This window comes from Nicotiana tabacum, chromosome 21 (genome assembly GCF_000715075.1).
Source record: "Nicotiana tabacum cultivar K326 chromosome 21, ASM71507v2, whole genome shotgun sequence".
NCBI classification, from domain to species: Eukaryota; Viridiplantae; Streptophyta; class Magnoliopsida; order Solanales; family Solanaceae; genus Nicotiana; species Nicotiana tabacum.
The window spans coordinates 48693842-48838020 of NC_134100.1; the positions used below are offsets into that span (position 1 = coordinate 48693842).

The 144179-nt window shown below is 40.5% G+C and overlaps 1 protein-coding gene across 1 annotated transcript; it reads right to left on the reverse strand.

The window, feature by feature from the left end:
* Positions 1 to 2219: 2219 nt before the first annotated feature.
* Positions 2220 to 61735, reverse strand: LOC142175223 (uncharacterized). Its single transcript, XM_075241802.1, has 3 exons — positions 61461 to 61735; positions 3341 to 3534; positions 2220 to 3232 (listed from the first exon to the last, which is right to left on the reverse strand). The coding sequence occupies exons 1-3, from the start codon at positions 61733 to 61735 to the stop codon at positions 2220 to 2222; spliced, it is 1482 nt and encodes a 493-aa protein (XP_075097903.1).
* Positions 61736 to 144179: the final 82444 nt, after the last annotated feature.

Here is a 144179-nt window from a genome sequence, read left to right on the forward strand (position 1 = left end):
CCTTGCATCTTGCATTCTCCCGGTTTCCTCATTATCTAAGGATAAACAAAAAACAATTTAGGATACATGTACGAGGTGAAGAGTATACATAAGGGGCCATCTATTAGGAACCTTTAATCTGGAATAGGTAAGGGTATTTAGACTTCAGCCCCTCTTCCGCTTCCCATGTTATTTCTTCTGTATTTTTGTTTTCCACAATACTTTGACAGAAGCTATATCCTTTGTTCTCATCTTGTGGACTTGTCGAGCCAATGACACTTCTTCATATGATAGATCCTCCATAACTTGTACATCTTTGATAGAGACGACCCAAGAAGGGTCCCCAATACATTCCTCAATTTAGATACATGGAATATCGGGTTGAAGAATTCCAATTCTGATGGCAATTATAACTCATAATCAGCCTGTCCAATTGGTTGAAGAATCTTGTACGACCCGATATATTGTGGACTCAACTTACCTTTTTTCCCAAAACATATAACACCCTATATAGGTGAGATCCTTAGAAAAACCCAATCACCTACCTCAAACTGCAGATCATGATGTCGGACATCAGAACAAGAATTTTGCCTGCTTTGCACTGCCCTTAGTCGTTCTTGTATCACTTTAACCTTCTCAATGGCTTGGTGAATCAAACCTGGCCCATATAATTTTGTTTTGCCAACTTTGAACTATCAAATTAGTGATCCACATATCCTCCCGTACAACGCTCGTACATGGCCATTTTAATACTGGAATTGCAGTTATTATTGTAGGTAAATTCTATGAGTGGAGGAAAGTCATCCCAATTACCCTTGAAATCCAGAACACATGCTCGTTGAATATCTTCGAGTGTTTGAATGGTACGTTCAGCCTGACTATCAGTCTGCGGATGGAATGCAGTGCTGAGATTCACTTGTGTGCCTAAACTCTTCTAAAATGACCTCCAAAAGTTCGTCATAAACTAAGCACCTTAGTTTGATATAATAGATATCGGCACACTGTGATGCCTAACAATCTTCTTGATATACAACCTTACATAATCTTGAGTCGTGTAAGTTGTCTTAACTGGCAGAAAGTGGGCAGATTTCGTAAGCCGGTCAACTATCACCTAGATGGAGTCAAACTTATGATAAAAGCGATATAATCAGTAATGAAGTCGTTATTGATCGCCTCCCATTTCTAGGTCAGAATCTCTATATTTTGAATCAGTCCACTGGGCTTCTGATGCTCAATCTTACTTGTTGATAATTAGAACACTAGGCTATAAATTCTATAATAGCCTTCTTTATGTTGTCCCACCAATACAACTCCTTAACGTCATGATATATCATTGTCGAGCCGGGAAGGATGGAATACCAGGACTGATGAATATCTATTATAATCTTCTCTGGCAGCCCTGCCATATTTGGCACACATAATTGGCCCTGGTATCTCAGTGCCCTATCTTCTCCGATCTCGAAAGCCATAATCTTATGCTGCTGAATGCCCTCTCTCAATCGTACTAAGGTAGGGTCTTCATATTGTCGTGCTTTTACCTCGGCTACAAAAGATGATTTTGTCGTATTCTACACAGTAACACCTCCGTCATCAGAGTCTAACAATCTGATTCTCATATTGGCCAACTGACGAAGCTCTTTAGTCAACCCTTGTCTGCCTGCCTCAATGTGTACAAAGTTGCCCATTGGCTTACGATTGAGAGCGTCTGCTATAACATTGGCTTTATTGGGATGGCCTAATATCTCGACATCATAGTCTTTCAGTAATTCAAGCCGTCTTTGTTGCCTCAAATTCAACTCCTTCTGCTTGAAGATATATCGTAAACTCTTGTGATCTGTGTAGATGTCAACATGAATACCATATAAGTAGTGCCGCCATATCTTCAAAGCATATACTACTGCAGCCAATTCCAAATCATGAGTCAGGTAATTCTTTTCATCTTTCTTCAGTTGTCTTAATGCATAAGCAATCACATTCCCGTGTTGCATCAATACGCACCCCAAACCTAAATTTCGAAAAACTTCTTTAAATACTATATTTGTAGCTTCAATAACTATTTGTCCATCATCATCATAAACCAAAATTTTTAATCCATTTCTAGTTGTCACCCCGGAAAGAGCAACATATAGTTATCTTTGTGTAAATACAAGTTTCTTCAAAAATAATCTCACGTGAGATAATGATTGTCCTTGACTTTTATTGATTGTTCTGGCAAAAGATACAGTGATTCGAAATTGTCTTCATTGGAACTTAACTGGAATTTTAGCATCAGATGGAGTCAATGTCATTCTTGGGATAAACACTTTCTCTCCGACCATATGTCCTGATAAAACCTTGGCTTCAATAACTTGATTTCCAAGTTTCGTTATGATCAACCTTGTTCCATTACACAATCCTGTTGATTGGTCAATATTTCTTAATAACATCACCGGAACACCTACCTTTAGAGTCAGAGCATGATTTGGAACTCCAGAACATTTAATAGTGTTCAAAAATTCTGGTGTGTGTACATGTTCCAATGATGAATAAGTTTGATCAGAGCTACAAATTGTATCGGAACTCAAATATGATTTCTCAGGACTATGATTGAGTGAAATCATATATTCGTTGATTGATTCTACCATATCAAGAGTTGGAGCAAGAATGGCTTTTTGTTGGAGGTATCCTATATCGTTGCAACGATTGATAAAATCAGGATATGTACTTTCCAAAATTGCAGATATTGGATCAACATAATCTTTAATCAGAAGATCATTTGGTATTTCAACTTTTTCATTTCCATCAACTGAATTATCAATCATACCATTACCAATTGCCAAAATCCAATCTGAAAAAACTTTCAACTCTTGCATCTGGGGCCCTATTTCATTATTTTTCAATCTCATATTCTTTGTTAGCATTAAGAGTTGGCACTGAGACCATAAATAAGAAGAATTGATAGAAGCATTAACAATATCTTGCCTAGTACCTTTTGGAATGACAAGTAATTTTTGTTTGAAGTCACCACTAAGAACAATTATTTTACCTCCAAATGGTCGTTCTAAGTTGGATTCATCTTTGAATCTAAGAATATCTCTTAGAGTTCTATCAAGAGATCCAAAACAATATCTATGCATCACGGAGACCTCATCCCAAATAATTAACTTTGCCTTTATAATCAAATTTGCTAACGGAGTACCTTGCTTGATATTACATATTGAATCTTCAGTAAGATTGAGTGGAATTACAAATTTTGAATGAGTTGTTCGACCACCTGGTAACAAAAGGGATGCAATCCCCGCAGATGCAACAGTTAACACAATATCTCCTTTAGATCTTATGGCAGATTAAAGAGTCCTCCAAAAACAAGTCTTGCCTGTACCTCCAAAACCATATAAAAAGAAAAATTCACCTTTGTCTTCATTCACAACTGTTATTATTTTTTTATAAATACAATTTTGCTCATCTATAAAATTCTTTACTAACTCATCATGTTCCTCTGCAAAAGCGCGTCTATTATAACACAATTCATCTCGAATTAATCTGTTACTGTTGTCAACTTCTTCCTCGTTACTTCTGATAAAACAAAAAAATAATAATAATTAAATACAATTTCAATTAAATCTTATAGTTTAGTGTAGCTACATGAAATGAATAATAAGATTAATGGATCGCTAAAAATGCAAAATGGTGATTTAGATTAATATGAAAGCCATTTAATTATCAGCGAGTTTGAAACAATAAGATAGTCCAAACAATCTAGTTCATTTTATTGAAAACAAAATACAAATGATGAATTGAAGATAGATGCATTTTCTTATACCTAATGTATGCAAAAAGCCAGTTTTATTGGGGTTTTAGAAAATATTATGGTAAATGCATTAATCCATACCAATATTATTCGTATGATCTAAAGTCAACACTATATAAAAAGACAAACATAACGAAACATAATTTGCTGGAACCTCAAGTTCTTTGATGCATTTTGCAGGAATTGAAGGGACAAAACGTCAAAGCAATGTACAATCAGATTAATTTGTATGACCTTCTAAAAAATCAAATTACAACACGAAGTCAAGCATATCATCCATAATTCTGAAATATCATATAATAACTCGAAATTGAAAGCATTATTTTAAGTACCCGGGTTATCCAACATCGTTCTTTCGGCGTGAAGGATATCTTCATATAGTAAATTCCATGTTGCTTGCCAAACACTTTCTGGACGTGACATTGAATTTGATAAAAGTAGCATAGCAAATAATTGCCTAAGACTGTCACGACCCCAAAATCTAACTAGTCGTGATGGCACCCAACCCAACTTGCTGGGTAAGCCAATTAACAACAATCCAATTCAATTGAGATTTACTAAGAAAAATAAATGATGAAATAACAGAACTTTTATACAGCTTCCCAAGGACTGGTAGTTCAAATCATGAGCTTACAAGATTTAAAGTTTACAAATCTGGTATGAAATAAAAATATTATCTCTTCGAAATATACATAAACAGATTTATAAATATAAAGCTACCAAGAACAAGAGGCAGCTATAACCGGAAACGCAGGTACATCTCTAATGCCAGCTCCTGCGATATGCAACAACATCAGCTCCAAAATATGCAAGTAAGGTGCAGAAGTGTAGTATGAGTACAACCGACCCTATGTACGCAATAAGTAACAAACCCAACCTTAGGTTGAAAGCAGTGACAAGCTTGAACAACGGTCAGAGTCCAACGCCAATAGCCAAGAACAACTCGTAACAATATAATAAAAGCAATACAAGTAATAACTCAGATATAGGATGCTCAACTCGTTCAGAGTTACGTAAAATAGGCATGTTTTTTAGGTATATCAGTAAATCCCAAATCTTTCACCGAAATCACCAAAATATGAGTATATCAGAAAACTATGATTTTTTCCTAAAAAACTTTCAACAACATATGAGATATTTCATTCTCATATAGTATGAAGAAAGTAAATCTCTATGCCCACATGTTAATGTGCATGTGAAGTCATGAATGTCACAATACTGTTTAGCATGAGGAAATGCATCTCTATGCCTACATGCTAGGTATGCATGTCAAATGTAATGCACCATAGTGATGGACTTATGTACTCACACATCTCAAAGTACTCAATCTCACTGTCTCACCCTCCCACTCATCATGCTCAATCACTCAACATACTCAGCCACTCAATAATGTACGGTACCTACTATTGGTATGTCAGACTCCGGAGGGGCGGATCCTGCCCAAGCGCTAATATAAAGCTAATATGGCATGCTGCGGCGTGTAGCCCGATCCCATCAATAATAATAAAGCCAATAAGACCTGTTGCGACGTACAACCCGATCCATATAATAATAATATATATAAAGCCAAGAAGGCCTGCTGCGGCATGCAGCCTAATCCCATCATGAATCAATAAAACCTGATGCGGCATGCAACCTGATCCCATTAATAACACTCATAATCCGGCCCTCGGGCCTCAACTCAGTCATCAATCTCTCCAGTGTCTTGGGCTCACAAATCTCATGCCAGTTGGCCCCAAACCATTATAACATGATGCGATAACAAATAACAACAGAGACTGAGATATGATATGCAAATGAATGAATATGACTGAGTAGGCAAATGTAGTTTAAGCAAATAACTCAACAACAGATATGACCTCAGTGGGTCCCAAGACAATAAGCCTAAACACGGTTTCTAACATGTATCACATCTCAATTACTTTAGCACGTAGAAATTCCATAGATAAAAACAAGATTAGGTAACTACACAGTACCACAGAACCAACTGAGTTATAACCCACACGGTGCACGGCCACACGTCCGTCGCCTAGCATGCACGTCACCTCAACACCAAACACATAACAAGTATATTCAGGAGTTCATATCCTTAGCACCAAGTTTAGAAGTGTTACTTACCTCGAACAACCCAAATCCAATATCGAGCAAGCTAGACAATACTCTAGAAATTCAATCTCACACGTACCGACCTCCGAACGCCTCAAAGCTAGCCAAAAGCAACTCAAGAATATCAAATAATGCCAAAAGAAACAAACCCAATCGATAAAGGTCGAATCTTTAATAAAAGTCCAAAGTCAACCAAAAGGTCAAACCCGTGATCGCACCTCAGAACCCGATAAAACTTATAAATTCCGACAACCCATTAAATTACGAGTCTAAACATACTAGTTTCACTCAAATCCGACTCTGAATCGATGCTCAAAACTCAAAAATTCACTTTATGAATTTTTAGACAAAACCCCCAAATTTCTCTGTGAAATTCAAAATCCAAATGCTAATAACGAAGATAGATCATGAAATATAATCAAAACTGAGTAGAGAACACTTACCCCAATTCGTGTGGTGAAAATCACCTCCAAAATAACCCAAATCCGAACACACCAACTAAAAATATGATAAAATCAACCAACCCTCGAATTAATACTGTTCTGCCCAGACCTTTTCACATCTGCGATAAATGAGCCGCTTTTGCGGAGTCGCTTCTACGACACAAGTTACGCTTCTATGGACTCCACTTTCCAGTCGACCTCTCGCACCTGCAGAAACATTTTTCGCTTCTGCGATATCGCATGTGCGAGTCTTGTTCCGCTCCTGCGCCAAGTCCCGCTTCTGCGCCCATCGATCCGCTTATGCGCCTTCGCAGGTGCACCACAAAAACATGCATCTGTGGTGCTCCCAAACTCAGCCCATTTTTGCACTTGTATCCACTATCCTCACCTGCGGGCACCACACCTGCACCTAGACCTCCACAGGTGCGATTTCACCAGATCCTGCCACAAACCAGCCTTAACCTAATAGTTCTAAAATGATCTGAATCTCGTCCGAAACTCACCCGAGCCCCTCGAGACCCCGTCCGAATATACCAACAAGTCCCGAAACATAACGCAGAACTACTCGAAGCCTCAAATCTCACATAACAACATCGAAACGACGAATCCACCTCAAATCAAACTTAATGAACATTTGAACTTTTAACTTCCAAAACTCATGCCGAACTATCTCAAATCAATCCGGAATGACCTTAAATTTTGTACACAAGTCCCAAATGACATGACGAAGCTATTCCAATTGTCGGAAGCACAATCTGAACCCGATATCATCAAAGTCACTCCCGGTCAACTTATGAACATTCCAAACCTTCAAATTTCAAACGTTTGCCAATTAGTGCTGAAACCTTCTAAAAATGTCCAAATGCAAATCTGGGCATACACCCAAGTTCAAAATCAACACTCGGACCTAACGGAAACATCGAAACTTCGAAACTTCGATCCAAGGTCAAATGCTCAAAAGTCTAGCTTGGTCAACTCTTCCAACTTAGAACTTCCTAGCTGATAATCATTCTTCCAAATCATTTCTGAAACACTAGAAAACCAAAACCCACGATTCACACAAGTCATAATACATCATACGAAGCTACTCAAAATTTCAAATAGCTGAACGGAATGCAAATACTTAAAACGACCGGCTGGGTCGTTACATACTCCCCCACTTAAACATACGTTTGTCCTCGAACGTGCCAAGAATCATTCAAAAGCCATCAAATTACTATGTAAACTCACTTAGCACATACCCGGGGGTGGTCCCACGTCACCCCAATCCAAGAATATCTAGAATCTGGAATCTCAACATAACCGAAGAATATCTAGAATTTCTTACAAGACCCGAATCTCGCATCTATACACTGTATAAGTTTGAACAAGCTGTATCAAGCCACGACCATACCCAAGATGAAATCACATGATATACCACATAACTCGCTTACTTGTAGCAATAATTTTCAATCACAGTAACTGCTCAAAATTAATAAACCTCATATAAAATAAAACCTAGTTCCAAAACCTTCGTACACTGCCGATGATGAAAGAAACACGCATAAACTCATAACCACTTATCAGATCAACAAGTCATGGAGCTCTCTCTCGTACGACAAGAACCAAAGCCAAATCCTAAGCCGACTCCCGATATTATTCCTACATACATACTGTAATCAAATCCGATAGTACCCATTCTAGGTCCAATGACCTCATCTAATAAAACACAACCATTCTATTGACATGCCACACCAATACAACCTAAAACCACAAACCATAAAATCTGTGCACCAATAAGAAACAATTCAAATGTACTCAAACACGAAAAATGACTCAAATGAGAGAACCATCCCGCAAGCTCAACAAATACTACCACAACCACAATGCTATTAACCCATCACACATAGTAGAACTAAGACACATGAATCCATCACAAGGATCATATTGCAACATAACCCCGTTGCAATGCGTGACCCATCCAAACACTGGTCCATATGAAGTACCTCAAGCCACAATGCTCAATATCAACTACCACGCGCTATTCGACATCAAGTACACGAAGTGCATGACCATAACCATGGCGAAGAGAATAACACAATATATCACATCCCTAAAATACCATAACCAAGACGCAATCGACCATTTAACACCGCAATAACCATTTCGTTCGAATTTCGCCACAAGGCCCAAACATAACCGCATTGGGTGCGCATATAGCCAACAAATCACAACCCCTCATAGCATAGAAGAGTAACACATAGAATATATCATAACACAAACCAGCTCAACTCTAACCGAATGACACACCTTTCAGCAATAACAGTGTTGAGTCAACAAATCTGACCTGGTGTAGAGTACACATCCTCGTTGGGCCTACCAATGTCCCCCAAATCAACTCTGGTCATCCCCAAATGGATAAATAGCCCTCCAAAAGTCCACAATGACCTAACCATAGCACGTACTATCATCTAGCTAACTTTATCCACATCTTCACAGTCCGCAACCCTAAAACAATCTACTTCTGAGAACTCCCAGTCTCCAAATCTATAGAACACATGAATCATCATAGCCTATCCCAACTCCACCACTCGAATGACTAACACATCTCTCATACACAATCATCCCCACAAGAAATATTTCTATAATTCTTCCGTGTCACATAGCAAAATCTGGACATCAGCAGTAGATCAACCAGGCGAGTACCGCAATGCCAATGAAGCATCCGTAAGTCAAAACACAGTGCGCCTTCTGAAATACGCACCCTTGTCAGGCAATACCAAGTAGTAATAACATTCATCTAATCATTTGAAACCATCCATGTTGTCTAAGAATTCATGACCTTCCCTTCAAAACTAAACCATCAACTTGTACATGTGAATCTCAATCCTACCGAGCGCACCGCATCTATCATTCCATCATGTGAAAGGCACGAGAATCTCATTATCAACCATGAGTCACAAGCAGAATACATACACGATCAGTCAGAAACCTTCCACTTGATTCCATCCAGGAGAAGATCATAACACGCCACATACCCCTCATACCTGTAGATAAATCCTTTTTCAAGTTAAGGTAGAAAACGTCAAGAACACTAACCTATTTGCACATAACCAAGCCACCAGAACTGAATCTCTCTAACTCAACCAAGTCACACAGGTCTCCAAACCCCAAGAGCATTGCCACAAAACACCTATAGAGACTCACCACATCATAAGTACACAAAGAATCGATCATATCCATTACCGTGTTGATCCAATCTACTACCAAGCTGTCCTATTTCTCTGAGTTCTTTCTGAATTACCCTCAAGTTGACACTTTTCCTTGCTAGAACACCACGAACCTTATCCAAAGCTCACCACAAGAGATCCCAGCATAAAACTACACCTCCCTAAGGCCTATAAGCCGCTGTATTTCCTCTTAAGCACCCCTCAAAGTACCATAAACGACTCTGTGAATCTAAAGTCATTTCCTTCACCTTCCTGATACTGAAATGTAGAATCTATAATGATATAGAAATACCGCGAGTCTCGATATAATCCAATGTAAATTCTCAGGTTCTAGCCGTATACAAATCCGAAAAATTCTCAATTGCTACATATAAATCTTGAACTCATTAGAACCTTTTCGAGAGTTATCCACCCTATTCTAATCTCAAATGCACCGCCCAAACGAGCTGAATGACCTGTGCTCAGTTAGCACACTAACACCTAAAGAAGTAATCTGTACCTCTAAGCTACCGAGTGAATCCTTTTCCTTAGCATATCACATCCACCATGAATAACAACTCAATCATTCCATTATTCGCTTATACCCATAAAGTGTCATACACCATACATCCAAAAATTTCCTTGCTTATGCCGTCCTCAAAACCAGCCTATGCAAGTCATATCCGATCCACAAGTATGCCTCAGACCGAAATCAATACAACACGTAACCATGCAATCAAATCGTTGATAGTAGACTCTCCCACTTGGCTCATTATTCCGTGCATTCCCATGAAGATGGCAGCCGAGAACATCTCGGCCTTGCAGTTGAAGAAGGGGGTAAAAAGACATGAACCCACGTTCCTGGCTACCCTCTACATGGAAGATATAGAATGCTCCTCGGGTCCCATTCCTGCACCCGTGAAGGAGTTACTTCTGGAATTTGAAGACATCATGCCACAAGACATGCCAAAGCGTCTTCCGCCTTGCCATAGATCAAAACACTCGATAACTCACAATGCACATACTCTATTACTGCCATAATACCACAATGAGATTCAACTAAATCCTTCATAAGCTCATGTAACACAAACCATATAATACTTCAAATCATCTGCTAAGCTCGCATTCATCATCATGACGGTCAAGTCAACTTTCTCAACCAAAGCAAGCTTTCCCGACTACGATAGATGCGGAAGTGGCTAAAGAAGTCAGAGGAAGAAAGTTGTTGGACAACTGTATACACGAGGGTACATTAGTATTCTGGGAATTGGAAACATTGAAAGAAAGGGTAAGGGGTAGGAATGAACTTTTTTAGGTGTTGCTCTACTAAAGTAGTCGGCCTAACCTTCAGTTCCCGTAACCAAGTTTTTCTTTCTCACTCCTTATGTACTTTTTTTTACTCCATCCATACTTTTTTACTTTTTCTTAAGTGTTTCTCAACCAATCCAAACTCAAATCGCAACACCTATACCTACTGGCCGAAAAGAAAGCCTCCACACAACATCATAAGTATCACACATCCGTAGATTACCCTGCAGGTGATAACCCACCTGCTTAACCTCAAACTGACATCTCTCTATACCCTTTCACAGCTACAACTACTACACAATCACTTAATCTTTGTGAGTCTGAACTCATCAACAAGACATGAAAATCTACTTTGTTCCACAAATAAACAACATGAAAGATCCCCCAATCACGATCATAACTCGAGAATGTACAATACATCAAGACAGAATTCAAGAATCCAATAGTCCTTTCCATATCCCAATCAACTCTTCTCGCCACATCCAGACCATATGAACGCATGTCGCAATCACGTCATACTCATCATATAGCCATCCAACCACTCACCGAGCCATAAATCCCACTCATAAGGACACTACTGGACATAGAAGTCCAAAATTACATACTCACACAACTAAAGTCACCATGCCCAAGCTGCGGTCAAAACCCGGTCTCAACTCCTCCAGACTAGCCCATCACCAAAACACAAAAATCACATCTCGCACCTCATACCGGGCGCTCACAAACACATACGAGTGAGTGGAATAAATTCAAAGAGATATGCTTCAAGCTGAATCAATGTCGCATGATAAGGAAAGAAGGATGGAAAGTTAATCCTAAATGCTCTGCAGCCAATCTAAGATAGGTATGGACATCATCATACCGATCCACAAGATTCTACTAGACACTTGCTCATGACTTGTAGAACCTATGAACCTAGAGCTCTGTTACCAACTTGTCACGACCCCAAAATCGAACTAGTCGTGATGGCACCTAACTCAACCTGCTAGGTAAACCAATTAACAACAATCCAATTCAATTGAGATTTACCGAGAAAAATAAATGATGAAACAACTAAACTTTTACATATCTTCCCAAGGACTGGTAGTACAAATCATGAGCTTCTAAGATTTACAGTTGACAAAGCTGGTATGTAATAAATACATCATCAGTTCGAAATATACATAAACAGATTTATAAATATAAAGCTACCAAGAACAAGAGGTAGCTATAACTAGAACGTAGGTACATCTCCAATGCCAGCTCCCGTGATATGTAGCAACATCAGCTCCAAAATCTGCACGCAAGGTGCAGAAGTGTAGTACGAGTACAACCGACCCCATGTCCTCAATAAGTAACAAACCTAACCTTAGGTTGAAAGTCATGCCAAGCTTGGACAACAGTCAAAGCCCAATACCAATAGCCAAGAACAACTCCTAACAATATAATAAAAGTAGTAGAAGTAATAACTCAGATATAGGATGCTTAACTCGTTCACAGTTACGGAAAATAGGCATGCTTTTCTGGTATATCATTAAAACCCAAATCTTTCACCACAATCACCAAAATATGAGTATATCATTAAATTGTGATTTTTGCCAAAACAACTTTCAACAACATATGAGATATTTCATTCTCAGATAGCATGAGGAAATTAAATCTATATGCTTACATGTCAATGTGCATGTGATGTCATAAATGTCACAATACCGTTTAGCATGTGGAAATGCATCTCTATGCCTACATGCCAGGTATACATGTCAAATGTAATGCACCACAGTGATGGACTCATGTACTCACACATCTCAAAGTACTCAATCTTACAGACTCACACTCCCACTCATCACGCTCAATCACTCAGCATACTCAGTCACTCAGCACTGTACAGTACATGCGCTCACTGGTTGTATGTCTGACTTCGGAGGGGCGGATCCTGCCCAAGTGGTTTGATGACCTATTTGATGAGCTTCAGGGTGCCAGAGTGTTCTCTATGATCGACTTGCATTTAGGCTATCATCAGTTGAAGATTCGGGAGCTAGATATCCCGAAGACGGCTTTCAGCACTCGGTATGGTCATTATGAGTTCTTTATGATGTCTTTTGGGCTAACCAATGCCCCAATAGCATTCATGCACTTGATGAACAGTGTATTTCAGCCCTATCTTGACTCGTTCATCATTGTATTTATTGACGACATTCTGGTGTACTCCCAAAGCTAGGAGGATCATGAGTAACACTTGGCGTGCTGCGGCGTGCAACTCGATCCTATCAATATTAATAAAGCCTATAAGGCCTGCTGCAACGTACAACCTGATCTATATAATAATAATATATATAAATCCAAGAAGGATTGTTGCGGCGTGCATCCCGATCATATCATGAATTAATAAAACCTGCTGCGACTTGCAGCCCGATCCCATCAATAACACTCACAATCCTACCATCATGCCCCAACTTAGTCATCAATCTCTCTAGTCTCTTGGGCTGACAAATCTCATGCCAATTAGCCCCAAACAATGATAACATGATGTGACAACAAATGACAACAGAGACTGAGAAATGATATGCAAATGAATGAATAAGATTGAGTAGGTAAATGCAGTTTAAGCAAATAACTCAACAGCAAAAATGACCTCAGTGGGTCCCAAAAGAATAAACATATATCCTAAATATGGTTTCTAACATGGATCACAGCTCAATTACTTTAGCACGTAGAAATTCCATGGATAAAAACAAGATTAGGTAACTACGCAGTACCACATAACCAACCAGGTTATAATCCACACGGTGCACACCCACACGCCTGTTACCTAGCATGTGCGTCACCTCAACACCAAACACATAACAAGTATATTTAGGGGTTCATACCCTCATCACTAAGTTTAGAAGTGTAACTTACCTCGAACAAGCCAAATCCAACACCGAGCAAGCCAGACAATAATCTAGAAATTCCATCTCATGCGTACCGACCTCTGAACGACTCAAAACTAGCCAAAAGCAACTCAATAATATCAAATAATGCCAAAGGAAACAAACCCAATCGATAAAGGTCGAATCTTTAATCAAAAGCCCAAAGTCAATCAAATATTTAGACTTGGGCCTGCACCTCGGAACCCGACATAACTCACAAAATGCGATAACACATTCAATTACGATTCCAACCATACTAGTTTCACTCAAATCTGACTCCGAATCGATGTTCAAACTCGAAAATTCACTTTATGAAATTTTAGACAAAACCCCCCAAATTTCTCTTTGAAATTCATAATCCAAATGATACAAACGAAGATAGATTCATAAAATATAATCAAAACCGAGTAGAAAACACTTACCCCAATCCGCGTGGTGAAAATTGCCCAAATACTAGCTCCCCAACTCAAAATATGACAAAATCAACCAACCCTCGAATTAATACTGTTCTGCCCAGACCTTTTCGCATCTGCCTAGACCTCCGTAGGTGCGATCTCACCAGATCCTGCCACAAACCAGCCTTAACCCAATAGTTCCAAAATGATTTGAATCCCGTCTAAAACTCACCCAAGCCACTTGAGACCCCGTCCGAATATATCAACAAGTCCCGAAACATAACACGGACCTACTCGAGGCCTCAAACCACACATAACAACATCGAAACGACGAATCGCACCTCAAATCAAACTTAATGAACATTTGAACTTTCAACTTCCAAAACTCGTGCCGAACTATATCAAATCAATCCGTAATGACCTCAAATTTTGTACTCAAGACCCAAATGGCATACTAAGTTATTCCAGTTCTCAGGAGGGGTTTTGATATTTTATCACTTTTTGAGTTAGAGAGCTCGGATTTGGGCGATTTTGGAGGGGATTTTCACGTGTTGGTTTGGGGTAAGTATTCTTTATCCGAATTTGAGTATATTTTGTGATTCCAACTTTGTTTTTTTACCTTAAATTAGTGATTTGAATGGGAGAATATGAGAATTCTTGTATAAACTTTCAAAAATGTAAAAAAGAGGGTTTGAATGTCGATTTGTAGTCGGAATTTGATGATTTTTGTATGGCTGGACTCGTATCGAAATGGGTGTTCAAATTTTGTTAATTTTGTCGGGTTCCGAAGTGCGAGCTCGGGGTTGACTTTTTGGGTTGACTTCTTAGTTTTCTTTAAAGATTGAAGCTTTATTATCCGAAATTATTTTCTATGGTTTTTATTTATAATATGAAGTTATTTTGGCTAGATTTGAGTCGTCCGGAGGTTGTCTCACACGAGAAGGTCATTTTAGAGTATCGGTTTAGCTTCTTTGAGGTAAGTATCTTGCCTAACTTTGTGTGGGGAAACTACTTCTTAGGATTTGGGTTAATTGTGCTATTTGTGTTATGTGAAAGCCATGTACGCAAGGTAACGAGTGGGTACACGACCTATATGTGATATTTGACCGGTTTAGATTATCTAGACACTTTCCATGCCTTTAATTGAATTGTCATAACATGTGATATCTCTCATTGTTAGTCTACTCTTACATGCTCTATTTGACGTTGTTAGCACTTGTTCTACCTCTTACTTGTTATTTTGCTCTTATATGTTTTTGTCACGACCCAAACCAATGGGCCGCTACGGGCACCCGGTACTTTACTCAACCGAGTACCAACATAACGTATCTTTCTTATTACATCATCATGGGTAAGTGGGCCAGAAGGTGTATCATGAGATAAACAGAGTAAACATGAGGGAATTACCCTACATATAACGACCCAACCTGATATAAAAACTCATGCACATGACATACGGGCCTATAAGGCCAACATGATCATTTATAAACTCAAAACATAGGCCGACAAGCCCATACAAATATCCGTACACATGACATCTATCTATAAGCCTCTAAGAATACATAATTGTAATAAAGGTCGGGACAGAGCCCCGCTATACCAATCAATACATGTCCTAATGATACTAACCAAATAGCAACTCCGGAGCAAATGGAGCGCACGAACATCTTCCGCTGAGCTGATAGCCTACTTGGAGGGCTCTCAACTTTTCTATCGGGACTTGCGGGCATGAAACGCAGCGTCCCCAGGCAAAGAGACGTCAGTACAAATAATCTACCAAGTATATAAGGAATGAAAATCCGTAAATAAAAGACATAGAGAAACATGTAGTAAAAGACTCAACATGTAAGTCTGAATGGCTCTGTAAATTATTTCATATTTATAATGTCATGCATATGCGTATAAATGTCATATCATGCATAGGTATATGCGTTCATAACATCATCAAGCCTTTGAGGGCATCCCATCATATCATCTCGGCCACTGTGGGCAAAATCATCAACGTATACCAGCTGATAAGGTGGTGGTGCGTATATAACACCGTAACCTTTTCCCATATCTCATACACATATAATATACATATATACATGTATATAACGCCATCTGGTCATGGGTCAATATACATGTATAAATAAATGTAATGCATGAGAAGTACGTCAATAAAATCTCTCGGAACGTCATAAGACCATTATGCCTTTGATTAATATCATGAAATAAACTTTATCAACTTACGTATTTTTGAGACCCATGAACATACGATATAATAATAAGACATATGGGGAATCAAGAACATAGGAACCTCTAGTATTTCTATGAATAGAGTCATTTATGGAAGTTGTGCATTTACTCATTTCGTTTTTATCGTATGGATCATCCCAAAAAGAAAGAAGGGATAGCCTTAACATACCTGAGTCAATTCTCTTGACAATCCCTCTAACACACGTTAATTGCGACGAAACACATGACGGCAAGATCAGAGTAGGAAAAAATTCGTATGATATTCTTGAGAAAGATTGCACCGTACTCCCTTATAATTGTAACACCTCACGCTTTGAAGTTTCAAATGAATTGATTAAGATCCATCGTTACTTTGTAAGTCTTAGCAAGATTCCAATTCGGATTTTTCTCAAATACCAAATGAAAAGCTAGTCTTTCACTTTTTAACTGGAGGAAGGGAATGCTACACTAGAAAGACGTGTCAGATTCTCTAAATATCAAGAAAGCTCAACGACAAACATACAAGAAAGGAAATCTAAAGGGTTGTACCATCTTTTGCCCTTTTTGATTATATTCTTAACCAAAAGAGATAAAGGCATCTTTAAATGTTGCCACCTTGCAAAAATAATTTAAGAGTCACTTAGTGGATATCACATGTTGCTGCCACGTTGGGGAAGGGTAAGCTTATCCAAAATATTGAATTAATTAGTTAATCTCTTACTAAAATTCATAATACCATTACCCACACAATTAAGAATTATCTCACTTTACTTAAAATAATACTCACTTTTAATACACTTTATACACCTTACTATCATGGCCATGTGGTACCTTGTATGGTACTAGTCCATAAATACCGGGTATTATAGCTCAGACCGTATTTTTTCTCAAAATGTCAAACTTCGACGAAAACTCATTTTCTTCGATTCGCTTACCCTCTCTCCTTCACGATTTTACTTATCACTTGGTTGAAATAGCATAATACTTACAATTTCAAAATAATCTCATTCCCGAGCTTACATCGATTTATTTATGACGTACTTTCACGTATGAAAATATGGGGTATAACATCATTCCCCCCGTTGGAACATTCGTCCTCGAATGTTGACTGATGCACTTATCATTCTCATAACCCGTAGCTATTGCGAATACTTTAATACTCTTCTTGCCATTTAGGCAACTGTTATTTGAATAAATCCAAAGGCTAGTGCATTCCCCCCTTTAGGCCTCTTTTCTCACACCACGACTCATGGTCGGAATCATTCCAATCTTGTAATTGTTGCTATCTTTTATCATGCAACATGTATGACTCTGACTTTGTAAGTGCGCCTATACGACTCTTCTCTCCTTTTTCATCCTGCTTTTAGCCAATTCCTAGGCCTCATTTTGTGAACATATACAGAGCTTAATAAGATGTCCTTCTGGGCATCTATAAGTACAATAAATTTTTCGCTCGATACTTTGTTGAACTTACGAATTTTGTTATATCTTACTTCATAGACCCGATTATCCATTCGTATGACTTTACCACATCTAGATAGGTCATACTATACCATAACTCTTACTTCGATTTATCGTTACTGAGGTCTGCTACCAAACTCCAGGTTATTCTTTCGCTGCTTATCATATATGTATAAATCTAAGTCCTTTAATGCTTCCTCATTACTGTTCATCTTTAAAATGATGGCCTAATCTCAACTCATACTTTGTAACTTTTATCCATCCATTGTTGATTCACCTCAATGTTGATCTACAATCTACTACTGATAACTTGAAACCTCTTACGTAATACATTGACACTAGGGCTTACGTTGCATCGAGGAATATTTGAAGTGATTTTCCTGATCCACCAAGGGGCGATACCGTACTTCCATAACCGTATTGTCATAGTATCCCAATGTGATTCACCTTATGTGGGTATTTTAATCCTGTACAATTCATGAAATCCCTTTTTTTTTCTTTTTCAAATCATTACTCGATCGAAGGGCCAAACATCATCCTTTACCTATCATAATTACACCCTTATTCTACTACCAAGTTAAATGCTATTAGTCTTAGACTCCTTTGAGTTCATTCAGGCTATATTGAACTTTTTATAACTTAGAGAAACCATCAGCTCTCTTGTTTTCATGGGCTTAATCCTGAGGAGTTATCCATTCTCGTCACATTCTCACTCGCCCTTTCTTATCCTTACTCCCATCTTCCTAAAACCTTGTTGTTTTACCATACTTTAGCTTGCGACCTACACATATCTATTTATACTACTCACAACCTTCCTTCAACTTGCTAGATCCCATATAGCAATGGGAGCTTCTTCATATGATAGCTGCTCTGATACCACTTTTGTAACGACCCATGTATGTTATTCTCGTAACAAACATAGATGAAACATGGAATAAAGAATTCCGAGTGTAAGTCTAAATCACTTTGTAAATCCTGAAACATTTATAATGTCCTGCACGTGCGTATAAATGTCGTGTCATACATAGGTATAGGTGTACATAACATCATCAAGCCTTCAAGGGCATCCCATCATATCATCTCGGCCACTGTGGGCAAAATTATCCACATATACCAGCTGATCAGGTGGTGGTGCATATATAACACCGTAACCTTTTCTAATATCCCATATACATATAAGTACACACATATATATATATACGCGTATATAACGCTATCTGGTCATGGGACAATGTGCATGTATAAATGAATGAAATGCATAAAAATATGTTAATATGATCAATATACCTTTCGGACAAACTTTATCAACTACGTATTTCCTGAGACCCATGAACAAAAGATGTGATAATAAGATACATGGGAATTCAAGAACATAGGCACATCTAATACTCCTATGAATAGAGTTATTTATGAAAGTTGCATATTTTGCTCGTTTCATTTGTATCATTTGGATCATGCCACAAAGAAAGAAGGGATAGCCTTAACATACCTGAGCCGATCCTCTAGACAATCCTTCAAACATATGCCAATCGCGACGAAACACGTAATAACTAGATCGAAATAGGGAACAATTCATATGAAATACCCAAAGCAATAACGTTGCTATGCAAAGATAATCTTGGCTGAAGATTTTCTTTAAGAACTTACCAATAACGTTGCTATTTGGAAAATCATCTTTGTTGAACTCTTTCTTAATAGATAAGAAATAACATTAATGTGTAAGGAATCTTCGCTGAAACTCTTAGAAAGAATGTTACTTTCCTTGAAATCCTTTCTTAAGAGAAAATAAATGTTATCCTTACTTTTAGGTAGGCCCCACATAATTAATCTTGGAGTCACATAACCTTTCCAAGTGTGACGCCTTTAAGTCTCTTTCAATAGTCATAAATTGGGAAACACGTTGGGGAGGGGTTAAGCTTATCCCAAGTTTATTAATTAATTACCCACTAATTTTAATTAACTTGTTAATTCTCCCATTAACTAATAATTCTCATAATTAAGAATTATCTCAAATTACTTAAAATACTACTCACTTTTAATACACTTTACGTACCCTACTATCGTGGTCATGGGGTTCCTTGTATGGCACTAGTCCATAAATACCGGGTATTATTGCTCGGACCGTATTTTATCCCAAATCGACAACCTTCAACGGAACTCATTTTCTTTGATTCGTTTACCCTTTATCCTTTACGGCACTTACTTATCGCTTGTTATAAGTAGCATAAATGCATATAACCTCAAGATAATCTCATCCTCGAGTCTACGTTGATTAACTGAAGGGAAAACTTTAACATACGAAAATGCGAGATGTAACATCCTTCCTCCCTTAGAAACATTCATCTTCGAATGTTTAAATCCCCGGGATCTATATAAACTTTGGCAGAGTCGCCTTTGCAACAATACTACTACTAACTCTTCCTGTAGAAACTCAATAATTCAACGCCACATAGGACCACAATCATCAATAACGACAATGACCTCACACGACCAATGACAAGAACTAACACAAGAATCCATACACGTACCTTAAGGTTGTGATGTCTCGATCAGACCCTTCTCTGGAAGAGGAAATAAGTGAGGATATCTAGACTTCATGTCTTCTTCGGCCTCCCAAGTCATTTCTTCCACATTGTTGTTTCTCCAAAGTACTTTTACCGAAGCTACGTCTTTAGTTTTCAATCTCTGAACCTGTCTGTCTAATATAACAATGGGAGCTTCTTCATATGATAGATGCTCTGTGACCTGAACGTCATCAACTGACATGATTCTGGAAGGATCTCTAATACATTTACGGAGCATAGACACATGAAAGACTGGATGTACATACTCCAAGTCCGAAGGCAAGTCTAACTCATATGCTACCTAGCCTACCTTGCGTATGATCCTATATGGTCCCAATGTACCGAGGGCTAAGTTTTCCTTTCTTACCAAACCTCATAACACCTTTCATCGGTGTTACCTTTAGGAATACCCAGTCGTCAACCTGAAACTCCAAGTCCCGTCGTCGATTATCTGCATAAGACTTCTGACGGATATGAGCTGCTAATAGCCTTTCTTGTATAAGCTTAACTTTCTTGATTGTCTGTTGTACCAATTCTGATCCTACTAACGTAGCTTCCCCAACATCGAACCACCCTATAGGCGACCTACACTTTCGTCCGTAAAGAGCTTCATATGGAGCCATCTGAATACTAGAATGGTAGCTATTATTATATGCAAACTCAATAAGCGGCAGATGATCATCCAAGCTACCCTTGAAGTCTATCACACAAGCCAGTAACATATCCTCAAGTGTCTGAATAGTACGCTCAGCCTGTCCGTCTGTCTGGGGATGAAATGTTGTACTAAGACTTACCTGAGTCCCCAATCCTCTTTGGAAGGACCTCTAGAAGTTAGCTGTAAATTGAGCTCCTCCGTCCGAGATAATAGATACAGGGACACCATGTTGTCGTACTATCTCCTTAATATAAAGCCTTGCATAATCCTCTACGGAATATGTAATCCTAATGGGCAGAAAATGGGCTGATTTTGTAAGCCTATCAACAATCACCCATATAGAATCGAACTTACGCTAGCTATGAGGTAATCCTATGATGGGATTAGTTCCCATTGCCCTTGAGACAACAAAAAGAGTATAGGCCATAAAGTCATATCCTCATTTCGAGAAATAAGTTCGTGACTCCAACGCGACTACCAAAAGGAAAAGTTAGATCCGAGAGTAATAGAAATCAATATGGCCTGGTGGACAAGATAAACTAAACATGAATTGGGGACTCAGTAATTTGATAATAGTCGGCATCATGAGAATTTCAGATTGCGTTCCGGCGATAATAGGATGGACAACAGAAGAATACACCCTTTAAAGGTCATTCAGGAAGACGCTTCCTTAAAGCAAGCAAGGTGAGCAAAGTTAAGCTTAAGAGACTGTATGTGCCAGTTACACTAAGTGTCACCCTCACGAGTAAGGAATTTTGTTATCCTTGGTACAGAAGGATTACCGCGAGGCGAGTAAGGATCATCGATGATGTGGAAAGATGCCAAAGATGAAGAGGTAAAAACATCTATACGTAGATCATCGTAGCACTAAATCTTAGTACTCCCCTAAAGGGGGAGAATATGGAGTGATGTGGCATTAAGTTAGAATTAAGCGGTTCTAGTAATTAGGGGAGAATATGGAGTGATATGGCATTAAGTCAGAATTAAGCAGTTCTAGTAATTATGGAATGGCAAAGGAAGAATGCGATAAAAATGAAAAAAAGGATGAGATTGCACTTATTCAAATACTACAGATATGCTACGATTCTAGAACATTGTGCAAACACTGTCGCGTCCCTTCTTTCTCACGAAATCGGGCTTCGACGTCGTGACAACTCTTTTAAAGGAAGGGTACTAAAAGAGAGAGTCGCCACCTAATGGATTAAGGTGCGTTAGTGCACCTATATTTGCAAATAACGCTGGATTAAGCAGTTCGCGTCACCAAAGATCGGGTAAGGGCTCAAATTACCTTGAGGAGAAAGTGTTGGGCACTCCTCGAGGTCCACAACAGTGGGTCCCGGCCGAACCCAAATTTTATGAATTAGTCTAAGAGAAGGGAAGCATTTGGCCTAAAGGATCACCCCGTGCAATATAAATAATATTTCGTAACTCCCTAAAGATGGGGTGTTACTCATATTATTCAGCGGACACAGACTATCATCTCCTGCTACCCGATTAGTATCCTTAAGTTGTTTACCTAAAGCGCACTAGTCATTTCTAAGTCGTACTCTATGCGTGCACTACCCGTCCCATGCCTATGGTCCAGGAGGCATTTGGACCACTATTTCAGGGTGGTTCTAGACTTTAACTTAGGTTGCTCTAAATGGAAAATACTAGGCGACAAGCAAAACATTTAGGACTTTCACATATAAGCAAATAAGGGCTCAAGTTAGCCTCCAAATTTAGACAACAAATGCACGCCAAACTGATTAATATTGACAGATTTTAATGAGTTAAGGTTGCAGAATCCTATAGGCAGGATCTCTATGTGATACCAAATTAATGAGCAGGCAGCTACACGTAAAAGCCATTTCCTAAATAAATTTCCAGAAACCTACATAATTTGCCTACTGATTTTAAGCATAAGGGGATTAAACCTATAAGCATGATGTCTAGGTGTTCGACTCAATAATAAATAATGGTAATCATGTAAGGATATTCAAAATTACTTATTTAAGTCCTATAGGCATATTTTCTAGTGATCATAATGACACAGTGTCGAGAACTCCTGAATAAACGAGCAAGATGATAATTAAACTGATTAAGACCATTAGGCATACTTTCTACAATTTAATATTTTGTCAAATTATCATGCTTTTGAATAATGTGTAGGTATTAGGCAGGTTAAGTGAAGTATGTGATTTCCTATAGGCATGGTTTCTAATAAGCAGAAATAGAACACAATTGAACCAAGTATTGAAACCATAGGCAGGATTGCTAACATATAATGACTGAACATAATAGGATACCTATAGGCATGATTTCTAACACACGATAACTAAACACACATTATTGAACCTATAGGTAGGATTTCTACCCAATTTATTGCAAGTTTAAGATAAAAATCCCTTTCCAAATTTCACTAATACCCCAAATGTTATTACAATAATTATTACAGACCCAGAATGAATAGCATGAATTACATAGGAGAGTAATTATAGGGAGCCTACAGCAGGCCCAAAATACACCTGGACAGGCCTGGCCTTTATTCTCACAAATCACAACAGTCTCCAAGTTACACACTCATACACATACAACAACCAGGAATTGAATGATTCACCCAGTGAGCACAAGGTAGAGTTGAGCATATAGAACCAAGGCCCTAGTGTGTCAGAGTTCCCAAGGGCTTCAAGAACCCAGGGCAGTGCTCACACTAGGGTGGTTAACAAGAATAGTTCAGAGGAGGGATTAGGGACCAAATCCTAGTGTGTTAGAGTTCACAAGGGTCTCTAATAAACCCTGAGTAGTGCTCACATTAGGGAGGCCAAAGGACAGAACTTGGGCAGCGTTGGCTAAGAATAGGATTTAAAGGTGCTTAGGTGACAGAGAAAGAAAGACCAAAATTGAGAAGACAAGAATTGAGGATTTAAACAGACATGACCAAATTGAGTCAACAAGCAAACACTTTAATAGAACTTAAAAAAAGAACTAGTTTAATGAAACTGATAAACAAGTTTCAAACTCAGCACAGTAGCAGTCACATGCTAAAAGTTGGCAAAGAACATGTTTGCAAGTTTGGCAAAGTCATAGGTGTAGAATGAGTTAAAGCATGCTGAATCATGTTAAGTACATGACCTAGTATTATTATCAAGAAAACCAGAACAACATCATAGAAGGGGGGGAGGGCATCATGCTTACAGTCATAAGTCAAGACACACACACTCAGTAAAATCATGTTAAGTAGCAGGTAACTTTGTTATAATGATCTAACCAAAGGTGATCCAGTTTGTATTAAAGAATAAAGCAGCAATTCGAATATGATAAGACAACTATTCCAAATTACAAACAAACACTAGAGGGGGTGTGGGATCGAGTGATCATGTTAATACAATAGCAAAGAGGCAGATTATAACTAGTAATAAGAGTCACATATGTGAGGCATTCACTGCAGGGATTCAGGGTAAGGGGATAAACATGTTCATAGGCATTCAAGGATTGATACGCTAAGTGGATAGACCTTAAATAAGTTCAAGTAACTTCAACACAAGTAACATTAGGGGAAATTAAGTGTTAAAGGGACTAAGACATACAGATTTTATAGAGCTATACTTAAACACCCTTCCAAAGCATATTGGATAACAAATTCAGTAGTAATCACATATACAAATCAGGGACATGTAAGAATGAAACTGCAGAAGTTAGGTGACTCACCAGTTAAGCGAAAACAAAATGCACAAAGTATGGAAGTCCACAGTATATAGCAAGATTTCAGAGCTGACTGGCCTTGGCTTCCAACCGGCCAAAGTTAGAGTATAGAATGCAAAATTAGAATAACCTTAGGTCTAGTAAGTCTATAGTGAGTTCAAAAGGTAGTCAAAGGTCCTTTCAAAAGGGAATGGGGGAAGAGTATATATAGTGATAGAAATGAGCACATAAACATGGAAACAAATCAGTCATATGCAAGAAAATATTTCAGAATCAGTTATAGGTAATTTAGGGCACAAATAAAGGGATTCAACAAATCATGGAAACACCCGAGATTATTCAGAATATTTAAGGTAAATACACAGACATACCAAAACACAAATCGTTCAGACTTATTAAGGCAGACTTTAAAGGACACATAAATAATATCGAAACAAAAATTATTCAGAATATTTCAGCAAATATTAAAGGAAACACAAATAATACCAAAACAAAAATTATTCAGAATATTTAGACGAATATTAAAGTAAAAGTCAGGGAAAACATAAGGAAAGAAAGTAAACAAACACAGAAAGGAAAGATTCACCAGAATTGGTAAGAAAAGGAGAAAGTTTCAAACCCTAGTTTTAGGAAAAGTGCGAAATCAGTGGAAAATAAAGTAAAAATCGCACAGAATAAGACGAATAGAAGAGGAATAACATTAAAAATTAGAAAATCGGACCTTTTTTGGTCCGATTGAAAGGGTTTGAAAACCCTAATTTGGGGTAGGTAAGAATCATCAACAGATATGAAGAATATTCATTACTCACAAAGAATCAATGATGAACATAGACGGAATGGCCACATAAATTAGAGGTGTGAACCGATTTGGTTCGATTTTGGCAAGATTTGCTTGCCATGTTAGGCAAGCAACTAAGTAAGATCATATACGAGTGGCCAGTGGTGAGGAGAGGTAAATAAGGTAAGGGAATCCATGGTGGATTCCGTTTTGGGGCCGGATTTGGGGGGGGGGGGGGTTGATAGGAACGGCGGCTAGGGTTCATGAGAGATGAGAGACAAGGGAATTCCAGGGCGGCGAGGTGGTATAGAATGATTAGGGTTAGGGGTTTAGGTTGGTTTAAAGGGCAGGGTGTAACGTGGACCGTGGATCTTAGAGATCAACGGTCACGATTTAAAGGGGTCCTGGGTCGGGTGTTTAAATGGGTATGGGGATAGGGCTAATGGGGCCTTGGACCAAGGGTATTGGGCTGGTATAAGTCCGAAAATAGAAGATTTTAGGGCTAGATGGTAAATACCCACTATTTAACAAATAAATAATTTATAAAATAATTAATAAATAAAAAAATATCATTTGTACATGAAAATGATTAAAAATAATTACTTAACATTATAAAAATATAAAAAGTCATTTTCTGTATGAATAATATAATTATATAAACATATGGGCTATTATTGCAAAATGTGCAATTTGGCCCTAAATAATGCAAATGTAATTATGATAAATGCACTGAAAACCTCATATTGGTATAAATGATAAATTTAGATAATTAAATCATCATAAAAATAATTTTTAGGCTAATTATTGGATATTTATATAATAAAAATACAGAAATAAATTGATTTAAAGTCTTTACAAATTATGGAAAACTATGAAAAATACTTGTGTATGCTTGTAAATCAAATGATGATGCATGTGCGCTATTTTGAAGGTATATATATATATATATATATATATATATATATATATATATATATATATATATATATTTGGGATATGAAGGAAAAATTGGGTAAGAATAGCTGCCCCTCTTTACCCGGGAAGGATGAAAGAGTTGTCGGGTAAAGAAATGATGATCGATTTTGACCGAACGGGGTGATTTTGAAAAATATAGGTCGGACCCTGATTTTTGAGCTGCCTACATATCCCTGATTTTACAGAAATCATGACATGTGGATTACTGGATCCAACGGTGGAATAAACCGATGGAGTTATTGTAAGAACGGACAAGATATTCTAGATAAGACGATATCGAGATTGTAAACGGATGTATCTGGGAATGGTTATGGATATTTGAATGGTTATCATATGGAAATCGGTAACAGATGGTGGATGGTTACGTTTGAAATAATTGCTGGACATGAACGTTGAATGGAAACCGGAGCGAAGATTGCTCCAGTTAAGAGAACAGTTACTTCTTGGATCACCTGCAAACTCAAAATACGATGCATACAAATACATATAGAATATTGCATAAATTTAAGCATGATGTAAATTTCCTCTGGACTATGGAGATTGTCTTTGGACGGTGAGGATGACATTTTTAGACCGTGATGTCCCGGGCCATGAATTATGAGATAGGGGATTCACAGGCCATGAAATGATGTTCTTGGGCTATGAAGATGGTGCCTCCGAACTATGATGCCTTTGAATAATGATGTGAAATATTGAGAGATCCTCAGGCCATGGCATGATGTCTTCCGGCTGTGAGGATGATGCCTTCGGACTATGACACCTTCGGAAAATTTGGCTATGCTTCAGCCCATGAGATGCAAAGACATGATGCTTGAGATGAAACAAGACAGAGCTTAGTCTTGTGTAGAATCGGGGGCAGAGCTTAGCCTCGAGAGAAGAGAATAATGCAAGGTTTTGAATAGCGCATCATTTGTGGTTATGCAAGGAGAGACAATGCTTAGTCTTGTGCAAGATTGGAGACAATGCTTAGTCTTGTGCAAGGTTGGAGACAATGCTTAGTCTCATGCAGGATTGGAGACAATGCTTAGTCTCGTGCATTATGAAGGCAGAGCTTAGCCTTATATAATTAAGGAGGCATGGATTAGCCTCATGCAAGTTGGGAGACAATGCTTAATCTCGTGCAAGATTGGAGACAATGCTTAGTCTCGTGCATTGGGAAGGCAGGCCTTAGCTTTATGCAATTGAGGAGGTAGGTCTTAGCCTCATGCAAAATGGAGACAATGCTTAGTCTCGTGCAATAGGAAAGGCAGACCTTAGCCTTATGAAATTAAGGAGGCAGGGCTTAGCCTCATGCAAGATGGGAGACAATGCTTAGTCTCATGCAATAGGAAAGGCAGAGCTTAGCCTTGTGCAATTAAGGAGGCAGAGCTTAGCCTCATGCAAAATGGAGACAATGCTTAATCTCGTGCAAGATTGGAGACAATGCTTAGTCTTGTCTATTGGGAAGGCAGAGCTTAGCTTTATGCAATTGACGAGGCAGGGCTTAGCCTCATGCAAAATAGAGACAATGCTTAGTCTCGTACAATAGGAAAGGCAGATCTTAGCCTTATGCAATTAAGTAAACAGGGCTTAGCCTCATGCAAGATGGGAGACAATGCTTAGTCTCATGCAATAGAAAGGTAGAGCTTAGCCTTGTGCAATTGAGCAGGCAGGGCTTAGCCTCATGCAAGATGGGAGATAATGCTTAGTCTCATGCAATAGGAAAGGCAGAGCTTAGCCTCATGCAAAATGGAGACAATGCTTAGTCTCATGCAATAGGAAAGGTAGAGCTTAGCCTTGTGCAATTTAGGAGGCGAGGCTTAGCCTCATGAGAGATGGGAGACAATGCTTAGTCTCATGCGATAGGAAAGGCAGAGCTTAGCCTTGTGCAATTAAGGAGGCAAAGCTTAGCCTCATGCAAAATAGAGACAATGCTTTGTCTCATGCAATGAATAGATAATAAGTGATAGCAGAGTATTTCTTAGCTGGAGATATGTTTGCGTTTGGTAGCTTTGTTGTTATGAAGATAGTGATTCTAAGGTGCGCACGTACTTGCGGCTATTCCTTGTTCCTGTATCCAAAGGAAAAATTGTGAGTTTTACGAGGAGGTCAGTTTGTGCCTCCGCCTTCTTGCTTTGCTTTGCTTTGCATTGAAATCCTGCTCGAGTTACCATGGGTAGCATCTGGCTAAAAAAACGCTTTCCGAAAAATATGTGTGCATAGTTATTTAAAACACAGTAATATTAAGTAAATTAGAATAACCAGTAACTGTGACATTATCAGAGATATTGCGACCTTATTGCCATATAATTTTGTGGGTCCTCCTCAAAATTCTGCCCCAGTTATTCAGACAATTTTCTGGATATTCCGCAAACAGTGCCGTTGGCTGAGCTTGCCCTAGAATTTCGAGGGTCCTCCTCAAAATTCTGCCCCAGTTTCTGATTGTGGGGAAAATGAGAATTTTATTGAATTGTGACCGAACCCATAGGGCTTCCTACGTATCCCCTCTTAAATGGGAATCAGGTCAAGCGTAGTTTAATTCCATCAGATGAAGATATGCGAATATTCTAAACATAATATCTTTTGACTGCGTCTGAATTGATAGGCTTTAGCCAAACCTCTCCGTCCATTTCTGTGAGTATGAGTGCTCCTCCTGTTAGTACTCGGTGAACCATGTAGGGCCCTTGACAATTGGGCAAAAATTTCCCTTTGGCTTAATCTTGATGTGGGAAGATCCGCTTCAGTACCAACTGCTTCGGTGCGAACTGTCTAGGTTTGACCCTTTTGTTGAAAGATTTGGACATCCTATTCTGATAGAGTTGACCATGACACACTACATTCATTCTTTTCCCATCAATGAGAGCTAATTGTTCATAGCAACTTATTATTCATTCTGCATCACTGAGTTCAGCTTCTTGTATAATTCTTAAAGAAGGAATTTCAACCTCGGCAGAAATGACAGCTTCGGTACCGTAGACCAGCAAATAGGGAGTTGCCCCAGTTGATGTGTGGACGATGGTCTGGTACCCCAATAAGGCAAATGGTAACCTCTCGTGCCACTACTTGTGGTTGTCTACCATCTTCCTCGGTATTTTCTTGATATTCTTGTTCACGGCCTCCAGGGCTCCATTCATTTGAGGCATGTATGCTGTGGAATTCTTGTGCTTGATTTTGAAGGTCTCGCACATAGCTTTCATTAGGTCACTGTTGAGATTGGCGGTGTTGTCGGTGATGATGGACTCTGGAACTCCGAATCAGCAAACAATACAATCTCTGACAAAATCTGCAACGACTTTCTTGGTTATAGCTTTGTAGGATGCAGCTTCGACCCATTTTGTGAAGTAGTCTATGGCCACTAAAATGAACCTATGCCCGTTTGAAGCGGCACGCTCGATTGGTCCAATGACGTCCATTCCCCAAGCGGCAAAAGGCCAAGGTGCACTCATTGCATTGAGTTCATTTGGCGGCACCTGTATCATATCTGCGTGTATTTGGCACTGATGACATTTCCGGACATACCTGATGCAGTCTGTTTCCATAGTCATCCAAAAATAACCTGCCCTCAGTATCTTCTTGGCTAAAATGAAACCATTCATGTGTGGTCCGCCAGTTCCAGAGTGTATCTCTTCGAGCAGTTTGGAAGCTTCCTTGGCATCAACACACCATAATAATCCTAAGTCTGGAGTCTTTCTATACATAATTCCTCCACTTTGGAAGAAATGGTTGGACAATCATCGGAGCGTGCATTTTTGGGTATGATTTGCATGCTCCGGGTACTCTCCTTTTGCTAAGTACTACTTGATATCATGGAACCATGGATTCCTGTCTGCTTCTTCTTCAACATGAGCACAGTAAGCTGGCTGATTATGAATCCTTACTGCAATAGGGTCGATGAAATTCTTGTCCGGATGTTGTATCATGAGGACAAAGTGGCCAATGCGTCTGCGAACTCATTTTGGATTCTCGGGACATGTCTAAACTCTATCTTTGTGAACCTCATCATCATCTCTTGAACATGATATAGATATGGTAATATCTTGGTATTCTTTGTAGCCCATTCTCCCTACACCTAATGTACGAGAAGATCTGAATCACCAATTACTAGTAATTCCTAGATATTCATGTCAACGCTCAAATTGAGCCCCAATATACAAGCCTCATATCCTACCATATTATTGGTGCACGGAAATCTGAGTTTTGTGGATACCGGATAATGTTGATCGGTTTCTGACACTAAAATGGCTCCAATACCCACTCCTTTGAAATTTGTGGTTCCTTCGAAAAACATTCTCCACCCGTTGTAGGCTTCAGTGATATCTTCTCCTACGAATGATACTTCTTCATTAGGAAAATATGTTTTTAGTGGTTCGTATTCTCCTGCTATAGGATTTTCTACAAGATGATCCGCTAATACTTGTCCCTTAACCACCTTCTGAGTCACATAGACGATATCGAATTCACTCAACAATATCTGCCATTTTGCCAGCTTCCCTGTAGGCATGGGTTTTTGGAAGATGTACTTCAGAGGATCCATCATTGATATGATATATGTGGTATAGGCATAGAAGTAATGCCTCAGTGTCTGGGCTATCCAGGTCAAAACATAGCAGGTGCGTTCCAGCAAAGAATACCGTGCTTCGTAGGGTGTGAACTTCTTACGCAGATAGTATATGGCATGTTCTTTCCTTCCCGTCTCGTCGTGTTGTCCCAAGACACAACCTAAAGCCCCATCTAATATGGATAGATAGAGTAGCAGTGGTCTACCAGGTTCTGGCGGGACAAGGACTGGCGGTGTGGACAAATATTCTTTGATTATGTCAGAAGCATTCTGGCAGTCTTTAGTCCATTTGGTTGCGGCATCTTTCTTTGCTGGAACGTCCCAAGAAGCTCATCACGTCTTTCTTGTTCTTTGGAGGTGGCAAATCCTGGATTGCCTTGACCTTTGATGGGTCTAGCTCAATTCCTAGGCGACTGACGATGAATCCTAATAATTTTCCTGCAGGGACCCCGAAGGCACATTTTGCGGCATTCAATTTCAAATTGTAACTCCGAAGCCGATCAAAGAATTTCCTCAAGTCTGCTATGTGATCTGTACTTTTTTTGGATTTGATGATGACGTCATCCACATATACCTCTATCTCCTTGTGTATCATGTCATGGAAAATAGTTGTCATGGCCCTCATATAAGTGGCCCCAGCATTCTTCAGACCAAACAACATCATTTTATAGCAGTACACCCCCCATGGTGTGATAAAAGATGTCTTTTTGGCATCCTCTACATCTATCCAGATCTGATGATATCCCGCGAAGCAATCCACAATGGATTGGAGTTCATGCTTGGCGCAGTTGTCGATCAGTATTTGTATGTTGGGTAATGAAAAATCATCTTTGGGACTTGCTTTGTTTAGGTCCCGATAATCGACGCATACTCTGACTTTCCCATTCTTCTTCGGAACTGGCACGATGTTAGCCAACCAAGTTGGATATTCAACCACTCTGAGAATCTTAGCTTTGATCTGCTTGGTGACTTCTTCTTTGATTTTCAAACTCATATCTGGCTTGAACTTTCTGAGTTCTGCTTTACCGGCGGACACATTGGGTTGGTAGGTACTTTATGAGCCACTATGGACTTGCTCAAACCGGTCATATCATCATATGACCATGCAAAGATATCCTCATATTCCTTCAGGAAATGAGTGTATTCTTTTGTCTCTGATGGTGACAGGTGAATGCTTACACATGTTTCCTTGACTGTTTTGGAGTCTCCTAGATAAACTATTTCAGTCTCATCCAAATTGGACTTAGGCTTATTTTCAAAGTTTTTCACTTCTCTGATAATTTTCTCGGGTATTATATCCTCTTCCATATCCTCTGAATCATTATCCTTATGTTGCATTGTCTCATTACATGTCACAGTCGTAAGTTCATCGGGATAGGTAGTAATAATGCTGTAGAGAAAAAATATAAAGAATAATAATAAATACTAAAAACAATAATGCATTTAGCTAAATCTTGAAAAAGTCAAACAGTTACAGCTCGATGACCCGAGCAATTATTTCAAAACATAACATGCTTAAAAAAAATGTTGAAAATGTCTTAAATGCTCATAAAAATTGCTTTTAAAATAAATGATGCTAATTGCCAGGCTACCCAGGAACTCGATGGGCCCTTAATGGTGCAACAGTCCAGTTCTTGAGAACAACTCCTTTCTCCACGGTCTGAATAATGAGGCCTTCCTCCTCCTCCTCCTCAACTATCGCACTGCAATCCATGTCTTCATCATCCAAGAATAGATTCCTTATACTAACTAGAACTTCATCTTCTTCGGACTCCCACATCATGTCAGCTTAGTGAAATGACTGGCTCAAATATGGTACTGGTTGCTCTAGACAGTAATAAGGACCACGCCATGGTGGCAACCAATTCTGATACTCGTGCCAGGTGTATTCATACCCAAGCCCAAAAGTTGTGCCGTGACGCTTTAGCTGTATTGGTTTGGTGATCCCCTGGAGATTCTTACCGAGACCTTTGCCAGGCTCATACCCTGTCCATGCCAATATGCCTTCTATCTTACTGCTCCATCATTTGTCCTTTTCAATTGCGTTGACGCGCTCGATGTGATGGTATATTTCTCCACCCAACTTCCTTCTATTCTCGATGATCGGAATAGTTTTAGTGGTGTAAATGGGATCACTTCCGTCCCCATGGATGATCACTTCCTGATAGTTCCACTCAAACTTCATGACCTGATGTAGAGTAGAAGCTACGGCCCCAGCGGCATGTATCCAAGGTCGTCCCAACAATAGGTTGTAGGTAGCAGATATGTCCAACACTTGAAACTCAACATCAAACCAGGTTGGGCCCATCTGTAGGCTGAGGTTGGTTTCCCCAATTGTGGCCCTTTGAGACCCATCAAATTCTTTCATATTCATACTTCCTTCTCGTATCTCATGCAGGCCTTTACCCAATATTTTCAGAGTAGTTAGTGGATATATGTTAAGACTCGAACCCCCATCTATCAGGACTTTGGCAATGAACTTATCCTCAAACTGCACTGTGATATGCAGTGCCCTGTTATGACTTAGTCCTTCTGGTGGTAGCTCGTCTTCATGAAAATTGATCTTGTGGATTTCCAACACTTGTCCGATCATATTGTCCATCTCTCCACTGGTAATGTTGTTGGGTATATAAGCCTCATTCAACACTTTCATCAACACATTCTTGTGTGCCTCAGAATTCTGCCGTAGTGATAGAATGGATATCTGAGCAGGGGTTTTGTTCAAATGATCAACCAAAGAATACTCCCTTGCTTGCACCTTTCTCCCAAGATCATCCGGGCTGGTTTTAATAATGGGCTGCCTGGAAGCGGCTTCATTACTTGTTCCCCCCAAATGCTCGGGCGTGTAAACCCTACCAGTTCTGGTCATACCTTGTGCAGCACCGATTTCTTCCATTTTCCCCTTTCCCTTCCTTCTTGCTTCCACAACATAATCCCATGGTATAACATTAGACTTATAAAACGGTGTAGGTGCTACCATCACGGTGAAGGGTGTTGTTACTTCAACCTCAAACAGAGTTGGTGCAGCTACCTCAACTTCAATTGGTGCCTGAGTTTGTATCATGATAGGTGTGAGAGTGACTGGAGATGTTTCAGGATTATCCCCTTCTCGAATGAGTCCAATTGACCCCTCTGAGTCCCATTCTTCATCGGTCTCTATCATGTTTACCCCTCCGCCCCTGTGATCCGGGAGAGGATTGTTACGGACATTGGGTGCAGCCTCCTTTGCCTGTATGACTTTGGTGTCAATTAATGTCTGAATCTTATCCTTCAAAGTACGACACTCATCAATACCTTTCATGCCTGAGTGATAGGCACATGTCTTATTTGGATTGACCCATTAAGAGGAATTTTCCATGGAGACAGTGGGAATGGGAGTGATATAACCGGCAACCTTCAGTCTCTCGTACAGTTGGTCTATAGGTTCAGCAATTGGGGTGTATTGTCTGGGTGGTCTGCGGTCGAAATTTGGTCTACGTTTTTGGTAGTTTTGGCAGGCTGGTGGTGAGTGGTAGTATGCGGGTTGGGTGTTATAGGTATGGTAAGTGGTGGCAGGCTGTTGGTATCTAAGAGGTGAAGGCTGATATGTGGGTGGAGGTATTTGGTATGTGAGAGGAGACTTCAGACCTTGGGCTACCATTACTGCACCTACTTCTTTCTTCTTGGAGATACCTCCTGACTGCAGGGCCTTATTAGTGGCTTGGAGTGCTTCAAAATATTTCACCATTCCGCTTTTGATCCCTTCTTCTATTCTCTCTCCCAACTTGATGATATCAGAAAATTTATGGTTTTCAATAACTATCAATCTTTCGTAGTATTGCGAATCCTGAGCTCTGACGAAGAACTTATTTATCTGTTCTTCTTCCAGTGCTGGCCTTACTTTTGCAGCTTCAGACCTCCACCGAGTAGCATACTCGCGGAAAGTTTCCGTTGGCTTCTTCTTAAGATTTTGAATGTAGAAAATGTCTTGTGCGTTTTCTGTGTTAAACCTGAACCGATCCATGAAATCTGATGCCATGCTTACCCAACTAACCCATTTCTTTGGGTTCTGACTGATGTACCAAGATAGGGCATCTCCAGTGAGGCTTCTCATGAACAGCTTCATGCGGATTCTTTCATACCTGCCAACTCCTACAAGCTTATCACAATATGTTCTCAAGTGCACCTTTGGATCACCAGTTCTGTCGAACATTTCAAACTTAGGAGGTTTGTAACCCTCTGGTAGTTCTACATTTGGCTGAATACACAAATATTCATAATTCAAACCCTCAACGCCTTTGCCTCTTTCGACATTTTGAACCCTGTCGGTAAGTTTCTTGAGTTCCTCTGCCATGTTCTTGATGAACAGGTCCTTCTCGGCGGATTCGGGTATGTATAGAGTCTGTTATGGGGTGTGGGGTAAGGTTTCCACATATATGGGATTGCTTTGGTGGACTCCGGGAATCTGGGCGTAATGGTGGTCATTGGTTGAGTTTTGCGGGTCAGGAGTAGGCTGTGGTGCATTCTGAGGAGTGTGGTATGTGGTTGTTTGTGGGTACTCGGTCGGATGATGATGATGCTGTGGAGGAGTTGGTGCTGCTGGAGGATTAGGATTTTGGGGAGGCATGGCATATTGATGAGGTGCGGGAGGATTTTGCGGGTACTGGTTTTGGTGTTTTGAGGAGGTGTTGAGTTTTGGGCATTTTGTTGGTTGATGTCAGGAACATTCAGGGTAAGGGAAAGGTTTGCCAAGTTACAGACCTGCTCAAGTTCCCCTTGTAACTCCAGTATCTTTTGCTCTAATCCCAAAACCAAGTCGTTCTGTGCCGGAGTACTCCGACCATCTGAAGTCTCAACATTCTCTGCATGTGTAGTGTTGTCTTTCCTGATGCCGCTCAGATCATCTATATTAGCTTATCCCTTGTTCTTAGGATCACTTGGAGGAGGAGGAGGTGGAGGACCTCTAGATATGGTATGATATGCCGATGATGCCAGAAAAGAAGAAAAACAAAAGGTAAACAAGTCAGTAAAGAGTATTAAAAGGATATTTACGATATTTAAACACGTATTGCGGAATTCGCGTCCTAATTTGGGGACCTCATTGTGCCCGAGGTAGGCCTAGCGACATATAGCTTTGGAGAAAACTCAATGCCGATAACTGCATCATTTTATTAATATGATAAATAGACCAAATCTCTACTAAAACGAAAATAGTTATAAAGAGTCACTAGTGGAATTTGCCTTACTACAATCAAATTCTAAAACGAATCTAGAAAACATCACCCCTAATCTACTTGGTCCCAAAGGGACCTTCTATAAGCTTGTCCTTCTTAGCCCCGCCAATCAGATTCCCCAGGTCGTGCATGTCTAATAGCAGATATGCCCTTGCTAGATGTCCTCCTTCATTGCCCTCTGTGTTTTGACAACCCGAGACCCTTTTCCTCATCTTTCCCTCAAGTTCCATCAAACCCTGCTCCAAATACTCCAACCTTTCTGTTGATTTAGTAGCGATTCCCCTCCATTCATTGATTGCTTCCATGTCCACTTTATGCTATTCCAAATGCCTGGACTCAGATTCAAATACCCTTTTGCGCAACCTCCGGTATTTGACTTGTGCTTCAACAGCATCGTCTATGAACCTATTTCTCAATTCAACCCCTAGCTTGACCTCTCCTACTATGTCATCGACCAACCATGATGGGTAGAAGTACACATGGCCGGCATGATACCTGTCTGGCTCGATAGTATCTTTCTCCACAATAATCTTTTGATGCCACATGTGATGTGCCTCGAACTTGAATGGAATGACATTCCCTTGGAAATCTATTTTGTAATGAACCATTTTGGAAACTCATGGTATAACATATTTTCTCCCAGCTTGCCTCATGTCTCTGATAGGAGCATAAGGATAGATTCCCCTTAATCCGATTAGCACTAGATGAGGAACATCTCTCGACCTGATGATGAATTCACTGCTAGGGAACCACTCGAACATCCAATGTATCTTGTCATCAGTCAAATTGCTAAAGAAATGTACCCAGCTCACAGCGTTTCCCGGTTGTGCAAACCTGTCTGGGATAAAAGTCATTATCTTCGGATGGTGATAAGCTATGTGGTCATTCCATGGTCGTCGCGGAAATTCTTGACGGTATTGTCCTCTCTGAAGGTGTTCCAACAACCATATTTGCAGCAACAGATTGCAACCCTCGAAATGCCTATATCCCTTTTTGCAACGGTATAAGGCTCGGTACATCTCAGCCACGATCACTGGGACAATAGTGTAAGTTTGCCCCCAATTCCTTCCATAAGGGTCTTAGTGACCATAGCTAGGCGAGTGTGGATCCTTTCTCCTTGTATCGGGAATATCAGCATCCCTAGAAAACAGACAATGAATACAAAAACCTGGTGGTGAGTCCAACCCAAAGAAGTGATGGCAAATTCATCATGGTAAAGGTGATATGACTTGTTGTGACCATAACGCTCGTAAAGGAAGTCGAATGGTATGTAAGATTTCTTCACACAGACTAACTCATCATTTTTCCTGAAACCCATCATTTTTAGGAAACCTCGAGAAGTACGGTTTTCCGGTACCAACAAGGCAGGGCTATCCCATGGGAGCCCAGCGAAGCCTCCTATTTCCTCTAGAAGGGGAGTCATTTCTATATCACCAAAATGGAAGACGACCCTCTTCTCATCCCAGAACATGGTGGCAGCCTCAATTAAAACATTGTTCGGCTGAATATCTAACAAAGAAGGTAAATTCCCTAGAACTCTTTTCACATGGTTTTTGTCGCTCAGCGAGAGATTTTCCCACCAATCTAGCAACAAAGGTGGGATACTTTGAACCATGCCGAACTTGGGGACTTCGTGCCTCATTTCTGCAAAACAAATAAAGTTAGCCCTTTCCCCTGCGGATTCGACTATGTACACATTAATGATAAGCATATCGACACATTTTCTCCAAATAATGCACATATCGTGATCGTACCCATTGGGATTTAAGGAAATCCCGGCGGGCTTTGGACAAGGCTTGCCTTAGAGAGTTATTACGCGGACAGAGTTCTAACCCATACTAGGTTTAGATATGATGCATGCACAGTTAATATTAGAGTGGGGGTTTCTAGAAGAGTCTAGACCAGTACTCTCAAGTGGACAACTTGAGAGGGGAAGGTACGGAACCGTCGATTGCACCGCTGATCGACTAGTTTTACCGCAAATAAGCCTTTCCAAATTTAAAAGGGTGATTTAGGAAGAGTGAGACACTCATCAAGCGCCGCTATGGTATTAATTGCGCACGAGTGAAATATGATGTGGAGCATGCTTTATACAAAGATAAAACAATACGTTGTCAAGTATTTTGCGTGATGAAGACGATAAATGCAGTATTAAATGAAACGTAAAGACATAAAAAGAAAGAAAAACAAATAAAAAGTTAGTTCGCCAATATGAAAGAATTGTAATAAAGCAAGCGAGGGGGTAGGGGTAGGGAGAGACATGATGTAGCAAATTTAAAAATGATTCGGAGCAAGTGAACATGACTAGAAAATAAGGAAAAACACACATTGTAACCAAATTAAACAAAGATTTGCATATTAATACAAGTTCAAAATAGAGGGAAATAGGGGAAAGGGTGTGCATGTATCCATAAAAAGGGAAAATGGAAGAGGGATGTTCATGTAACGATAAAGAACAAGGAAACAAATTTATCAAAGAAGATGTTACATCCCGTATTTTCGTATGTTAAAGTTTTATCGTAAGTTAATCGACGTAAGTTCGGGAATGATATTATTTTGAGATTATAAGCATTATGCTATTTCAAATAAGTGATGAGTAAATTCATGAAAGTGAGAGGGTAAACGAATCAAAGAAAATAAGTTTCGGTGAAGGTTGTTGGTGTGGATAAAATACGGCCCGAGCTTAAATACCCTGTATTTATGGACTAGTACCATACAAGGTACCACATGGCCATGATAGTAAGGTATACAAGGTATGTTAAAATTGGATAGTATTTGAAGTAAGTTGAGATAATTCTTAATTATTGGGTAATGGGATATTACCTAATTAATTAGGAAATTATGTGGGTAAATGGTTAATTATTGATTTAAGTGGATAAGTGTAAAAGTTATTTTATCCATGTGGGACCAAGACAGTTAAAGTAACGTATGACTAAGGTGTATGAAGGAGGTGGTGTCACATTTTAGGAATAAGCATGCTTGCTAAGCATTAAAGTGTGTTTAGGTGGCAAGATTTAAGGATATATGCACCAAACTTATCTCATTTTTGTTAAAGAAGGTTAATGAAGAAGGCAAAAGATGGAACGATATTCATGGACTCCTTTCTTGTAATAAGCAACATTCCATTTATAATTAGTAATATTGTTCATGAGTTTTAAAGTGAGATGCTCTTAAGAGAAAACATACGGATTTTCCCATATCAGTAAGAATGTGAGGTGCTTAGGTTTGCTAAGCTATAAGATGAAAGCCACAAAATTCATACGAGACTACGTAATGTAATAGCAACGGGATTTGCATTTCTAAGGGAGCCCAGTACAATCTTTCTCAAGTATATCATATGGATTTTCCCTACTTTGATCTGCCGTTATGCATTGTCGCAATCAACGGTGTTAAAGGGATTGTCAAGAGAATCGGTTCAGGTATGTTAAGGCTATCCCTTCTTTCTTTTTGGCATGATCTATACAACACGAACGAAACGAGCAAATGCACAACTTTCATAAATGACTCTATTCATAGAAATACTAGGGGTATCTATATTCTTGATTCCCCATGTGAATTATTATTATATCTTCTGTTCATGGGTCTCAGAAAAATACGTATTTGATAAAGTTTATCCGACAGACATATTATTTTTATGACATTCCGAGAAATCTTATTAACGTATTTCTTATGCATAACATGCATTTATACATGTACATTGGCCCATGACCAGATGGCGTTATATATGCGTATATATATATATATATATATATATATATGGGATATGGGAAAAGGTTACGACGTTATATACGCACCACCACCTGATCAGCTGGTATACGTTGATGATTTACCCACAGTGCCGAGATGATATGATGGGACGCCCTCAAAGGCTTGATGATGTTATGAATGCATATACCTATGCATGGTATGACATTTATATGCATATGCATGACAGTATAAATATGAAATGATTTACAGAGCTATTCAGACATACATGCTGATCTTTTACTCCATGTTTCTCTCATGTCTATTATTTACTGATTTTCATTCCTTACATACTCGGTACATTATTTGTACTGATATCCTTTTTGCTTGGGGATGCTGCGTTTCATGCCCACAGGTCCCGATAGACAGGTTGAGAGTCCTCCAAGTAGGCTATCAGCTCAGCAGAAGTTGTTGGTGCGCTCCATTTGCTCCGGAGTTGCTTAAGTGGTCAGTATGATTAGGACATGTATTGATTAGTATGGCGAGGACCTGTCCCTTACAGGCTTGTAGACATATGTCGTGTACGTGAAAGATTGTACGGACTTGTCGGCCTGTGTTTAGTGTAAATTTGGTCTTATAGGCCAGTATATCATATGTATAAGTTTGCATTCCCTCATGCTTTACTCCGGTTCATTTACCTATGATAGAATGATACTTTACGTTGGTACTCGGTTGAGTAAGGTACCGGGTGCCTGTCGCGGACCATCAGTTTGGGTCATGACAAAAGTGGTATCAGAGCAGTTCTGTCTTAGGGAGTCTACAAGCCGTATCTAGTAGAGTCTTGTTTATGGGTGTGTTGTGCACCACGCTTATAAGCAGGAGGCTATAGGGAATTTAGGACTGTCACTCATTATTCTTACTCTAGATCGTGTGGTAGAGCTCAGTTGTAAGAACTCAATTTCCTAAACTCTATCTTATTCATAATACGGCGATGCCTACATCCAAAAAGACGGTTGGTAAGAAATATAGCTGTGGACGAATTGAGTCAGAGGAGCTCGATTTTTTGCATCATGCTTATGATGGATAAATATGAGATATTCAGCAGATCATGTGCGTACTAAGATGTGTAAGTTTCTGGTAAAGTAGCCCTAAGGCATGAATATCTATCCACCCATATGGTAAAAAGCAACGAGAGATTCAGAAGGTAGATACAAGCTTCAACAAGTTAAAGAAGCAAGATAAAAAATGTACGAGGTACCTAGCTAGTGAAGATTATCATTATTTACCATTCAGGAAGGGAGATATAAGCATTTTGAGTTACCTTCAATAGTAGTAGAGGTACATACAATCGGCCACACCATCTCATTTATGCCTTATGGGGGCTAACAGAATTAGTATAAGAGAAGGCAGGATGTCAGAATCTAGCTGGGGTTAGGGTAACCAAAAATGGTGGATGGATTGTTAGAGTTAGCTGACATTTCCGAAGGTTATTGCAAATGTGCTAATAGATCTCCTTGTGAGACACCGAGAGGGTGCACTCTAAAATAGTACAGCTAGATATGAATACTACAAAGATAGGCACTGGAAGCCTTGAAGGGATAAATATTACCTTAGTGTGGATCCCATCCCTAGTAGAGAAAGAATGTTAGGCAACCCGAAGAGCCAGTAGATGGAGAAAGGGGAGCTAAAAAGCAAAAGAATGTCTTGTTCGAGTTTTCAGAATAAAGTGATAGCCATAGATGTTAGTAGGGAAATAAGAATAGAGTTAATGAAGCATTATGAGTAAGATATGATACATGGATGACAACGGTAGATAATAAAGATGACAGTATTACAGAGTCTATAGTCAAGTGAAGGAAAAGACCAGAGGTGACAGGCCTTGAGACAACAAAAGAGTATAGGCCATAAAGTCATATCCTCATTTCGAGAAATAAGTTCGTGACTCCAACGTGATTACCAAAAGGAAAAGTTAGACCTAGAGTAATAAGAAATCAGCATGGACTGATGAATAAGATAAACTAAACATGAATTAGGGGACGAGTGATTTGATAATAGTCAGTATCAGGAGAATTTAAGATTGCGTTCCAACGATAATAGAATGGACGAAAGAAGAATACCATTTAAAGGTCATTCAGGAAGACGCTTCCCTAAAGCAAGCAAGGTGAGTAAAGTTAAGCTTAGGGGACTGTATGTGCCAGTTACACTAAGTGTCACCCTAGCGAGTGAGGAATTTTGTTATCCTTGTTACAGAAGGATTACCGCGAGGCGAGTAAGGATCATCGATGATGTGAAAAAATGCCAAAGATGAGAAGGTAAAACATCTATACGTAGATTGTCGTAGCACTAAATCTTAGTGCTCCCCTAAAGGGGGGAATATGGAGTGATATGGTATTAAGTCAGAATTAAGTGGTTCTAGTAATTATGAAATGGTAAAGGAAGAATGCGATAAAAATGAAAAAAGAATGAGCTTGCACTTACCCAAATCCTACAGTTATGCTACGATTCCAGAACATCATGCAAGCACGACGTCAAGGAGAAGATGTAAGGGTTTCTGCCCCAGATGTTATTGATAAATAAGTAGCCAGTGCGAGACGTAAGTTAAGACAAAGGAAATAACCCAAGAAAGATTACGCGGAATGTTGATATGAGAATGTGCCAACGAATAGTTAGCAGTTGATTCAGAAAGAGCCTAGTCATGGCTAGACAAGAGGTTACAGACAAATCAACAGATCGTGCAAGATAAACATGGTAAAACTCCAACATGGGGAATTCAGTCTCACAGATGTGATATCGTGACCCTTGAGAAATATTCAGATAGGAGTTGGGGTACTTAAAAATACCGTATGAGTATTATAGGAATAAAAGAGAATGCCACTGGGAAGACAGTCAAAATATCAGTTCAGAAGCAACCCTACAAGCACAAGGGCATGGAAGTAAGTAACTACGGATAATTATAGGCAAGGAAGGACATCAAAAGGTCCGTCGAATATACAATGTAATAAGCTCACAGTTGTAAAAGAGTCAGAGGATCCTCCCTAAATACTACAATGAAATACTAGCTGAGGAAGTAAGGAAGAAGGCTTCAACCTAAGCTCATTAACCTATGGAGGAAATGGTCTTGTAACAAAAGTCTCACAACAACATTGCATGCACTCCATAAGGAAGTGGCACCTACCTTGGCTAAGGAACGGGAAGAAAAATCAAAAGTAATATTCGAGATCATATGAGTTGCACGAAACTTTCGGCATGTGTGGGAACTAAGATAAGCCAAGTATGCATGCAACAAGTGGCAAAACGACTAGGAAAAGTAATTGCTTACATTTAAAGAAAGTGGAGAAGGAACGAAAGGAATTATTTGATCAGTGATCCAGAATGAGTTACGTTATGAATGCACGTAAGATTTCGGAGTATTATCCATGCAGCATATATGTTGGCAATCATACAAGCCGTAGAAGACTCTAGTATAAGTTAAAAGAAAGAATTGAGCCCAGGTCATAGACAAGTGATTGAATTGTTAGAAGGTTGTATGGACATTCCATACCATCCATGAAGGGCTAAAGTAATAACTAATACCAGGAGCCGCAGATCGGAAGATAACTCAAGCTTACATGAAGGTTGATCAGAGGGAAGATGAAACTAAAGAGTTACATCAACTAAGTAAATTAGGAGTCTGATTATTGGACCCAGAAAGTTATAGACATCATGATTGAGAATATTGCAGAATCACTCTTAATATCAGAGGTACAAGAGAGATAGTACAGTAGCCATATTCTATAACGGCTCTACGATAAAGCCAGCTAGAAGGGTACCAGCCTTATAAGAAGTCAGTATGAAGCTCCCACCGGATTGTGTATGCACCAAAAGTGCAAGTGTTATAATAGAGCTTCAACTTGTGGATGTGAATTATACCTATGTGGAAGGGAGGTCATGAAAGAAATAGAAGATATGATGTGAGAGTTTAAGGTAAAGGTGAACATCGTATGAGATACTCAAATGCAGAAGGTTGCGAATAATCCATACTACAGATAGATGGTTAGAAGCGCTGGGATTCAATATCCATGAATAGTAGCGCGGTCGTCAGTGGCATATCTTCCAACCTCATGGACTCCTTTCTTGTAGTAAGCAACATTCCATTTATAATTAGTAATATTGTTCATGAGTTTTAAAGTGAGATGCTCTTAAGAGCCAACATACGGATTTTCCCATATCAGTAAGAAAGTGAGGTGCTAGGGTTTGCTAAGCTATCGGATGAAAGCCACAAAATTCATACGAGACTACGTAATGTAATAGCAATGGGATTTGAAATTCTAAAGGAGCCCAGTACAATCTTTCTCAAGTATATCATACGGATTTTTCCCTACTTCGATCCGCCGTTATGCGTTGTTGCAATCAACGGTGTTAAAGGGATTGTCAAGAGAATCTGTTTAGGTATGTTAAGGCTATCCCTACTTTCTTTTTGGCATGATCTATACGACACGAATGAAATGAGCAAATGCACAACTTCCATAAATAATTCTATTCATAGAAATACTAGGGGTGTCTATATTCTTGATTCCCCATGTGAATTATTATTATATCTTCTGTTCATGGGTCTAAGAAAAATACATATTTGATAAAGTTTATCCGACAGGCATATTATTTTTATGACATTCTGAGAAGCTTATTAACGTATTTCTTATGCATTTCATGTATTTATACATGTACATTGACCCATGACCAGATGGCATTATATACCCATATATATATATATATATGTATATGGGATATGGAAAAAGGTTACAGCGTTATATACGCACCACTACCTGATCAGCTGGTATACGTTGATGGTTTGCCCACAGTGGCCGAGATGATATGATGGAATACCCTCAGAGGCTTGATGATGTTATGAATGCATATACCTATGTATGGTATGATATTTATATGCATATACATGACATTATAAATATGAAATAATTTACAGAGCTATTCAGACATACATGCTCAGTCTTTTACTCCATGTTTCTCTCATGTCTATTATTTACTAATTTTTATTCCTTACATACTCGGTACATTATTTGTACTAACGTCCCTTTTGCCTGGGGATGCTGCGTTTCATGCATGCAGGTCCCGATAGACAGGTAGAGAGTCCTCCAAGTAGGCTATCAGCTCAGCGGAAGATGTTGGTGCGCTCCATTTGCTCCGGAGTTGCTTATGTGGTCCAGGTGATTAGGACATGTATTGATTAGTATGGCGAGAACCTGTCCCTTACAGTCTTGTAGACATATGCAGTGTACGTGAAAGATTGTACGGCCTTGTCGGCCTATGTTCAGTGAAATTTTGGTCTTATAGGCCAGTCTATCATATGTATAAGTTTGCATCCCCTCATGCTTTACTCCGGTTTATTTACCTATGATAGAATGATACGAAAGATACGTTACGTTGGTACTCAGTTGAGTAAGGTACCGGGTGCCCGTTGCGGCCCATCAGCTTGGGTCGTGACAGAAGACTAATTCATATAGACCAAGTTCGCTATGGTAAGAGCCTAAAAATATCCCCAGCGGAGTTGCCATGCTCTTGCGTCCCTTCTTTCTCGTGAAATCGGGCTTCGACATCGTGACAACTCTTTTAAATGAAGGGTACTAAAAGAGAGAGTCTCCACCTAACGGATTAAGGTGCGTTAGGGCACCTAATTTGCAAATAACTCTGGATTAACCAGTTCGTGTCACCAAAGATTGGGTAAGGGCTCAAATTACCTTGAGAAGAAGGTGTTAGGTACTCCTCGAGGTCCACAATGGTGGGTCCCGACCGAACTCGAATTATATGAATTAGTCTAAGAGAAGGGAAGCAATTTGGGCAAATAAAATGATTGACTTTAAACAAAGGTTGGGGGGGGGGGTCCTAAGTTTTTTTAGCCTAAAGAATCACCCCGTGCAGCATAAATAATACTTCATAAGTCCCTCAAGATGGGGTGTTACTCATATTATTCAGCAGGCACAGACTATCATCTCCTGCTACCCGATTAGTATCTTTATGTTGTTTACCTAAAGCGCACTAGTCAATTCTAAGTCGTACGCTATGCGTGCACTACCCGTCCCATGCCTATGGTCCAGGAGGCATTTGGACCTCTATTTCAGGGTGGTTCTAGGCTTTAACTTAGGTTGCTCAAAAGGGAAAATACTAGGCGACAAGCAAAATATTTAGGACTTTCACATATAAGCAAATAAGGACTCAAGTTATTCTCCGCATTTAGACAACAAATGCACGCCAAACTGATTAACATTGACAGATTTTAATGAGTTAAGGTTGTAGAATCCTATATTTTTTTTTTCTCTATGTGATACCAAATTAATGAGCAGATAGCTACACGCAAAAGGCATTTCCAAAATACGATTTACAGAAACCTACATAATTTGCCTACTGATTTTAAGCATAAGGGGATTAAACCTATAAGCAAGATGTCTAGGTGTTCTACTCAATAATAAATAATGGTAATCACGTAAGGATATTCAGAATTACTTATTTAGTCCTATAGGCATATTTTTTAGTGATAATAATGACACAGTGTCGAGAACTCCTAAATAAATGAGCAAGATGATAATTAAACTGATTCAGACCTATAGGCATGCTTTCTACAATTTAATCCGATTTTAGATCCTATAGACATGATCTCTACAATTTGTGAATAGGGCAGCATGTAAACGCATATTGAATCATACAATTCCCTATAGGCATGGTTTCTAATAAGCAGAAATAGAACACAATTGAACCAAGTATTGAAACCATAGGCAGGATTGCTAACATATAATGACTGAACATAATAGGATACCTATAGGCATGATTTCTAATACACGATAACTAAACACACATTATTGAACCTATAGGCAGGATTTCTACCCCATTTATTGCAAATATAAGATAAAAATCTCTTTCCCAATTTCACTAAAACCCCAAATATTATGACAATAATTATTACAGACCCAGAATGAATAGCATGAATTACATAGGAGAATAATTATAGGGAGCCTACAACAGGCCCAAAATACACCTGGACAGGCCTTGCCTTTATTCTCACAAATCACAACAGTCTCCAAGTTACACACTCATAGACATACAGCAGCCAGGAATTGAATGATTCACCCAGTGAGCACAAGATATAGTTGAGCATATAGAACCAAGGCCCTAGTGTGTCACAGTTCCCAAGGGCTTCAAGAATCCAGTGCAGTGCTCACACTAGGGTGGCTAACAAGAATAGTTCAGAGGAGGGATTAGGGACCAAATCCTAGTGTGTCAGAGTTCACAAGGGTCTCTAATGAACCCTGAGGAGTGCTCACACTAGGGAGGCCAAAGGACAGAACTTGGGCAACAATGGCTAAGAATAGGATTTAAAAGAGCTTAGGTGACAGAGAAAGAAAGACCAAAATTGAGAAGACATGAATTGAGGATTTAAACAGACATGACCAAATTGAGTCAACAAGCAGACACTTAAATAGAACTTAAAAAAAAAGAACTAGTTTAATGAAACTGATAAGCAGGTTTCAAACTCAGGACAGTAGCAGTCATATGCTAAAAGTTGGCAAAGAACATGTTTGCAAGTTTGGCAAAGTCATAGGTGTAGAATGAGTTAAAGTATGCTGAATCATGTTAAGTACATGACCTAGTGTTATTATCAAGAAAACCAGAATAGCATCATAGAAGGGGTGAGGGCATCATGCTTACAGTCATAAGTCAAGACACACACACTTAGTAAAATCATGTTAAGTAGTAGGTAACTTTGTTATAATGATCTAACCAAAGATGATCCGGTTTGTATCAAAGAATAAAGCAGCAATTCGAACATGATGAGACAGCTATTCCAAATTACAAACAAACACTAGAGGGGGTGTGTAGTAATTCTAGATCATGTGGTAGAGCTCAGTTGTAAGAACTCAATTTCCTAATCTTTATCTTATTCATAATACGATGATGCCTATATCCAGAAAGACGGTTAGTAAGAGATATAACTGTGGAAGAGTTGAGTTAGAGGAACTCAATTTTTGCATCATGCTTATGGTGGATAAATATGAGGTATTCCGTAGATCATGTGTGTACTAAGATGTGTAAGCTTCTTAATAAGGAGCCTTAAGGCAAGAATATCCATCCACCCCTATGTTGAAAGGAAAAGAGAAGATTCAGAAGATAGATACAAGTTTCAACAAGTAAAAGAAGCAAGACGAAGAAGGGTACGAGGTACCCAGCCAATGAAGATTATCAGTATTTACAATTCAGGCAGATGAATATAAGCCTTTTGAGTTACCTTCAACTGTAACAGAGGTATGTACAATTGGCCACACCCATATCATTTATGCCCTATGGAGGCTAACAGAAGTAGTATAAGAGAAGGACGGATATCAGGATCCGGCTGGGGTTAGAGTAACCCAAGATGATGGATGGATTGTTTGCATTAGTTGACATTTCCGAAGGATATTACAATGGTGCTAATACATCTCCTTGTGAGTCACCCAGATGGTGCACTCTAGAATATTAAAATTAGATGTGAATACTAGCATGATCAAAAAAATTCAGAAGATAGGCACTGAAAGCCTGGAAGGGATAAATATTACCTTAGTTTGACTCGCGTTCCTAGTAGAGTGAGAACTTTAAGCAACTCAAAGAGCCATTGGATGGAGCAAAAGGGAGCTAAAAGCAAAAGAATATCTTGTTCGAGTTTTCAAAATAAAGTGATAGATATAAATGTTAGCGGATTACCTCGTAGCAATCGCGTTGTATTATCTCTCTTTCACCTATGATATTAAGAGTGATTCTGTTATGTTCTCAATCATGATTTCTATAATTTTTTGGGTCCAATAATCGGACTCCTGATTTACTTCATTGGTGTAACTCTTTAGTTTCCTCTTCCTTCTGATAAGCATTTATGTAAGCTTAAGCTATCTTCCGATCTGTGGTCCTTGGTATTAGTTTTTACTTTAGCCCTTCATGGACGCTATGGAATATCCATGATACAATCTTCTAACAATTCAATCCTTTGTCTATGACCTGGGCTCAATTCTTTCTTTTAACTTATACCAGAGTCTTCCACGACTGTATGATTGTCAACATATATGCTGCATGGATAATATTCTAAAATCTTGAGTGCAATCATAATGTAACTAACTCTGGATTATCGATCGAATAATTCCTTTCGTTCGTTCTCAGCTTTCTTCAAAACGTAAGCAATTACTTTTCCTAATCTTTCTGCCACCTTGTTGCGTGCATACTTAGATTATCTTAGTTCCCATGCATGTCGGAATTTTGTGCAATTCATATGGTCTCGAATATTACTTTTGGTTTCATTTCCCGCTCATTAGCCATGATAGGTGCCACTTTCTTATGGAGTGCATACAATGTTGTTGTGAGACTGTTATTACAAAACCATTTCCTCAGCTAGTCTTTCGTTGTAGTACTTAGGGAGGACCCTCTGACTCTTGTAAAGCTGTGAACTTATTACATCGTATACCCATTAAAAATTTTGATGTTCGTACTCACCTATAATTATCCTTAGTTACTTACCTCCACACTCATGTGCTCGTACGGTTGCTTCTGAACTGAAGTTTTGACTGTCTTCCTAGTGAGACTCTCTTTTATTTCCGTAAAATTCATATGGTACCCTTAACCACTTCAACTCCTATCTGAATATATCCCAAGTATTACAATGTCATATCTGCGCGACTGAATTCCCCATATTGGGGTTCACTATGTTTATCTTGCATGATCTGTTGATTTATCTGTATCCTCTTGTCTAGCCATAACTAGACTCTTCCTAAATAAACTACTAACTACTCGATGGCCAATTCTCATATCAATATTCAGCGCAATATTTCTTGGGTTATTTTCTTTGTCTTAACTTACGTCTCGCACTGGCTCCTTATTTATCAATAACATCTCGGGCAGGAACCCTTATTTTCCCTCCTTGACGTCGTGTTCACATAATGTTTTGGAATTGTAGCATATCTGTAGGATTTGAATAAGTGCAATCTCATCCCTTTTTCATTTTTGTCGCACTCTTCCTTTTCCATTCCATAATTACTAAAACCACTTAATCCTGACTTAATGCCACATCACTCCATATTCCCCCTTTTAGGGGAGTACTTAAGATTTAGCGCTACGACGATCTACGTATAGATATTTTACCTTCTCATCTTTGGCATCTTTCCACATCATTGATGATCCTTACTCACCTCGCGGTAATCCTTCTGTACCAAGGATAAGGAAATTCCTCACTTGCGAGGGTGACACTTAGTGTAACTAGTACATACAGTCCCTTAAGCTTAACTTTACTCACCTTGCTTGCTTTAGGGATGTGTCTTCCTGAATGACCTTTAAAGGGTATTATTCTGTCATCCATTCTATTATCGTTGGGATGCAATCTCTAAAATTCTCATGATGCCGACTATTACTCAGTCCCTAGTTCATGTTTAGTTTATCTTGTTCACCAGCCCATACTGATTTCTATTACTCAGGGGTCTAACGTTTCGTTCTGGTAATAGCGTTGGAGTCACAAACTTATTTCTCGAAATGAGGATATGACTTTATGGCCTATACTCTTTTGTTGTCTCAAGGCGTGTCACCTCTCGTCTTTTCCTTCACATGACTATAGACTCTGTAATACTGTCATCTTTTTGATCTACCGTTATCATCCATGTATCACATCTTACTCATAATGCTTCATTAACTCTCTTCTTATTTCCCACTAACATTTTTGTCTATCACTTTACTCTGAAAACTTTAACAAGACATTCTTTTGCTTTTAGCGCCCTTTGCTCCATCTACTGGCTCTTCGGGTTGCCTAACATTCTTTCTCTACCAGGGACGGGAGCCATACTAAGTTATTATTTATCCCTTCCGAATTCAAGTGCCTATCTTTGCAGTACTCATATCTAGCTGTACTATTTTATAGTGCACCATCTAGGTGTCTCACAAGGAGATCTATTAGCACATTCGTTATCCTTTGGAATGTCAGCTAACGCTAACAATCCATCCAACATTTTGGATTACTTTAACCCCAGCTGGATCCTGATATCCCGTCCTTCTCTTAAACTATATCTGTTGGCTCCCATGGAGCATAACTGAGATGGGTGTGACTAATTGTACATACCTATGTTGCAATTGAAGGTAGATCAAAATGCTCATATTTCTGTGCTTGAATTGTAAATACTATTAATCTTCATTAACTGGGTACCTCGTATCCTTCTTCACCTTGCTTCTTTTACTTGCTGAAACTTGTGTCTACCTTCCGATTCTCTTATTCCTTTTTACCGTAAGAGTGGATAGACATTCTTGCCTTAGGGATCCTTATCAAGAAGCTTACATGTCTTAGTACACACATAATCTGCTGAATACCTCATATTTATCCATCATAGGCATGCTACATAAATCGAGTTCCGCTGACTCAACTCCTCCACAGCTATATCTCTTACAAACTGTCTTTCTAGATGTAGGCATCATCGTATTATGAATAAGATAGAGTTTAGGAAATTGAGTTCTTACGACTGAGCTCTACCACACGATCTAGAGTAAGAAGAAAGAGTGAAAGTCTTAAATGACCTGTAGCCTCCTCCTTATAAGTGTGGTGCACAATACACCCATAAACAATACTATACTAGACACGACTTGTAGACTCCCTAGGATAGAACTGCTCTGATACCACTTTTGTCACGACCCAAACCGATGGGCCGCGACGGGCACCCGGTATCTTACTCAACCGAGTACCAACATAACATATCTTTCATATTACATCATCATGGGTAAGTGGGCCAGAAGGTGCGTCACGAGATAAATAGAGTAACCATGAGGGAATTACCCAATATATAATGACCCAACCTAATATAAAAACTTATACACGTGACATACGGGCCTATAAGGCCAACATGATCATTTATAAGCTCGAAACATAGGCCGACAAGGCCATAAAAATATCCGTACACATGACATCTGTCTACAAACCTCTAAGAATACATAATTGTCATAAAGGTCGGGACAGAGCCCCGCCATACCAATCAATATATGTCTTAATGATACTGACCAAATAGCAACTCTGGAGCAAATGGAGCACACCAACATCTTCCGCTGAGCTGATAGCCTACTTAGAGGGCTCTCAACCTGTCTATCAGGACCTGCGGGAATGAAACGTAGCGTCCCCAGTCAAAGGGACGTCAGTACAAATAATGTACCGAGTATGTAAGGAATAAAAATCCGTAAATAAAATACATAGAGAAACATGGAATAAAAGAATCAACATGTAAGTTTGAATGGCTCTGTAAATAATTTCATATTTATAATGTCATGCATATGCATATAAATGTCATATCATGCATAGGTATATGCGTTCATAAGATCATCAAGCCTTTGAGGGTATCCCATCATATCATCTCGGCCACTGTGGGCAAAATCATCAACATATACCAGTTGATCAGGTAGTGGTGCGTATATAATGCCGTAACCTTTTCCCATATCTCATATACATATAATATACATATATACGCATATATAACACCATCTGGTCATGGGTCAATGTACATGTATAAATTAATGCAATGCATGAGAAGTACGTCACTAAAATCTCTCGGAACGTCATAAGACCATTATGCCTTTGATTAATATCATGAAATAAACTTTATCAACTTACGTATTTTCTGAGACCCATGAACATACGATAGAATAATAAGACATATGGGGAATCAAGAACATAGGAACCTCTAGTATTTCTATGAATAGAGTCGTTTATGGAAGTTGTGCATTTGTTCATTTCGTTTGTATCGTATGGATCATGCCAAAAAGAAAGAAGGGATAGCCTTAACATACCTGAGTCGATTCTCTTGACAATCCCTCTAACACACGTTAATTGCGACAAAACACATGACGACAAGATCCGAGTAGGGAAAAATCCGTATGATATTCTTGAGAAAGATTGCACCGTACTCCCTTATAATTGCAACACCTAACACTTTGAAGTTTCAAATGAATTGATTAAGCTCCATCGTTACTTTGTAAGTCTTAGCAAGATTCCAATTAGGTTTGTTTTCAAATACCAAATGAAAAGCTAGTCTTTCACTTTTTAACTGGAGGAAGGGAATGCTACACTAGAAATACTCGTCACATTCTCTAAATATCAAGAAAGCTCAACGACAAACATACAAGAAAGGAAATCTAAAGGGATGTACCATCTTTTGCCCTTTTTGATTATATTCTTAACCAAATGAGATAAAGGCATCTTTAAATGTTGCCACCTTGAAAAAATAATTTAAGAGTCACTTAATGGATATCCGATATTGCTGCCACGTTGGGGAAGGGTAAGCTTATCCAAAATATTGAATTAATTAGTTAATATCTTACTAAAATCCATAATACCATTACCCACACAATTAAGAATTATCTCACTTTACTTAAAATAATACTCACTTTTAATACACTTTATACACCTTACTATCATGGCCATGTGGTACCTTGTACGGTATTAGTCCATAAATACCGGGTATTATAGCTCGGACCGTATTTTTTCTCAAAATGTCAAACTTCGACCAAAGTCATTTTCTTCGATTCGCTTACCCTCTCACCTTCATGAATTTACTTATCACTTGGTTGAAATAGCATAATACTTATAATTTCAAAATAATCTCATTCCCGAGCTTACGTCAATTTATTTATGACGTACTTTCACGTACGAAAATATGGGGTGTAACAGTTTTAGTTGGAGTTATTGCCTTCCTTATTGTCTTGTTACCTTTCCTTGTTGAGTATTCCCATTTATGTTGTTATTGTTGAAATTCTCGTACACATTGTGGTTGAGCCATGAGCTATTTGTTGTGGAAATATTGAATTATTCGTCCCTTCCGTGACTCCGTGCCTATTTGCTACTTGCCTTAACTTTTTTACTTGCACACCTTAGTTTTCACGTGTTTTACTTGTCCTGTATTTTTATAATATTTGTTGCATTCCTTTGATTATTACGTGATTCCTTTATTGTCGTGTACTCATAGCCTTTGATTGTAAAAATTCTTGTAAATTGAGTTATTGGATTGTTGTTGTTAATTTAAATTGCTTGTGGATCAGGTTGCATACCGCAACGAGTGAATAAGGGACGAGAATGATATTGAAATGATGATACGGTGGGATCGGGCTGCACACCGCAACGGATGAAATAAGGGATGATTATGATATTAAAATGATAATACGGTGGAATCGGGTTGCACCCCGCAACGGGTGAAATAAGGGAGGATTATGATATTGATATATGATGATACGGTGGAATAGGGTTGCGCGCCACAACGGTTTGTATTCGTGATACTGATATTGCTTATTGATATTATGGTGGGATAAGGGAGGATTATGATATTGATAAATGATGATACGGTGGGATCGGGTTGCGCGCCACAACAGATTGTGTGTGTTACAGTTGCTGTTGTTGTTATGTCTTGTGTTAGTCATGCATCCTACGTGAACTGTTGTATTACTTCAAGATGTCAATTTGTGCTTCCATGGTTACTTAGTGAATTGATTTTCAAGATAAATTTACTACGCAGAGTCATTATCTCATACCCTGCTGAGTTGTTGGTAACATAACCGTTTTAAATATAAGAATTATTAACATGCTTACCTTATGTGACTCTTAAGTTAAAACTCGTCGTTTCATTCGGTACTTTACTATTCTTAATAGTTGTCATATTTCACTTTAATTGATTTCTCAACTTAAACTCCTTACCCTATATGATGTTTTTACTTTGCCTAAAAATCATTATTATGTTTTAATTTACCAAATTCTATATTTAATTCAACAGCTTATTTGATGCTTTATTTTATTTGAAAATGTTATTTTCTTCACACAAATGATGTCAAAAATAAACTCATTTTCTCATTTGATTCCCTATTTTATTCAAAGTTGTTATTATGCCTTATCGTATATAAATAGATCTTTTGTACATTTTAATTAGCATTTGACACTGATATAACGTACATGGTGGCACATGGGTTTTGTCGTGCGAAAGTGATTTAGAGAAATGTGGGCACGTGTGCCATACGTGTAAGATTTGAAAGTTGTGATATATGATTTGCGATTACGAGGAGTGGCACCAATGGTAATTCTTGTTGTAAATTGTGCATTATGAACGATTTGATTCATTGAGTTGTCATCCGTTTCTTTATTACTCATTTATTTCTTGTTGCTATTCGTGCTTCTATTATTTTCCCCGTTGATTGAAAATTTATGATCATTCTGTTGTTGGTCTTACATTGATGTTCTTTTCATTGTTAGTTTTAAGTTATATACTGCACAGGTTTACATGTCTAGTAGGTGTCTTGACTTGGCCTCGTCACTACTCTACCGAGGTTAGGCTTGATACTTACTGGGTACCACTATGGTGTACTCATACTACACTTCTGTACATTTTTGTGTAGATCCAGGTACATATGATCGAGTTGGTTTGAGACTTATGTCTGCGCAGATGGAAACTCCAAGGTATACCTGCTTGATGTTCGCAGGCTCCGAAGTCACCTTCTGTTGCATTTTATCTCCATTGTTTCCTATTATTCCGGGACATTGATGTATTCTTATTTCTAATGACTCTTAGAAAAGCTTATGACTTGTACTGCCGGTTTTGGTGTTATGTAACGTATGTTGGATCAGCTATGTTGTTATAGGTATTATTTAATGTATTGCAGTTAAGTTAGTTAAATTCCATTAATAATCAGCATGTGTTAGGCTTACCTAGTCTTAAAGACTAGGTGCCATCACGACGTCCTAAGGTAGGAAATTGGGGTCGTGACAAGTTGGTATCAGAGCTCTATGTATATATATATTATATTCCTTTGCATCCATTCGTGTATGATATTGCATACTAGGTATCACCTATGCGCCGATGGTTTGTGATGCTCTGGATGGGCTATGAGGGAGCAAGGGATGTCAAACATTGTCTCAATGTGTCGTCCAAACTGAGGATGTGAACGTATTGAGAGACCAGTCAGTTGTTTATATGGGGGTGCGGGGTTTTGGCATATGGTTGATAAGTACGAAGTTGGAAAGATTTAATTGGTTGCCTAATCATCGCGATCGTGGCAAAGTCATGAGGTGGATAATGATGTGAAGATAGTGGGTGGTATTAGAGACTATGTGGTTCGTATGGGATTACTACTCAGCGAAAGGTACATATTATAATTCAAGGCACTGGAAGAAGCGAGTTTGATTGTCACGAGGATGGATATGTGCTTAGTAGATGATTTGAGGTATCTCATGATTTGTGTTGTACAAGATATTAGTGTTAGTATGGTGGATCATCGGATGTTGTGTCCTATGGCTTCGTGCCTAGTGGGGGAGTCCACTATCGACAATCAAAGTGCAATTCCATGTGTTATATCAGTCCTAACCGGCGATGTATATGTGGTATTGAAGGGTTCCACAGAATCTATATATGATTAGGATCTGAGATTTGTATGGGATACTGATGGGACTTGCAGTATTTCTGTGTCATTAATACTTCTACATTTCACTATCAGGAAGGTAAAGGAAACAATTTTAGGCTCACATAAGGTTTCTTCAGAGTGAGTGTATTGATTGTGGTACTTTTGTGGTGCTTAAGAGGGAATACAACGGCTTATGAGCCTTAGGGCAGTGTGGTTTTATGCTAGGATCACAAAGTGGGTTCGCCCACTTTAACCGGGATCATGGCTTCAGCACTGTACACGAGGGAAAAAGGAGTTTCTCATGTACTTGATTTGGTCGTTGTTCGGTAGGCCCATAGAACTCCGGGCAACTCTTCGAGCCATTTGCCTTTTGCTACTTCCAACCTTTTCTTGAGCTTTTGAATGATCACTTTGTTTGTCGACTCCGCTTGATCGTTTGCACTCGAATGATAAGGCGAAGATGTTATTCTCTTTATTTTCAAGTCTTCGAGGAACTTTGTAACTTTTGCACCGACAAACTCTGGCCCATTGTCGCATGCTATCTCTTTTGGTATTCCGAACCTAAAAATTATATTTTTCCACAGGAAATCGACCACTTTGCATTTTCTCATCTTCTGATTAGAACCTGGTTCCATCCATTAAAAATAATCAGTTAAAATTAAAGGAAACCTTCTTTTTCGGGAGCCGGTGCCAGCGGTCCAACGATGTCCGTCCCCCATTTCATGAACGGCAATGGGGACAGAATTGAGTGAAAGGGTTCTGTCGGTTGATGTACAAGTGATGCGTAGCGTTGACACTTATCATATTTTCGTATGAAATCTTTGGCATCTTGTTCCATGCGGGGCCAATAATATCCTGCATGTACCAATTTCAACACTAGAGACTCTGCGCCTGAGTGATTGCCGCATATCCTTTTGTGGATTTCTCTCATGACATAGTCAGCTTCTGTCACTCCTAAACACCGAGCCAGTGGGCCTTGGAAAGATTTTCTATACAATTGGCTTTTCCTGAAGCTATAACGTGCAGCTTTGGTGTGTAACGCCCGTGATGCTTTGGGATCGTCGGGTAACTTTCGGTGCTCGAGGTAGTTGATTATTTCATTTCTCCAGTCCCAGACCAGACTAGCCGAATTCACCTCATAGTAACCATCAATGTCAATGACTGAGCTCATTAGTTGTACCATTATTCCGGGCTCCGATTCCTTTATTTTCGTTGATGAACCTAAGTTTGCTAATGCATCTGCTTCTGTATTATCCTCTCTCGGGATATGAGTTATTGACCACTCACGTAATCGTGCCAAAAGAGCTTGGACCTTTACCACGTATTGTTGCATACGTTCTTCTTTGGTATCAAAGATCCCGTAAACCTGATTTACCACCAGCTATGAGTCACATTTAATTTTGATAACCTCATAATCAAGTCCCCGGCCCAATTTGAGCCCTCAAATCAAAGCTTTATACTCTGCTTCATTATTACTTAAAGGGATCGTGCTGATGGCTTTCCTTAAGGTTTCCCCCAAAGGCATGATTAAAACTTTTCCGAGCCCCGACCCTTTCATGTTCGAGGCTCCGTCCATAAATAAGGTCTAATCCCCTAATGACAATTCTGACACCATTACAGCCTCCTTGGTTGCCAGAGGCAGCAGTCCCGGACTAAAATTAGCCACGAAGTCAGCCAAGACTTGTGACTTAATTGCTATCCTCGGTTTATATTCTTTGTCGAATTCACGTATTTCGACGGTCCATTTGGTCAATCTGCCTGAGAGCTCGGGTTTATGAAGGATGTTCCACAAAGGGAAAGTAGTCACCACAGCTATTGGGTGGCAATGAAAATAGGGCCTCAGCTTCCGAGCGGCGACTACGAGAGCTAAGGCCAATTTTTCCAAATGTGGGTAGCGAGTTTCTGCTCCTGTTAAAATTTTTCTAACATAATAAATAGGAAACTACGTACCTTCGTCCCCCGGACTAAAACCGCACTTACCGTAACTTCTGAAACTGCGAGGAAGACTAGCAATGTTTTGCCTTCTTTTGGTTTCGAGAGCAATGGAGGTCTTGATAAGTACTTCTTCAGGTCCCTCAAAGCCTACTGGCACTCCGGCGTCCATTCAAAATTGTTCTTCTTTTTGAGAAATGTAAAGAAGCGATGATATTTGTTTGATGACCGGGAAATGAACCTGCTCAAAGCTGCTAACCTTCCTGTGAGTCTTTGGAGTTCCTTCACATGTCGTCTATAGCCTTGATTTTGTAGGGTTTTACCTCAATTCCCCTTTGTGAGACCAGAAACCCCAGGAATTTACTGGAGCTGACCCCGAACGCGCACTTTTCGGGGTTAAGTTTCATGTTATGTTTCCTCCGGATATCGAATGTTTCTTGCAAATGCTTAAGGTGGTCACCTGCATTCAAATACTTAACGAGCATATCATCTATATAAACCTCCATGGTATTTCCTATTTGCTTTTTAAACATCTTATTTACGAGCCGTTGATAAGTGGGTCCGGCATTTTTCAACCCGAAGGGAATTACATTGTAACAATATGTACCGAAATTTGTTATAAACAAAGTTTTTTACTGATCTTTCGGGTTCATCTTAATTTGGTTGTACCCGGAATAAGCATCAAGGAAACTCATTAACTCGTGCCCGGCAGTTGGCATCAATCATTTGATCGATATTTTGTAGTGAAAACGAATCTTTCGAGCACGCCTTATTAAGATCTTTATAGTCTACACACATACGAAATTTATTGTTCTTCTTTGGAACTACTACTATATTGGCTAGCCAGTATGGATATCTTACCTATCTGATCGAACCGATTTTAAGCAAGCGGGTTACCTCTTCTTTGACAAATTTATTCCTGGCCTAGGCAATAGGGCGCTTCTTCTATCATACTGGTGGTACATTTGGATCCAAACTCAGCTTGTGCACGGCTATTTCCGTCGGGATACCTGCCATATCCTCGTGCGACCATGCAAAACAATCAGCGTTAACTTTAAGGAATTCAATAAAACCAAACTTGACCTGGGTGCAGTCATGTCCCCAAGTGAAATTTTCTTTTTAAGAATTCCTCGAATAATGCCACTTGCTCTAGTTCCTCTGTCGTGGATTTCGTTGCGTCCGTATCTTCCGAACCTTGGAAATATCTTGGCACCTGATATTTCTCTGACGACTCTGCCCCTGGAATAAGCTCTTCTAACTCGGGAGTAGGCGTCAGTTCCTGTAATTTCTATGTCGTGCGCACCTTCCCTTTGCTACTAGAAACTGATATTTCATTCATCTCCCTCACTGCCAGTTGGTCACCTTTTATCTACTTGATTCCTTCGGGCGTTGGAAACTTCAGTAATTGGTGATACGTCGAAGGAACAACTTTCATCTCGTGTAGCCATGGCCTTCCCAAGATGATGTTGTATCCCATATCACCATCCACTACTTCAAAGAGAGTTATTTTCATTACTCCTTCAGCGTTCGTGTGCAACAAGATCCCTCCCCGGGTCTTTACGCTCGCAAGGTTGAATCCAACGAGGAGTTTTGTTGTCGTAATAATGCTTCCAGTGACTTTAGCTTGTTCCAATACTCTCCATTGTATGATATTAGCCGAACTTCCTGGATCCACTAGAACATGCTTAATTTTAAAATCTAACATATTTAAAGAGATTACCGGTGCGTCGTTGTGTGGTAATAGCAATCCATCTACGTCTTCCTCCGGGAAAGTGATATCGTCCTCCCAGAGTCTCTTGCTATGAGTTATCGATACTTTAGTCTTTTTTACTACCGAAAAGGTGACCCCGTTAATATCGTTACCCCCAAAGATCATGTTGATCTTCCGGCGTGGGGCTTCCTCTCCTGCTTTCGAAGATTCTGCGTTGTCTCTGTTACGACCGTAATTGTTCTTAGCTCGATCACTCAAGAATTCTCGGAGATGACCATTCTTCAATAGTGTTGCTACCTCCTCCCTAAGATGTTGGCAGTCCCATGTCCGATGACCGTTCGCTCCATGGTATTCACACCATAAATCGGGATCCCTCTGGCTGGAATCGGACCTCATAGGTCTCAGGAATCGTGCTTCTTTAATGTTCCTAATGGCTGACACCAGTTCCACTATACTGACATTGAAGTTATATTCTTACAACCTAGGGTATGAAAGATCTCTAGGTCCAGACATTTGTTTATCTTGAAGTGATCTATTATTTCGACCACGATCAGTCCCTCCATCAACGGTGAACATGTTTGCTGCTCGAAAGTTTCTGCCATAGCCTTCGCTACGCTCGTAGGACAAAAACCGACCCCTCAAAGTCTGCCTATCCGCGTCGTAGTCATCCTTTGATTTTTCTCTTTTCTTCTCCCGTCCTTTGGCCGATGATAAAGAACCGACCTGGTCATTTTCGGTCCTTATCTTCGACTCGCACCGGTTGTGAACATCTGCCCAGGTTTTTGCTTGAAACTCAAGCAGGCTCTCCTTCAGCTTCTAGGAAGCGTCTAAACTTCTCGGATTCATTCCTTTGGTGAATGCTTCAGCTGCCCATTCATACGGGATGATCGAGAGCAACATTCTTTTTTTCTGGAATCGGGTAACAAACTTTCGTGACAATTCAAATCTCCTTCTGCGATTTTGAATATGTCGGCCTTCCGGGCTTGTAGCTTTCTGGCCCCGGCATGAGGTTTAATGAAAGAATCCGCGAGAATCTCAAAGGAATCTATGGAATGCTCAGGCAGTAACAAATACCACGTTAGGGCTCCCCTCATGAGAGTTTTGCCAATTTTCGTTAGCAGCACAGATTCAATTTCGTGAGGAGCTAGATCATTTCCTTTCACCTCCGTTGTGTAGGTGGTGATATGTTCCTGTGGGTTTGAAGTTCCGTCATACTTTGGAACTTCAGGCATTTTGAATAGCTTCGGGATTAGTTCTGGTATCGCACTTGGCTTGTACGGTAATTGAACATATTTCTTTGGGTTCGGGTCTTTCAATACTAGTGGTGCGCCCGGGATTTTATCCATGCGGGCATTTACTTTCCTCATGAACCGTAAAATCTCATCTTTGAAAGAATCTTTCTCGTTGTTAAGGCCTAATCTGCTCCCCCAGCCCCATCAGAGCCAACTTCACCCTTGGGAGTGTTGTTGTCGACTCTCTGCATTCTTTGGTCTGCAGGAACAACGGGAGGAATCGGATCGCGCCTGTTTGCATTATTCGAAGCACCTGATAGCTTCTGCTTCAGTTCTGTCATAACCTGATCCTACCACATGAGCTAGGATGATTGCCTGTTGCTCTTGTAGTATCCTCACAGCATCTGCTACTTGCTCCTCGTTAGCATCATCGGGAGTTGTCTCCCGAACCTGTCGAGGGTATCGTCTGTCATGCACTTGTGTGGTCTCATTCCCTTCATTACGGGTGTCACTGATCGAATCCTCGAAATGAGGCTGATCCCCTTGAATTTCAGGGTTGTGTGCATCGTTAACAGTGTTATCTGCCATTTTTGCGATTTTTTCTAAAACAAAATAGTCAAAACACGTTAGTAAAAAAGGCAAGGATCAATTTAATTACACGGCTATCTAGGCCCCACGGTGGGCACCAAATTGTTTACCCGTAAAATGGTACAGTTGAATTTATACGTGATATTTAGACAAGTGAACTAATTTGATCCTGAAATAATATAATAATTGAAGATATACACAATACTTAGCCTTAGAATTTAGATAAAATGGCAAAGATGGTGATTCCGGGAACACGGTTTCCGAACACAGCAATGATGAGATCAAAAAGCAAGAAAGTGAAATTGTATAAAGCTTTGTATAGAATATCATATATGTTTTTGCCAGAAAATTCCTCCCCTTTACAATGGTAACTGAGCTCGCTATTTATAGCTATGCCTAGGGAAAGAAGTCCTAGAATCATGCCCTCCTTTAATGCTAATTATGATGGTCATTGATGAAGATGTAACGGTGAACATAAATGCCAAATTTCCTGTAACGGACCATCACTCTTAATGCTACAGAATATTCCTTAGTAAATGCTACCGGGCGCAGAGCAATTAATACACCTTCACGAACGTTACCCTTTTCGGTGACAAACTGAGTGGCTGTGTTCGGTCCTCAGCCATCCCATCTTGGATTCCACGTGTTCTCCTTTTAGTCAGCCACGTGTCATATCATATTTTACCCAATACAACATACATGGTATATCACAATCAAAATTGACATCTTCAAATTTTGAAAAGGAAATTAAAATATTAATATTTAGCATTGTTTATATTTCGTGTTTATCAAACAAAAGTATAAGTTTTTTTGAAACACTTACCTTGAAATAGTAGGAGTTCTTTTTACACTTACAATTAGATAACAATTAAACTTATAATGAGGTTCTAAGGACACATGATTTAACTTAATACCAATTGATAAGTATGAAGATTAATAACAGAAACGAACTATAAAGTAAAGTGAACCAGTGTTGAAACGGAATCCAACCCTCGAGCTAGGGTGCCTTCAAACTGATTGATACCAAAATGGTTAAAAATAAAAGCAAGCTGGTGAATAAGAGAGTAAGCTAAAGAGAGAGCGTTATATTGGCTTTTTATGTGATAACAATGTGTCTTACAAATGATTAATACCCCCCTTTATATAGTAGAGGAATTCTACTTATGGTATAACTCTAATTACAGAAGAAAATCCCATGATTAGCTAATTAACCGTTCGTAATTTGATCCATTCCGAGTTTTTCGCCATGATCTTCGACCAGTCACGGATATTTTGCCTTTCCGTTATTATGTTATCTTTGATCTTGCTCGATGCTTGTCTCATTCGGTCTCGATTGCTGATGTCCTCGATCTCGACAGGTACCTCGAATCCCGAACTTGGTACATTATCCTCGTACCTTGGTCAAATCCACTACGGGGCCGTACTTCGATGCAGCTCCCTGGTCCCGATAAGATAGAAAAATTGGGTGGGCTCGGTTTTAACTGTATACAGATAGTCCCCTCATTTATTGGAGTGTAATGACAAGAAACGAATTGAGTCTTCGATTTTCTACCTCGACATGTCATGACGTCATCCTCATGACATGAGCGATGGAAGTGACCGAAACATCCCGTCGGTACAGTTTCCCAAATCATTAATGTGTGTCAGTTGGTGATCGGCAACTAGTGCCTTTGAACCGTCTCCGTGAATCCAATAAATATACCCCTTTTCCATTGATTCAAACTTTACTTTCACTTCCATCTAATCTCCAAAGCTTTTATATCTCTTAAGTTCTTCCCTATTACAAATCTTCAGGTTTTGCTGCTAATCCTTTCTCAAACGTGAAGTCCTATTATCTTCCTCTTCTATAAACTTACACAAAAATGACAAAAACATCGAAAACGGTACCACAAAAAGAAGCTGCTTCATCTTCTCAACCGGCCGGCGGGAAAATGCCGGTGGAACCCCGTCTTGAGGAATGCATTCCTGGGGGGTGCGTGCTAAACTCCAATTTCAAGATCGATAAAGCTTCGTCAATTCCTGGTTGATGAGAGCCAGTGTCGAGGTATATATACTCAATAACTAAGGGATACCTTAAGCAGGTAAAGAAAGACTGCAACTGGGAGAGGAAAGAGGTGGTGATCCCGACCCCCGAAGAAGACACCACCACCCATGTGGAAGGGCTTCTAAGTGTTTACACTTACCCTTTCACACTGGGCCCCCTCGACCCTGTCATCCTTGATTTTTGCCGTCAGTATCGAATAACCCTAGGCCAAATCCATCCTTCCTTTTGGCGAATTGTTATTCTGCTCCGATTTTTCGTGAGCAAAATCGAGGGGCTCCCTTTCACCCTCGATCACCTTATCAGATTGTATAGCCCCTGTCTCTATCGAGGCAGGTTAATGAAACTCCAATGTTAGGCTACCAAAGTGCTATTCTCGAGCAAAGACGAAAATAAGGATCGAGGTTGGATGGGCCGGTTCGTTCGAGTGAGGACTTCCGACCTAATCCCACCCGAGAAGATGCCATTTCCTGAGAAATGAAACATGAATCATAAGTACCGTCTCACTTTTAGCTTCCATGTATTATTTGTTCCTTTTTCTTTTCTCATCGATGTCTTTTTCCATGATGTAGCGGTCGCTTGGATGACCCATGCGATTCCCGAACTCGAGAGCTGGGTTCGAAACCTGGCCTCGACCTCTACATACGCCGCGCGCTCATGGCGCGATTTATCAAAGGGCCGATGGGAGGCCAAGACTCATGGTAAGCCAACTCTTTCTGTATTTGATGAATCGATTATGATGCCCTTCTTCTAATTATAAAATTTTCTCGTGTACTGGCTTGGGCAAGGATGCGGTCATGAGGCTCCTATCTAGTGAGGAGGAGACTTCGATCCTGGCACCGAAACCAACAAAGGAAAAAAAGAGGAAAAAGACCTCAACCTTCGAGGATCTAGAACCTCAGAAGAAGGCGACTCGTAAGACGAAGAAGAACATCATCCTTCTGACCGAAGACTCTGTTCGGCGTCTAAGGGAGGAAGACGAAGAAGAGGAAGAAGACAACTCCCGGCTGGTGGCCCGAGTGGGAATGAGCACCGAGGCCCCAAAGGCCACTAAATCGGTGAAGGCCGCAGAGACTCCATCTCAAGATGAGGGGGTCTCAGGAAGAGACTTGGGCGAAGTCCCCGAGTCATCGAGGATTGAAGATCCCTCCCAAGCTCCCACCATAATGAGCCAACGGTGGGTACGGCTGTAAGGGCTGTTCTCAAGGCCCATCGAGATGGAGAGAATGCCCCAAGTGATCCACTTGGGGCAATAGAAATTGGAGGCTCCCCGTTGCTCCCCTCGTTTTCTGAGGAGATGATTCAAGAGGCTCAGGCCTTGAAGATCCCCTCCATCGAAGGAGCCCATGGAAAGGAGGACCCCTTCCGTGATTACTTTACTAGGGTCGAAGATGCTACCGGCCTAAGCGACTTGGAGGTCTCGAGGAAGGACTCGGGTGAGGCATCGAGTCTTTTCAACGAAGCGCAGCAAGCTTTGAATCGGGGTAAGCCTTAACTCCCTTTGTTGGTATTACCCTTGTGTTCATTTTTCTCTTCCTGTCTAACTTTTTTTCTTCTTTCTACGTAGGCCTCAGCGTTTCATCGGGAAGCATTTTCTTGGTCTCGAGCTGAGATGAGTCGGTATGAGGCTGACATTCAAAGGCTTACCGAGGAGAGGAATGCCCTCAACCTTCTCGGTGGGAAAAAAAATAAAAAATCAAGGACCTCCGAGCCGAGTTGGCCATGACTCACAAAGATCAGACCGAGATGATCGAGCAGGTAATGAAAATCTTAAAAGATCATGGGCTCAATTTGGGAATGGTGGTTAACATTTCAATCTCACAGCTGCAGCAGAAGGTCGAGAGGATCGAGCAATTCCGCGAGGAGGTCGACATGATGAAGGCGGAGACCTTGGGGTGGAAAGAAAGTATGGACCGCTTTGCTACTGAAAAAGAGGCTGGTCAAGCCCAATTTTTGTCGGTCAAAAGTCAGCTTCGAGGCATGAAGGAGAAAAGCTCAGCTCAGGCAAAGAAAATAGAGGAGCTCGAGGCTCAGTTGGCTTTCAAACTTGCAAAGGGCAAATATGATGCCGAAAAGGCAAAGGCCAAGTTAGAGGCGATCGTGGCCGTCTACCGGGCCGATGCTGAAGCAGCTCAAGTCCAAGCGAGAGAGGCAGGCGAGACCGCTCAAACATGAGCACATTGGATTGCTGAACTCGCCAAATGCCAATCTCGGAGGGAAACCCTCGATGAGATCCATGCTCGAGGTTTTGATCTTATCGACGAAATAATAAAGACTAGAGAGCATGAAGCCGATGTTGGAGCGCTGGCCTCTTTCGATGATGATAATGATGATGGCAGCAAGAGCAGGTCCGAGAATAGGGAGGACCTCGATGGAGAAGACGTTGCCCCTGAGGAAAATTAGGAATCTTGGGCTTTTTCTTTTTGGATTTTTTGTGCGGTGACCTTGATCGGTCCTTGTAAATATCTTCGTATATATATAAAAGATCTTTTTCTTTTTGACTTGTCTTTATTCTATTTCCTACCCCGTGAAAATTCTATTTCATTCATGCCTTCATTCCTTATGGATATTTTGCTCATAAGTTTGAAACTTTAGGCAACTAGACCGAAGTCGGACTAGTGTAGTCTTAATCGAGTGAGTACTTGCTCGAACTCAGAGTAGGGTGACCCTTAGGTTTTAATTGAGTGAGGATGATTTCTCGAACTCAGAAATAAAATGGCCCTTTAGGCTCTTGAATTAGGCCGATACGGCCATAGTAAAAAGAATGGCTTTCTCCCCCTTTTCGGCTTGAAAAGCTTATTTTTTTTATCATATAAAATATATTGCACCTTAGCATAAAATAAGGGATTTTCTCGAGACCTTTTGTTTCGTAATGCCTTAGCATAAAATAAAGAATTTGTTCTAGAGTTCGAACGACTTTGTACCCATTAGGGTTTTCGAGAGTCGATAATATCGAGACCTTTAGTAATTCAGCCGAGGGTAGCCTTTTTAACTTGTTTATGAAAATATTCGAGGCCTGTTTTATAACGGAAATCGAACGTCTCCGAACCGTGTTAATTTGGCCGTAGCCTCTAGCTTATCCCCGAATGGGGTGGCCGTGGCCTATTAAATCGAGAATTGCCTTTTTAAGGTCTTACGATCTTAAGGTGTTAGTAATTCGATCATGTCGATTTTTGGATGGCAGTCCCCGAGTGCGGGGTCAGTTGTTCGAACTTTAGTTGTGACCGGCCCTTAAGCCAGTTTCCACAATAGATCACAAGCACGACATTGTAAAGTAAAAATTTCTCTAAGGTATGAAATATATGGCAAGGAAAAAAATACTTTTTCAATAGATTAACATGCGTACATGTTTCCCATTAGGTCCCGAGTAATCTACATGGACATGGTTCGTTCGACCGTTTGACCCTTACAAAATTTACCTATCAAGACCCTGTCGGCACAAAGTATCTTCCTTATAACTATCCGAGTGTATGCCCCCCAGTAATCGAGGTTGATTGTAAAAGAGCCTCGTATACTGTTAAATTGCTTTAAGTTTAGAACGAACAATGGTTGCCTCGTTAAAAACCTCACCGGAAAAACTCATTTGGGACAAAAACCGGTCTAAGGGATAAAGAGTGCAACGTGTTCTTTCATACCTAAGAACTTTGTGTTTGAAGAATCCTTTGATGTCTTCGATTAAAAACCTGTAAATGGTTAGTATAAAATATAAACGAAAGTGGAGAAGGTCGTACCTTAGCAGTAATATCGTTTGAGGAGTGATATGTTCCAATTGTTTGGTAATTGTACGCCATTCATCGTGCCAAGTTTGTAGGATCCCTTTCCGATGATATCAAGGACTTGATACGGTCCCTCCCAGTTCGGGCCAAGTTTTCCTTCGTTTGGGTCTCGAGTATTGAGGTGACCTTCCTCAAAACCAAGTCCCCAATTTCAAAGTGTCAAAGATTGGCTCTTGGATTGTAGTACCTTTCGATCCGCTATTTCTGTGTGGCCATTCGAACGAGGGCGGCTCCCCATTTTTCATCTAGCAATTCGAGACTTGTATTCATAGCCTCGTGATTTGACTCTTCTGTTGCATATCGAAACCTGATGCTGGGTTCCCCGACTTCAACCGGGATCAGAGCTTCGATGCCATATACTAAAGAGAACGGTGTTGCCCATGTACTGGATTTTGGTATTGTTCGATATGCCCAAATGACTTCGGGCAATATTTCTCTCTATTTTCCCTTAGCGTCGTTCAATCTTTTCTTTAGATTTTGAATGATGGTCTTGTTTGTCGATTCGGCCTATCCGTTCCCACTAGGATGATATGGAATCGACAGGATCCTTTTTATTTTGTGATCTTCGAGAAACATTGTCACTTTGCTACCGATGAATTACTTTCCATTGTCGCATACGGTCTCGGCAGGCATCCCGAATCGGCATATAATATGGTCCCAGATGATGTCTACGACTTCTTTCTCTCTAATTTTCCCGAAAGCCTGTGCTTCAACCCACTTAGAGAAATAGTAAGTCATAAAAAAAAATTAGCTTTACCTGGGGCCGATGGTAGAGGGCCGACGATATCCATTCCCCATTTCATGAATGGCCACGAGGATAAGACTGAGTGGAGTTGCTCTCTGGGTTGGTGAATCATTGGCGCATACCTTTGACATTTGTTGCACTTTCGAACAAACTCTTTTGTATCCTTTTCCATATCGGCCCAATAGTATCCTGCTCTGATGACTTTGTGAACCAAGTTTTCGGCACTGGAATTGTTACACCCTATATTTTGGTATGTAAAAATGCGTCGTAAGCAAACTAATGTAGGACAAAAAAATGAGATAATATTTAAAAGTATATAAAGTAAGTTAATCATGTTACCTCTGAGGTTACAAATATTGAAGATCATGAACAACAAGTACAAAGAGGGTTGGACAGTTCAGAAGCTAAAGCAATTAAATAAAACAATGTTTCATCGAAAGTCGACAAGTTGGGAATGTTATAACATGTACCTTTGGGGTGAGACTAGGGTGATTAACATGATAAAGAGATTATGTTATGATTTATATTAGTCGTATTACATCCGTGTGTTATGTTTTTAAGTCAAGCGAGTTGTGGAACAAAAGTCGATGAAAGTCATCACAAGTTACATTCATAAGTTTTACTGAAACTTTGGGTCAAATGTAACTGCAATTTTCTCCCAATATACTTAGAGTTATGGTGTGTTCCACACATCAAATTAAAGATCTATGAGTCTATTTTCCAACGCATTAAACCATTTGTCAATACGATATCGGAGTAGAGAGATATGTGCATTTTTGCAATACTGCGCAAGCTGCTAGGTGACAAGTAGGTGTGTCACCTACTTGCTTAAATGAAAGCCCAAAAATGGGCCATTTCGGGTCGTCCAAAGAGGCCTTTTAAGGGCCTATTTTCTTCATATATTAGACTTAAAATAGAGCATAATAACCAGACATAAGCTCTGCAAAGAATCCTCCCAAAAATTTCCCACAAACCCTAATTGATTTTCTCTCCCTTTCAAGTTCCAATTGGAGGTAAAACTTAGAGTTTGAAGAACCAAGATAGGAGCTGAGTTATCCAACAAATAAGGTGAGTTTACTGCTCTCTTTCATCCATTTTTTCTTCTGTAAATTCATGGTAAGTCGTTCTATACTTGTAAGAACTCACGGGATGGTGATCGGAAGCCGTGAGTTCGAGTTATTCACTTGTAGCGGACTGTTTTGTGGACTGTTTTGTGTTGCTGTTGGGCTGCGTGTTTTATTACTATTTTGTGGAGTTTTGGAGGAGGAAGGGGGTTTATAAACACCATATAAATGTAGGGTGGTTGGCTGGTCGTTCGTCATAACATTTTCGGGTCGTTTGACACTACTACGGTGGTCGTTTTGTGTACGAAGAGATTGGGATGTGTTGGGCTATTTTGTAGTATTTGATGGTGTATATAGGGCTGGAAAATGATGTATATATATGTTGTTATTGTTCTGTCCTTGTATTGTTGGTGTTATCTTGAAGTTGGAGGAAGGGCATATTATAGGGGAGATGCTGCCCGTTTTAATACAAAATAGGTTTGTCGTTCGTTGTGCGATAGTTGTACCTTTCGTAACTTAACGATAGTATTATTATCATTCTTGTAGATTAAGGTGCGAAGAGGTGAGTTCAACTTGGTGATTGAAAAGATTGTGATAAGGTATGTTAAGGCTAAGCCTTCCTTCATTTTGGCATGATCTCGTAGCTACATGTGTTAGTAATGAGACAAAAGAGAAGTTCATATTCATGAATTTATTCACACTATTCTAGTCTCATAAGTTACAATATTATTCCTTATCGAGACTCTATATTCAATTTTAGTATTGTCTTCTTTCAGTCAAGAGAGCAGCAAGCCTATATATATAGTATTACAGTATTTTCATTACCATCGAGCTATAATCGATGGGCAGGCCCCTATTGGGCAACCTCTGATCAGATGGAAAGTTATATACCGAGCCTACTGTGGCCGAGCGCCTATGAGCGAGCCCAGCATGGTCGAGATACATAGCCTAGTATGGCCGAGCGCCTATAAGCGAGCCTACTATGGCAGAGCAGTTATATATACCGAGCCTTATAAGGTCGTACAATTATTTTACTTACTATATTGAAGGAGTTGAGTCAGTATCAGCAGGTAAGTATATCTCCAGATCATCTTTGACTCCCAGTTAATTTCAGTTATCATATTATCAGTTCAGTTTCAGATTTCAGTTATTTTATTGCCTTACATACTCGGTACATTATTTCGTACTGACGTCCCTTTTTTGGGGGCGCTGCATTTCATGCGTGCAGGTTCAGACAGATAGACGGGTAGACCTCCTCAGTAGGTGTTTTTCGAGTTCCGCCTGATCGGTAAGCTCCACGTCTTTCGGAGTTGCCAGGACTAGAGTTTTGTGTACATCTTATGTATATCTGTATATATGTTATGGGTAGGTCGGGGCCCTGTTCCGATCACAGTACATCTATCAGTAGAGGCTTGTAGGCATATCCTGTTGGTTAGTGCAGTATGTTGGGTTTGTATAAATTGGTGGTTTGTCAGCTGTAGTAGCTATGACGGCCTTGTCGGCCTAGCTTTATATTGATATTTAGTTAGTGCTAGTTTCCATTCAGTTTTATATTTTGCTTCGCAAATTGTCTTGCAAGGTGGCCCCATGGCCAAAGTATGACATTATGTGTTCAGAGTCCCTTAGTCGCAATTTGGTACGCCAGGTTAGGCGAGGCACGGGGTGCTTGTCTCGCTCCTAGGTTCGGGGCGTGACAAACTTGGTATCAGAGCAGTTCTGTCCTAGGGAGTCTACAAGCCGTGTCTAGTAGGGTCTTGTTTATAGATGTGTTGTGCACCACATTATATAAGCAAGGAACTACAGGGCATTTAGGAGTTGGTTACACTTCTTTGAAATCTAAATCGTGCTATAGAACTGAGTTATAGGAAATTTGAATTAAACTTATGTGTTGGTGTTTGCATGCACAGATGACGGTGACTAGGAAGACTACGGCTAGCCAGAGGAGAGATACAGTAGTAGGTGAGGGGACCAACAGGGTACCCCCAGTAGATGGGGCCCAGTCTGAGGCTCAAGGGGAGACCCCTACTCAGCCATTACCGGCTCCTCCACCAACTACGGAGATTCCTAGGGAAACCGCACATCCAGTTCCCCCTCCACTTCCATCAGATCAGGACTTAAGGAGTGCGGTGCATTTGTTGACACAGTTGGTAGCTACCCAGCAACATGCTAGGGCATCAGCTAGTGCAGGAACTTCTGAGGGGTCTGGGAGTTCAAGGGTCCGAGAGTTTATTGCTTTGAGTCCCCCAGAGTTCACGGGGACAGATCAGAGGGAGGACCCGCAGGATTTCATAGATCAGCTTCACAGGATCTTTCGTGTTATGCATGCCACGGAGAAAGAGGCAGTTGAGCTAGCAGCTTTTCGACTCCGAGATATAGCCATCCTTTGGTATGAGGGATGGGAGAGGTTCAGGGGACGTGATACACCTCCAGCTATTTGGGAGAATTTTTCAGATGCTTTCCTTGACCAGTACTTACCGCGGGAGATCCGACAGGCTCGAGTCGATCAGTTTCTAGCCCTCAAGCAGGGTAATATGAGTGTTCGAGAGTATAGTCTCCGTTTTGACTCATTGGCCAGATATGCACCATCCATAGTTTCTACTATGCGGGACAGGATTCACAGGTTTATAGCAGGGTTAGCCCCAGAGTTAACCGAGGCATGTGCCACCGCTGCATTGCAGGATAGTATGGATATCTCCCGGATTCAGGCATTCGCCCAAAATATAGAAAGGGGTAGGCGTCGGCAGCAGGGTACAGAGAGGGCTGAGCAAGGGCAACGTAAGAGGATGAGATTTCCCAGGTCTCAGGAGCAATCTCAGGGTAGTTATAGGACCCAGTACTTCGGACGGCCACCTAGGCCTCCGCCACCTCAGTTACAGGGTTACGGGTATGACCGCTATACTCAGTCAGGACCAGGTGAGAGCTCACGGGCGTCGGGTTTGCAGCGACAATGAGGTTCTGCGCAGACATGGTCATTTCCTCCGCGGTGTGACATCTGTGGTAGAGGACACTTGGGTCAATGCCGAGCAGGTTCTGATGCTTGTTATACATGTGGGCGTCCGGGGCATATGATGCGAGATTGCCCAAATAGAGATTCTGGGGGAATGGCACAACCAGCGAGTTCAGCAACAGGATCATCTATGTCCGTGCATCCTTCAAGGCGTGAGTCTCAGTCTTCGGCTGGTAGAGGTCGAGGCAGAGGTAGAGGTTCCAGTTCAAGTGGTAATCAGAACCGTATCTATGCTTTAGCGGGTCGACAGGACCAGGAGTCTTCACCAGACGTTGTGACAGGTATATTAACCATTTGCTCTCACGATGCTTATGCTTTGATAGACCCAGGATCTACTTTATCGTATATTACCCCATTTGTCGCGAGGAAGTTTGGTATAGTGCCTGAAATACTAAGTGATCCTTTTGCGGTATCTACACCGGTCGGAGAATCGATTATTGCTAGACGGGTTTACCGAGGTTGTATGGTGACAATTTGTAGTCGTCAGACCTCAGCTGACCTAGTTGAGCTAGAGATGATGGACTTTGATGCTATCATGGGCATGGACTGGTTGGCAGCTTGCTATGCCACAGTTGATTGCCGAGCAAAGGTAGCCAAATTTCATTTTCCGGGTGAGCCAGTCCTTGAATGGGTAGGTAATACACGAACACCCAGAGGTAGGTTTATTTCCTATCTGAAGGCGAGGAAAATGATCGCAAAAGGGTGCATTTATCATATTGTGTGAGTTAGAGATGCAGATGCTGAGATACCTACACTTCAGTCTATTCCCATAGTCAAAGAGTATGCAGATGTGTTTCCAGATGAGCTTCCAGGTATTCCTCCAGAGCGAGAGATTGATTTTAGCATCGATTTGCTTCCAGGAACTCAACCAATATCCGTCCCTCCGTATAGAATGGCACCTGCCGAATTGAAGGAGTTGAAGGAGCAGTTAAAAGATTTGCTGGAGAAAGGTTACATTAGGCCCAGTACCTCACCTTGGGGTGCACCGGTACTATTTGTGCGGAAGAAAGACGGCTCGCTGAGGATGTGTATCGATTATAGGCAGTTGAACAAGGTAACTATTAAGAATAAGTATCCACTTCCAAGGATCGATGACTTGTTTGATCAGTTGCAGGGAGCTAGATGCTTTTCCAAGATTGATTTGAGGTCGGGGTACCACCAGGTCAGAGTTCGGGAAAAAGATATTCCGAAGACAGCCTTCAGGACCCGATATGGCCACTTCGAGTTCCTTGTCATGTCCTTCGGGTAGACTAATGCACCCGCTGTATTTATGGACTTGATGAATAGCCTATTCCGGCCATTTTTAGATCTGTTCGTGATAGTATTTATTGATGATATTCTGGTTTATTCCCGTTCAGAGGATGAGCATGCGGACCACCTGCGAGCGGTACTCCAAACCCTCCGTGATCGTAAGTTGTATGCTAAGTTTTCTAAATGTGAGTTCTGGTTGAAGTCTGTAGCATTCTTGGGGCATATTGTATCAGATGAAGGGATAAAGGTCAGAAGATTGAGGCCGTGAAATCTTGGCCTAGACCTACCACTCCGACAGAGGTTCGTAGCTTTCTAGGCTTAGCAGGATACTATCGGAGGTTCGTAGAGGGTTTTTCTTCCCTTTCGGCACCATTGACGAAGTTGACACAGAAAGAAACTATGTTTCAATGGACAGAGGCTTGTGAGCGGAGTTTCCAAGAGCTTAAGAACAAGTTGACCTCAGCTCCAGTTCTAACACTTCCAGAGGGTCTAGAGGGTTATGCCGTGTATTGTGATGCATCAGGTGTCGGGTTAGGATGTGTCCTGATGCAACATGGGAAGGTAATTGCATATGCTTCAAGGCAGTTGAGGAAGCACGAGAGGAATTATCCGACCCACGACCTCGAGTTAGCTGCGGTTGTCCATGCACTTAAGATATGGCGGCATTATTTATATGGTGTTCATGTTGATATATTTACTGATCATAAAAGCCTACAATATATTTTCAAGCAGAAAGAGTTGAATTTGCGACAGAGGCGATGGCTTGAGTTATTGAAAGATTACGATGTTAACATTCTCTACCATCCAGGGAAAGCTAATGTTGTAGCAGATGCCTTAAGTCGCCGATCTATGGGTAGCTTAGCACATGTAGAGCCCGAGAAAAGACAATTAGCTAGAGATATTCATCAATTGGCTTCGTTGGGGGTTCGGTTAGTAGATTCTGAGGATGGTGGAGTTGTAATCCAAATCACTGCAAAATCATCCCTCATAGCTGAAGTCAAGGAAAGGCAGTACGAGGACCCAGAGTTGGTCGAGTTGAGAGAGCGAGTTCCGCAGCAGAAGAAGCCATTGTTAGAGCTCAAGGGAGATGGGGTTCTCAGATACAAGGGTCGTTTGTGTGTTCCAGATGTAGCAGGGCTACGAGACAGGATTATGTCAGAGGCACATTATTCATGGTATTCCATCCACCCTGGATCGACGAAGATGTATCATGACATTAAGGATATGTACTGGTGGAATGATATGAAGAAGAACATTGCTGAGTTTGTCGCCCAATGTACTAGTTGCCAGCAAGTGAAGGTAGAACACCAGAAGCCCGGAGGGCTAATGCAGACTATAGAGATCCCGACATGGAAATGGGAGGCGATAAACATGGACTTTATTATGGGTTTACCTCGTTCTAATCGTAAGTTCGATTCCATATGGGTGATAGTCGATAGGCTCACGAAATCAGCTCACTTCCTACCGGTCAGATCTACATATACAGCAGAAGATTATGCAAAGTTATATATTAAGGAGATAGTGCGGCTACACGGAGTACCAGTTTCTATTATATCTGACCGTGGGGCTCAGTTTACAGCACATTTTTGGAGGTCATTTCAGAGAGGTCTAGGGACTCAGGTGAATCTCAGCACAGCTTTTCATCCACAGACTGATGGACAAGCCGAGCGCACAATTCAGACGCTCGAGGATATGTTACGAGTATGTGTGTTGGATTTTAAAAGAAGTTGGGATGAACATCTACCTCTTATCGAGTTTGCATATAATAACAGTTACCACTCCAGTATCCAGATGGCTCCGTACGAGGCTTTGTATGGGCGTAAGTGCAGATCTCCTATAGGGTGGTTTGATGTTGGAGAATCTGGGTTACATGGGCCAGACCTAGTTCAGCAGGCCATAGAGAAAGTAAAGGTTATCCGGGAGCGACTGTTGACAGCTCAGAGTCGTCAGAAGTCATATTTTAACGTGCGGCGACGAGACTTAGAGTTCAGGATTAATGACTGGGTATTCTTAAAGGTATCACCTATGAAGGGCGTGATGAGGTTTGGCAAGAAAGGAAAGCTTAGCCCACAGTATATTGGGCCTTATAGGATCATTCGGAGAGTGGGCCAACTAGCTTATGAGTTAGAGTTGCCCTCAGAATTGGAGTCTGTCCATCCGGTTTTTCACGTATCTATGCTACGGAAGTGCATTGGCGATCCTACCCGAGTGGTGCCCACGGATGATGTACAGATTACAGAGGACTTGTCATACGAGGAAATTCCAGTTGCCATCCTAGACCGACAAATCCGCAATCTACGAAATAAGGAGGTAGCTTCCGTAAAGGTTTTATGGAGGAGCGAGAATGTAGAAGAGATGACGTGGGAATCGGAGGAAGAAATGAAGTCTAAATACCCCCACCTATTTCAAAATGAAGATATGGTTCGAGATGGGACGCTACAACATAGCTCTATGTAGGCTAGCAGGTCATCAGGTAAGCTTTTATTTTTCACTTTCAATATTTATGATTTACGGTCGGTGAGGCAAATTACTGCTATTTATAAAGATTGGCCATGTGTGGCATGCATAGTATGTTTCTGGCTACGTGCAGGTTGGTTTTAACCTAGTGTACGAAGGATACTCTGGAAAAAGTTTCCAAAGTCTCCAAGAGTAAACATTCGAGGACGAATGTTCCCAAGGGGGAGTGATGTTACACCCTATATTTTCGTATGTAAAAATGCGTCGTAAGCAAACTAATGTAGGACAAAAAAATGAGATAATATTTAAAAGTATATAAAGTAAGTTAATCATGTTACCTCTGAGGTTACAAATATTGAAGATCATGAACAACAAGTACAAAGAGGGTTGGACAGTTCAGAAGCTAAAGCAATTAAATAAAACAATGTTTCATCGAAAGTCGACAAGTTGGGAATGTTATAACATGTACCTTTGGGGTGAGACTAGGGTGATTAACATGATAAAGAGATTATGTTATGATTTATATTAGTCGTATTACATCCGTGTGTTATGTTTTTAAGTCAAGCGAGTTGTGGAACAAAAGTCGATGAAAGTCATCACAAGTTACATTCATAAGTTTTACTGAAACTTTGGGTCAAATGTAACTGCAATTTTCTCCCAATATACTTAGAGTTATGGTGTGTTCCACACATCAAATTAAAGATCTATGAGTCTATTTTCCAACGCATTAAACCATTTGTCAATACGACATCGGAGTAGAGAGATATGTGCATTTTTGCGATACTGCGCAAGCTGCTAGGTGACAAGTAGGTGTGTCACCTACTTGCTTAAATGAAAGCCCAAAAATGGGCCATTTCGGGTCGTCCAAAGAGGCCTTTTAAGGGCCTATTTTCTTCATATATTAGACTTAAAATAGAGCATAATAACCAGACATAAGCTCTGCAAAGAATCCTCCCAAAAATTTCCCACAAACCCTAATTGATTTTCTCTCCCTTTCAAGTTCCAATTGGAGGTAAAACTTAGAGTTTGAAGAACCAAGATAGGAGCTGAGTTATCCAACAAATAAGGTGAGTTTACTGCTCTCTTTCATCCATTTTTTCTTCTGTAAATTCATGGTAAGTCGTTCTATACTTGTAAGAACTCACGGGATGGTGATCGAAAGCTGTGAGTTCGAGTTATTCACTTGTAGCGGACTGTCTTGTGGACTGTTTTGTGTTGCTGTTGGGCTGCGTGTTTTATTACTATTTTGTGGAGTTTTGGAGGAGGAAGGGGGTTTATAAACACCATATAAATGTAGGGTGGTTGGCTGGTCGTTCGTCATAACATTTTCGGGTCGTTTGACACTACTACGGTGGTCGTTTTGTGTACGAAGAGATTGGGGTGTGTTGGGCTGTTTTGTAGTATTTGATGGTGTATATAGGGCTGGAAAATGATGTATATATGTTGTTATTGTTCTGTCCTTGTATTGTTGGTGTTATCTTGAAGTTGGAGGAAGGGCATATTATAGGGGAGATGCTGCCCGTTTTAATACAAAATAGGTTTGTCGTTCGTTGTGCGATAGTTGTACCTTTCGTAACTTAACGATAGTATTATTATCATTCTTGTAGATTAAGGTGCGAAGAGGTGAGTTCAACTTGGTGATTGAAAAGATTGTGATAAGGTATGTTAAGGCTAAGCCTTCCTTCATTTTGGCATGATCTCGTAGCTACATGTGTTAGTAATGAGACAAAAAGAGAAGTTCATATTCATGAATTTATTCACACTATTCTAGTCTCATAAGTTACAATATTATTCCTTATCGAGACTCTATATTCAATTTTAGTATTGTCTTCTTTCAGTCAAGAGAGCAGCAAGCCTATATATACAGTATTACAGTATTTTCATTACCATCGAGCTATAATCGATGGGCAGGCCCCTATTGGGCAACCTCTGATCAGATGGAAAGTTATATACCGAGCCTACTGTGGCCGAGCGCCTATGAGCGAGCCCAGCATGGTCGAGATACATAGCCTAGTATGGCCGAGCGCCTATAAGCGAGCCTACTATGGCAGAGCAGTTATATATACCGAGCCTTATAAGGCCGTACAATTATTTTACTTACTATATTGAAGGAGTTGAGTCAGTATCAGCAGGTAAGTATATCTCCAGATCATCTTTGACTCCCAGTTAATTTCAGTTATCATATTATCAGTTCAGTTTCAGATTTCAGTTATTTTATTGCCTTACATACTCGGTACATTATTTCGTACTGACGTCCCTTTTTTGGGGCGCTGCATTTCATGCGTGCAGGTTCAGACAGACAGACGGGTAGACCTCCTCAGTAGGTGTTTTCCGAGTTCCGCCTGATCGGTAAGCTCCACGTCTTTCGGAGTTGCCAGGACTAGAGTTTTGTGTACATCTTATGTATATCTGTATATATGTTATGGGTAGGTCGGGGCCCTGTTCCGATCACAGTACATCTATCAGTAGAGGCTTGTAGGCATATCCTGTTGGTTAGTGCAGTATGTTGGGTTTGTATAAATTGGTGGTTTGTCAGCTGTAGTAGCTATGACGGCCTTGTCGGCCTAGCTTTATATTGATATTTAGTTAGTGCTAGTTTCCATTCAGTTTTATATTTTGCTTTGCAAATTGTCTTGCAAGGTGGCCCCATGGCCAAAGTATGACATTATGTGTTCAGAGTCCCTTAGTCGCAATTTGGTACGCCAGGTTAGGTGAGGCACGGGGTGCTTGTCTCGCTCCTAGGTTCGGGGCGTGACAGGAATGATTTCTGCAGGTGCCCTCGTGGATTTCTCGTAGGATGTAGTTAGTATCTCCTGGTCCTAAACATATTGCCAGTGGTCCATCGAACATCCTTCTATATAGTGTTCCATCTTCGGCCAATGTGAATCGTTCGTCCTTCGTGTGTAGAGTCCTCGATTCCTTAGGATCCGATGGAAGCTTCCCGTTCTTTAGAGGTACTCGATATATTTGTTCCTCCAATCCCAGGTCAGACTTGTGGAGTTGATTTCGACGTGGCCTTTTTCGATTACTGACCTTGAAAGTTGTACGACAGTACCCGAGCTAATCTCGTTGTCTTCGACTAATGACCCCAAATTTGCAAGGGCATTGGCTTAGCTGTTTTATTCTCGAGGCACATGATGTAGGGTCCATTCTTTAAACTGATGTAGAGTCACCTGTAATTTGTCCAAGTACCTCTGCATTCGATCTTCTCGAACCTCAAAGGTTCTGTTGACTTGGTTTACCACAAGCAGGGAGTCACATTTGGCCTCGATGACCTCTGCTCCAAAACTTGTAGCTATCTCGAGACCTGCAATCATGGCCTCATACTCGGCCTCATTGTTAGTTAACTTGGAAGTTTAGATAGCTTGTCTAATTGTATTACCCGTGGGCAGCTTCAAAATGATGCCTAGCCTGGACCCCTTCACGTTCGAAGCACCGTCTGTGAAGAGGTTCCACACCCCCGTTGATGTACTCGACTTTAATAATAGTTCCTTTTCAACCACGGGTATGAGGGTTGGCATAAAGTCGGCCACGAAGTCTGCTAAGATTTGAGAATTGATGGTCGTGCGAGGTCGATGCTCGATATCGTACCCACTAATCTCGACGGCCCATTTGGCCAATCGGCCTGAAAGTTCGGGCTTATGCAAGATATTGCGAAGAGGATAAGTAATCACCACACAGATCGGATGACACTGAAAATATGGTTTTAATTTCCTAGAGGTGCTTATTAGGGCAAGTGCTAATTTTTCTAAGTGTGGGTACCGGGTCTCGGCCTCACCTAAAGTTCGACCAACATAGTAAACAGGAAATTGCGTAGCTTCCTCTTCTCGAACTAGGACCCCACTTACCGCGATTTCTGAGACTGCTAAGTACAAGTAGAGTTGCTTGTCCATTTTCGGAGTATGAAGCAGTGGCGGGCTCGAGAGGTACCGCTTTAATTCTTCCAATGCTTGTTGGCATTCCGGGGTCCATGCAAAATTGTTCTTCTTTTTGAGCAGTGAGAAGCTCCTGTGACTTCTATCTGAAGACGTCGAGATGAAATGTCCTAGGGAGGCTATGCGCCTTGTTAATATTCGTACATCCATAACATTGTCCATGACTGTGATGTCTTCAATTGCCTTGATCTTATCATGGTTGATTTCGATCCCCCGATTGGATACAATAAAGCCGAGCAAATTTCTCGAGCTGACCCGAATGCACATTTCTCCGGGTTGAGTTTCATGTAGTGTTTCCTTAGTATATCGAAGGTTTCTTGCAAATGTGTCAAATGGTCCTCTGCTCGTAGGGACTTAACTAGCATATCGTCAATATAAACCTCCACTGCTTTACCTATTTGTTCTTAGAACATTCAATTTACTAAGCGTTGATAAGTGACACCAGCATTTTTTAGTCCAAACGGCATTACATTATAATAATAGGTGCCGTACTTAGTGATGAACAAAGTCTTTTCCTAATCCTCCGGGTTCATTTGTATTTGATTGTACCCGAAGTAGGCATCGAGAAAACTAAGGATCTAGTGTCCGGACGTGGCATTGATCATACGATCGATATTCGGCAGAGGAAAAAAGTCTTTAGGACATGCTTTGTTTAAATCTTACAGTCTACATACATTCTAAATTTATTTCCCTTTTTAGGGACTACGACTACGTTTGCTAACCATTAGTGATATTTTACTTCCCGAATGGATCCTATTTTGAGAAGTTTGGCTACCTCGTCCTTGATGAATGCATGTTTTACCTCGGACTGGGGACTTCTCTTTTGTTTTACCGGGCGAAACTTCGGGTCCAAGCTCAGTCGATGTGTAGTGATCTTTGGCGGGATCCCTATCATATCTAGGTAGGACCAAGCAAAACAATCCATATTATTGATAAGAAATTTAATGAGTTTTTCCCTGAGCTCGGGGGTGAACCCCGTACCCAGGATACCTTTCGATCGGGTAGATGCTCGATCAGTATGACTTGCTCCAGCTCTTCGACTGTCGATTTGGTGGCGTCGGAATCCTCGGGGATTATGAAGGATCGAGGGATCCAGTAGTCACCATTCTCGTCCGTTCCCTGCTTCTCCGACTGAGTCGAGGCTGGTGGTTGTGGTTGCTATTTAGCTTCCTATTTTCCTTTGGACTCCGATCCTTTTATTGACAAATGCGTCGATACCGGTATTACATCGTTGATCGCGAACATCTCTTTGACAGCATGCTGCTCCCCATACATTGTTTTTACTCCATCCGGCGTCGGGAACTTGAGAATTTGGTGAAGGGTTGAGGGGACCGCCCTCATGTTGTGAATCCAGGGTCTTCCCAGCAGTGCGTTGTATCTCATATCGCCCTCGATCACATGGAACTTTGTTTCTTGAATAGTTCCGGCTACATTTACTGGTAGGATGATTTCGCCTTTAGTTGTTTCACTCGCCATGTTGAAACCATTAAGAATTCGAGCTGCGAGTATGATCTGATCTTGTAGGCTGAGCTACTCCACGACTCTCGATCGAATAATATTGGCCGAGCTTCCTGGAACAATTAAAACACGTTTAACCTGAATTTATTCATAAGGATAGAGATTACCAAAGCATCATTGTGGGGTTGTGAGATCCCTTCTGCTTCCTCATCATTGAATGATAAAGTGCCTTCTGGCACATAGTCTCAAGTTCATTTTTCCCTTGTGATTGATACTTTAGTGCGTTTGAACACGGGCCCTTCTGGAATATCGACTCAACCAACGATCATGTGAATCACGTATTTTGGTTCTTCCTGCTCGTTTTTCCTGTTTGCATCCCTATCTTTGAAATGTTTTTTAGCTCGGTCACTCAAGAATTTTCGAAGGTGACCCTCGTTGAATAGACGGGCCACCTCCTCCCTTAGTTGTCTACAGTCTTCAGTTCTATGACCATGTGTACTATGGTATTTTCATATTTGATTGGGGTTTCTTTGGGATGGATCGGTTTGTAGGGGTCTGGGCCATCTAGTATCTTTGATTCTCCCAATGGCTGACACAATACCTGATGCATCAATGCTGAAGTTGTATTCTTATAACCGTGGTGCTTCTATGGGATCAGCATGTTTATCGAAGCCACTTTTGCTCATGAGCCCTCGAGAGCTTTGTCCTCGATCGTTCCTTCAACAATTTCGGATGGGATTGCATCCTAGGCCGCTGTTTCTATGATCTGTATTGTATGGTTGATACCGATCTCTGTTCGACCGGGGTTCTCTGTCGATATCCCTTTGAGTTCTGCCGACGGGTCTGTTTGGATAAACGGAACCGGAAGGGGTCCCCAATTGATCATCCTCGACCCTGATCTTTGACTGGTACCGATTATGTACATTGGCGCAGCTTACCGCTGGATATTTAATTAAATTCATCTTTACTTGTCATGATGCCACTGAACTTCGTTCATTCAAACCCTGAGTTAAGGCTTGAACAACCCAATCGTCTGTGACCAGTGGCAGTTCCATGCGTTCCATCTGGAACCGAGATACGAACTCCCTCAACATTTCGTTGTCTTTTTGTTTCACCTTGAAGAGGTCCGACTTCCTAGTTGAAACCTTTATTGCTCTGGCATGTTCCTTTATGAAGGAATCTGCAAGAATGGCGAAGGAATCGATAGAATTAGGCAGCAAATTGTGGTACCATATCATTGCTCCTTTCGACAAGGTTTCTCGAAATTTCTTCAGTAAAACAAATTCAATCTCACCGTCTTCCAAGTCATTCCCTTTTGTTGCGCATGTATAAGAAGTGACATGCTCATTAGGGTCGGTGGTCCCATTATACTTAGGAATTTCTGGCATTCAAAAATTTTTCGGAATGGATTTCGGAGCCGCACCAGGAGGGAAAGGCTTCCATACGAATTTCTTTGAATCCATACCCTTTATAATCGGCGGTACCCCTGGTATTTGGTCAACCCAGGAGTTGTATGTCTCAACTTTCTTGTCATTTGCCTCGATTTTCTTTTCTCCCGATTCAATCTATTTCGTGAGCTCTTCGAGCATTTTCATAATGGAGGGGTTTGTCCCCGATTCGTTGGCGTTCGACCTTTTCGGCACATGCTCGGTCCTGTGGACGACATCAAGTTAGATCCTACTCGATGTTCGGTGCTGATTTTGTAGTTGTGCTATAGCGGCTTGTTGAGCGTGTAACATTTTGAATATCAATTGGAGGCTAACTCCACCATATTCTCCGCCCTGCGTACCTCCACCACCTGATCGAAATTCCCCGCGTACACTACCTTTGGGATCAACGCCCTAATTTGCATTTAGGGCGACTTGTGAATTGACATCGACGGGATTTGCAATTGGTGCTCCCTCGAGGTCAGCCTGAGGCGCCTCGATCCCTGGGGCAGCTATATTGTCATTTTTCCCGTGAAATCCGAGGCCGTTGTCTATGTGTAGGTGCTGCTTGTGAGTTTGATATGTTTATCCGAAAAACAAAGATTCTTATGAGAACAAGTGTAAAGCAGTGTGTGTTATCGGAATCAGTATTAAGCAATCACTATTATCCTTAGCCCCACGGTGGGTGCCAAACTGTTTGCCCTTACAATTGGATAACAATTAAACTTATAATGAGGTTCTAAGGACACGTGATTTCACTTAATACCAATTGATAAATATAAAAATTAATAACAGAAATGAACTATTAAGCAAAGCGAACCAGGGTTGAAACGGAATCCAACCCTCGAGCTAGGATGCCTTCGAACTGATTGATACCAAAACGGTTAAAAATAAAGCAAGCTGATGAACAAGAGAGTATAAGATAAAAAGAGCGTTATATTGGCTTTTTTATACGAGAACAATGTGTCTTACAAATGGTTAATACTCCCCTTTTTATAGTAGAGGAATTCTACTTATGGTATAACTCTAATTACATAAGGAAATCCCATGATTAGCTAATTAACCGTTCCTAATTTGATTCATTTCGAGATTTCCGCCATGATCTTTAACCAGTCACGGATATTTTGCCTTTCCGTTATTATTTTACCTTTGATCTTTCTCGATGCCTGTCTTATTCGGTCTCGATCGCTGCTGTCCTCGATCTCGATAGGTGCCTCAAATCCTGAACTTGGTACCTTGTCCTCGTACCTTGGTCTGATCCACTATGGGGCCGACCTTCGATGCAGCTCCCCGGTCCCGGTCAGATAGAAAAATTGGGTGGGCTCGATTTTAACTGTATACAAGTTCATTTAAACTAATAAATTATTTTGAAGTAGCACAACAAAAATATAATTAGACATGACCATAATTCTAAAATTTTAACATGCATCTGATAGTTAACAAAATAAACAGAAAAAAGGAAGCAAATAAAAGTTCTAACTTAAAAAAGCTAAAAAGTCTTTTGATAGCGAGTCACGCATAGGAGGTTAGAGTATATAACTATTTACCCTAAAATTCCAGTAACAATTAAACTTATTTAGTGGTTTTAAGGATACGTAATTTAATCCAATACCAATTGACAAACAAAGAATTGAATAGATAATCTGAATAGTAAAAAAAATCAAACCAGTGTTCTAGCAGCGCTTTCGAACTCGATTCGAGATGGTCTCGAGGTTGGGTAAGAAGAACAGTAAATAAAAGAGGAAAAATAATGATGAACAGTAATGGATAGTAAGTAAAATAGAGTAAAGGAATCCTGGTCAATTGCATATCAGTGATGAACAGTGATGGATAGTAAGTAAACAATGAAAAACAATGATGAACAGTGTTCTTTATCAGTGAATCAATGCCCCTTACAAATAAATGCGGTCCCTCTTTATAGAGTAAAGGAAACCTAAATAAGGTACAGTTTATAATAACGAAAATAAATCCCATGATTGACGTCAATAACCGCTTGATTTGATATGTTCCGGGATTTCCGCCGAGATCTTCGGTCGGTTGCTAATATCTCTTCATTCCGTTATTATGCCTTACCCGAAGTCGGTCATGCTCGGTGTCGATCTTCAGCGATCACTTCGATCTTCGTGCTCCATATTTTGCCATTGAGCTCGAGCCTGGTTTATTGCGAGCTTACCTTCGGGGAAGCTCCTCGTGCCTAAGATATCTGACATGCCAGATTTCGATCGTATACAGATAGTCCCAGCGTTTCTTGGAATAACATGATAAGAAATAGTTTGATCCTTGATTTTTCAAACCTCGATCATGACATCGTCCTTATGACGTAAGTGACGGATGTGATCGAAACGTCCCGTCAGTTCAGTTCCCAAATTATTAATGCATGTCAGTTAACGGTCGGCCACTAGCGCCACCGAACCGTCGCTGTGAGCCTATAAATACCCACTACATCATTGAATCAACCTTTACTTTTGCTGTATTCAAACCGATATGTCTTCTCACTCTTTTCGTCTTCTCCTTTTCGTCGTCTGTAGAGCCACCTTCGTTAGTGCTGAAACCACCAGTTTTTCATCTTCCTTCGCTCTTCTTTACTTATACAAATGGTGAAAACCTCAAAGACCATACCGCAGAAGGAGAAAGCTTCTTGCTCCTCTTCTCGGCCATCCGACGGCAAGATGCCGGCGGAGCCGCTTCCCCACGAGTATGTTCCCGGCCCGTGTACTCTAAAATCCGACTTCAAGGTCGAAAACCCTTCATCGATCCCGGGCCGATATGAGCATGTGTCGATGTACATGTGCTCGATAACGAAGAGCCACCTCGAGGCCATGAAGAGGGACTGCAATTGGGGTCCCGAGGTCATGGTGCGAATTCCTGCTCCCGAAGAGAGCACCACCGCTTATGTGGAGAGGTTCCTAAGTGTTTACACTTACCCCTTTACATTGGATCTCCTAGACCCAGTGATTATTGATCTCTATAAAAGATATCAGGTCACCCTAGGCCAAATCCACCCCTCTCTATGGCACATAGTAATCATGTTGCGCTTCTTCTCAAGCAAAGCCGAGGGGATAGAGTTTACTCTAAATCACCTCATGCGGTTGTACCGGCCCCGAATCTATCATGGATTAATCAGGCTCCAACGTCGGGCAACGAAAGCCTTGATCTCGAGCATCGATGAAGACAAGGATCGGAGTTAGATGAGCCATTTTATACGGGTGAGGACCCGCGACATTATACCGGAAGAGAAGATGTCATTCCCTGAGGAAGGGAACTTTGAGCATAAGTGATCTTCTAAAATATGTTCTTCGTACCTTCATCAATTTCGCCTGATATCCCCTTTCGACATATAGCTATTCCTTGGATGCCTCAAGCGGTACCCGACCTTGAAGATTGGGTTCGGAAGTTAGCCTCAACTTCCATTTATGCCGAATGTGCATGGCGTGATTTGGCAAAGGGCAGATGGGACACCAAGAACCACGGTAAAGATCTCCTTTTTCATGTTCTGAAATACTCTTTATACTTCATTCGTCACTAATTTTCTTTTATGCAGGCCTGACTAAGGATGTCACTTTGAGGTCTCCAAGTGGCGAGAAAGAAACCAAGTCCCCGATTTCGAAACCGGGGGAATACAAGAAGAGGAAAACTACCTCGCAGTCCGAGGATTCCAAATCCAAACTTCGAAGGGTGAGGAGGAAAGTAATCGCTCTCACAATGGATGTTGTCCAAAAACTGAGAGACGAAGAAAAGGAAGAAGAGGTAAATGCCTCGGCACTGACGGTCCTACCTAGGAAAGCCGTCGAGGTCACCAAACCTTCTGAGCCGACGGCGGCTGCTAAAATCAAGCTCGTGTTGAGGAGGCTTCCAAAAAGAAATCGGGTGAGGGTCCCGAATTATCAGAGGTTGAGATAGTTTCTCGGTCATCTGCAGCTACACCGGACGGGGCCGGTTCTGAGACCCCGAAGATCGATCAGAGCATCCCGAGCGACTTGCTCGGGACCATGACAGCAGGTCGCTTGCCTTCTCTTCCAACTTTTTCTGAGGAGGCACTTAGGGAAGCTCGAGAGTTGAAGACCCCTGATATAGGCGGAGGCTCTAATGTAGGGGAACCCTTTCAGGATTACTTTACTGGAGTCGATGATGCCTCTGATATCAGTGACGCTTTTATTCTTTTAGAAGAGGCCCAACGTCTCTTATCTCAGGTAAGAATCTGTTTACTGCACTTCTTTTATTTACTCCTTTCTTTTCTAAATCTGACTTGTGTTTTCCCTTTTTGTGTAGGACTTTGCCATGTTTCGAGCTGACCTCAGCAAGTGTGAAACCAAGCTCCAAAAGGTCTCGGAGGAGAGGAACGCTCTGAAGCTTCTTTGCAGCCAAAAAGACGAAACTATAAAGGACCTTCAAGCGGATTTGGCCAAGGCTCGTGAGGAAGAGGTCAAGCTAGATAAGCAGGTGAGCATCCTTTTGATAAAGTATGGACTCGACCCAACCGTGGAGGCTAATACTTTATTATCTCAGCTGCAGCAAAAGGTTGAAAGGATCGAGTTGCTTCGGGGAGAAGTCGATCAGGTCAAGGCCGATTGTGATTGGTGGAAGGAGAATATGGACCGCCTGGCTACAGAAAAAGAAACTACCTTGGCCAAATTGTCATCGGCCGAGGTTCAACTTCGGGGTGTCAAAGAGAAAAGTTCGGCCCAAGCCAAGAGGATCGAGGAGCTCGAAACCTTCTTGTTGAGGCCAAGGAGGAGATCGAGAAGACAGAAGTTATGGCGGACAAGTCCATTACCATGTACCGGGACGATGCTGAGGCTGCTCAAATGTAGCTAAAGGAGGCTTCTGACCGAGAGCAATGGATCCTTGACTCGGCAAAGTGTCAATTCCGGAGGGAAACTCTCGAGGAAATCCATACTCGAGATTTTGACCTCTCCGATGAGATAGCATGAGCCAAGGTGCTTGAGGCTGAAGCCAGGCATCTTGCCTCCTTCGATGACGAAGATGATGATGAAGAAAGCAGTCGAGGCAGATCCGATGAGGGGCATGAAGGAGAAGTTGCTCCCGAAGAAGAGGTCAAAATCGGCCGTAGTTAGGACTTAGTTTCCCTTTTTGTAAGACCTTGACCGGTCTCTTGTACATAACTTTTTTTATCAATATATAATAGAAAAAATTCTTTTGAATGTCTTCTCAGTTTTATATTCAAACGTGTTTTGTGCTTTTGCCTTGTAAAAATTTTGTTGTTGTAGTCTCTGTAATCGAGTGAACACTAGTTCGAACTTAGAACAAAACCCTTAGGTTTTTTAGACACGCAAGGGCGAGTCCCCGAGTTTAGTAAAATATTCGAGATTTCAGATGGCTTGATCGATGCCATGACTGCACTATTTTTATAACTAAGTTCGAGTATGTTTCGAACTTAGAATAGAATAAACCCTTAGGTTTTTTTATCAAATAATGGGTAATTTTCGAACTTGTAGTAACATACCCCTTAAGGTTTTATGGCGGATCCTTGAGCTAAGTTCAGGTCAACTTTATTTCAACTCGGAATAGTGGAACCCTTAGGTCCGAGTTGAGTGAGAACAACGTCTCAAACTCTAATTGTATTGGCCCTTAGGCTCTTTTAGATTGGGCCCATATGGCCTCTAAAAGACGACTATTATTTCCCCCTTTCGGCTTAAAAGGCAAAGTCCGATGTCGATTGAATCCCTTTTGCTTTTTGTGCTTTAGCACGTTTGTGTTAAAGATAACTTTATACCTCTTCATGTTTTTTGAGGGCCGATTTTATTTTGATTATTTGTCGAGGGTAGCCTTTTTTAACCGGTTTTTCAGAGAATTTGAAGGCCTATCATTATTGCGGAATTCGGACGTCTCCGAGCTGCGTTATTTAGGCCGTAGCCTTTAGTTTGGTTGTAGCCTTTAGTTCGGCCGTAGCCTTCAGGTATGCCTCTTGGGCTTATTTCCCAATAACATTTCGAACTTGTTTGAAATGTCAGTCCCCGAGAATGGTGGCCTTGGCCTATAGATCGAGGGGTGCCTCTTTGAGGTCTTATGAATTTGTGTTAAGATAACTCAAATATGCCTATCATCGATGGTAGTCCCCGAGTGTATATTTTCACTTTGGCTCTTGAGCCGTTTCTCGCAATATCATAAGCAACAGGCTTGTATAGTAGATAAATTTCTTCGAGACACAAAATGTTTAGATGAAGAGGAAATGCTTCTTTGAATAGTTTATACATGCGCACATGTTTTGCCATCGGGGCTCGACTAATTTATATGGACACGGTTCACTTGACTGTTTGGTCCATTACAAAGCTTCCCTATCAAGGCCCTTTGACATGAAGTACTATTCTTGAGAATACATCATCCGAGGGTGATGCCCTCCAGTATTCGAGGTTAATAGCAAAGAAGCCTTGGATACTATTGAATTGTCCTCAGGTAGCACATAATTGTTGCCTCGTTAAAAACCTCGCCGGAAAAACCTAGTTGGGATAAAAACCAATCTAAGGGAAAAAGAGTGCAATGCGTACTTTAAAACCTGAGGTCTCGATGTCTTTGGTCGAACTCCTGCAATGAGTTAGCGTCGAATATATATAAATGAAAGAAGGGAGAAAATCATACCTTAACAATAATATCGTTTGAGAAGTGATATGTTTTAGTTGTTTGGTAATGGTTCGCCGTCCATCGTTCCGAGTTTATAAGACCCTTTTCCAACTATATCGAGGAATTGATAGGGTCCTTCCCAATTCGGGCCGAGCTTCCCTTCATTAGAATCTCGAGTGTTGATGGTGACCTTCCTTAGGAATAAACTCCCGACCCTGAAGTGGCGAAGGTTGGTTCTTCTATTATAGTACATTTCGATTCGTTGCTTTTGTGCAGCCATTCGAACAAGTGCCGCTTCTCATTTTTCATCTAATAATTCGAGGCTAGTATTCATAGCCTCGTGGTTCGATTCCTCCGATGCATGTCGAAACCTTAAACTGGGTTCTCCGACTTCGACTTGACTTAAGGCTTCGTAGCCATACACTAAGGAAAATGAAGTTGCCCATGTACTGGACTTCGATGTTGTTCGATATGCCCAAAGGACTTCGGGAAGAATTTATCTCCATTTTCCTTTAGCTTCGTTCAACCTTTTCTTCAGGTTTTGGATGATAGTCATGTTCGTCGATTCGGCCTCTACGTTCCCACTAGGGTGATACGGTGTTGACAATACCTTTTTATTTTATGGTCTTCGAGAAATTTTGTCACTTTACAGCCGATAAATTGCTTACCATTGTCGCATACTATTTCTGCGGGTATACCGAATCGACACACGATATGATCCCAGATGAAGTCTATAACCTCTTTTTCTCTCACTTTCTCGAACACCTGTGCTTCAACCCATTTAGAGAAATAGTCAGTCATAAATAAAATGAACTTAGCTTTACCTGGGGCCGATGGAAGGGGGCCGACGATATCCATCCCCCATTTCATGAATGGACATGAGGATAGGACTGAATGAAGTTTTTATCTGGGCTGATGGATCATCGGTGCAAACCTTTGAAATTTATCACATTTTTGAACAAACTCCTTAGTATCTTTTTCCATGCTATCCCAGTAGTATCCTGCTCTAATGATTTTATGAATCAGTGATTCAGCGCCGGAGTGGTTCCCAAAAGTGCCTTCATGGACCTCTCGTAAAACATAATTTGTGCCTCCTGGTCCTAAGCACACTGCCAATGGTCCATCGAATGTTCTTCTGTATAATGTTCCATCTTCAGCCAATGTGAATCGAGCAGCTTTGGTTTGTGAGGTCCTCGACTCATTAGGGTCTGATGGGATCTTTCCATTCTTCAAGTGTTCAATATATTTATTCCTCCAATCCCAGGTTAAGCTTGTAGAGTTTACCTCGGCATGACCTTCCTCGATCACGGATCTCGAGAGTTGAACCACAGTCCCCGAGCTGATCTCATCTTCCTCGACCGACGACCCCAAGTTTGCAAGTGCATCGGCCTCACTGTTTTGTTCTCGAGGCATGCTGTAAAGTCCATTCCTTTAAACGGTACAAAGTTCACTATAGCTTGTCCAAATACCTTTGCATTCTATCCCCTCGAACTTCGAAGGTTTTGTTTACTTGGTTCACCACCAGTAAAGAGTCACACTTGACTTCAATGACTTCTGCCCCATGCTTTTAGCTAGCTCGAGACCTGCAATAATGGCCTCATACTCGGCCTCATTATTAGTCAACCTAGAAGTTTTGATAGATTGTCTAATAGTGCTACCCGTGGGCGGCTTCAAAATGATGCCTAGCCCGAAATAGGCATTGAGAAAAGTAAGAATCTCATGGCCGGCCATGGCATCAATCATGCGATCGATGTTAGGCAGTGGAAAAGAATCTTTGGGGCACGCCTTGTTTAAATCCTTATAATCTACACACATTCTAAGTTTGTCCCCTTTTTAGGGACTACAACTACATTGGCTAACCATTCGGGATATTTCACCTCCCGAATGGATCCTATTTTGAGAAGTTTAGTTACCTCATCCTTTATGAATACGTGCTTTACCTCGGACTGGGATCTTCTCATTTCCTTCACCGGTTTGAACCTAGGGTCCAAGCTTAGCCGATGCATCGTTATCCCCGTTAAAGATTTTCTAATAATTTTATATTTTAAAGTACACCAACGGTATTTGGGAATAACATGTTAGAGTATTTAAGGAGACCCATGGGATAGAACCACATTATTTCGAAAAGAAAAGTGCATGTTTAAAGTGTGTTGAAACATACTAAGGAGTTTTGTGAATGGAAAGAATTCGTGTGGAACAAGTAGGATACATTAAGTGGAAAGGATGTCTCAATACGCACAAGATCCTACTTCAAATGCATGTTGCTACAAAACAATAAAGACTTGTGAGGTGATCTACCTATCCAATTAAAGCCCTTTGAGTCTAGTTTCTAACGCTTCAAACCGTTCGTCATGTGGACATTTCAAGAAGAAGTTATGTTCAAATACCCAAAGGGTGGTCTGTAGCTTGCTACAGAGCTCGCGAGGCCAGGTCTGTAGCCCGGTCTGGATTTTTGAGGGTCCGTTTTTCTAATTTCATAACCCGACCCTAGTTCCTATAAAACGATCTTAGGGTCATTTTGGATGGATAATCTGATATTTTTAGAGAGGGGAAAGTGCCCTAGAGTGAGAGGAGAAATTCCTAAGCCCTTGTTCATCAAATCCGGCTCAAGCCTTGAAATCCAACAAGAAATCCCTCAAGTTCTTCATTTAAGAGGTATGGTTCCATACCTTAGTTTTCAATTTCGGATTTGGGTAGAAGATGGTTGATTGAGAGTATTATTTATAAATTCATGTGCCAATAAGTTTTATGGGAAGATTGTTGAGCTCAAATGGGTAAAGATTTGGTTGTGAAGTGAAAGAAATCTTGTGGAAGAATCTTGTAACCAATTCGCACAGCTAGTGTTTGATAAAATGCTCGAATGAGCTAGAACCAATATCATCGTCCTAATTTTGGTTCAACTTGTTATATTTCTAAAATAGATTGAAGTTGCTAAGAATTCCGGAACATTTAGAGTATAAGAAAGCTCAAGTGAGGTATTTATGGCTAAACCCTCTTCTTCTTAGAATTGAATCCCACGGCGTTCATGTAATTGAAGCAAGACCTTGATCATTATTGAATTGTCTATTCCTAATGTGGTTGTGTAGAAGGATATATGTTCAATATTTATTCTAAATGCTTCATAATGTCATCTTGCCATTTGAGAATATGTTCAAAATATGGAATATGTGTTAGAAATGTAAAGACTTCATGTCAAGATCAAAATTAAGGTTGTTATGCCAAATTGTATGAAAAGCCTCTATGTGCCTAAGATTTCCAAATTGTTGTGTTATGTGAATTAAATGTCTTGAACGGGAAGCCTTATTGTTATTAATAATGATTATGATAATGATATTTGAATGTGGAAAAGGGGACTGGAATTATGAAATACGGCCAAGCGCCAAGAATGACTTTGTAATTAAAATCACTAGTGCCAATGAATTGAAAGTATATGAAAGAAGTACGATGTGAAATGATTGACAGAAAAAGGTTGATGTCTCAAGTGAGATGGACTAGCCGATCGGGCCAAGATCAGACTCCATGTAAGAACACGGTGGTATTATGGATGCAATTGTGAAAATGGTTGATGTCTCAAGTGAGATGGCCTAGCTGATCGGGCTGTGATCGGACGCCATATTGCACACATGGTGGTGACTGTGCTGGAAATGATAATTGAAATTGTGGATAGGGTTGATGTCTCAAATGAGATGACCTAGCCGATCGGGTCGAGATCGGACTCCGTGTAAGAACACGGTGGTATTGTGGATTGTGGCATATGGCACTAAAGATTACCCAACCTAATAAGATGGAAATTGACTTGAGAACTTATGTGATCCTTACTTGATGCTTTAGTATTGTTTTGAAGCTCTTATTGAACTCATGACTGTTTCCCCCTGGTATTATTATCCATTCTATTGAGATTGTATTTTAGCTTTACATACTAGTACTATTCGACGGTACTAACATCCCTTTTGCCGGGGCACTGCATCTTTAAATGGATGTATGTGGTTACATAGCAGGCAGTGTTGATCGCAGTTAGTGGTACATCATCATCTTCTCAGCAGACTCGGTAAGCCCCATTTCATTCCGGACTCATGTATTGTACCTTTTGTTTATATCGTGGTCAATATTTGAGGTATAGCCGGGGCCTTGTTGCCGGCACCATCTTTACTCTCTTTTGTATCTTTAGAGGATCCGTAGACACTATGTGGGTTCTATATGGGTGTTGGGAATGTTAAACCATTTATGTTGTGTTTGATCACTTGTTCCATTCGAACTATAAGAAATATGTATTTTGAGACTTCAAAGCACAATTGCTAATCAAATGATTTAGCATCGTATATATGAACTACCTGCTATATAATTTATGAACTCATGTCTTTTCTTGATCATGGGTGAATTGGGTAGAAAGAATCTAACAGGCTTGCTCGGCCGGGTTTACTCGGCTGAGCACCGGTCGCGCTCCTCGGTTTTGGGGTGTGACACGATGTGTTGTTACCTTCGGTGGAATCCCTATCATGTCTAAATGGGACCAAGCAAAACAATCTATGTTATCAACAAGAAATTGAATAAGTTTTTTCCTGAGTTCGGGGATTAATCCCGTTCCCAGGTATACCTTTCACTCGGGCAGGTACTCGATCAATAAAACTTATTCCAGCTCTTCGACCGTTGATTTGGTGGCTTTAGTATCTTCGGGAACAACAAAAGTTCGAGGGGTCAAAAAATCCTCCTCTTCTTTTTCTATCCTCTGCTTCCCGGATTCGGTCGAGGCTAGTGGCTGTGATTGCTATTTGACTTCCTGTTTATCTTTGATGCTCGACCTTTTCTAGGTTGATAGTGTCGATATCGAGGTCACCTCATCGACCGCAAACATTTCCTTTGCAGCATGCTGCTCCCCGTATACTATTTTTACACCGTCCGACATCGGGAATTTCATCATTTGGTAGAGAGTCGAAGGGACTGCCCTCATATTGTGGATCCAAGGCCTTCCGAGCAGGGCATTGTACCTCATGTCGCCCTCAATTACGTGGAACTTGGTATCTTGAATGGTTCCAGCCACATTCACTTGTAGAATAATCTCCCCTTTAGTTGTTTCACTGCCATATTGAAGACGTTTAAGACTCGAGATGCGGGTACGATTTGACTTTGTAGGCCGAGCTGCTCCACGACCCTCGATCGGATGATATTTGCCAAGCTACTTGGATCCACTAAAACACGCTTAAGTTGAACTTTATTTAGTAAGATAGAAATTACCAGAGCATTGTTGTGGGGCTGAGAAATGCCTTCTGTTTCTTCATTGTTGAATGATAAAGTGCCTTCGGGTACATAATCTCGGGTTCATTTTTCCCTAGTGATTGATACCTTAGTGCATTTGAATATGGGTCCTTGTGGGATGTCGAACCCACCGACGATCATATGAATGACATGTTGGGGATCCTCCTGTTCATTTTTCCTGTTGGCGTCCCTTTCTCTGAAATGATTCTTGGCTCGATCTCTGAGGAACTCTCGAAGGTGGCCCTCATTGAATAAACGGGCTACCTCATCCCTTAATTGCCTGCAATCCTCGGTCTTGTGACCATGCGTTCCTTGATACATGCATATCAAATTTGGGTTTCTTTGGGAAGGATCGGTTTTCATGGGTTTGGGCCACTTAGTATCTCTGATCCTTCCGATTGCCAAAACAATGCCCGATGCATCGATGCTAAAGTTATATTCCGATAACCGAGGTGCTTCTGTGGGATCGGCATACTTGTCGAAACCACTTTTGCTCGCAAGTCCCCGAGAATTCTATCCTCGATCACTTCTTCGATCGTTCAGGGCAGAATTGCATCCTAAACCATTGTTCCTTCGATCTGCGGTATATGATTCATATCGGTCCCTGTTTGACCTTGGCTCCCTATCGATGTCCCTCTGTTTTTTAACTGTCGACATGTTTGGATATACTGAACCGGAAGGGGATCCTAATTGGTCGTCCTCGACCTTGATCTTCGACTGATATCGATTGTGTACATATGCCCAAGTTATAGTTGGATACTCGATTGAATTTTGTTTTAACTACCGTGATGCTATCGAACTCTGTTCGTTCAACCCTTGGGTGAAAGCTTGAATGGTCCAATCATCTATGACCGGTGGCAACTCCATGCGTTCCATTTGAAATCGGGACACGAACTCCCTTAGCATTTCATTATCCCTTTGTCTTACCTTGAAAAGGTCTGATTTCCTCGTTGTGACCTTTATGGCCCCGGCATGTGCCTTACTAAAGAATCTGCTAACATGGAAAATGAATCGATGGAATTTAGTGGCAGGTTGTTATTCCAAATCATCGCTCCCTTCGAAAGGGTCTCTCCGAATATTTTCAACAGCACTGATTCGATTTCATCATCCACTAAATCGTTACCCTTGGTGGCGCATGTATATGAAGTAACATTCTCATTGGAATTAGTAGTCCCATTGTATTTGGGTATGTCTGGCATACGAAACTTCTTTGGAATAGGTCTCGGAGCCGCACTTGGAGGAAACGACTTTTGTACAAACTTCTTCAAATCCATCCCTCTCAAGATTGGGGTTGACCTTGGTATCTGATCAACTCGAGAGGTTTATGTCTACACTTTTTTATCGTTGGCTTCGATTCTCTTCTCCCCTGATTCAATTCTTTTGGTGAGCTCCTCAAGCATTTTCATTACCGCAAGATTAGTCTCCAATTCGTTACCATTTGACCTTTCCAGTATTTGCTCGGTACGACAATTAATTTCCGGCTCAACCCTATTCAGAGCTCTATGTTGATTTTGTAACTGAGCAATAGCAGCTTGCTGAGCCTGAAGCATCTCAAATATCAATTGGCGACTAACTCCTTCGTCTCATCTGCCCTGTGTTCCTTGGCTACTAGATCGACCTTCTCTGCATACACTCCTATCGAGATCTCCGCCTAGGTCTACGTTTAGAGCAACGTGCAAACTGACATTGACTGGGTTGGCAACCGGTGCTGCCCTGAGATTATCCTGTGGCACCTCGAATCCTGGAGCGATCACATTTTCGTTTTCATCGTGGAATCTGAGGCCATTGTTACCGTGTGTGGATGCGTTTTGTGAGTTTTACATGTTTTATCCTGAATACAAAGGAACTCAACAAGAACAAGCGTAAAATAGTGTGTTTTACAAGAATCAGTACTGAACAATCACTATTATCCTTAGCCCCACGGTGGACGTCAAACTATTTACCCTAAAATTCGAGTAACAATTAAACTTATTTAGTGGTTTTAAGGATACATGATTTAATCCAATACCAATTGACAAACAAGGAATTGAATAGATAATCTGAATAGTAAAATAAATCAAACTAGTGTTCTAGCAGCGCTTTCGACCTCGATTCGAGATGGTCTCGAGGTTGGGTAAGAAGAATAGTAAAGAAAAGAGGATAAACAATGATGAACAGTAATGGATAGTAAGTAAAATAGAGAGCAGCATTTTTGTATATCTTTATCAGTGAATCAATGCCCCTTACAAATGAATGGGGTCCCTCTTTATATAGTAGAGGAATCCTAAATAAGGTACAATTTCTAATAACGATAACAAATCCTATGATTGACTTCAATAACCGCTTGATTTGATCTGTTCCAAGATTTCCACCGAGATCTTCGGTCGGTTTCTAATATCTCGCCATTCCGTTATTATACCTTACTCGAAGTCGGTCATGTTCGGTCTCGATCTTTAGTGAGAACTTCGATCTTCGTGCTCCGTATTTTGCCATTGATCTCGAGCCTGGTTTATTGCAAGCTTACTCTCGGGGCAGCTCCTCATGCCTAAGATATCAGACATGCCCGATTTCGACCGTATACAATAACTTTGTATTTTCATTATTTATGTGGAGATTCGGCATAAAGGGACACAAGTTTGACATTTTTAAATTCTAATAACATGTAATTAGTATTTATCAACAACTCATGTTATATATTGAAGCCGTTTAAGACTCGAGATGCGGGTACGATTTGACTTTGTAGGCCGAGCTGCTCCACGCCCCTCGATCGGATGATATTTGCCAAACTACCCGGATCCACTAAAACACACTTAAGTTGAAATTTATTTAATAAGATAGAAATTACCATAGCCTCATTGTGGGGCTGAGAAATGCCTTCTGTTTCTTCGTTGTTGAATGATAAAGTGCCTTCGGGTACATAATCTCGGGTTCATTTTTCCCTAGTGATTGATACCTTAGTCCATTTGAATATGGGTCCTTGTGGGATGTCGACCCCATCGACGATCATATGAATGACATGTTGGGGTTCCTCCTGTTCATTTTTCCTGTTGGCGTCCCTTTCTCTGAAATGATTCTTGGCTCGATAGCTGAGGAACTCTCGAAGGTGGCCTTCATTGAATAGACGGGCTACCTCCTCCCTTAATTGCCTGCAATCCTCGGTCTTGTGACCATGTGTGCCATGATACTTGCACATCGAAAGGTTTCTTTGGGAAGGATCAGTTTGCATTAGTTGGGGCCACTTAGTATCTCTGATCCTTTCGATTGCCGAAACAATGCCCGATGCATCGATGCTAATGTTATATTCCGATAACCGAGGTGCCTCTGTGGGATCGGCATACTTGTCAAAACCTCTTTTGCTCATAAGTCCCCGAGAATTCTGTCCTCGATCACTTCTTCGATCGTTCCAGGCGGAATTGCGTTTGGAACCATTGTTCCTTCGATCTGCGGTAAATGGTTGATATCGGTCCATGTTCGACCTTGGCTCCCTCTCGACGTCCCTCTGGTTTTTAACTGTCGACCTGTTTGGATATACTGAACCGGAAGGGGCTCCTAATTGGGCGTCCTCGATCCTGATCTTTGACTGATATCGATTGTGTACATCTGCCCAAGTTATAGCTGGATACTCGATCAAATTTTGTTTCAACTTCCGTGTTGCTATCGAACTCCGTTCGGTCAACCCTTGGGTGAAAGCTTGAATGGCCCAATCATTTGTGACCGGTGGCAAATCCACGTGTTCCATTTGAAATCGGGACATGAACTGCCTTAGCATTTCATTATCGCTTTGTCTTACCTTGAAAAGGTATAATTTCCTCGTTGTGACCTTTATGGCCCCGGCATGTGCCTTTACGAAAGAATCTGCTAACATGAAAAATAAATCGATAGAATTTGGTGGCAGGTTGTGATACCAAATCATTGCTCCCTTCGAAAGGGTCTCTCCAAATTGTTTCAACAGCACGGATTGGATTTCATCATCCTCTAAATCGTTACCCTTGATGGCGCATGTATATGAAGTAAAATTCTCATTGGGATTGGTAGTCCTATTGTATTTGGGTATGTCTGGCATACGAAACTTCTTTGGAATAGGTCTCGGAGCCGCACTTGGAAGAAACGGCTTTTGTACAAACTTCTTCGAATCCATCCCTCTCAAGATTGACGGTGCCCCTGGTATCTGATCAACTCGAGAGTTGTATGTTTCCACTTTTTTATCGTTGGCTTCGATTCTCTTCTCCCCTTATTCAATTCTTTTGGTGAGCTCCTCAAGCATTTTCATTACCGCAAGATTAGTCTCTGATTCGTTACCATTTGACCTTTCCGGTACTGGCTCGGTACGGCAAGTAATTTCTGGCTCGACCCTATTAGGAGCTCTATGTTGATTTTGTAACTGAGCAATAGCGGCTTGCTGAGCTGAAGCATCTCGAATATCAATTGGAGACTGACTCCTTCCTCTCGTCTGCCCTGTGTTCCTTGGCCACTAGATCGGCCTTCTCTGCGTACACTCCCATCGAGATCTCCACCTAGGTCCGCATTTAGAGCAACGTGCGAACTGACATCGACTGGGTTGGCACCCGGTGCTGCCCCGAGATTAGTTTGTGGCACCTCGATACTTGGAGCGATCACATTTTTGTTTTCATCGTGGAATCTGAGGCCATTGTTACCGTGTGTGGATGCGTTTTGTGAGTTTGACATGTTTTAACCCGAAAGCAAAGGCACTCAACAAGAACAAACGTAAAATAGTGTGGTTTACCAGAATCAGTACTAAACAGTCACTATTATCCTAAGCCCCATGGTGGGCGCCAAACTGTTTACCCTAAAATTCGAGTAACAATTAAACTTATTTAGTGGTTTCAAGGATACGTAATTTAATCCAATACCAATTGACAAATAAGGAATTGAATAGATAATCTGAATAGTAAAATAAATCAAACCAGTGTTCTAGTAGCGCTTTCGACCTCGATTCTAGATGGTCTCGAGGTTGGGTAAGAAGAACAGTAAAGAAAAGAGGATAAAAAATGATGAACAGTAAATGATAGTAAGTAAAATAGAGAGCAGCATTTTTGTATATCTTTATGAGTGAATCAATGCCCCTTACAAATGAATGGGGTCTCTCTTTATATAGTAGAGGAATCCTAAATAAGGTACAATTTCTAATAACGAAAAAAAATCCCATGATTGACGTCAATAAATGCTTGATTTGATCTGTTCCGTGATTTCCGCCGAGATCTTCGGTCGGCTGCTAATATCTCGTCATTCTTTTATTATGCCTTACTCGAAGTTGGTCATGCTCGGTCTCGATCTTCAGCAAGCACTTCGATCTTCGTTCTCCGTATTTTGTCATTGAGCTCGAGCCTGGTTTATTGCGAGGTTACCCTCGGGGCAGCTCCTCGTGCCTAAGATATCTGACATGCCCGATTTTGACCGTATACAATAACTTTGTATTTTCATTATTTATGTGGAGAGTCAGCATAGAGGGACACAAGTTTGACATTTTCAAATTCTAATAACATGCAATTAGTATTTATCAACAACTCATGTTATATATATAAAGTTAACTGAAACAATAACCTTGCAATAATTGTAGCTCGTTTAAATCTGGTAGACGATGATTTGTGTGTACATTTGAAGTCGACAAATCGTATGGCAAATCTTGTTCTTGCGGTGAATTTGGATATTGCGCATGAGACTGGGATGATGAAATGTGGCCACAATTCTTTATGGGTGTACTACGTAATCGACTGGAATGTTGAAAATTTGTTATATCTGTTAATAATTATTTTGTTTTTCCTTTTCCAAAAGCATTCCATCTAATAGCAGTAGGATTAACAAAATCTGTAACCATTAAAAAAATAGCAAACTATTAAAAGTTGTAAAAGTTAGGGAAATTATCAAAGCAATAAGGGATGTGATGTGAGTAAGTGTTCTCTTTTTATAAATGTACTCCTAGTTGATAGTGCAAAGTGTGTAAAAAGAGGGGGGAAAGGAAGGTTATAATGTGTTCCTGAGTTTATGAAATGAATTGAGTAAGTGTGATGTGATGTGAGTAAGTGTTCTCTTTTTATCAACATTAGTTCCTGAGTTTATTAAATGAATTTAAGAACAATAAAATATAATTACTATAGACTAATTTATATAATATGAATAAACTAATCAGAGTGATATTTAGAGCGAATAACCATGCTCAAAGGTGAGTATAAAATAATTGAAGGTCTGGGTTGAATTGTTACTTATCTGTACTTACAACTTATTAAAGACAGTATAAAAGCGACTAATTAAGATGACATACCTATACAACTAATTAACAAAAGAATTTTAGTTTACCAATGCTAGCTATAGTTAATCATCTTTGTTGATTAAAGAGGTTTTTCATCATATTGATTTAGAGTAAGGTATTTCTTTTATCTTATTCATAAATTACTTTCGTTAAGATCTATAACATATTCCAAATTATATAAGCTATTAAAAGTGAAAACTTATGTAGAAGACAAATATATTTTTGATTATCCTTCTAAAGGAACATTAATCATGACAGCATTAACAAAAACATGTTGATAATAAAAGGTGAACTTTAAAAAAAAACTTAAAAGTCTTTTTCTTTCCAAATCTTTTAAGCTTAATAGGTATAAGTATATAATTTTATAACATTATTATCTATATAGAGAGACTGCACAATGGCGAAACGCTTGACATCCTCAAATTCTAATAATAAGTTATATTAATATGCAATCATTATTTATGAACTACATGTTATAGAAATAAAGTTAAGTCAAATAATACCTTGCGATAATGGTAACTCATTTAAATTCGGTAGAAGAAAATCTGTATGCACATTTGAAGTCAACAAACCAAATCACAGATCTTGTTATTGCGTAGAATTTTGATATTGTACCTGAGACTGAGACGATGAAATATGTGCACAACTCTTTATGGGTGTACTACGTAACCGCGTGGGATTTTATCGATTTGTTATGTCTGTTAATGGTTGTTTGGTTTTTCCTTTTTCAAAAGCATTCCCTCTGATAATAGTAGGATCAACAAAGTCTGTAAACCATTAAAAACAATTAGCTAACTGTTAGTAGTTTTTCGGGAAACTATTGAACCTATAACGGATGTCATGCGATGGCATCTTTTACTTATAAATTTATTCTTATGTTATCAGACAAAAGTGCGTTTAAAGTGTAAAAAAAGGTTATACTTCGTTGACCCTAATTCAATTCAAGAAATTTAAGAACAATTAAAAATAGTTCCTACAGAGTAATCTATACAACATAATCAACTAATCTAAGCAATGTTTAAAGCCAACAACCATCCGTAAAGGTAAAAATATAAGTAATGTAGGGCTGATTTGTTGTGTGGTTTTTCTCTAATTGCAACTGACTAAAGCATGTATAAACGCGACTAATAAATACTATAGACCTATATAACTATTGTCAACAGAACTTTAAAAAAATGCTTTTACATTCAATAACTGCACAAGAAGTATGGGATGGTCAAACAGAGCAGAGATGATAACAAATTATATAGACTGCATATCGTACATAATTTTCTCTTTATCATTAGAATGGACACAAATAATATGCTACAACTTTTAACAGTTAAAGAAACTTAAGTACTTGATCAATAGTTTATGGCATAATAAGAGGGCAGGGAGAAAGACGAATCAAGTTAGAAGAAGGAAAATCTAATTTACTGTCACGACCCAAAATCCAATATAGATCGTGATGGTGCCTAACGCCGCCGTAAGGCAAGCCAACGGTAATTTACGAATTCAATTACCCATCTTTATTACCTTTGAAATCATAATTTCCATTAACTAATTAGTATAAAATAGGATTTAAATAGTGAGACAGTGATGGTTATGTGAACTACCGTATTAAACATTCAGTAGGAACCCCCAAAATCTAGTGGCACACGTGCATGAGTATCAACTAGGAAAAATATGATAAATGCAACATCTGTCTGGAATACAAATTAGACAGGAGTATATGAATAACTTTGATGGAGACTCTGTAGCTACGGATTTGTAGTATGGAATGCAACTCACCGTAAGTCCCCGCGATAGCTGCGCCCCAAAAGATCACTAGACATACATGTACCTGTACAAAAATGTGCAGCAAATGTAGTATGAGTACGTAAACAACGTGTACACAGTAAGTATCAAGTCAAATCTTGAAAAACTAGTGACGAGAGGTCGACTTTCACACTCACTATGGGTCAATAATATTAAAATAGACATAGTTTAGGTGAATAACAATGATTTTCCAATTAATCAATTAACTTCACAAACTGCAATAGAATGTCAAGGTATCGTGTAATATTATTATTAGGCACGATTTCTGCCGAGATCGTACGGCCCGATCCAGAGTGTCGTGTACACTGCCAAGGGACGTGCGGCATGATCCATAGATGCATCTATACTACCGAGGTGTTCGGCCCGCTCCACAAGAAATGAGGACATTTTCTTATGAACCTCCGGAATGAGAAGTTATTATAAGGCTAACACATAAGGATATACAATTTCTATTAACAAGTCAAGTAATTTGCACAAAAATTCAAGTATGTAAAATTTCGGTCCTTTACTATTTCCTCTAACAATTTACAATATAATTCTAGTACTTTAATTAATAAAGGATGCAATTATTACAAATAATTCATGATTTGAGTCCTAAACTACCCGGGAATAGCATAATTAGTAGCTACGCATGGACTCTCGTCACCTCATGTGTACGTAGCCCCCACAATTAGCAACAATTATTAATTTAAATCACCTATGGGGTAAATTTCCTCTTACAAGGTTAGACAAGAGACTTACCTTGCTCCGAAGTTTCATAGCCGACTCCAACGCCACTCTAACACCTCGAACCGATGCTTGTCGATCCAAAACTATGCAATCAATGTGCTTATCAATCAATATGTGTTTTAATACCCATAACTAATTAATTTAAACAATCTTCAACTCCGCTCGAAAAGTCGATAAAATCCGCCCTCAGGCCCACATGCCCGTATTTCAAAAAATTTTGAAGATGAACTTTACCCATAACTCTACGAACTCAAATATATCATTTATTCTAAATTCCATGTTCAATTTCGTGGTCAAAAATCTAAAATATACTAATTTCTAGGTTTTTCTTCAAAATCCCAATTGATACTAATTTCCATGAATTTACAAGCCTAAATTCATATATTTAACTCACAATGTGAAGAAATCACTTACCCCATTATAGTTGATGAAGATGGCACTCTAAAAGTGATCCAAAATCGGCTCCCATGGATGAAAATGAGATGAAAATGGGCCAAATCCACGTAGTTAAAGAAGCCTCACTGCCCAGCACGAATTCCGCTTCTGCGGTCATATTTTCGCACATGCGGTCTCGCTTTTGCGTGACAAAACTCGCTCATACGGAAGTCCATGACCAGCAGCCCATCGCACCTGCGGAAGTTTTTCCGCTCCTGCGCAATCGCAGGGGCGATACATCCACGCGCATCTACGCATCTTTCGCACATGCGGCAGTGGCGTCGCTTCTGCGCACATGCAGGTGCGCTGCTCGACCCCGCTCCTGCGACCTCACGCCCAGGCTGCCCATGTCGCTTATTCTAGCTTCTTCTCACTAGTGCAAGGTCGCTTCCGCGGTCAAGCCTCCGCCGAAGCAATTACACTAGAATCAGATTTTTCTGGTATTTGCTCATTCCAAAATCAGATCTGTTAAGCATCCGAAACTCACCCGAGACACCCGGGGCCCAACCAAACATACCAACAAGTCCTAAAACTTCATAATAACTTAGTTCATCCTCTAAATCACATAAAAAAATGCTAAAAATATGAATAACCCTCCAATTCAAACTTAATGAACTTTGAAACGTCAAAGTTCTACAATCAATGTCGAAACCTATCAAATGACGTCAGATTGACCTTAAATTTTGCACACAAGTCATAATTGACATTGCGGACCTACTTCAAATTCCGTAATCGGAATCCGACCCCGATATCAAAAAGTCCACTCCTGGTCAAACTTTTCAAAAATCATCCAATTTTTCAACTTTTGCCAATTGACGTCGAAATGAACTACGGACCTGCAAATCAACGTCCGGACACGCATCTAAGACAAATATTATCATACGGAACTACTCTCATGCTCGGAATCCCAAACGGACATCGATAACATAAAAATCTACTTCAACCAAAACTTAGAAAATTATTAAACCTTCAAAATGCCAACCTTCCGTAATAAGCGTCGAAATACTCCCGGTCCACCCGATACTCAACCCGAACATACGCCCCAGTCTGAAATCATCATACGAACCTATTGGAACTTTCAAATTCCGATCCCGGGGGCATTGACTCAAAAGTCAAATTTTGGTCAACTCTTCCAACTTAAAGCTTCCATATTTAGAATATTCTTTCCAAACCAACACCAAACTCCCCGAAATTAAATTTTGACCACACATACAAATCATAACACCTGAAGTGAAGCTACTCAAGGCCTCAAACCGCCGAACGACGCGCTAGATCTCAAAACGACCGGTCGGGTCGGTACATTCTCTCCCACTTAAATATACATTTGTCCTCGGACGTGCTAGGAACTGCTCCGGGATTGTCCAAAATCACTGTTTAACACCTCGTGCACCTCCCCGTGCTATTACAATCTAGTTGCACATATTAGCTCGAGCCAGACTGAAAATCCTCCATATTGCCTTAGTTAACTAGCTTTAGAACCAAATTCCAACTTTTGAATTTCTTTACAAGACCGGATTCTAACGCACGACCATAGTGCAAATCCCCACATACTGAATCCACACCTAATCATGCACCCAAGCTGACATCACAAAATGCACCGCATAACTCGTTTGACCAAGGCAACCTCTTCCAAGCACAACAGTTGAAACTTCACTGACCCCGGCGCCCGAAGCATACCTCATAACACCTATAAGCCAGGTTCCAACCCTCCAATGCTGCCATGACGGACGAGATGTGTAGAAACTCCTAACCACCTGCCGAATCGACAAATCCTGGAGTCTGTCCTCCTGACAGGAATCATTACCTTATTCTGAACTGAATCATGATATATATATATATATATATATATATATATATATATATATATATTGCACTGATCCCAGGTCCAATAACCTCCTCTCACCCAGTACAAGCTGCTAAGGCAATAAGCCATCTCAACCAACTGACCAAAATCTCATATGACACCATCAACGTGCCGACAAGCCACAACTCGAATATGATATATAAGGAAAAATGAACTCCAGAAAAGAACTACCCAGCCCACGTAGCTAATACAACAACCGAAAAGATGTTATGAACCTTTCTCAGAAAATGAGAAACAAAATGCACAAGAGTAGATATAGGGAACTGAACTCAACATCTCACTGTTGCGGTGTGCAACCCAATCCACACATAATACCGTTACGACGTGCAACCCGATCCAAACAACATACCCGTGGCGACGTGCCACCCGATCCGCACATAACAATCAAGAAGAAAACACACACATCAAGCCGTAACGATTATACTTACGAAATGCCCAAATATCGGCCACAAGCATGCCCAATGCATAATACAAATCCTGGGAAAGCAGATAGCGCCACACGTTACGAAACTCAAGGACAACAAAGGTGCGATAAATGACTTGCATCCTGAGAGCTATCCTACTTATATAACACCGTAAGCTACACGGGACCTCAACACATATGCAAATAATCAAGCCATCTCACAATCCACGTGGCACAATATAGGGTACACGGAATAGCTGACGATGGGAATAACATCCAATGCCCGACGACTCCTTCGTAAGCAATGTTATGACGAATGAACATGTCCGACCTTACGTAGAGCACACATTCACAATAGACCCACCAACGAACCTCAAACCGATTCTGATCATACCATACTGGGCTAACAACCTTTCAAGAATCCATAATGGCCCTAATCATGACACACCCAAGTTGCCATCCCAATCCGGAACAAACTCCCACATTAACGATAGTACCCAAAAATCTCCATACTTGGTTTTAAATCTTTAGCAATCAAGTGACTAACATATCACACTTATACAGATTTCCCCGTGGGGTACACTCCTACAATCTTCCGCTCAGCTAGCAAAGTCCGCACATCCATACCACCAATCATTAAAATTCCGTAAAATAAGTTAAGAATCCTCAATTCAATACACAAGGCCTATTACAAGTATGCCATCCTCAAGTGACACTAAAGAAAATGCCAGCTTACTCTGAACACCTTCTCATCCGAGCTCGTGACATTCTAATCAACACCGAACCGCAACCTTGACCTTCAACTTCTAGTTCCCATGCTGCTCACTGCACCTATCACGCTGCTACGCGATAATATATGTATTCACCATAACCCTTGAACTACTAGTGGAATAAGTCACTCTATTGGATAGAAACCTTTAACTTAGCTCATTTCCGAAGAACCAATGCAACACGCAACTGAATTCCCAGACAGTGGAGATATACGGACCTCAAGTCACGATCTAAACTGCCATGACTTTTCCGAAATCCGTTTACACAACAAGACCGTTTAAATTAAATACCTCCCGAATCAATCAAGTTATGGTGGTTGTCAAGCCCACGAGTACAACCACAAACCATATGTATAAATTCACGCTAAAGGAACTGATCACTGCCATAATCATGCAGATTCAACCATTACTAAATGACCAAACTTCTTCAAATTCACCCTTGACTTGCCTTAGAAATACTATCAGCTCCATTCAAACATAACAAACTAAATCTGCACTCATACCGAGTGACCCGCATCACGAGACCACATCGTCTCAATACTCATAGCACATCTCATACCTTCCTCTTGCGCATAATGGCACTCCCAACCGGTATACCTATTCCCACAAATCTGAAGTTATTTCTTCCTTTCCTCCAATACCGCACCGCATATCCGATGATAACATAAAACACTCCAAGTCTCGTTCTAATCCCCTGTAGAAACTCGATCCTTAACCACACAACGGACCCGGAATCCTTATGTACTGGACTTAAATTCTTTAACTCATTGGACCATTGTTAAGAGTCACCCACCTTGACCTGGTCTCGAATATAACCAGACTCCATTGCGCTACTAGTACATGAATACCCTCACAAAGAAGCAACCTGCTAAATCCTTGCACATTACCTCCATAAGAAGCATAACTCTGAGTCTTCCCAAAACCTACACCTGCATCGATAAGACGAAATATAGCACATATTTATCAATTTCTCTGCTCGAATTACCCCTGATGTTTCCTTTTTATTAGTCACAAATATTCCACCAATGTGCCGATAATCGGAAGCTGCACAAGCCGACAACCAAGCGATCCAATCATAGACGGTGGGGCTCCCCCACTTAGCTTTAAGATACCATCATATAATATAGAGCCCACAACTATTCCTCCTTCTCATTTACCATGATCCTACGCCGTTAACCGCCAAATTTGTCGAAGTTTTTTTTTTGTTAAGATTTTCATGAACATTATGAATCATTCACTAATCTCATTTCGACCTCTTTCCACGACGTTGTATAAGTCTGTTCCTTCCTTATTAACATCAACTGAGAGTTCAACAAATATCATCCAAACTCAAGTCATATCGCATCTGAAACAATAGTCAAATATTCAGACCCATCTTCATTTCAAGCAACTTCTTTCGGCCATATCAAATCTTTCTCCGTACAGTAACCATCATTCCCAATAAGATACGTAGACCAAATCACCTTCCATCGCGATTTTCAAACCATTCAACACTTTCTCAAGGTACGTGGCTATCCTACCACAGAATCCATATGCTACTCTTCCTCTCCCACTTTGGTCAAACCATCTCCTTTAAGCAACTTTCTGACTTCTGCTTCTCATTCTTGACCTGCTAGTAAATTAACCACCACAAGACACCTCCCACATGTCCTTCCTCATTCTTCGTTAACCAGTGTTGTATCAAATAAAAATCCATCTCTGTAAACCTGAGCTAATGAATTGCTACCAGCTTTAAGCCTCCTGGAAGATCATCTTCCTCGAGCTGTCACATTAGAAATACCAATTCGACCCTGAACCGCTGCGCACCACAGCTCAGGCACCAGTTCACAACACTCTGCCCCGAAGGCAAATTCAAAAAGACCCTAGCACCGGCAAACCGAAAGTGCGTGCAAACAAGGACGACGACACCACATCACAATGAAAACTCCATCACACTCGGCAATACCAAGTCTTGTTACTTCATCAACCCAAACCTGAACATTCATTGTCCAATTGCCTTCCCATTGCTAGAATTAAACACTGAACCTCTAAATCATGCATTGAGAAATCCTCCTTCTGAGCCATTCACTGGCTTGACACATAGACAGGCTCCCCACCATTACACCAACACCGTGCGTAGCATTAAAACCATAGGAATTATCGATTCTGAGCTAAAATGACAGAACCTCCTTTCGCAAGAAGACGATAATAACTTGTTTGAGTGCGCAGGGAGAAACATCCTGCTCCACGTCTGTAGTACCACTGAAAATTCTCGATGCCCAATTGACACGAGCGCTCAACATCATATAAGAATGAGTAGGAAGGAAATAAAGGCACAAGCCTTAATGGAATCAAACCGCACGATAAAGGAATCAAGAAGGGAAATGCTCCTAACAGCCATGTAGCCTCTCAAAGATAAGTACAGACATCTCCGTACCGATCTGCAAGATTCTACTAGACTTGCTTATGACTCATGAGACCTAAGTGAACCTAGTGCTCTAATACCGTATTGTCACGACCCAAAATCCACTATAGATCGTGATGGCGCCTAACGCCGCCGTCAGGCAAGCCAACGGTAATTTACTAATTCAATTACCCATCTTTATTACCTTTGAAATCATAATTTTCATTAACTAATTAGTATAAAATAGGATTTACAACGTGAAACAGTGATGGTTATGTGAACTACCATATTAAACATCCTGTAGGAACCCCCAAAACCCGGTGTCACAAGTGCATGAGCATCAATTAGGAAAAATATGATAAATGCAACATCTGTCTGGAATACCAATTAGGCAAGGAATATACGAATAACTTTGATGGAGACTCTGTAGCTGCGGATTCATAGCATGGAATGCAGCTCACCATAAGTCCCCGCGATAGCTGCGCCTCTGCGCCCCAAAAGATCACTAGACATACATGTACCTGCACAAAAATGTGTAGCAAGTGTAGTATGAGTATGTAAACAACGTATACCTAGTAAGTATCAAGTCTAATCACGAAGAAGTAGTGATAAGAGGTCGACTTTGACACTCACTATGGGTCAATAATATTAAAATAGACATGGTTTAGGTGAATAACAATAATTTTCCAATTAATGAATTAACTTCACAAGCTACAATAGAATGTCAAGGTACCGTGTAATATTATTATTAGGCACGATTTCATGCCGAGGTCGTACGACCCGATCAAGAGTGTCGTGTACACTGCCGAGGGACGTGCGGCACGATCCATAGATGCATCTATACTACCGAGGCATTCGGCCCGCTCTACAAGAAATGAGGACCTTTTCTTTTGAACATCCGGAATGAGAAGTTATTATAAAGCTAACACATAAGGATGTACAATTTCTATTAACAGTCAAGTAATTTGCACAAAAATTCAAGTATATGAAATTTTGGTCCTTTACTATTTCCTCTAACAATTTCCAATATAATTCTAGTACTTTAATTAATAAAGGATGCAATTATTACAAGTAATTCATGATTTGAGTCTTAAACCACCCGGGAATAGCATAATTAGTAGCTACGCATGGACTCTCGTCACCTCATGTGTACGTAGCCCCCACAATTAGCAACAATTATTAATTTAAATCACCTATGGGGTAAATTCCCTCTTACAAGGTTAGACAAGAGACTTACCTTGCTCCGAAGTTCCATAGCCGTCTCCCACGCCACTCTAACACCTCGAACCGATGCTTGTCGATCCAAAACTATGCCAACGATGTCCAAATCAATCATTATGTGTTTTAATACCCATAACTAATCAATTTAAACAATTTTCAACTCCGCTCGAAATGTCGATAAAATCCGCCCTCGGACCCACGTGCCTGGATTCTGAATATTTTCTAAAATGAACTTTACCCATAACTCTACGAACTCAAATATATCATTTATTCTGAATTTCATGTCCAATTTCGTGGTCAAAACTCCAAAATATACCAATTTCTAGGTTTTTCTTCAAAATCTCTATTTATACTAATTTCCATGAATTTACAAGCCTAAATTCGTATATTTAACTCACAATGTGAAGATATCACTTACCCCATTATAGTTGATGAAGATGGCACTCCAAAAGTGCTCCAAAATCGGCTCCCATGGACGAAAATGAGATAAATATGGGCCAAACCCACGTACTTAAAGAAGCCTCACTACCCAACACGAATTTCACTTTTGCGGTCATATTTTTGCACTTGCGGTCTCACTTTTGCGAGACAAAACTCGCTCATGCGGAAGTCCATGGCCAGCAGCCCATCGCACATGTGGAAGTTCTTCCGCTCCTGCGCAATCGTAGGTGCGATACATCCACACGCATCTGCGCATCTTCCGCACCTGCGGCAGTGTCGTCGCTTCTGCGCATATGCAGGTGCGCTGCTCGACCCCGCTCCTGCGACCTCATGCCCAGGCTGCCCATGTCGCTTCTGCGAGCTTCTTCTCTCTTTTGCGAGGCCGCTTCCACGGTCAAGCCTCCGTAGAAGCGATTACACCAGAATCAGATTTTTCTAGTATTTGCTCATTCCAAAATCCGATCCGTTAAGTATCTGAAACTCACCCTAGCCCCCCGGGACCCCAACTAAACATACCAACAAGTCCTAAACTTCATACGAACTTAGTCGAGCCTCTAAATCATATCAAACAACGCTAAAAATACGAATCACCCTCCAATTCAAAGTTAATAAACTCTGAAACTTCAAACTTCTACAATCGATGCTGAAACTATCAAATCACTTTAGATTTACCTCAAATTTTGCACACAAGTCATAATTGACATTGCAGACCTACTCAAACTTACGAAATAGGAATCCGACCCCGATATCAAAAAGTCCACTCCCGGTCAAACCTCTCAAAAATTATCCAAATTTCCAACTTTTGCCAATTGACGTCGAAATGACCTACGAACCTCCAAATCAACGTCCGGACATGCACCTAAGACAAAAATCACCATACGGAACTACTCCTAGGCTCGGAATCCCAAACGGGTATCGATAACATCAAAATCTACTTCAACCCAAACTTAGGAAATTATTAAACCTTCAAAATGCCAACCTTCCGTAATAAGCGTCGAAATACTCCCGGTCCACCCGATACTCGACCCGAACATACGTCCCAGTCTGAAATCATCATACGAACCTATTGGAATTTTCAAATTTTGATCCTGAGGTTGTTTACTAAAAAGTCAAAGTTTGGTCAACTCTTCCAACTTAAAGCTTCCATATTTAGAATTTTCTTTCCAAACCAACTCCGAACTTTTCGAAATTAAATTCCGACCACACGTACAAATCATAATACCTGAAGTGAAGCTACTCAAGGCCTCAAACCACCGAATGACACGCTAGAGCTCAAAACGATCGGTCGGGTGATTACATTTACGGCAAAGAACATAATAGAGTACAACTATATTGTAACAAAGGGACTACATAACATACATATTTGTTTGTTTTCATATGGCACGATCAGTTTTTAGTGTTAGTAACATTCAGTACAATATTATATAATTTTTTATTAAAAAACTATAAATAGTGATGATAACAGTTCATACCTTTATTGTTTGAGGAATATTTAGGCCGTTTCTTGTTCCGTATGCATATTCTATTTTTTCCGGCGAGTTCCCTCTGTTTTTCCATGTGTGTGATGACCCAATAGGTCATTTTGAGTTTTAGCCTTTATTTTATTATTTTGAGACCTCGATTTACTCCGTTTAATATTTCTCGATTTGCGTATGCAGTCCGTGTCAAAGTCTTTATGGGAAAGCTTATAGAAAATATGAATTTTTGCCTTAAAAATGATTTGAGTTAACTACGGTCAATATTTTATATAAACAGACCCGGATTAGTATTTTGACGGTCCCGGTGGGTCCGTATCATGATTTGAGACTTGGGCGTATGCCCGGAATTGAATTCGGAAGTCCCTAACTTGATTTAATATGATTTGTAGAAAATTAGTAATTTGAAGGTTTAAAGAATTCCGAAATTTGACCGTAGGTTGGCTTTATAGCTACCGGGTTCAGATTTCAGTTCCGGGACATGGTATAGGTTAATGTTTTATTTATGACTTGTCTGTAAATTTTGGTGCAAACCGGAGTTGATTTGACATGATTCGGACGCTTGGTTGTAAATTTGAAAGTTCTTAAGTTCTTTTGAAAATTTCATACATTTTGATGTCGGATTCATAGTTCTAGGTGTTATTTTTGTATTTTAATCACGCGAGCGAGTTCGTATGATGTTATTACACTTGTGTGCATGTTTGGTTTGGAGCCCGAGGGGCTGGGGTGAGTTTCGGATAAGCTACGGGTCAATTTTGGACTCAGAGGTTGCAACTTCAGCTGGTTTTCTGATATCTGGTGCGTTGTTCGTCGCAATCGCGAATATCACGACCCAATATTCATAATAGGTCACGATGGCACCTAACGCCACCCTTAAGCAATCCTACAAGTGAACCTATAATTTAATTACCGTTTTTTAACATCATTTAAAACAAAAGTTTCCTTTTTTAAAAGAACGAAATAAGTAAGATCTCATGCAACCGTACATACTCTTTTCTCAACAAAATACCAGCGTGAGAAATACATCGATTTTAGTGACAGTAATGATAAGTACAACAATACATAAATGCTAAAAGCCCCCAAAATTCGGTGCCCCAAGTGCATGAGCAATCTAAAGAATATATAAAACTAATACAACTACTGTCTGAAAGGTAGTAGACACAAATAATAAATAAGGTAGAGGGAGACTTCGGTGCTGCAGATCGTATCAAAACAAGCAGCTCACCACTAAGTTTTCGTAGGAATGTGGCTACGCGCCCGTGTGACCACTGGTAGTACCTGTCTCAATACCTGCACATTCACTGCAGAAGTATAGCGTGAGTACGGAAAATCACAATCACAATCCGCCCGGCATGATCACAGGCTCACAATCACAATCCGCCAGGTATAGTCACAGGCTCAATAGCAAGATGAAAATGGATAATACAAGTACATATGGGCGTGATCAATAAAGGCCAAGTTTCATACTCCTGAGCTAGTATAAGTGACATGCTACGATGTATGCTTGTGCGAGTGTACTACTGCAGCCCAAGTCAACAAGTAATATCAAAGATATCGAGTAGCTCATCGAAGCAACAAAACAAGTCACGCAAGGTGCATGACATACACAAGGAAAAGCACACCATCACACGAAAATCACCAACATAATGTCCCCAAGCCATCACACATCACCCCTGACATTGCCACCCTTATCTCTCTGATAGCCACCCGTATCACTCCGCCTTGACATTATCGTTAGCCACCCTTATCTCTCCAATAGCCACCTGTATCACTCCATATTATATCCACCCTTATCGCTTCACTCGGACAATAATACAATAGCCACCCATCTCACTCTGTACATTCAACAACAGGGAGATGCCACCCTTATGCCCCGCATAACAACAACGGTAAAATGCCACCCTTATAATCTACATAACAACAACCAAACCACACAATAATTCATAGGTGCTATCACTACAACAATACAACATATCAACTCGTATAACAAGTGCCCATAGGCAACAACCTTTCCAAAGATCCAACTATATCAATATTTTCACAACAAATAGTCACGGCTCAACACAACGTATATAGAATCTCAATAACAACAAAATGAACGGAAAAGTAACTCGACAAGGAACAATACCCCCTTTAAACACAACTTTAATTAAAGTAGATTAATGACTTCCGATAACCTCAATTCCAGTTAATTGTTTAAGGATAAACTAAATAGTGAAAGTATTTCTATGAAATGACAAACTTCGAATTCTAGTGTATGAATAGGCTAACAATAAAAGAGATGGAACGAACTAGTACTAGGTATAAATACATGCGAATAACCCGGCAACAAAAGGATATCATGTAACAACAATTTCAACTAAGAGTAACTCCACAATAAAAGAAATCACATAATGATAAAAGTGATAATAACTTCAAATAAAGCATATAAGAGCAAACTCGATAAGAAAGGAATGTGACATGTAACAACAACTTCAAATAAAGCATGTGATAGTAGACATGACGAATAAAAGATATAACATGTGCTTACAATTCCAAATAAGTACATGAAAGAAGCTTAAGAGTCTAAACCGGTCAATTTTCCACATATAAGCCCGAGTACGTACTCGTCACCTCGCGTACACGGCTTTCACATAAAACAATTAGCACAGACGATTCAAATCCTAAGGGGTAGTTCCTCCCCCCTCCTCCCCCCCCCCCCCACAAAATTAGACAAGATACTTACCTCAAAAGCCCTAAATCAATACTCTAAAATAGCTTTTTCTTTACAATTCACCTCAGCTCGGCTCAAATCTAACCAAAATCGACTTAATAACATCAAATAATGCAAGAGATATCAATTCCAATAAATAAAGTTATGATCTTTACACAATTTCTCAAAAGTTAACAAAAGTCAATCTCCGAGCCCACCCGGTCAAAACCCGGGCCCACCCGGTCAAAACCCGGGTCCAAGGGTAGATTCCGACTACCCATAACCCCACGAGCTTATATATGTATTTTGTTTCGAAATGAGAGTCGAATTCGACTCTCAAATCTCAAATTTTTATTTTTCAAAACATAGACAAAGTATCTTAAAATTCCCCTTTGATTCTCATAACTTTGATGTTAAATCTCATTTAAAATCATGTAAAATAGTTGAAAATTGATCAAAATCACTTACCCAATGATTGTAGATGAAACTCTCCCTTCCAAATCGCCTCCTACTGAGTCTAAGGTTCAAAATATGAAAGAATGAGCTAAAATTCCGATATTCCAACTCTTAATCCAGCTGCAGATGTCGCATTTGTGACAAAATGTTATTCGCATTTGCGACCGAAAGTTCGCAATTGTAGAGTTCGCAATTGCGACCAAGGTTCGCAATTGCAACCAAAAGTTTGCAATTGCAGTATTCGTAATTGCAGCAAAAAGTTCACAATTGCGAAGTACCAGCACCAGCAATCCCAAACTTCGCCGAAATGATTTGAAACCACTCTGAATCTGTTCCGGAACCTCCTGGACATAAACCATATATGAATTTCAATCATAAAACACACTACGGACCTGCTCGCGTACTCAAAATACTGAAAAGAGGTCGTCTTGACCCGATATTGATCATGGTCAAATTCCAAATGTTTTAACTTAATTAGTATCTCAACCAATGATCCAAAATACACCCAAACCCCTCGCGACCCTGTCAACTTATACCAACAAGTCCCAAAACATAACACGAACCTACTCGAGGCCTAAAATTCCGAAACATAACATCAAAATCACGAATCGTGCCTTAATTCAAGCTTAATGAACTACGAATTTTGAACTTCTACAACTCGCGCTGAATCATATCAAATCAATCCGAAATGACGTCAGATTTTGCATGCAAGTCCCAAATGACACAACGGAGCTATTTCAACTCTCAGAATCGCAATTCGAACCCGATATCAACAAAGTCAACTCCCGGCCAAACCTATCAATCTTCCAAACCTTCAATTTTCTAACTTTCGCCAAAATACATCAAATTAACCTACGGACCTCCAAATCCAAATCCGGACATGCACCTAGGTCCAAAATCAAAATATGAAGCTATCAGAATCATCCAAACACCATTCTGAAGTTGTCTACATAAAAGTCAAACTCCGATCAACTCTTACCGCTTAAGCTTCTAAAACAAGAATCTTCCTTCCTAATCAATACCGAATCATCTGAAAACCAAACCCGGACATACACGCAAGTCATAATACTCTCTGAAATGTTTACTTTTTGCACCTTCATGAAAATAGAATTGATTAAAGGAGATATACGTACAGTTTTTGTGTTATTTCATTTTATTAAATGAATTTATATATTAACCTAATCCAAAGAATAATTCCTTTAAAACCGAAGGAGGCTCTTTGTATTTGGCAGCTTGATCTTTCTGCGACCACAACACAAACTGAATACTGGTTTAATTACTATAGACTAATCTATATAATATGAATAAACTAATCAGAGTGATATTTAAAGACAATAACCATGCTCAAAGGTGAGTATAAAATAATTGAAGGTCTGAGTTGAATTGTTGCTTATCTGTACTTGCAATTTATTAAAGACAGTATAAAAGTGACTAATTAAGATGACATACATATACAACTAATTATCAAAAGAATTTTAGTTTACAAATGCTAGCTATATTTAATCATCTTTGTTGATTAAAAGGGTTTTTCATCATATTGATTTAGAGTAAGGTATTTCTTTTATCTTATTCATAAATTACTTTTGTTAAGATCTATAACATATTCCAAATTATATAAGCTATTAAAAGTGAAAACTTATGTAGAAGACAAATATATTTTTGATTATCCTTCTAAAGGAACACTAATCACGACAGCATTAACAAAAACATGTTAATAATAAAAGGTGAACTTTAAAAAAACTTAAAGGTCTTTTTCTTTCCAAATCTTTTAAGCTTAATAGGTATAAATATATAACTTTATAACATTATTATCTATATAGAGAGCCTGTACAATGGCGAAACGTTTGACATCCTCAAATTCTAATAATAAGTTATATTAATATGCAATCATTATTTATGAACTACATGTTATAGAAATAAAGTTAAGTCAAATAATACCTTAATGGTAGCTCATTTAAATCCGGTAAAAGAAGATCCTTATGCACATTTGAAGTTAACAAACCAAATCACAGATCTTGTTATTGCGTACAATTTGGATATTGTGCCTGAGACTGAGACGATGAAATATGTGCACAACTCTTTATGGGTGTACTGCGTAATCGAGTGGGATTTTGTTGATTTGTTATGTCTGTTTGTCACAACCCAATTTCTCCTATAGGCCGTGATGGCGCCCAACATTACCACTAGGCAAGCTAATAGTGAACTAACTACGTGATTGTTTCTTTTAACAATTTGAAAATAGTTGATTTTTAATTATTGAATAAATAGGAAGTGAAAAATTTCATAAAAGTGAGTAATAGACAATTTAAGAGTAAATGAGTGGAAATAAATAATCAAAATCAAGATGTGTCTACTAGCATAATTTCTATGACCTGGTGTCACAAGTGTATAAGCTATTAGTAGAATATACAAAACATACTACACTACTGTCTGAAATGAAGTAGACAGAATATAAATACAAAAGAGAGACTCTTGGGGCTGCAGAACGGCTCAGGAAGCAGCTCACCACTAGGCCTCGGGATATCTAGGACGCGCGCCGGTGTGATCGCCAGATGCACCTGCCTCAAATCCTGCATGGTCAGTGGAGAAGTGTAGCGTGAGTACATAATAACATGTACCCAGTAAGTATCAAGTCTAACCTCGAAGAAGTAGTGACAAGGGGTCGACATCGACACTTACTAGGGGCTACAAATAAAAGTACTGAAATTCTAAATAGCAAGGGTTATGTAAATATTATAAATATCTCAATAACAACTAGGAAGCAATGAATTTCTTTCACACACGGTAAGTCCTAGATTAATCCCATTATGTATACTTTTAACCTTTCAAGCCATGAAATGATATCAAATATATAGTTAAACTCTGATTATTAACACGCACGATTATGCCGAGGTCGTAGGGCCCGATCCAGAATAATGTATACACTGTCGAGGGTCGAGCAAGAACCATAGATGCATCTATCTACTGCCGAGGCGTTCGGCCCGCTCCACAAGAAGAGAGGATACGTTGTAAGCATTTGACTTAACGTTATTAAATGCTAGCACAAAATGTAGTACAAATTCCCCTAACCATCTTTCACGATTCCTCTACCATGTTTAATATATTATAGGCACTTTAAATAACAAATCAGGTGCGATATTCAAATAATTTATAATTTGGGTCCTAAACTACCAGGACACAGCATAAATAGTAGTTACGTACGGACTCTCGTCACCTCGTACGTACGTAGCCCCCACAATTAGAGGCAAACAATAATTTAAATCACCTATGGGGTAAATTCTCTCTTACAAGGTTAGAGAAGAGACTTACCTCGTCTCAAGGCTAACTTTCCGGTCAAAATTCTACTCTAAAGTCCCAACTCGGTGTCGAATAATCCAAAGCTAGCCAAATGTTATATAAATTAATCAATACATGTTCAAAAGTTCATATTCAAACTATTAGAGTGATTACCCAACCCCAATTTGAAGGATTCCTAAAATTTACCTCCGGGCCCACATGTCCGGATTTTGGATAATTTCGAAAAAAGTTGTTACCCATAACCTCACGAACTCAAATATATAGTTTTCACTCAATTCCATAACCATTTTCATGGTTAAATCCCATTTTTATCAAAAATTAGGTTTTTCTACTAAACCCACAATTTTTCTCAATTTACATGTTAAAATCTACCCATAAACTATGTATTTAACTCATATTAGGTAGAAATTACATACCTCGAATAGCTAGTGAAAACCCCTCTCTAACCAGTTCCAAAATCGCCCCAAAGAGTGAAATAAATGACCCCCAAATGTTCTTTCCTAGACTTAATCAAGTAACAATCACATCAAATTGTCATATAACAACAGATTCAACAACAACAAGGATTTAGGCACGACAATTAGATGATTAAATATTTGCCAACAATTATCCAATTTACCACACAACATGCTCAGGACTTTAACTCAATAAAATTTACACATATAAGCCGAGTACGTACTCGTCACCTCGCGTACACGGCTTTTCACATTTTACAAATGGCACATAAGACTCGATGCCTAAGGGGTTATTCCCCCACTCGAGGTTAAGCAAGACACTTACCTTTTTGAAATAAGGCCGATATTCCAAAATAGCCTTCTTGCTTGAATTGACCTCCGGACAGCTCAAATCTATCCAAATTAATTGTATAACTTCATTAAAATTCATCGAAAACAATTCTGGATAATAATACGTTGACTTAAAATTTTATTCCAAAAAGTCAACAAAAGTCAACGCGGGACTCGCCTCTCGGAACCCGACATAATTTTCATAAAATCCGAACACCCATTCCGATACGAGTTCAACCATACCAATTTTATCAAAATCCAATAACAAATCTACCGCCGAATCATAAATTTAAACCAAGAGGGTTTTCTAAATTTTTCAACCTGATTCACTAATGTAGTGATAAAAACAACAATAGATTCATGTAATTTAACCAAAATCAAGTTAGGAATTCTTACCCCAATATTTTCCTTGAAAAACTCTAGAAATATCGCTTCACCCGAGCTTCCTTAGTCCAAAAATGAAAGAATGACACGAATTTGGACTTTATTGTGCTGCCCAGGGGTTTGTTCTTCGCGTTCGCGATGAACAAATTCTTCAAAAGTCATTTTCAAACTCTTCTCAGATAGCCTTTAGTTTAATGGTCCTAACTTTTTGTACAAAACTCTAAATGATGAATGGTTTGATTTTCTGCAAACTAGACTCCAAGAGCTATAACTTTTATTTGTTGCTTATCTCCTAATTCCTTATAGATTACGAGATATAAGCTTCCAAAGTCAGCCCTATGCAATAGAGATTTCCAAACTCTTTCCGGACAGCCTATAGTGTATCCACCATAACCTTTTGTACACAACTCCAAATAACAAATGGTTTACCTTTCCAAAAACTAGACACAAAGGAATATAACATTCATTTTTGAATCATCTCCAAATTCCTTATAGATTGCGAGATATGAGCCTCTAAAGTCAGACGACGAACAGCAAAATTTCCTTCTTCGCGAACGCGAAGAACAAAGTCCTAACAGCAAAATCCTTCTTCGCGAACGCGAGAGGCTCCTCGCGATCGCGAAGAACAACACCAGAACTAGAAACCAGCAGCATCAAAACACCCAAACTTGGTCCGGAACCACCCCGAATCAAACTCGAGGCCCCTGGGACCCCGTCCAATCGTACCAACCAGTCCCAATACATAACACGAACCTGCTCGAGGCCTCAAATCACATCAAAGAACATCAAAGCCACGAATCATACCCCAATTCAAGCCTAATGAACTTTGAAATTTCAAACACTATATCTCGTGCCGAAACATATCAAATAAATCTGGAATGACTTCAAATTTTGCACACAAGTCATAATTGACATAACGAAGCTATTCCGATTTCCAGAATCGGATTTCGGCCCCCATATCAAAAGGTCAACCCCCCGGTCAAACTTCTCAAAAATTTATCTTTCGCCATTTCAAGCCAAATTCCTCTACGGACCTCCAAATAATTTTTCGGATACGCTCCTAAGTCTATAATCACCATACGGAGCTATTGACATCATCAAAATTCTATTTCAGAGTCGTCTTCACATAGTTCCGACTACGGTAAAAATCCTAAGACTTAATCTTCTATTTTGGGGACCAAGTGTCCCAAATCACTCCAAATCATCCGGTAACTGAATTCAACCACGCACGCAAGTCAATACACATAATAAGAAGCTGCTCAGGGCCTTATGCCGCCAGGGGGGCTTAAATTCTTAAAACGACAAGTCGGGTCGTTACACGAACCCTTCCAAATCCCTTACTAACCATCCCCGTAAGTCATAAAACAGTAAGAGCACATAAGGGGAGTCTTATTTAGGGGAACGAGGTTCTAGAAAGCAAAACGACTGGTTGGGTCATTACATTCTCCACCTCTTAAACAAACGTTAGTCCTCGAATAGGTCTAGAATCATACCTAAAGTGCCGAATAAGTGTGGATATCTGCTCTGCATGACCTCCTCGGCTTCCCAAGTCGCCTCCTCGACTAGTTGGCCCCTCCACTGAACTTTTACCGCAGAAATATTCTTGGACCTCAACTGGCAAACCTACCTGTCAACAATGGCAACTAGTTCCTCCTCATAACCGAGGCTCTCATCTGGCTAAACCGTGAAGAAGTCTAACACATGCGACCTGTCGACCATAGACACATGGAAAATCAGATGAACTCCTGATAGGCTGGGAGGCAAAGCAAGCTCATAAGCAACCTTCCCAACTCGTCTCAACACCTCAAATGGACCTATAAACATTGGGATCAGCTTGCCCTTCTTCCCGAACCTCATGATCCCCTTCATCGGCGAGACTTTCAAGAGAACCTTCTCGCTGACCATAAATGATAAATCACGCGCCTTCTGATCCGTGTAACTCTTTTGTCTGGACTGTGCTGTGCAAAGTTGCTCCTGAATCAACTTTACCTTTTCCAAGGCATCCTTCACCAAATCAGTACCATATAACTTAGCCTCGCCGAGCTCAAACCATCTGATGGGAGAACGACATTGCCGACCATATAAAGCCTCAAATGGAGCCATCTCGATGTTGGACTAATAACTGTTATTATAGGCAAACTCGGCCAAAGGCAAGAATCGATCCCACTACCCTCAAAAGTCAATCACACATGCTCTGAGCATGTCCTCTAAGATCAGAACTGTCCGCTCTGACTGCATGTCGGTCTATGGATGAAAGGTTGCGCTGAGCTCTACACGGGTCCCCAACTCCCTCTATATTGCGCTCCAAAAATGTGAAGTAAACTAAGGACCTCTATCCGATATGATGGAAACTAGCACACCATGCAACCTAACAATCTCCTGAATATAGATCTGGGCCAATCTCTCCGAAGAGTACGTGGTCACAATCGGAATGAAGTGTGCTGACTTGATCAACCTGTCGACAATGACCCAAACTACATCAAACTTCTACAAGGTCTGCAGCAACCCAACTACGAAGTCCATCGAAATGCGCTCCCACTTCCACTCAGGTATAGTCACCTGCTGAAGTAGGCCACCTGACCTCTGATGCTTATACTTCACCTGCTGGAAATTTAGGCACCTTGCAACATACTCAACTATGTCCTTCTTCATCCGATGCCACCAATAATTCTGCCTCAGGTCGCTATACATCTTTGTAGCACCTGGATGAATAGAATACCGAGAACTGTGTACTTCCTCTAGGATCATCTCCCTCAAGCCGTCAATATTAGGAACACATAGGCAACCCTGAAGTCGCAGAACACCATCCTTCCCGATAGTAACTTCCTTGGCACCACCCTGTAGTACCGTCTCCCTGAGAACCAACAAGTGCAGATCATAAAACTGGCGAGCCTTGATCTGCTCGAATATTGAAGACTGAGCGACGACACATGCAAGAACTTGGCTGGGCATGGAAATATCCAATCTCACAAGTCTGTTAGCCAAGGACTGAATGTCCAGAGCTAGTGGCCTCTCCTCCGCTGAAATGAATGCCAAACTACCCATACTCTCTGCCTTTCTGCTCAAGGCATCTGCAACTACATTCGCCTTGCCCGGATGATAAAGGATTGTAATATCATAATCCTTCAGTAACTCAAGCCACCTGCGCTGCCTCAAATTGAGATCCCTCTACTTGAACAAATGTTGCAGGCTGCGATGATCGGTGTAAACCTCACAGGACACCCCATAAATGTAATGCCTCCAGATCTTAAGAGCATGAACAATCACGGCCAACTCCAAATTGTGTACAGGGTAATTCTTCTCGTGGGGCTTCAACTGACGTGAAGCATATGCAATAACTCGCCCCTCCTACATTAGTACACAACCCAAACCAACGCGTGAAACATCACAATACATAGTATACATCCCTGAACCGGAAGGCAACACTAGCACTAGTGCTGAAGTCAAAATGGTCTTGGGCTTCTGAAAGCTTGCCTCGCAATTATCGAACCATCGGAATAGAGCACCCTTCTTGGTCAATCTAGTCAAAGGTGCTGCAATAGATGAGAAGCCCTCCACAAACCGACGATAATAACCTGCTAACCCTAGGAAGCTCTCGATCTCGGTCACTGTGTTAGGACGAGGCCAACTATGAACTGCCTCTTCTTGGGATCAACCTTAATACCCTCGCCTGATACAACATGCCCTAAGAATTCTACAGAATCCAACCAGAACTCACACTTGGAGAACTTACCATATAGCTTCTGTTCCCGCAAGGTCTGTAACACCACTCTCAAATGTTGCTCGTGCTCCTCTATTCGTATATTGACAAACGAATCAATTTACAGCCTGAACACCCGGTTCATCGAATTTATAAACGCCGCCAGGGCGTAAGTCAAGCCAAAAGACGTCACCAGAAACTCATAATGGCCATATCTCATCCGAAAAGAAGTCTTCGAGACATCAAAATCCTGAATCTTCAGCTGATGGTACCCCGATATCAAGTCGATCTTAGAGAACACCCTAGCACCCTACAACTGGTCAAACAAGTCATCAATACACGGTAACGAGTACTTGTCTTTAATGGTAACTTTGTTCAACTGGCGGTAATCAATGCATATCCGCATAGTCCCATCTTTCTTCTTCACAAATAAATACAGAAATCGATATCACGGTCTGGTGGCATGCCTGGGAGATCAAAAGGAAACACATCGTAGAACTCCCGGACCATGGGCACTGAATCAATCGCCAGAGTCCCTGTGGTAGTATCTCGAGCATAGGCTAGGTAAACCAAGCATCCCTTCTCGACCATATGTTGAGCCTTCAGAAAAAAATAACTCGACTAAGTATACTGACAAACGAACCCTTCCACTCCAATCTAGGCAACTCTAGCATCGCCAAGATAACAGTCTTGGCATAACAATCAAGGATAGCGTGATATGGAGATAACCAATCCATGCCCAGGATGACCTCAAAGTTGGTCATATCAAGCAACAAAAGATCCGCTCTAGTCTAATACCCACAGAATATAACAATGCAGGACCGATAGATCCGATCCACAACCACAAAATCGCCTACTGGTGTGGACACATAAACAGGAGTACCCAAAGACTCACGAGAAACACCCAAAAAATGAGCAAACAGAGATGAAACATATGAATATGTAGACCTTGGGTCAAATAGGACCGAAGCATCCCTACCGCAGACAGAAATAATACCTGTGATCACGGCATCTGAGGCCACTGCATCTGGTCTGGCCAGAAAAGCATAGAACCTAGCTGGAGCGCCACCTAACTTGCCTCCACCCGACTGGCCTCCACCTCTAGGATGACCCCTACCCACCTGCCCTCTGCCTATGGGCGGTCCGACGGCTGGAGGGCAGCTGGTGCCGGAATGATAGGCTGCTAACCCTACTGTACTTCCATGCCTCGAAGCCTGGAGAAGAACCTCCGCACATGACTGAGATCCCCGCACTCAAAACGACCTCTCGGTACGATGGACTGCTGACATGAAGTCTGACCCTGATGGCCTAAATAACCACTGGGGGAACCCTGAATAAATGGCGGGCAGTAAGAACTCTCTGACATAGCACTAAAATAAGGTCACACTGGAGCACCCCGAGGAGGCAGTGGTGTTGGATATGTGGGCCTGCTAGACTGATGCATCACGAACTGACCCTTTCCCCCAGCCGGGGCATCGCTGAACTCTCCAGAATACCAGAACCGCTTATCCCTCGCAGCCTGCTCCCTACCACGCTGACATGCACCCTCGATCCTCCGAGCTATCTCTAATACCAGCTCGTAAAAAGTCCCCATCTCCACCTCTCTGTCCATAGTTTCATGTCTAGTAGACCGGCAACAAACCTCCGCACCCTTTCTGCATCGGTCGGAAGTATCATAAGTGCATGGCGAGACAACTCAGAGAATCTTGCCTCATAGTCACTTACTGATAGTTTGCCCTACTGGAGCTGCTCGAACTGAAATCGTAACTCTTCCCTCTGAGAGGGTGGAATATATCTGTCCAAGAAGAAGAGTGTGAACTGGTCCCAAGTCATGGGAGGAGAACCTGTTGGTCGGCCGAGAAGATATGACTGCCACCACCTACGGGCCCTGCCCTCCAGCTGGAAAGTAGTAAAATCCACCCCATGAGACTCCAACATCCTCATGTTGTGCAGTCTGTCCCTGCACCGGTCAATAAAGTCATGGGGGTCCTCGTATCGCTCACCTCCAAAGACAGGAGGTTGTAGCCTGGTCCATCTGTCCAATAGCCTATGCAGATTGCCGACCGCAACTGGTGTGGGCTCAGGTATGGCTGCTGCAATTGGCTGAGCTCTGCCTACGAGTATTGCACACGGGGTCTGATATACAGCAGCTGCGTGCCTTGGAGCCTGAGCGATAGGGGTTTGGGCTCCCCCTCCCGCCTGAAATATGGCAGGGTCTGTTGGAAATAAACCATCCTGAGTCATAGTATCCATAAATCGTAGCATACGGCCCATGACCTCCTTGAATCCCGGTGCAGACACAAAATCCACCGGGGCTGGTCATGTTGTAGGCACCTCACCCTTCTCCTCAATAATGGGATCCTCTACTAGATCCACTGGTGGTGTAACTGGAGCAACTCTAGGACGCCCTAGTCCTCTACCATGAACTGGAGCCCTCCCTCGGCCTCTGGCAATAGGGGACAACTCCTTCATTGTCTGGTACATCCGTTGTGCGCGTTCTCACCATCTGTGAGAGAATGAGAGAAAAATACTTAGTACTACATCAACCGCATAATAGGAGATGAAGAAAGAGTAGTTTCCTAATACCATATAGCCTGTCGAAGATAAGTACAGAGGTCTCCGCACTGATCCGCAAGACTTTATTAGGCCTGCTCATAACTTGTGAGACCTACGTGAACCTAATTCTCTGATGCCATGTTGTCACGACCCAATTTCTCCTATAGGCCGTGATGGCGCCCAACGTTACCTCTAGGCAAGCCAATAGTGAACTAACTACGTGATTGTTTCTTTTCACAATTTGGAAATAGTTGATTTTTAATTATTGAACAAATAGGAAGTGAAAAATTTGATAAAAGTGAGTAATAGACAATTTAAGAGTAATGAGAAGAAATAAATAATCAAAATCAACATGGGTCTACTAGTAGAATTTCCAAGACCTGGTGTCATAAGTGCATGAGCTACTAGTAGAATATACTAAACATACTACACTAATGTCTGAAATGAAGTAGACAGAATATAAATACAAAAGAGAGACTCTAGGGGTTGCAGAACAGCTTGGGAAGCAGCTCACAACTAGACCTCGGGATATCTGGGACGCACGCCTGTAGGACCGCCAGATGCACCTGCCTCAGATCCTCCACGGTCAGTGCAGAAGTGTATCGTCAGTACATAAACAACATGTACCCAGTAAGTATCAAGTCTAACCTCGAAGAAGTAATGACGAGGGGTCGACATCGACACTTACTAGGGGCTACCAATAAAAGTACAGAAATTCTAAATAGTAAGGGTTATATAAAATAATAAAAATATCTCAATAACAAGCAGGAAGCAATGAATTTCTTTCACACATGGTAAGTCCCAGATTAATCCCATTATGTATACTTTTAACCTTTCAAGCCATGAAATGATATCAAATATATATTTAAACTCTGAGTATTAACACGCACGATTATGCCGAGGTCGTACGGCTCGATCCAGAATAATGTGTACACTGCCGAGGGTCAAGCACGAACCATAGATGCATCTATCTACTGCCAGGCATTCGGCCCACTCCACAAGAAGAGAGGATACGTTGTAAGCATTTGACTTAACGTTATTAAAGGCTAGCATACAATGTAGTACAAATTTCCCTAACCATCTTTCACGATTCCTCTGACAAGTTTAATATATTGTAGGCACTTTAGTTAACAAATCAGGTGCGGCATTTAAATAATTCATGATTTTGTTCCTAAACTACCCAGACACAGCATAAATAGTAGCTACGCACGGACTCTCGTCACCTCGTACGTACGTAGCCCCCACAATTAGAGGCAAACAATAATTTAAATCACATATGGGGTAAATTCCCTCATACAAGGTTAGACAACAGACTTACCTCGTCTAAAGGCTCACTTTCCGGTCAAAATTCTGTTCTAAAGTCCCAACTCGGTGTCAAACAATCCAAAGCTAGCCAAACGTTATATAAATTAATCAATACATGTTCAAAAGTTCATATTCAAACTATTAGAGTGATTACTCAATCCCAATTTGAAGGATTCCTAAAATTCACCCCGGGCCCACATGCCAGGATTCCGGATATTTTTAAAAAAAGTTGTTACCCATAATCTCACGAACTCAAATATATAGTTTTCACTCAATTCCATAACCATTTTCGTGGTTAAATCCCATTTTTATCAAAACCTAGGTTTTTCAACTAAACCCACAATGTTTCTCAATTTACATGATAAAATTTACCCATAAACTATGTATTTAACTCACATTAGGTAGAAATTACTTACCTCGAATAGCTAGTGAAAACCCCTCTCTAACCAGCTCAAAAATCGTCCCAAAGATTTAAATAAATGACCCCAAAATGTTCTAACCCTGACTTTAATGAAGGTTCTGCCTTCAGCGATATCCGCACCTGCGGCTCCTTGACCGTATCTGCGACTCCGCATCTTCGGAAAGGGCCTCGCAGATGCGGTCCTGCCCCTCGGCTAACTTCTTCGCTTCTGCGACCAGTGGCTCGCTTCTCCGAGACCGCTTCTGCGGTGCGTGCTCGTCCCGCTTCTGCGATGGCTTCCTTCGCACCTGCGCTTCCTTAGGTGTGGTCCGTTCGTCGTTTTTGCGATCACTAGGCAGCCTGTGCTGTGCCGCTTCTGCGGTCCCTGGCTCGCTTCTGCGAGCTCGCACCTGCGGCTAGCCCTCCACAGGTGCGATTACACCAGAAACCTGGTGCTTCAGCTGCTCTTCCAAGTCCATATGAGTTCCGCGCCTCGTCCGATTAACACCCGAGGCCCCCGGGGCCCCGTCAAACATACCAACAAGTTTGAAATTATAAAACGAACTCACTCGAACCCTCGGAACGCATAAAACAACATAAAAACTAAGAATCACACCCCAAACCAAATTGAATCAACTTATGAACTTCAAGTTCTTCAACTTACTCCGAGCGCGCAATACTTAAACTACTCGGAATGACACCAAATTCTGCGTGCAAGTCTTAAATTACCATACGGAACTATTCCCGAGCTCAAAATTTCAAACGGACCTCGATAACAGTAAAACCTACTCCAAATCAAATTTAAAGAAATTTAAAACCTTCAATTAGTCAACTTTCACTATTAAGCGCTGAAATACTCCCGGGTCGTTCAAAACCCGATTCGAACATACGGCCAAGTAAAAAATCATCATACAAACCTATTGGAACCGTCAAATCCCGATTCCGAGGTCGTTTACTCAAAACGTTGACCGAAGTCAAAGTTAGCCTTTTAAAGCCAAACTAAGGAACCAAGTGTTCCGATTTCAACCCGAATCCTTCCAAATCCCGAACTAACCATCCCCGCAAGTTATAAAACAGTAAGAGCACATATGGGGAGTCTTACTTAAAGGAACGGAGTTCTAGAAAGCAAAACGACCGGTTGGGTCGTTACACTGTTAAGGGTTGTTTCGTAAACCATTAAAAAAAATTCTGATAGTAGTAGGATCAACAAAGTGTGTAAACCATTAAAAACAATTAGTTAACTGTTAGTAGTTTTCGGGAAACTATTGAACCTATAACGGGTGTTATGCGATGACATATTTTACTTATAAATTTATTCTTATGTTCTCAGACAAAAGTGCGTTTAAAGTGTAAAAAAAGGTTATACTTCGTTGACCCTAATTCAATTCAAGGAATTTAAGAACAATAGTTCCTACAGAGTAATCTATACAACATAATCAACTAATCTAAGCAATGTTTAAAGCCAACAACCATCCGTAAAGGTAAAAATATAAGTAATGTAGGGCTGATTTGTTTTGTGGTTTTTCTCTAATTGCAACTGACTAAAGCATGTATAAACGTGACTAATAAATACGATAGACCTATATAACTATTGTCAAAAGAACTTTAAAAAAATGCTTTTACATTCAATAATTGCACAAGAAGTATGGGATGGTCAAACAGAGATGATAACAAATTATATAGACTGCATATCTTACATAATTTTCTCTTCATCACTAGAATGGACACAAATAATATGCTACAACTTTGAACAGTTAAAGAAACTTAAGTACTTGATCAATAGTTTACGGCATAATAAGAGGGCGGGGAGAAAGACGAATCAAGTCACAAGAAGGAAAATCTAATTTACGGCAAAGAACATAACAGAGTACAACTCTATTGTACAAAGGGACTGCATATCATACATATTTGTCTGTTTTTATATGTCACGATCAGTTTTTAGTGTTAGTAACATTAAGTACAATGTTATATAATTTTATATTAAAAAACTATAAATAGTGATGATAACAGTTCATACCTTTGTTGTTTGAGGAATATTTAGGCCGTTTTCGGTTCCGTATGCATATTCTATTTTTTCTTGCGAGTTCCCACTGTTCTTCCATGTGTGTTATGACCCGATAGGTCATTTTGAGTTTTAACCTTTATTTTTGTATTTCGAGACCTCGATTTACTCCCTTTAGCGTTCCTCGATTTGCGTCTGCAGTCCGTATCACAGTCTTTATGTGAAAACTTGAAGAAAATATGTATTGTTGCCTTAAAAATGATTTGAGTTGGCTATGGTCAACATTTTATGTAAACGGACCCGGATTAGTATTTTGACAATCCCGATGGTGCCGTATCATGATTTGGGATTTAGGCGTATGCCCATAATTGAATTCGGAAGTCCCTAACTTGATTTAGAGTGATTTGTTAAAAATTAGTAATTTAAAAGTTTAAACAATTCCGAACTTTCACCATATATTGACTTTATAGCTACCGGGTTCGGATTTCAGTTCCGGGACTTGGTATAGGTTAATTTTTTATTTATGACTTGTCTGTAAAATTTTGTGCAAAACAGAGTTGATTTGACATGATTCGGACGCTTGGTTGTAAATATTAAAGTTCTTAAGTTTTTTTTTGAAAATTTCATGCATTTTGATGTCCGATTCATAGATCTAAGTATTATTTTGGTATTTTGATCGTGCGAGCGAGTTGGTATGATATTATTACATTTGTGTGCATGTTTGGTTTGGAGCCCGAGGGGATCGGGTGAGTTTCGGATAGGCTATGGGTCAATTTTGGACTCAGAGGTTGCAGCTTCAGCTGGTTTTCTGATATCTGGTGCGTTGTTCTTCGCCATCGCAAATGTCACGACCCAAAATCTATAATAGGTCACGATGGCACCTAACACCGCCATTAAGCAACCCTACAAGTGAACCTATAATTTAATTATTCCTTTTTAACATTTAAAATAAAAGTTTTCTTTTTAAAAGAACGAAATAAGTACGATCTCATGCAACCGTACATACTCTTTTCTCAACAAAATACCAGCGTGAGAAATACATCCAATGTAGTGACAGTAATGATAAGTACAACAATACATAAATGCTAAAAGCCCCCAAAATTCGGTGCCCCAAGTGCATGATCAATCTAAAGAATATATAAAACTAATACAACTACTGTCTGAAAGGTAATAGACACAAATAATAAACAAGGTAGAGGGAGACTCCGGTGCTGCAGATCGTATCAAGGCAAGAAGCTCACCACTGAGTTTTCGTAAGAGTGCGGCTACGTGCCCGTGTGACCACTGGTAGTACCTGTCTCAGTACCTGGACATTCAGTGCAGAAGTGTAGCGTGAGTACGGAAAATAACGCGTGCCGAGTAAGTATCTAGTCTAACCTCGATGAAGTAGTGACGAGGGGTCGACTTGACACTTACTAGAGGTCAAACAGGAATAGAAATACATAAAGTATACATGGTGAGTGTACCACAAGTAACATCGAAGCAAGTAAAAGTAATTACAGAAATTCCACACATGAGTCTATATCAAATCACTAAACATGTCATAACCGGCCTTGAAGGCACTAACTCAACTGTTACCAAACCAAATTCAGTCTCGAATATTAAGCACGAAGCTGTCGAGGCGAACGGCCCGATCCCATAGGAATGTGGTACTCAGTACTGCCGAGGCAAACGGCCCGATCCCATAAGAATAATATTACCATACTGCCGAGGCGAATGACCCTATCTCATAAGAGTAGTATTACCATACCGCCGAGGCGAACGACCCGATCCCATAAGAGTTATTTATTTCATTGCCGAGGCGAACAACCCGATCCCATAAGAGTAGAGAAATTTACCTCGCTCGCGGAAGCACACGCGAGATGAGAAGACGCGGATCTATAGTTTATCAAATATTTTCCAATTTTTCCAAAGTAAGAGGCTAAGTCGATATATTTATTAAAATCTTCAATCTCAGTCAAAATCAAGAAAATTAATACACATGATAGGTATAAATAGCACAATTAAAGGCATGCTATGAATTTATGTCTACCTTGACATATCATGAATATAGCTACGTACGGACTCTCGTCACCTCGTACGTACGTAGCTCCCCATAACAAGTAGCACATAATAATTAATACACTTAAGGGGATAAGTTCCCTCTTACAAGGTTAGGCAAGAGACTTACCTCGCTTTTAAGTCCATTAACCGGCTCTTTAACCTCACTATAATTGTCACGACCCCAACTTTCCTCCATAGGATATCGTGATGGCACATAGTCTCTATGACTAGGTAAGCCTAACACATGCTGATTTAATAAAAGAATTAAATTATTTAATCATTAATCATAAATTGTTAAATGACATAGATATCCGCAAGCGGCTAATAGTTATATATTTCCCAAAACACGTAGTACGGAGTCATAAGCACTACTGGAACACACTAGAATTTCTAAACACAATACTATTTTGAATCACAATTTAACAGTAGCATAATGAAGTAAGATGGTGACTCCGAGGCCTGCGAACGTCAAGCATGTAACCTTGAAGTCTGCCGCCGCGCAGATGCAACTCTCAACAACACGATCAAAATACCTGAATCTACACAAAAATATGCAGAAGCGTAGCATGAGTACACCACAACGGTACCCAGTAAGTATCAAGCCTAACCTCGGTAGAGTAGTGACGAGGCTAGGTCAAGATACCTACTAGACATAGAAACCTGTTCAAGATATACGTAAGCTAACAATGGGAAGAACATTAATGTAAGACCAACGGCGGAAAGATTATTGATTTACAGCCAACAATGAAGTAATAGAAATACAAATGACAGCAAGTAGTAAACGAGTAATAAAGAAAAAACATAATCAGAACACCGATAAGATGTAAATGAACTCAAATAGGGAAAAAAAGAATGACAACTCAAATAATCAAATAGCTCCCAACGCATAGACTTACAACAAGAATTACCCCGAGGCACCACACCTCATAAACCACAAGTCATGAACCACAATTTTCAAATCATACACATATGGCACATCGTGCCTACAATAACAATCACCTTCTCACGACAAACCCCACGTGTTACCATGTACTTTGCAACCATGACAAATATTAATTTAGATGAACGAGAGATACATTTAAATACCATAAAACATAATAACAGTCTTGAATAAAGTAAGGTGTCAAATGAAATAATGAGTTTATTTTAGAAATCAAGTAAAGTAAAATAATATACCATTTATACGAAATATAGAATAGGATGGGTTTAGTTCAGAAATCAATAAAATTGAGTAAAAGTATCATTTTTAAACAAAGCAAAACATAAGTTAAATAAACGAATTAAATATAGAATTTGTTAAAGAAAAACTTGATAACAATTTTAAGTAAGGTAAACATCTAACAGGGTGATGAGTATAATTTGATAACCCAATTATAGTGAAAGTGCGATAACCATTTAGAATAATAAGGCACCGAGTGAGACAACGAGTTCTATCTTAAGAGGCACATAGAATAAAGTATGTTAATAATTCTTGTATTTAAACCATTATGTTACCAACAACTTAACAGAATATGATATAGTGACTCCACGCAATTGAATTCACATTGACAATCAATTAACCAAGTTATAACGGAGGCACGGATTGGTATGTTAAAGCAACATAACAAATCACGTAGAATGCATGACTCACACAAGAAACCACGATCGTTTCAACACCAAGATAACAACGAATAACCAAACACAATCAAAACATGGATGAATGATTGAAGGAAGAACAATGACCGTTCAAATCTACAAGTTGTTCCAGCATGAAATGTACAATGAAAATCACAACCGAGGTACCACCTTGTATTCACATTTCACAATTTCAATCACAATCTTTCCTTATATCGCCGCGTGAGCCTTATATTTGAAATAGGTTTTGAAAATAGTTTTTTCGAAATAGATACACGCACTTTAGCCCACCTTATGATGCCCCGTGACTTCACGTAGTTCCCCTACAAGCAACACACACATAAGTCCCACCTTATACCGCCGCATGCACATTAACCCCAAGCCTTATATCGCCGCATGCACGTCAATATCACATTACAATAACAACTCGCACAACAAGTGCCCGTATATCACAATTCGCCAACAATCAACAATATCAATATTTTCACAACAATAGCCTACGGCTCCACCACAGCAGGTACAAGAATATCAACAATAATAATAAATATAAAATGCTCAACAAGGAAGATGCTTTAACAATAACAATTTTGACTCAATGTGATAATGGCTTTCACAACTTCAACAACAATAACTCAACAATGAGAGACAATGTGTAACCACGATGTTAAATAAGAATAACTCACAATGAAAGAGAAAACGTGAAGCAATGACTTCAAATAATGAAAATCAACAAGGGAGGGGATAATATGAACTCCAAATATTGATAATCAACAATGAGAGAGATAACACGAAAAACGACTTCAAATATCACGACCCAAAATCCCCTAAAGGCCGTGATGGCGCCCAACGTCACCGTTAGGTAAGCCAATGGTAAATTATCGAATTAATTACTCATTTTAAAAATTGTGAAATCATAAATCCCATTAAATAAAAAACAAAAATGTCGGGTACTCGTAGGAGCCCGTGAATTCTCTTTATAAATTTTGGTATAAAGTATAAATTACAAGGTAAAATGATATTAAATACGTGAACTACAATAATGAATATCCAGTAGGAGCACCCAAAATCCGGTATCACAAGTGCAAGAGCTACTACCGAGAAATATAATAAAATACAACATCTGTCTGGAATACAAGTTAGACAGGAGAATGTAAATAACTCTGATGTAGACTCTGTATGCTACGGATCGTAACATGAAATGCAGCTCACCATAAAGTCCCCACAATAGCCGCGCCTCTACGCCTAAAAGTATCCTCAACAGCTGTGCCTACGCGCCAAGATGATCACCAAATGAACCTGTCAGATCCTGCACATTTAGTGCAAAAGTGCAGCATGAGTATGTAAATCAACGCGTACCCAGTAAGTATCTAGCCTAACCCCGGAGAAGTAGTGATGAGGGGTCGACATCGACACTTACTAGTGGTCCAATAAATCTAGTACAACCGAAAGTAAACAAGTATGAGGCATGGTAAAAGTAAAACAGTGTAAACAGATTTAGGTACATAGTACGATCCTCCTCTGAACAGTAAATACAAGCTCTCAGTTATCGGTCACCTCCTCAACCGGAGTATATATGTAAAATGGTCCCCACCAGATAGATTGTCATAACTCAAATTAGGAAAATGCACAGATACGATGGCTTCTTGTAAATATTACACACGACGCTGCCGAGGCGAACGGCCCAATCCCATAAGAGTGTTTATAGAAATGCTGAGGCGTACGGCCCGATCCCATAATGATGTGTACAATGATGAGGGTCGAACGACACGAACCATAGATGCATCTATTATACTGCCGAGGAAAACGGGCCGCTCCCATGAGAATATGAAACTTTAACAGGTCCTTGACCCCACTCACGAAGATACATATGAGTTATGAAATGTAAAGAAGCTTTTCAATGAAAACGTACACCGGCGAGAATTTTGTCAGGGAAAACACAAATTATTCGGCGGATTATCAAGTAGCTCATCACATCTCTACAATAACGAGTCTATCACCCTATGCAAGTCTAGTCTCAAGTCGCAACGCGAAATAAAGGAATTAAACGATCAAAGATACTCCAATGCTCATAATTAATCAATTTTTAACAATTCCCAACTCCGTCCGAAAAGTCAACAAAGCCAACCCCGGGCCCACACCTCAAAATCAAACAAAATATACAAAAATCCGAACACCCATTCAACAACGAGTCCAACCATACCAAAATCACCCAAATAATGACTTCCAATCGCCACTCAAATTCCCAAATCTTACTCACACATCCCTAGATCAAAATTCTCCAAATTCCACCTTAAAAACACATATTGTAGGGGAAATATTCAATGGGTATTCAATATTAATAGATAGAAATGACCAAAAGTGGCTTACCTCAAGCAAGCTCGTAAAATCCCTCTCAAAAAGCGCCTCAAACCGAGCTTACAAAGTCCAAAAATGAAGAAATATTGGAACCCTTCAATTAATACACTGCCCAGGCATTTCGCACCTACGGTTCACTTAACCGCTTATGCGGCCTCGCAGGTGCGGCCAAATCTCCGCTTCTGCGATTTCCCCTGAAGTCCCCTACATTCTCTTTTGCGGACCAGACTCAGCGTTTGCGAAGTCGCACCTGCGACCTAGGCTCCGCATCTAGGAAAACGACGACCTCACGTCCCCTTCGCACCTGTGCATCTCTTTCCCGCATCTGCGATCTCGCAGGTGTGGCCAAAACCTCGCACCAGCGCATCCCCTCTGCCTAGCATAACTTCGCACCCCAAAAATGCCACTGCGATCTCGAACCTGTGACCAAATCCTTCGCATGTGCGATCGCACTAGACCTGGTGCACTTCAGCAGTTCCTCAAGTCCAAACTCATCCCGATTTCCAATCCGAATCACCCCCGAGGTCCCCAAGACCCCATCCAAGCACACCAACACATCCCAAAACACGATACAATCTTAGTCGATGCCTCAAATCACGTCAAATAACATCAAAATTACGAATCGACGACCAAAACCTTTCTTTCAACTTTCCAACCTTCAAACTCCGCCGAACGCATCCGAATTATGCTTAAACATCACGGAATGACGCCAAACTTTACGTGCAAGTCATAAATCACAATACGAACCTATTCCAAGGCTCAGAAACTTCAAACGGACATTTATAACACTAAAATTCATTTCAAATCAAACTAAAGAAATTCTTAAACTTCCAAAATGCCAACCTTCCATAATAGATGCCGAAATGCTCCCGGACCACCCGATACTCAACCCGAACATACTCCCAAGTCCGAAATCATTATACGAACCTATTGAAACCTTCAAATCCCAATTCCGATGTCATTTACTCAAAGCTTTCGAATTTATAATTTTCCTTTCGAAACCACTCCGAACTTCCCAAAATTCAATTCTGACCATGCGTACAGGTCATAATACACGAAGTGAAGCTACTCAAGGCCTCGAACGACCAAACGACGCGCTAGAGCTCAAAATGACCGATCGGGTCGTTACATTCTCCCCCACTTAAACGTACGTTCGTCCTCAAACGTGCTAAGAACTGCTCCGGAGTTGCCCCGAAATTACTGTTTAACACCTTGTGGACCTACCCGTGCCACCACAATCCAATTGAGCATATTAGCTCGAGCCAGACTGAAGATCCTCCCTTTTATTTAGTCAATAAGCCTTAGAACCAAATTCCAACCTCCGAATTCTTCTACAAGAACTGATTCTAACATACGAACACCGTATCAGTCACTACACACTGTACCAAAACATGATCATACACTTTTGCTGAATTCACACCATGCACCGCGTGATTCACATGTCCATAATAACATACTCCGACCACAATAGAAGCTATTTCACGAATTGGATGCCCGCAATACACCTTATAACCCAACTCTTGCAATACTGCCACGACAAAAAAGATGTGCAGAAACTCATAACCACCTGCCAAGACAATAAACCATGGGGTCTCTTCACCTGACAAGCACTATTACCTCATTCTGAACTAAATAACAATATTTTCTCTTTAATATGCCCTACTTAACTCCGATCGCACTGATCTCAGGTCCAATAATCTCGTCTCACCCAGTACAAACCACTCGGGCAATAAGACACCTCAAACACCATCGAAAATCTCATACAGCGCCATCAAAGCGCCAACAAGCTACAACTCGAATATGACTCATAAGGAAGAACAGACTCCGATAAGGAACTACCGAGCCCGCATAACGAATGAAATGGCCAAGACGATGCTATAAACCTTTCTCGAAGACAAGAACAAGACACACAAAAATAAGTATATGGAACAATACTCAACATCTCATTGTTGCGGCGTGCAACCCGATCCAAACATGACATTGTTGCGGTGCGCAACCCGATCCCCATAACATACCCGTGGCGGCGTGCCACCCGATCCACACAACACCAAAAAAGGGAACACCCATCAGCCATAATGCTTATACTTACGAAATGCCCGAATATCGACCACAAACACGCCAAGTGTGTAATACAACCCTGGGGAGACCGATTGCGCCATACGCTACAAAAACCCAAGCACGACTAAGGTGCAATAAATGACCTACCTCTCGAGAGCCATCCTGAATAACACCACAAGCTACACGGGATCACAACACATGTGCGAATAATCAAGATGTCTCACAACCCACATGGCACAATAGAGTATTACATGGAATAGCTGACGGCGGGAATAACATCCAATGCCTGAAGACTCCTCCATAAGCAATACTATGCCGAATGAACACATCCGACTTGACGTAGAGCACACATTCACATTAGACCCACTAACGGACCTTAAACCAATTTTTGGTCATATTATACTGGGCCAATAACCTTTCAAAGATCCACAATGGCCCTATTCATGACACACACGAGCAGCCGTCCAATCAGGAACAAACTCCCACAGTCCACAACCTAATAACTAGAGTGCCTTTCAGGCATAAACTCTCACAATCAAGTGACTAACATATCACACTTATATAAATTTCCCCGTGCGATATGCTCCCACGACCTTCCACACCAGGTAGCCAAGTCTGCACCTCCATACCACCAACCGTACTACTTCTGTAAAGCAAATCAAGAATCCGCAAATCGACACACAATGCCTTTTCTAAAGAACACCATTATTCTCAGGCGACACTAAAGAAAATGCCAGCTTACTCTGAACCTCTGAAGTCTTCCCCTGCTCCTTCGAGCTCATGACATTCTTATCAACACCAAACCTCGACCTTGGTCCTCAGCTTCCAAATTTCCATACCGCCCACTGCATTTACCATGTCGCTACACGAGAGTACAAGAATTCATCATAACACCTGAACTAATAGAAGAATAAACACTCCATTGGCTAGAAACCTTTCACTTAACTCATTTAAGAAGAACCATTGCAGCACGCAACTGAATTCCCATAGCCGCATAAAATACAAATACCTCCCAAATCAATCAAATCATGGTAGCTGTCAAGCCCGCACGTACAACCACAAACCACCTGTATAACTTAACATGCTGAAGGAACTGATTATTGCCACAATCATGCCGATTCAACCATTACTAACCGACCCAGCTTCTTCCAATTTACTCTTGACTTGCCTTAGAAATAATAATAGCTCCATTCAAAAACATAACGAACTCAATCAGCACTCATCCCGAGTGACCCGAATCACGAGACTGCATTGTCTCAGTACCCATGAACCATCTCATACCCTCCTCACGCGCACAATAGCATCTCCAACTGGTACACCCATTCTGAAAGACCTTCCGCGAATCCGAAACTTTTTCTCCCATTCCTCTAATACTACCCCGCTGACCCGATGATAACATAGGAAATTCCCCAAGTAATCATCGCACTCTGCTATAAAATCATTGTCTTCAGCCACACAACGAACCCAAAATCCTTAGACACCGCGCTTAAATCCTTGAACCCACTAGAACCACTATTGAGAGTCACCCACTCTAACCTGGTCACGAATATAATCGAACTACATCGCTCTGCTAGCACATGAACGCCTCCAAAGAAGCAACTGGATGAATTCCTTTCCTTGTACAACACATCCACAAGAAGCATAATTCTAAGTCTTGCCAAAACTTGCACATGAGTCGATAAGGCCAAATATAGCACTCATTTATCAAGTTCTTTGCTCAAATTACCCCTGATGTTCTCTTTTCTTAGTCATAATGATCCACCAATACACCGATAACAAGAAACCTCACAAGCAGACAACCACGCAATCCAATCATAGAGGGTGGGCTCCCCCGCTTAGCTTTAAGCTACCATCACATAATGTAGAACCCACAAAGATTCCTCCTTCTGAATCACCATGATCTCACACCGTTAACCTACCAAATTACTCAAAATATCTTGTTAAACATTTCGTGAACATTCCAGATTATTAGCCACAATTGCATATTCAACCCTTTGCCTAGTAGTAAGTAGAACTCTTCGTAGAAAACTTCCTCAAAATCACGCAACCGCTAACCTACCTACAGGAGATAGCCCACCTGTGGAATTCCATACCGACATCTTCCAATGACACTGCACTGGGTACCACTACTGCGAAATCAGTAAACCCTCATGAGCCCATGCTCATCCACCGGCTGTAAAAGTATGTTCAATCCCCATAGACATCAACTGAAAGTCCAACAATACATTCCAAACTTGAAGTCATGTTGCATCCCAAAAATGATAATCAAGTTTCCACACCCCTCTTCATTTCAAGCAAACTCCTCTCTGCCATATTCAATCTTCCTCAGTACAGTAGCCACTATCCCAAATAAAATTCGTAGACCTAGTCACCTTCCACAATGATTCCCAAATAGGTCTAAACTTTCTCAAGTTATGTGGTTATCCTGCCACAGAATCCATATGCTGCTCTGCCACTCCCACTTCGGTTAAACCATCTCCTTTGAGCAACTTCTCGACCTCTGCTTGTCATACTTGACCTGCTAGCACTTCAACCATCGCGAGACACCTCCCGCCATGTCCTTCCTCATCCTTCGCTACCCAAATGTTGCATCAACTCAAAATCCATCTCTGTAGCACCTGAACTAATAAATTGCTTCCAACTCTAAGCCTCCTCGAATGTCATCTTTCTCGAGCCATCGGCATTCGAAACACCGATTCAATTTTGAAACCGCTACACACCGCCATCTCTGACAACCGCTTCTTAGACACTATTTCACCACACCCTACCCCGAAGGCAAATCAAGAAGGTCATAACACTGGCGAGCCTTAATGCGTTCAATAAGGACGATGACACCATATCACAATCGAGAATTCCACCATGCTCGAAAGTATCAAGTCTTGTTACTCCGTGAACCAAAGCCTAAACATCCATAGTCCGATTGCCTCTTCTTCGCTGGAATTAAATGCCGAACCTCTAAACCATACACTCAAAAATCCTTCTTTCGAGTCATTCACTACCTCGACACTTAAACAAGCACCCTACCATCACACCAACACTGTGCGATAACCACTCTTGAATATCATAGCAATCCGTGCATAGCCTCAAAATCATAGGCAATACTAATACAGGGCTGAAATGACAGAACACCCTTCCATAGGATGTTGACAATAGCTTGTTCGAATATGCAAGGAGATACATCATGCACTACATCTGTAGTATCACTGCAACTTTTCGATGCCCCATTGATAACAAGCGCTCAACATCGTGTAAGAGTGAGTGGGAAGGAAATGAAGGCATAAGCCTCGATAGAATCAAATTGCACGAAGAGAAATCAAGAAGGGAAGTGCTCCTAACAGCCTTGTACCCTCTCGAAGATAAGTACAGACGTCTTTGTACCGATCTGTGAGACTCTACTAGACTCGCTCATGACTCGTGATACCAAAGTGAACATAGAGCTCTGATACCAAGCTGTCTCGACCCAAAATCTCCTAAAGGTCGTGATGGCGCCCAACGTCGCCGTTAGGCAAGCCAATGGTGAATTATTGACTTAATTACTTATTTTAAAAATTCTTAAATCATAAATCCCATTAAATAAAAAAAATAAATGTCGGGTAATCGTATGAGCCCGTGAATTCTCTTTATAAATTTCCGTATAAAGTATAAATTACAAGGTAAAATGATATTAATTATGTGAACTACAATAATAAACATCAAGTAGGAACCCCCAAAACCCGGTGTCACAAGTACATGAGAATCTACCAAGAAATATAGTAAAATACAACATCTGTCTGGAATACAAGTTAGACATGAGAATATAAATAACTCTGATGGAGACTCTGTATGCTACGGATCGTAACATAGAATGCAGCTCACCATAAAGTCCCCGCAATAGCGCGCCTCTATGCCCAAAAGACCACCATGAATCTTTTGGGCATAGAGGCGCGCTATTGCGGGGACTTTATGGTGAGCTGCATTCCATGTTACGATCCGTAGCATACAGAGTCTCCATCAGAGTTATTTATATTCTCATGTCTAACTTGTATTCCAGACAGATGTTGTATTTTATTATATTTCCTAGTTGATGCTCATGCACTTGTGACACCGGATTTTGTTGCACAAAAAGTGCAGCAAGTGTAGCATGAGTACGTAAATCAGCGCGTACCCAATAATAATCTAGCCTAACCCCGGAGAAGTAGTGACAAGGGGTCGACTTCGACACTTACTAGTGGTCCAATAAATCTAGTACAACCGAAAGTAAACAAGTATGAGGCATGGTAAAAGTAAAACAGTGTAAACAGATTTAGGTACATAGTACGATCCTCCTCTGAACAGTAAATACAAGCTCTCAGTTATCGGTCACCTCCTCAACCGGAGTATATATGTAAAATGGTCCCCACCAGATAGATTGTCATAACTCAAATTAGGAAAATGCACAGATACGATGGCTTCTTGTAAATATTACACACGACGCTGCCAAGGAGAACGACCCAATCTCATAAGAGTATTTATAGAAATTCTGAGGCGTACGACCCGATCCCATAATAATGTGTGCACTGTCGAGGGTTGGACGACACGAACCATAGATGCATCTATTATACTATCGAGGCGAACAACCCGCTCCCATGAGAATATGAAGCTTTAATGGGTCCTTTACCCCACTCACGAAGATACGCGTGAGTTATGAAATGTAAAGAAGCTTTTCAATGAAAACGCACAACGACGAGAATTTTGTAAAGGAAAACACAAATTATTCGGCGGATTATCAAGTAGCTCGTCACATATCTACAATAGCGAGTCTATCACCCTATGCAAGTCTAGTCTCAAGTCGCAACGCGAAATAAAGGAATTAAAAGAGCAAAGATAACTCAAATAGTACAATTATAGCAAGCGTGAACCTAAGTCTACCCGGACATAATCAAGAATTCTAGCATAAACTGCCCAGGCATTTCGCACCGAAATGACCAAAATGGCTTACCTCAGGAAATCTCATGAAATACCTCTCAAAAATCGCCTCCAACCGAACTTGAAAAGTCCAAAAATGAAGAAATCTTGGAACCCTTCGAATTAATACATTGCCCAGGAATTTCGCACCTGCGGTTCACTTAACCGCTTCTAGGGGCCTCCCAGGTGCGACCAATTCTCCGCTTCTGTAGTTTCCCCTGAAGGCCCCTGCTTTCGCTTCTATGGACCAGACTCCACTTCTGCAGAGTCTCACTTGCGACCTGGGCTCTGCTTCTGCGGAAATGACGACCTCACGCCCTTTCGTATATGCGCATCTCTTTCCCGCATCTACGATCTCGCAGGTGCGGCCAAAACCTCGCACCTGCGCATCCCCTCTGCCCAGCACAACTCTGCACCTGCGATGCCAAACACGCCCTTGCGGTCTCGTACCTATGACCACATCCTTCGCAGGTGCGATTGCACCAGACCTGGTGCACTTCAGCAGTTCCCCAAGTTCAAACTCATCTTGATTTCCAATCTGAATCACCCCCGAGGCCTCCAAGCACACCAACACATCCCAAAACATGATACGAACTAAGTCGAAGCCTCAAATCATGTTAAACAACATCAAAATTATGAATCGACAGCCAAAACCTTTCTTTCAACTTTCCTACCTTCAAACTTCGCCAAACGCGTCCGAATTATGCTTAAACATCCCAGAATGATGCCTAATTTTACGTGCAAGTCACAAATAATGATACAAACCTATTTCAAGGCTCGGAACTTCAAACGGACATTTATAACACAAAAATTCATTTCAAATCAAACTCAAGAAATTCTTCAACTTCCAAAATGACAACCTTCCATAATAGATGCTGAAATACTCCCGGACCACCCGATACTCAACCCGATCATACGCCTAAGTCCGAAATCATCGTACAAACCTATTAGAATCTTCAAATCTTGATTCTGAGGTCATTTACTCAAAAGTCAAACCTTAGTCAACTCTTCAAACTTTAAGCTTTCGAATTTAGAATTTTCCATCCGAATCAACTCTGAACTTCCCGAAATTCAATTCTGACTATGCGTACAAGTCATAAAACATGAAGTGAAGCT

Bases quoted from the DNA above. Each gene is read 5' to 3' on its own strand.
- LOC142175223 (XM_075241802.1), bottom strand. From the start codon at position 61,735: ATGGCAGATAACACTGTTAACGATGCACACAACCCTGAAATTCAAGGG. The intron at 3,535-61,460 runs GTGCTTCGAATA...TTGTTTTATCAG, and splicing joins ACTGAAGCAGAAGCTATCAG to AAGTAACGAGGAAGAAGTTG. The intron at 3,233-3,340 runs GTACAGGCAAGA...TTTTGTTACCAG, and splicing joins CTTTTTATATGGTTTTGGAG to GTGGTCGAACAACTCATTCA.